The following is a 144,179-nucleotide window of genomic DNA, read 5'->3' on the forward strand; positions in this document are numbered from 1 at the left end:
TGCTTTTGCAATCGTCAAAAAGTTTCTATTGTCCTGGAATACAAATGAGGCTGGATGAATGCCTGGCTGTACTGTTATGGGCAAGAGCATCTCAAAGGCATATAATGATAATGACAATCAATAATACAGTTATTATTTTAAAAAGGCAGACGCATCACATGTAGAATTTCAGTTTATTAATACTAGATTTTTCTGTTCTGATGCATAGTTGGTGCTGCTGATCCTTTATAGGCTACACATATATTACCTGTGGTATGTATGATGTAATATGTACTCTATTTTTAAAGTTGCAAAAGCACTAAAACTCGGTGTTTTTAACCTGGCATTTAACCTTCTTGTTAGTAACACTGTAATGTTAGAACTCCATCAGGTTTGTATTTTACATATAGCAATGTAATAAGTGGCTACATAGTGACTTATGTTTCTTGCTTACAAATAAGCACTCTTGTGGGGACACAAACTATATTCCTCACTTTGGTCTTACCAAATTCAACCCAGCACATTTATCTTATGGGCTAATGGGAAATTATTTTGCTTCTGATCTCTAATGCTTGTCAACATGAAATATTTAAACATCATCGTCTTTGGATTACTAAAGACAACTCCAAAGTCAGCTAAAAAATAAAAAAAATAAAAAAAATAACGAGGGTTCAAAGCTCTAATCAGTGCTATAAAATTTTATCTTGATGCTTTAAGGATTTTAATTAGACGGGAATTCCCACTACCCATGATTATCAAAGCAATAGGGGAATTTGCTGCCTTTGAATCCAATGCTTATTCCCGGAACAAACAAAAGCACATACACACGGCCTAATTCCTTTTTTTAAATATACCAAACGGGGAAAAAGTTAACTAAAACACAAACAAACACGGATATACGGAGCAAAACCGCCTCCAGTAAACTCACCCGCCGTCAACCTATCGCGAGACAGGCGTAAGTTGCTATAGTAACCTAACAGAAACATTTCGACTACAGACGAGAAGCGCCCCTGACGAAAACCTGCAATAAATGTCATGTAAATGTGACCTTTTGGCTTAACAACTAAAAAAAAAAGGTTGATAAATTATCAGAAGCAGATAACTCTAAAAAGAACCGCGGAGCGATTTGGGTAAGTTTCATATTCTCAGCAGCCTGTGAAGTTTAAGTTAGCCTGTTCTACAGTTACCGTCACATGCCACATGAGCTTCACGGTTACTGTCTTAATATTAAATAAACCGGTCTCACAGTAGACATTTTGTCTCGTAGGAAAAGCACAGGGGGGATTAAAAACATTAAGAGTTCCATTAATGACCCAGTAAGTTGTTCCGGTGAGCCAGCATGAAAAATACCAGAAGCTAATCTAATTAATGGGATTTAGTACACCTGCGCTTTTGCTGACACTACAAGAGAAAATGTGTGGTGTGAACAAATGCATTACTGTGTGTGCGTGTGTGTGTCATCTTTACTATACGGCTCGGAGGAGACAGTAAATTTAGCTTCACCCAGTCAAATGTCTCTCTCTAGACCAGCTACTCTCTGTTAAACCCTTTGTAAAAACTGTCGCTGTCTAACATGAGCTTACAGGAGCATACGTCATACGCTGTGACTGGACTGGATTGTCCCCCCCCCCCAAAATCCTTTATGACTTCAACATTTTTTGCGAAGTGTTCAACACCTTATTATTATTACTATTATTATTATTGGTATTGAATTTACAGTCAAATCACATTTAACGTTAATTAATTTTGTCTGTCCTTGAACATATGTCATTGGTTTGTGGTGGATGTGGGATTCATTGAATACACTCCATACTCTGGAGGCAAATTGGATCATTGTGCTGGTGTGTCCTCAGTGGGCATTTGATTTAACTCAGCTTCGTTATAGCTCCTTGCAGTTGCTCCCTTATTTACAAGAGGTCACTGCATGTTTTATCCATTCACATATCCATGCTTTTCCACTTATCCGGCTCAGGATTACAGGAGTAGGGGCTGGACCCTATCCCAGCTGTTAAAGAGTGAGAGGGAGGGTACGGTCGCCGGCCTGTCGCAGAACTAACACATAGAGACAGACAACCATTCACACTCACATTGATGCCTATGGTCAATTTAGAATCACCAGTTAACCTAACCCCACTAACTGCAGCCACAGTGAGGCAACAGTGCTAACCACTGTACATGTTTTATGTGGCAGATCTTTACACCGGATGTCCTTCCTGATGCAACCCTGAAGGGATTTGTGTCTCCTCCTGGCATTGAATCTTTTACAAATTTGCTTCAAGTGAAAAAGCAAAAAAACCCCAAAAAACCCAAATCCCCAAAAACCATCTGTTCTGGGATAGGTGTGTTTGTGGCTTTTCATCAATGTTCTAATTTTACCCTATGGATATACGATTATGTTTTTAAAATTGCCTGTGAAATGTCAGTGTTTTTGCTAAGAGACTACCCACCTTGAACAAAATGGCTCGTCTAATGTCACTTTTTCTACCTACTGAGTTTCTAGCAGGTGTGGCTGTATTGCTTTTATCAAACCTGCCTTATCGGCTAATTTTCTTAGTCGTCTTTTACTGCCCCCAAACCATTTATCATCCATTTAGATCCGTCAGATGCGATTTAAATATACGTGATTGCTTGTTTTAACTTCCTATTCTTCTGGGCAAATGCATCCCTGCTATTTTGCTCGTTCCACCGTGGCAGTATTCATTTATGGCTGTGTGTGATTTAACTTGGGCCCTGCATGAGATCCAGTTTTATGCCATTACTGTGGGTTTTTATTGCAGCAGAGACTCTTTGTAAAAAGCACAGCGAAAGACTGGAGAAGAATACCTGAGCCACCAGAAAGAAGAGCCATGAATTTAAATGACTTTGTGGTGCTTCCTAACAACAAGGCCAAATCTGTCAAGCTCAATGCCAGGTAAGATGAGATAAGATCAATGATGTGATTTAAGGCATTCGGTAGAAGCCCATTATTGTTCCTTGGCTCCCATCCTATTTTCATCTGTAACCATTCAAATTCTATCCAGAGAATCGCTATTTCACAAAATGGACTTTCAAGCAAGGTAACTGTTGTGAGGTGGTGCCTGTGTTTCTTGGTAGACTCTATTCTTTTTTTTCTTTTTTTTTGCTCTGTTTTTTACTAATATTGCTCAATACTCCTACTCTAGTTTCTCATTTGCCAACCGGTAATTGAATAAATTAATGCCTGACTTGGTGATGCCCTGATCCAGTAACTAATTGATTGCATGTATTGATTATTCAGAGATCTGCTAGTGGTGAAAATAAATTGAAGTTATTGATGAAAGCCTTGCTCTCCAATCTGACGGAGTAGGCCCTTTGTATGATTGATTGTTGTTAATTGATTGCTTATATGTGGGTGTGTTTGTGTTAATATAGGAACTTGCAAGAATTGCAAATGGAGACCATGACTCTGGCCAGTGAGAGCAGGGAGATAGAGGAGAAACTGCAACGGCTGAAAGACAGCATCAGTAAAGAGAAGGCGGAAAGAGGGTGAGTATTAGTGTTACAGTCTGTATCCTAGAAGGGCAGTGATTTGGAGAAATCGAAAAGTGAAAATGCAAGTGAGACGCCAGGGAAAACACAGGAGAGGTCGAGAGAGGGGAACGGAAGATAGTGTAGTGAATAAGCATGAGCTGTAACACAAAACACAGAAGAGGGAATTTTGTTTTCCTGAATCAAGTTTCAGCTTACTGAAGAGAGATTTCTCCTTATGTTGTCTGTGGAGTATTTTCTTTACTTTACATTTGTTTTTTTCTGGGTGTTTTCAGCTGTTTAGATAAAGGTGAATAAATAAATAAATAACTATGGGAAACCACATGAACAACCTTCATTCATCATCCCATTTAGCAATTTAACACTTTATTGTAACAAGTACTACGGCAGCCTGGTTCCATTCACATTTAGTCTTGAAAAGTCCTCTAGCCATATTATTAGGTACAAATATGGCCCACACTATCACGAATGTTGCAGAAGTAGTTGAGACTCGTAAAACTAGATAATGGTTTACAGTTTCAGTGCAAATTGGAATGCCACCCAGTGTGGTTTTCTGCAGCTGTATCCCATCTGCTTCAAGGTCTTATGTGTTATGTGTTCAGAGATGCTGTTCCGCATACTTTAGTTGTAACAAGTGGTTATTTGAGTTCATCCCATCAGATCAAAGCAGTCTAGTCATTCTGCTTGGACCTCTGACATCAACAAGGAATTTTTTCCCAGCGAACTGCTGCCAATTGGATATTTTCTCTTTTTTTGGACAATTCTTTGTAAACCCCGAAAATGGATGTGTGGGAAAATCCCAGTTACTTAAAGCATCTCTTTTCCTCATTCTCATGCTCAGTTTGAACTTCAACAGGTTGTCTTGACCATATCTACATGCTTAAATGATTAGATTGCATTATTTGCATTAACAAGTAGTTCAAAAGGTATACATAAAAAAGAGGACTGAGTATTTTTCACATACTATTATTTACTCATATAACTGAAAATATTTTTTCTAACTTTCTAACAAAGTGACCAGTAGTACAACTAAACCTTAAGTAAAACACAGACAAAACATCAATAAAATCTCCTGTCAGCTATGTGGATGTGAAACAGCTGTATATCAAAGATGGTGCTAAATTTATTTGGCGAAATAGCTTTCAGTACATAACTTAGGTGTATGTACTGAAAATGTTAGATGAGTTTGAATCTCAGTGACCTTGACCTAAAGCTTTTGGAATTGACACCATAGGTGTATTCACTAGTAGGCTGAGGGGTAGCACTGGCGGATGCCAGTATTTTATTTTTGGGATGGCAACTTTCTTAACTTATATTGGGTAAGATTTAAAGAGTCAGGATGAGGGCATAAAGGGAATGCAGAGATTAGATAGTGAAATGGTTGGAGCATATGTGAAAAATGCACCAGTTCAACTCGACTGCATGCCATTCCCCTGCACTTTTTCCCACACTTGCTGTCTATCTCCACTGCCACTATCCAATAAAAGCAAAAGTGTAAAAATGTCAAAATGTCACAAGAAAGCATCCTGAAAAAATGGAAGAGGGAAACTAGAAAAAGGGGAATAAATATAGCAACTTCGTAGACACAGCAGGTGACTAATGGAGAGACATGAGGTAGTGCGAGAGGCAGAGAAGTTGCAGCAGCTGTAAAAGAGCAGGCAACACAGAAAGTAGAGACACTGAGTAATAGAGACAGATAGAGGTAGACACCAAATGAGAGAGTGGGAGGTCTGCGACTTCTCTAACTATAAAGGTCAAGAAAAGGTTGCTATGGAAGGAATAAAGAAGCAGTCAGGGAACTGAAAAAGCCAGTCATAGATGAAGTTAGCTCATGCCCATGCAAAAGGTCAGTGGAGCAACCTTTGCTGGTTCACATTCCCGACATCAGAGAGACGATGCACAAGACATAAGAATGAGCAACAGTAAAATGAAGGAGAAAAAAATACAGTGGGAACATTTTTGATGTTAAAATTAGCTTTGAAAGAGATAAATCACTGGCCATTAGCCCCATTTATATTTTCGCCTTACTTTGATTATAATCAAAGTCCTGATGTTGTCTGTCCTTGATGGATTTATCTTGATGGGATGTTGTTGAACCCATTATTTATGTAATATTTTTAGTTAGGTCTATATTTGTTTCCACCATGTCATTAACTGTCACAACTACTTAGATTAACTGAAAGTGGATATAGAGAGTCACTGGCAGTATATACAATGCTATTTGCACCCTTTCATTTCTTTCTATAAATAAGTTTCTTATATTCTTATTTAATTTTAATTGGACAGGGCAGTGATAACAGTGAGAAAGTGGTAACAGTGAAAAAGAACTTCAGTGTCTCTGAAAATCACTCTTTAAAGAGATGGAAGCAGCTGCCTGCTAGTCAGAAATGCTAAGTTATTATCTGTCATGTTAAAAGAAAAAAAGAGCTCCAAAATATCAGGTTTATATAGATGATAATTAAATATATTTTTTTTTGAGGTTTTTTGTTTATAGGGTTTAATTTTCAGTATTGGTTTACCAAAGTCACAGTCTCTCTTAAAAATGAGATGTAGGTGTACAGTTGTATTCCCATCGAAGGCAACTCAGATCTCGCTAGGCACAGGAAATCACAATCTTTGGCTAAAAAGTCCTCCAACAAAGAAAGAGATAAAAGCAGAGTCAACATTGGTCTGGGCTTTTAAGATAGAGAGCCCTGTGAGCTGCTAAAAGGCTTCAGTTTGACTATTTTTGTTTTGCTTCACTTTGTTTTGGTGTGAGATTCTTCTCTAGTGCAACATCCATTGGTTCTGAATGTTGCATAATACCGTTAAGCATTTAAAACCTTAATATTCTAGATTTTTTATTTACCAAAAATCCAGCTGAGTTTGGTTATAATGTTATTCATGTGTTCTTGACAACGTTTGAGCTTTGTTGCTAACCCGAGACCTTTGTAGTCACACAAACACCTTTAAATTATATATACTGTACATACCTGGCTCATTATTGTGAGCCATTCCTACTTGTATGAACAGAAAATTAATTTATAGCCTGAAAACAAACACTGGATATTAATGAGATGTTCATTAATACCTCTCAGTTGTGTTACCTATGTATAGTTATGGAGAACCGTGTAATTTTATTAGTATATTATATAGCTCAGGGAAAGCCCTAGTGAGAGCAAAATATGGATTTTATGCACTGAATCCTTTAAATAATATCTACTCAAAAACTATACACACACACACACATGTGAAAATACACTTTAAAAGCAGCAGAGCTAATTACACTATCAGTGATTAAGAGTATGGCGAGAGGCACTCATTTCTCATGATGGATTGCTATTGGTTTGATTCATACATCACCACCTGGAAGTGCAACGTGTTTATCGCTTCAGGAAAGGTGTTGCATGTTTTTTTTTTTTTTTTATTTATTTATTTTTTTACTGGAAGTCTAGGTCTAATTAAGAAGCTATCAGTATGGGAAGAGGGCCCTCTTGCCCAGGCTTTTCAAATGATAAGCACATAAACACAGTGTTTTCTGTCAGGCTGAAATACTGCAACATTTACCACTCCACCAGCCCTAGGATACAACAAGATGTGCGAGCGTCAGCTTGTGTGTGTTTCTGATACCTGGCCGGCTATAAATAATGTTATTCATGTGTTTCAACACTGTGGATTACAGACTTTTCTCTTTCTTTTATCCCTTTCTTTTTTCTTGTTTTTTTTTTTTGTACTTTCTGGTTTGTGTTCCTTAATCAGACACACAACTGTGCCACAAAAATTCTGTTCAAGCTCTGTGTTTCTGACATATTACAGCATACTCTATAAGTAAGTTCAGAAAGATTTTTGATTTGTGTGTGAGCGAGCTGTAAAAAAGTACATGAAGTAAGAGGTTGTTTATAGTATGGGGAATAGTGTGAAGGTAGGAGAGCAACTGCTTGCCTAACTATAGTGTGAAAATGAATAGTTTATTCTGGGTGTCTTTGTTTAGAGGTATCTCATGATCTCTTTAAAAAACATAATATTCAGACATATTTTCTAATTTTCAGAAAGACCACTGATGATTAGCAATTATTTGCAATGTGTTGTCCTTGTGCAGGGGTTTCATTAAGCAGTTTTCTCTGTGCTGACTCCTGTTGTTAGAGTAAAACACCTTTGTTCTGATCACCTTTGGCTTTTGTATACTGGAAACGATGGGAAGCAAGAACTCTGCCACTTAGGATCGGTTAGAAAGTTAATTTTCTTACCATATATTGGTTACAGAACCCAGGTTCTTGGATGCACTGTATAAGGTTGTCATGATACTAGCATTTCAAACTCAATAACGATACCTAAGAAAATGCTTAATACCATTTTGATACTATGGAGAAAAAAAGTAGTAATAAAATAAAATATGATAAAGATCAATCCTGGCCCATGCAAATGTATTCACCTACAGGTCTGTTTGTTTTCTGTGCTTCTCATGACTTGGCACCATATTTCATTGCTGATCAAACAGAGTTAGTAAGGTAGACTCCCACTGTTTCTGTCCTGTGGCTGGTAGACTTTTCTGAGCTTCAGTCTGGGTTATAAGAGAAACATAACATTTTTTTAATAATAATGGATTGCATTTATATAGCGCTTTTCGGGACCCCTCAAAGCGCTTTACAATACCACTATTCAGTCACTCTCACATTCATACACTGGTGAAGGCAAACTACAGTTGTAGCCACAGCTGCCCTGGGGCAGACTGACAGAAGCGAGGCTGCCATATTGCGCCATCAGCCCCTCTGGCCATCACCAGTAGGTGGTAGGTGAAGTGTCTTGCCCAAGGACACAACGACCAAGACTGTCCAAGCCGGGGCTCGAACCGGCAACCTTCCGATTACAAGACGAACACCCAACTCTTTCATTATTAACCGCTACCTTAATGTTAAATTAAGAGACGGGTAATCTGACTGTCAGGTGCTAATAGTTAAACGGCGAAAGTTAATGCTGTCTGCTAAATATTTCAATAGGAGCTTCACTGACCCCATGAAATTCCTCCGACACTGTTTGTCAGTGTTGTGAACATCACTACTTCAACTACTAGTGAGGGGAGTGGCTGTGTGCCTGCCTGTCTGCAGCACTGCTGTATATATTTGTGTTTCAGATGGAGGAGGCAAAGATGACACTGTTGGTATCAGTAGTAAATAGGTATCTAAGCCGATAGCAAGGTTTTTCATGGTAATTAGTGTCTCTAGTGTGTAGTGTAGAGTTTTTTTGTTTTTTTTTTGATGGGTGAAAAAACTATAAGCCGTCTGTTAGTCTGCAGCCTCGACAAGCAGAGGTTTGTAGAAGTTTTTGAAAAGACATTACTGTAGACTAACAGTCATTTAATAAGTGCCTTTATTGAGTACTACAGTGAAACACAGTCATTTCCCGCTCAGTTTTTATCATTGAACGTCACATTAATTTAACTTTATTTCCCTCCTACTTTTTCTCTGAAAGCTGTGTGCAATGATACAGCAGTGGCTTCGATGTGAGACCCAGCTTAACAATTTGAATCAATTAATTAGTGCACCTCTAATGAAAAAGATGAAATGGTTTCTCATTAGTTTGTCTCTCACTGACATAAAGCAGAACGCAGACAAAGATGGGTTTGGCTAATTTGTTTAATTTGTTGTTTTCAGGTATGATGTGAAGGTTACCCGAATTTTCCCAACTTCCTTCCTTACCTGTCTTTTTCCCCCCTTTTTTTTTCACCAAAACATCCAAGTGTATCTTTGACAACACTTTATTATAGATATCAAGCTGTGATTTATTTGTAACTCTGTTTTTCTCTCTCTGTCTGTTAGATCGCAAAGCTCCCGGAGTAGATGAATTGTTCATCTTTGTCTCAGAGTCTTCCTACTCTCTCTCTCTCTTTCTCTTTCTCGCTTGCTCCCTTTTTCTCTCTTGTATGCACCCAGAGAATAGGCCAACAAATTCAGTTTGCTGAGAGGAGGTGTGGTATAATCAGTTTGTGAAGGGTACACAGGCGATAATAAAGCCAGAGCAGCAGCTTGGGGCAAACGTAGTACATCATTCTCTGTTGTGGCCTGCCCGAGCCACAGATTTAATGTAGCTTTGTCTTTAGGCTGTACGGCTCACAGACACAAGCTCTCATCTTATCTAAAAGTATGGTTGAGGTTTCTTTTTTCCGGTTTCCTCCGCTCTCTCTTTGCTCTGCTTCTCGCCCTATCTGCTGCCTATTCCATTATGTTGTCTGTCCGTCTTTTATCTCTTTTCTTTTTTGTTTCATTTGGCTCCCTAGTTTGTGTGATACGTACATGTGCATTGACCTCCTGACCTGATACTACTCATCCTGGGCTGAAATCCATTATTTCTTTCTTTTTCTCTCTCTCTGTTCTCTCATGTCACACAATTACTTTGGCATTGGACTTCAAAGAGAGTTTGCCCCACGTGTATGTGTGTGCAAGAGGGGCACATATGTTGTCATTTCTCACTTTGGCTGAGATGGGTCAGATAAAGGTGATAGCTGGGTGTGTTTGAGTATATGTCAGTCTATTTTTCCCAGAATCATCTTAATTAAATTGAACTAACCCTAAATTTTACAGCTTAACCCAACCTTTATGACGTTCTTATCTTCAAACAACTCTGAAGGTATTTAGAAGAGTGAGGACTGGCCAAGCAACAAGCAAGCAAACAAACAATTAATCTGTTAGCTACAAGACTTGGGTTGGGTTGCTTCTGAAACTGTGTTATACTATTATTATTTTGAAGTGTGTTCTTCCAGGTGTAGTTCAGTTTGTCTCTGTGTGAATTAGATAGCTTGAGCTTTGCTAATGGCGATCTCTCTCTCTCTCTCTCTCTCACACACACACACACACACACACACACACTTGTTTCTCCAGGTTGATTGTCCTGAAGGGACACCCTGTCATCCTGCACTGACAGGGGTGTGCCTCAACTGTCTCCCTTAGCGACAGTCCAGTTGCCTAGGTGATGTCTTGAGGATGATTACCTGACGCCCACCCTCAGTGTCAGCACAGCACAGCGACGGCATCAGGGTTGCTGGCAACTCTTGCCATCACACGCACATATATTTTCAGACTCTGACTTCCTGTGCCTTGACAGGCTGCCAGCTCAATCCAAAATAAACTTCTTTCAAAGACAGCCTGACATCACAATAGCATAAATAGCATAAATAATTCAACAACATGAGCATGAATAACTCACATCTAAATGAGGATCCCTCTTTTCTTCACTTTCTCAAACTGACAGGCGTGTCCTGTTAGTGTGTGTATGTGAACTGTATCCACATGCTTATGTGCGTCTGTATATACACACGTGCTCATTTTTAATTTTGTATTTGCAACTGTGTCCATGCTTGTGTGCAAAAACTTGTAACCTTTCATGCTATGTGATCCCAGCATGTGAATTTTGCAACTAAAGGAGACAAGACAATAGATTTTGTTCACAGCACTGTGCATGGCGATGACATATATCGTAAGTCAAATTAAATGTTCATTTGTCTTACACTGCAGTTCTGAAATAGACATATCTGCCAGAGAATTGTAGGGAAGTCTGAGAGAGCCCTAGAAACACTACCCAACTGCTTTAAGAATGCTGGAACATGTTTAGTTTTACAGCCACTTTAGTATTGATACTAAGGAATATACAGATACCATGACCCTCTACTAAATTTGTGGAGGCAATGTCACATTTGCTTATAGCAGATGTGGACTTACTTATTGAAAATAAGGGACAGTGCCTTTACACAGGTAATAAATTAAGACTGCTAATTTTTGGTGATAAGCAAGACAAATTCTACCTGTGGATAGAAAAATGGCATTTTTTCCTCAATGATTAAAACTGTGTATTCACTTTGTTTGAACAAAGAAAAACATCCCTGTTTAATTGTATGCACTTCTTCAGCCATTAATAGCTGCTAGCAGTCATAGCAGTGACTTCCTTGCTTTGTTATTTGTATATATGTTTGAACCACAGTTTATTAGACTAAGCATTGTTAAGAATAGCAGTGTTGCTCAGTTTCACTGTATGTAGCTAAGACACGCACCTGAGAAAAGGAAGAAAGTAGATTATTACACATGATAGAAAAATTACATGTATCTATAAACAGAAAAAAAATATATCAATAAGAAACGCAGCCAACCACCAGCCAACCTTGCAAAATTACAACAGCCATAGAATCCTCTCTTATAGACCCAGAAACCTTCATACATACTGTGATTATCTCATCATCGCAGAAAGATGAACAGGCCCCCTGCCTAATCACAGATGAAGTGAAGCATCACAAGGCAATGGGTGGTGAAGACATTCTATTTTGTGGTCTATGGGAATGCACAAACCAGCTGGAGGATGTGCTAACAATCTTAACATCTCCCTGTGCAGGCTCACCCTTATGTCCACAGCTATCATTCAAGAATTCACTGGTGACGTGTCTCAATGATTACTACCCAATAGTACCGACTTCAGCTGTCATGAATTGCCTAAAGCGAGATAAAACCAAGCTCAGCTCCCTCCAGTTTGCATATGAACCTAACTGATCCCTAAAGAATGGAATCTGCACTCTACATCGTTTTGATTTTACCTGGACAGAAGGAAAAAGTATACACTTTGGGGGGAAAAAAAGAAAAGAGAATCTACTTGGCTCCATGGGGTGAGAGAGTAGCTTGAGAATCTAACCTGGGGCTGCCATGTTATAGCCATTCACAAAAAAAGAGATGCAACAATGGCTTTACTTTCCACAACCTCTTCAACCCCCTCCCGTTACACAAGAGGTTTCACATTTTGAGATCCAGAACTTCCAACGCCAGAAACAGCTTTTTCCCGGAAGCTGTGAGACTCCTCAAACCCCCTGCTGCCTGCAGCACCCAACAGACACTTTTATAAAAACTCTGTGCACCACACGCACAACTGCCTCATGCCCTCAACCCTTGGTCATGCACACACACTCTCTCTCTCACACACACACTGAGAGGCACACAAAAATCCAAATGCACAGCTTCCCACAGTGTGACCTGATACACAGTGCCTGCAAGTAGCATCTGGTTAAGCCGCCTTCCCCAGCTTACTAGCGGAAGATGGCTGAAATAAGCTTATACACATATGTAACATTTATTTATTCATGAATTCATTCATTAAACTTCCTTCTGTGCTGTAATATTGTAGGCAAATATCCTTTTGCATTAGACCAAATCATGCAATATAAAGCCAAGCATGAGGCACGAGCCACTACTTTCTCTTTCTCTCTAAAAATAAAAAAATTTCTTAAAACATAAATTTTTAAAAATTGAATAAAACTAATCTGCATCTATATTTCTTTAAAAAATATTGAGAGATTTAAGGTATGAAACTTCAGGTTTTATACCCTTTTCCGTATTTTGCTGACATTTTTTTCTACATTTCTTCTCCTCATCTTAATGCCTGACAATATTATTAAATACTCACGCCCCATGGGGAAACTTCAACAGATTAAGATACATTAGCTTTGAGTGTTGTTACATCCAGCCTGCTGTTCACATCCACCCTGATAAAAATACAGGAATAGCAAGATGTGTCAGTTGTTTCTGTGAAATCGAATCAGGTATAATACAATCTGAGAACGGTGTTCAGACTTCTTTTAAAGTAAATTTGCACATGTAAAGATATCTGTGCATTCATTGTTACTTATTGGTATTTACTCTATGCTGCATGAACAGGTATACCGAATCCCCAAGACACTGCATAAGGGAATTTCTGTTGGATTTTACTTTTCAGCTGCAGACACAGATCTTGTGTAGAACAAATGTCATCAGAGTCTGTCTTTTTGGATATAAAGCATAAACAAGACAAATCAAGGACTCAGGCAGTTTTTTTCTGTCATTTTTGAGAAATCAGTGCTATGTAACTGTTGATGAGATATGCATGGTCAAATTAATAGGATTGTTTGATTTACAAAGAAAAATCTTCCTCTCCCTCTGTTTAGACATTCACAAAGGATTAAATGGGCATCTGGACATTGTGGTTCCATGACAAGCAATTCTCTCTCATATGGCTCCAAGAAAGACAAAGAGAGCAAGCTCCAAAAGGTACCGTCAAGATAAAAAATATATTTATATGTCTTTAATTTTCATTCTAATTTTTCCTATGTGAGTTAGAGTGACAGAATAAAACACATTTAACTCTTAAACATCATGCCACATTTGTTTGCATGCTAATTACAACTGAAAACTAACATACAGTATAAGCATTATTGTCCAAAAGCTGTTTTTCAGTTTGTGACGTTAGGATTATGAATGTGTCTTGAATCCTGTTTTCATGTGTATTTGGGATGTACGCTAGATCTTTGGGGTGCAATGCAGATGTCTTTAAATCTAAAGCAGAAAAACAGTCTTCTCCAAATTTTAAAGCCACTTTTAATTGTTCAGCTGTAAAAGAGTGTGGTTGTGGAACACGTCTGGGGAAAAAAAGAGATGCTAGAGGCAGTAACCATAATCTAGACTGATATTCCTAATACTAATGTGGAAACTTGGTTTCTGGACAAAGTCACTGTGTTCAAGTCAGTTCTCAACAGCAGAGTAATGAGGTAACTTATTCATTTATTTGCTCACACATTATAAAATACAGCAATGTAAACACTAACGCTGCATACTACTGTATGAACATACAGTAGTTTATACCTACAAATACACACAAAACTGAACACTGCGTAGGATTGTTGGTAAACTGAGAGCTGATTTGTTTCTCTATGCTGCCTGAACAGCTGTCAGCAGGTAAACTGAAGATCCGAGTGCTGAAGGATGAAGAACTGACAGGTGAGAGGTTTACAGTCACAACTTGAGTTTCAGAAGTGAAATATCTGCACCAGGTAGGCTTGACATGCAGGCGTACTCTTGGCACTGTATTGAACTTCCTTCTACCATCCACTTGGACGTTAATATGCAAGAGCATTCTTCACAGTTAGTTCAGTACGAGGGATACTTGAAAAGGCAGGTACCAAACTCTGGAGTTTTTCCGTTAAACACTGATCTGTCTAACAAATGTTTAGCTTTGGCATACTTATGTTAAACATGATGGAAAGAAAATCATCAGGCGCAATAGTTAAATGTCTCTGCGTCATGTATTAATTATAAACAGCTAAGAAAACGTTTTAAAGGACTGTCTTTGGTGTGAACAATATGTTGTAACAGGCAATATAACCTTTGGTTTTGTTGTTACATTTCACAGCAGTGTGTGAACTAGTTGTACAAGCAGGCTAACTGCTTTAACAACTTTTTGCACCAATAACAGATGCACTTTTGATACTTGTGTAAAACTTTGCTGTACATACTAAACTGTATCTCTCTGTGTTTTTCTGTTGGTCATGGCCGTCAGTTGCATAATATCCCTTAAATGTCAGGAATATTAAATTAAATACCCTTACCGAGAGTTAATAACAGTGCACTTGCTCTTTTTAGCCCCGCCTCAACCACCACCTCCACTTCCTACCCAGACAGCAAGAAAAAGCAGACTGAGGGGAACAGTATGTGGACAATGTGAAGTCAAGACTGCTGGAATAGTATGGACGCAAAAACTGTCACACCTGAACAAATGCAAACAACACTGTATGGCAAAAGTCACTTTAACTGTCATGGATGCAGGGTTTGTTTGGCTCTGTCACAAAGCAAAAATTGTCTGTTTGAAAAATCAGATTTTAGTAATTGGCAAGTGATTTTGCCATTTCTCATTGGAGAAAGGTTTTGTGTGTTAATAAGGCAGGCACACACACACACACACACACACACACACAAAACACTTACACGTGCAGCACTAGGAGCCAATTCATTTGATCTGTTTTCAAAGTTTAAATGTTGAATGTCATATTTTCAGTCCCCCCCCCTTTCATTTTTCTTTGGAGTCCCCTCTTCTCACCCATATATCTTACTGCAGTTATTATATAGATTTGTTTCTCTTCTTCCTGCATCAGCTGTTAGCTCGTCTGTCATTCAGATGCTCATTTTCACCTGCCCACCTCCCTCTTTTGTCATTATGTGTTTACCCATCCTTCTTTCTTCCTCGTGTTTTCTCGTCACTCCTCCTTTTCAGTTTTTCCATCTGCCATATTCTGACCTGTTTCTGTCTTTCTTTCTGCACTCCCTTATTCATGTCTGTCTTTTTCTTTCTTCTGCCTTCCTCTCTCTCGCTGTGCCTCAACTGTCCAATCTGTTGGTCTATCTGTGTGTTTGTGTTTGCACTGATAACAGTTTAGTTGGATTCATTCATCGATACTTGAGACCTCCGAGGGCACCATTGTTTATTCTTTCTCGCTCTTCATCCACTGCTGCTCAGGAGGAGGGATGACGGCCTGAAACTGTATGTGTGAATAAGAGGGAGAAGGAGAGAAATGAAGCCTTACCGTCTGTGTGTGTGTGTGTGTGTGTGTGTGTAATGGACTGAGCTGAGTAATGCATGTTTGATGACCAGTTGCTCCCACCTCCTAAATCCTCAGCTCCCTGTGTAAATCCTATTCTGTGTTTCACTATGAAGCCAGCAGACTTTAGTATTGAATAAGTGATGCTTCTATGAGAACGAGAACAAGAACAATGATGGTAAGAGCGAGGGAGACTTAAAGAGGAATTGAAGGAGAGGCAGGGGTTGAACTGATTGAGCTGACATCTACAATTTTCCCCCCTTTTTGTTGTGGAATAACTTATTTAAGTGCAGCACACACAGTGTGTTAAAATATAATGTGATGTGATTTGCTTGATAGTGCGTTTGATGATGATGATGGCTCTGAACTGTCCAATGAAGGGCCGGATGCCCCCAGTGTCCCATAGTTATGGGCTTAATGGTTGTGCTTATGGTAGTCTGGGCAAGCACATAGGCTAAATGCATCCACAAATACACACAATACCCTCATGCGCACACACATTTTGGATAGCCCTCGTACCCTATAATGATGGCAATAATGGGAAGCGTTACAACTGTCTGTGCCATTCTGTCTGGAACTGCACTTATGCACACAAATGCTCACACACTCACATATGCACTCATAAACGCACAATCACACATCTGTCCTTTTTTCTTTTTTTTCTTTTCTTTTTTTTTTTTTAAAAAAAAACATGACTCATTGTAATAAAAATGCTGAAATCTCATGTGCAACACACACTGCACACCTAGCCTCATGCTTTATTCCAGAGTCATCCAGGCAAAGAAGAAAAAAAAAAAAACCTACCTCATTTCTCCCTGTGTAGTAGGAAGAGTGCAGTGATATGCTGCTTGCCGTCTGATAGGGATGCCTAGTCCCAGAGGAGTGGTTGTAATTTATCCTCAGGCCTGAGAGGGGAAATGAGGCCCTGCTTTATGGGACCATTAAAGGGCAATGTCGCAGCTGCAGGTTTGCGTGTACACACACTCACACACATACTTCCTTGTATGGATAAAAAAAGAAAAAAAAAAGAATGAAAACACAGCATCACCCATAAAGACATTAATTACAGAAATACATAATATGTATCTAAATTTAAAAAAAAAATTACTGGATTAATGTTTGAATCAGCTGGTAGAAATTTACACTGTAAGGTTATTCATCCAGAAATCAGCATGGAACTGTGAATCATTGTGTTTTGTTGTACTGCTTTATTTATTATAATTATCTATTATTCATCTATGAATAAACAGGTGTAGACATAGCAAATATGCAAGTGAGCAAGAAACAGAAAGCTTCCAAGTCATTAGATCGGGAACTGCATCACACTGTGACAAAATAAATAAATAGAGTTAAGTTCCTCCAAGGATAAAAAGAATTGGTAGTGTTTCTTGAAAGAGCGCACTAAACTGCACTATTTTAAGTGATGGTGTTGGTAATAAAACCTTGATCTATTGAAAAAGAAACTTGCATGCATAGTGAAGGAAACCAAACACAGGCTAGTTGTTGCTTGACTGTTTGCTTTTTCTCCACCCTAGCCTCTGTGTCTCCATTGCACTTGCCCTTGCTTGTGTGCTCTGTCCAAAGCCTGTTTCCCAAACCTGCTGATGCAATGACTTTTTCCCACTAACAAGACCTGATTCTTACAGATAGAAATTATAATGACCTCCCTTAAGAGGCATTCACTCAACCACACTCACAACACACATGTGCCAAGCACAAATGCACCAATGTGCACACAGCTAACACACACACAAACACACACACATGCATCTTGCAGCACCACGCCAGTTTATAAGGAAAGGTTGAGGTTACATCTTTAGCAAAAGAGCGCTTTACCTACCAGTGCAACCACTTGCATGAATTAATATATATGCATACAGTACACAGACATGCACAGGCAGTGACCATTGTTTTTTAAACTGAAAGACATAGAAACACACTAAAGGTGGGTGTTTTTATAAGCAGACAGACTGATGGCACTTGGTCTATGTGTTGCAGATGTGTGCTGAATGCACTGAAAACTACTGCGTTGGCTGTTTTGCCAGATTTCACCATAAGGGGGCACTGAAGTTCCATAAAATGATTCCCATTCAAGTGAGTGTTGTTTGCATATGTATTAAATCTATTTTCTCTGTGTCCAACTCTCTTTTTTTCTTTGTATTCCACTTATGCTTTCAGTAATAAATGTTTTGATCCTATTCTTCTTCAGCTTTACTCATTTTTGTCTTTTTCGTTTCTTAGATAGCTGATCATTATTATATCTTCATAACTATCTCTCATCTTTTTTGTCATTTCTCTTCTTCAGAACATCATACCAGTTTAGTATACACAAGAACACACACAAACAGTACACAGGGCTGGGTAATTACACGAATAAAATCATGAATTGACTTTCTAACTGACCCAATGTCACTTGAGTCAATGTGTTCAATAAATGAATTTTCTCACACTAGCAGCTAACCTAGACTTATTGCTCTGAAGACTAATTTACTTGTGTTTAACATGAACAAGTCAAAACTTAAGTTGCTAACAAACAGCTGACCATTCTTTGTTGCCATGCTTCTGCGACCATTTTAACTGTGGTAGCTAGGAGCCAACCTGTTTCACTGACGCTGATCCCTCACCAATGAATGACAATGAGGAAAGTAAAACTTAGCTCAAATTTGGAGAAACAGAAATAGAGAGAGCAATCCAGCATGACCGGTTTTGGGTGAGGGGAAAAAAGACAAAGGCTAACTATAGGAGAGTGAAACAAAGTTTAACAATTAATGATTAAATCAGTTATGATGTATAAACACACATAGAATGAAAAGTATTGAGTGAACAAGAAAGTTTTTGTTTATCCTTTAAAGTTTTAAGTCTAATCTATTATAAAATAGATTTTTATCACACTCTAGATCTTGTTTTAACATATGGCATAGAAACTGAACATTTAACAGTGTTTCCTGAAAACCCTCTCCTGTCTGATCATTTCCTGATAACATTTACATTTACAATAATTGATTACACAGCGGTGGAGAGTAGATTTTATCAAAGTAGATGTCTTTCTGAAAGCGCTGTAACTAAGTTTAAGAATATAATCCACCCACTGTTATCATCTTCAATGCCCTGTACCAACACAGAGCAGAGCAGCTATCTGAACGCTACCCCAACAGAGGTCGATTATCTTGTTAATAATTTCACCTCCTCACTACGTACGACTCTGGATACTGTAGCTCCAGTGAAAACTAAGGTCTCTAATCAGAAGTACCTGACTCCGTGGTATAATTCTCAAACACGTACCCTAAAGCAGATGACTCGTAATCTGGAGAGGAAATGGCGTGTCACAAATTTAGAGGATCATCATTTAGCCTGGAGAAATAGTTTGCTGCTTTATAAGAAAGCCCTCCGCAAAGCCAGAACATCTTACTATTCATCACTGATTGAAGAAAATAAGAACAACCCCAGGTTTCTCTTCAGCACTGTAGCCAGGCTGACAAAGAGTCAGAGCTCTGTTGAGCCAACCATCCCTTTAACGTTAACTAGTGATGACTTCATGAACTTCTTCACAAATAAAATTTTTATCATTAGAGAAAAAATTACCAGTAATCATCCCACAGATGTAATATTATCTACAGCTACTCTTAGTACCATTGATGTTAAGTTAGACTCTTTTTCTCCAATTGATCTTTCTGAGTTAACTTCAATAATTACTTCCTCCAAACCATCAACGTGTCTTTTAGACCCCATTCCTACAAAACTGCTCAAAGAAGTCCTGCCATTGATTAATTCTTCGATCTTAAATATGATCAACCTATCTCTAATGGTCGGCTATGTACCACAGGCCTTCAAGCTGGCTGTGGTTAAACCTTTACTCAAAAAGCCATCTCTAGACCCAGCAGTCTTAGCTAATTATAGGCCAATCTCCAACCTTCCTTTCATATCAAAAATCCTTGAAAGAGTAGTTGTCAAACAGCTAACAGATCATCTGCAGAGGAATGGTTTATTTGAAGAGTTTCAGTCAGGTTTCAGAGCTCATCACAGCACAGAAACAGCTTTAGTGAAGGTTACAAATGATCTTCTTATGGCCTCTGACAGTGGACTCATCTCTGTGCTTGTCTTGCTAGACCTCAGTGCAGCGTTCGATACTGTCAACCATAATATCCTATTAGAGCGATTAGAACATGCTGTAGGTATTACAGGTACTGCACTGCAGTGGTTTGTATCATATCTATCTAATAGACTCCAATTTGTGCATGTAAATGGAGAGTCCTCTTCACACACTGAGGTTAATTATGGAGTTCCACAGGGTTCAGTGCTAGGACCAATTCTGTTTACATTATACATGCTTCCCTTAGGCAGCATCATTAGAAGACATAGCATACATTTTCACTGCTATGCAGATGACACCCAGCTCTATCTGTCCATGAAGCCAGATAACACACACCAATTAGTTAAACTGCAGGAATGTCTTAAAGACATAAAGACCTGGATGGCCGCTAACTTTCTGCTTCTTAATTCAGATAAAACTGAGGTTATTGTACTCGGCCCTGAAAATCTTAGAAATATGGTATCTAACCAGATTCATACTCTGGATGGCATTACCTTGGCCTCCAGTAACGCTGTGAGGAACCTTGGAGTCATTTTTGACCAGGACATGTCCTTCAACGCACATATTAAACAAATATGTAAGACTGCTTTCTTCCATTTGCGCAACATCTCTAAAATTAGAAATATCCTGTCTCAGAGTGACGCTGAAAAACTAGTTCATGCATTTATTACTTCCAGGCTGGACTACTGTAATTCATTATTATTAGGATGTCCAAAAAACTCACTGAAAAGCCTTCAGCTAATCCAAAATGCTGCAGCAAGAGTACTGACAGGGACTAGAAGGAGAGAGCATATTTCTCCTGTTTTGGCTTCCCTTCATTGGCTTCCTGTTAAATCCAGAATTGAATTCAAAATCCTGCTCCTCACATACAAGGTCTTAAATAATCAGGCCCCATCTTATCTTAATGACCTTGTAGTACCATATCACCCTATTAGAGCACTTCGCTCTCGCTCTGCAGGCCTACTTGTTGTTCCTAGAGTATTTAAAAGTAGAATGGGAGGCAGAGCCTTCAGTTGTCAGGCCCCTCTTCTGTGGAACCAGCTTCCAGTTTGGATTCGGGAGACAGAAACTATCTCTACTTTTAAGATTAGGCTTAAAACTTTCCTTTTTGCTAAAGCATATAGTTAGGGCTGGACCAGGTGACCCTGAATCCTCCCTTAGTTATGCTGCAATAGACGTAGGCTGCCGGGGGATTCCCAAGATGCATTGAGTTTTTCCTTTCCAGTCACCTTTCTCACTCACTATGTATTAATAGACCTCTCTGCATTGAATCATATCTGTTATTAACCTCTGTCTCTCTTCCACAGCATGTCTTTTATCCTGTCTTCCTTCTCTCACCCCAACCGGTCGCAGCAGATGGCCGCCCCTCCCTGAGCCTGGTTCTGCCGGAGGTTTCTTCCTGTTAAAAGGGAGTTTTTCCTTCCCACTGTCGCCAAAGTGCTTGCTCATAGGGGGTCATATGATTGTTGGGTTTTTCTCTGTATCTATGAAGCGCCTTGAGGCGACTTTTGTTGTGATTTGGCGCTATATAAATAAAATTGAATTGAATTGAATTGAAATTACAGAGAGTGCCTAGTACTATGAAATCTTTAACAGAGCCGGATTAATCGAGGTTTTGTATGTGAGGAGAAGGGCTTTAAATTCATCCAGTTTCATTTGTATAGCACCAAATCACAACAAATCACCATTTTTTTTTTAATTATTATTTTTTTGAGTCTTGGCTGTCGTTTGTTTTGTTCTATGTCAAGTACATCCCAGACTGCTTCAATAATGTTGAAATCGTGGCATCAGAAGTCCACGCTCTGGGTAGTTCCTAACTGGTGGTGCTCCATTGTGTGTTTGTCTATCAGATATGCTTTTAGTACATTGTTAGTGTGTTTGGGATCATTGTCAAGCTGAAAAATGTAGCAGTTGAGATGGTTGATCAAAATCGGATCCTTTTCTGTGTTCATAATTCCACCAATTTTGTCAAGAGCCACAACTCCACCGGTCTAAATACAGCACCAACCCATCACAGAGCCTCCGCTGTGTTTTACAGATGGCTGTAGACACTCACTGTTGTACCTCTCTCCTGACCTCCTCTGTACATATTCTGATGAGGACTTGAAGGATTTGAAGCTAAAATTTCAAATTTGCATTCATTACTCCATAAGACCTGGTGCCACTGGTCCAGTCCAGTTCTTGTGTAATTTGACATACTAAAGCCTTTTCTCCTTGTTTCCCCTCCTTAAGAATGGCTTCTTGAGAGCCACCCTTCCATTGAGACTATTTCTGATCAGGCTTTAGTCAACAATTGATGAATCCACTGAGGGATCAGGTCCATCCCTCAGGTCCTGTGTCAGGTCTTTGCTGGATTTTTTCCTATTTTCTCCGGACATGACTTTCAGATACTGTTCATCAGCTAGAGATACCGTTAAGCCACTTGTCCAATTTGCTCAGGCACAGGGACTGGACCTGACCAAAGCAGTCAATCTATAAAGAAAAGCTTTGAAAGGCATTCAGAAAGCCTGCAGAACAATTGCTCAAGACCACATTAAAATTTACAACAAAGTTTGGGTTCTTGCAAGCAAAATATAAAGAAACAGTTGGCTCAAGACTTTTAAAGAGCACTGTATCTTCACTCTTCAGAGATGATTTTCTATATATCAAGAGCTTAATTTTCAGGTTAAATAAGTGTTTAAAAAAACAGATTACTGAAGGCTACTCATAGATGTACAAAACACAGCCCTACCACACTCTTTTAAAGACAGAAAACACTCCTCAACAGCAGTCAATTAAACAGTGCTAACAGCAGTCTTCAGTGAAAGACAGAAAGACAAGACAGCAGGTCAATGTCACAGTTTAATTACAGTAAGCCAATGCTGTTTTCACAGCAGAGGAAAGATTCTATAGATAATGTCTATTAATCTGAGTAGTTGTAAATACCAATTAAAAGTCATGTAGAACAATTGTTTATTAAGTCACAATATAAAGAGAAGCAGACAGTGGATGTGCATAGGTACAACAGAGTAACACTATTATTTAACATATTGTCTAAAAGTTGTCCAAGACCTGAGATTAGATACTCAGACACAAGCCTGCACTTCTCAGACACCTTCAGTGTGTACTTTTGGAAATAGATAACAAGCATACAGATTATATTTTTTGTACTCATATAAACAAATGCTCACTGCAGTATACAATAGTTGAAACCACATGCAAATACACACTCACACGTAGACACACAAAGGCTTGTTTTTGTTAATCAGCGGCCTATTAAGCCAAATTAGTATGGAAAGCACATCTAAAAGGGAAAGCTAATTTATCCAAGGATGTACAGAATAATCAAAAGATACAATATGTCATATGGATATACGCTACTATTCTGTTTCTCGACAAGATATGTTTCTATGGGTTTAAGCGCTAAGCGTTTTGTGTATTAACAATTATTAACAAGCTGTCATGCACTGTTGCTCAGCTTATATGGATACCCTTTTTTGCTTTAATAGGGATGGGTATTGTTAGGATTTTATATCAATGCTCTTATTGATGCTCCATGCCATGTGATAGTGAAAAAGAGTGTTTGACACAGTGGTAAAAGTTTTTTTTTTGTCTCAGCTTTATGTAAAGGAAGTGTTTGGTAGTCCACCTCCACCACCCAGAGCTGTGGTAATCACCCTGGAATTCAAAATATTAACAAACATAAATTATTTAAGGTTGTCACTGAATCCAAATTAAGCCAATTTTATATGATCAAACCTAGTGGGGTTTGACCCCACACCCACCTTGATCTAGATCTGTCTGTCTGAAATGTCTGTTGTCTGAGATTGTAGCCAAGTTTACAAATTTGAAGATAGAACAAATGATGGCACAGCGTCTGCCTGCATTAAGACATTTCAATCAGCCTAAGAAGCCACTGTTACAACATGGACTTTTATTTGCTTTTTAGTTGCACAAGCTTTGATTGTGCTTTCATTTAGAAGGCTCAAAAAACAAAACAAAACATCTTTTACTCCACCTTGGTTTTCTCTACCAATATTTCACCCCTTTTCTATCTGTTGTATCAGCCCAAGAGGATGGGGTGCAGCTCCACATACACTTTCAACACTGAAGCCCCTCGCACCATTGAGCATTGGAATTTTTTTTAAACTTGGCAACAGCCCTCTGACACTCTTTGTTCCTTAGCTCATGTTCCCTTATGTAGTTGTTGAGAGAGGATTTGATTTTAGCATCTGACTACAGTCCACTGACGAAGCTTTGGCTACTGCTTGGAACTATTTGCATTTACAAAATTGCTAAAATCCATGCCAACTGTATTCCAAGGTTCATAACTACAGTTAGCTCCATATATATTTGGACTCTGACACAAGTTTTTTTTTTTTAAACTTGTTTATTGAAACATATTCCAATTTTAGTTATATATTGGATATGGATATGATTTTTAGACTCTCAGCTTTCATTTGGGGTTACCTACATTCAAATTGGATGAAGGGATTAGGAGTTTCAGCTCCTTAACACGTTTTTAAAGGGTCCAAAAGTAATTGGACAATTGACTCAAAGGCTATTTCATGGGCAGTTGTGTGTATGATGATTTGATTTGAGGTGTGGTGCTTTTATCTGGAAGATTTTGCTCTGAACAGAAAACATGCAGTCAAAGGAGCTGAAAGCTATCCTTAAGCTGCAAAAACAAAACAAAACAAAAAACGATCTGAGAAATTGCTACAATATCAGGAGTGGCAAAATCTACAGTTTGGTACATCCTGAGAAAGAAAAAACGCACTGAGCACTCAGCAACGCAAAAAAGACCTGGAAAGAAGACAACAGTAATGGATGATCGCAGAATAATTCTGCAGGAGGTAGGCGTATTGATATCCAAGTCTACCATAAAGAGAAGACTAAATGAAAGTAAATACAGAGGGTTCACTGTAATGTGCAAGCCACTCATAAGCCTCAAGAATAGAAAGACTAGGTTGAACTTTGCTAAAACACATCTTAAAAAAAGCCAGCACTGTTCAGGAAAAACATTCTTTGGACAGATGAAACCAAGATCAACCTCTACCAGTATGATGGTAAGAAAAAAGTATGGAGAAGGCGTGGAACAGCTCACATTCCAAAGCATCATCTGTAAAACACGGCGGAGGCAGTGTGATGGCCTGGTTGTGCATGGCTGCCAGTGGCACTGGGACACTAATGTTTATTGATGACGTGACACAGGACAGAAGCTGCTGAATTCTGAAGTGTTCAGAATCATACTGTCTGCTCAAATCCAGGCAAATGCAGTCAAATTGATTGGGAGGCATTTCATAATAGACATAATTGACAATGACCCAAAATATACAGTCAAAGCAACCCAGGAGTTTATTAAAGCAAAGAAGTAGAATATTCTTCAATGGCCAAGGTAGTCACCTGATCTTAATCTAATTGAGTATGCGTTTCACTTGTTGAAGACTAAACTTTGGACAGAAAAGCCCACAAACAAACAGCAACTGAAAGCCGCTGCAGTGAAGGCCTGGCAGAGCATTAAAAAGTAGGAAACCCAACATGTGGTGATGTCCATGAGTTCAAGACTTCAGGCTGTCATTGCCAACCAAGTATTAGAAATAAACATTTTATTTTCAGTTATTTAATTTGTCCAATTACTTTTGTTCCCCTGAAATGAAGGAACTGTGTTGTCTCTGTCCAAAATTGTATGGATGTAACTGTTCATCCTGTAAATCTTTCTAAATTTTCCAGTTCAACTTTGTTTTTACACCCGGCCTTTGAATATTCTGCCCTTTTGCTGTATTCAGGCAGAGCAAAACCAAACATGATATCATGACACTGTCAGCTTAATCTTTTTTGGGCATTTTCCTGACAGCTACGTTATTCTTCCACAGCATGTCTTTTATCCTGTCTTCCTTCTTTCACCCCAACTGGTCACAGCAGATGGCCGCCCCTCCCTGAGCCTGGTTCTGCCGGAGGTTTCTTCCTGTTAAAAGGGAGTTTTTCCTTCCCACTGTCGCCAAAGTGCTTGCTCATAGGGGGTCATATGATTGTTGGGTTTTTCTCTGTATCTATGAAGCGCCTTGAGGCGACTTTTGTTGTGATTTGGCGCTATATAAATAAAATTGAATTGAATTGAATAAAAGAATTAACACATAAATAAACACTGTTTGTACAGGCACTTTGGTACTGACCGGTCAGGTACCGACCCCACTTTATTTATGTTTCCTTGTACTTATCCTGTGTGCTACCTGACTTCTCATTGGCTGGAGACACTGATGTGTATACAGTAGCCACCACAGTGAAACAAAGCCATGGATACTGACAAAGAGAAAAACTGCACACACTGAAGTAGCTCTATGAAACCACACAAGACAACTGTCCATCTACATCTCCTCAGTGTTCATCTCTGTTTCTATCCTCACTTTAGTCCCTTGTAATGCAAAACTGTGTATTTTGGCAGGACATAAAAACTGAGGATTATACACATGCAGCTGACGCAGGCATATCTCTTTCTCTCTTCTGCTAATCCTGTTTTATTTGCCTTGGAAAGAATGAGGGAGGAAGAGAGACAAAAAGACGAAATGAATATTAATTTCATCACTATGCTGTTTTGGGGCTTTCATCGGTGCCTCATCAGCTCCTGTGTCCAGCCGCACACACACACTCCCAAACGTGGTTCAATTAATGTTTGCAGAGCATTTTCAGTATTTGATTTAGCCTAACCTGTAGGGAGTACCAAATGAATATGGTATGTGATGATATATCAAGAAACTTAATAGCTAAGTTTAAGCTTTACAGCATTAATTATAATTGACAATAGTGTGCCTAATTTAGCAAATGTAAAGGTTATGAAAATGTTATATTCTCATACTACCCTCACCCCCTCACTCTTTCTTTCTGATGCTTAGAAAACTTACAGCACTGTAAAACTTAGCAGAACTCTGGTGGTTTTAGAAACTAAAAACTATGGTTAAGTAATTGATTGATGCGACTGGGCGAGTTTACTTTTCATTGTTGTGCGCAAAGTCTTCCCTGCATCACTTGTCTGTTTCCAAAGGGAAAGTTAAAATTACTCCCTTGACCTTAATAACATACTCTCTTGAAGGCAAGTTCAGTGATCCTGGTTTCACAGCTAAACAACATCCTGGAAAAATTATAGATGGGATTATCTCACTTACAATAAATGATACTTTGTGGCACTGTGTTGGACAGATTTTCCAAGTGAACGAGAATCTGTGTGCACAATTAAGAGCCAATATTAATGACGAAAACATCATGATTGTTTTACCATTTTAAGCCGTTGTGTAAACTTTAAACTGCATTATTTTTGATGTCAGATTTGAAGGATGGCTTTCAGAATCTTAACAGTTAAACCCAGTGTAGAAGAAAGCTTTGATACTCCCAAAAGACTTTGGCAAAAACACTTGAACAAAACTTTTCACCTTTAGATATGAGGCTGAATTAACTTAAAAAAGTGTCTATGAATTCTTGACAGTGCATTATGATATGGTATGATGATATGAGTGCATACTTTCGGACAGTTTCTCCTTGAAGGCATTTATTGTATTACAATTAGCTGTACAAACGAAAAGTGACAGAAGTTGTCTGAAGAAGGAAAAAAGAAGAAAGGAGAAGTTCAAAGCTGTACCCACTCTATGCAGTCTAGGGCTGTCCCAAATACCGTCTTTGAGGATTTGAGGCTTTAGTGATTGTCTGACAAAAATTCAAAGAGAAGACGGCTGCACTTACAGTTACATAACGACTTGCCATGGTTTATATTCTGACCTGTTAAACGTTATTATTATGTAGATTGCAGTTTGAAATTGATTAAAAGGGTACAAGCACATATATGAGTTCATTTGAGGTCATTTGTGAAACAACTTTTAGGAGGCCATCTTTGAAAGTTTTGATGTTATTGCAAACCAAAGACAGAATTTGGATGCTTGACATTTTTTGACAACTTGCTTGTCAGTGCAGCTTATGTAAAATGAGAGCTAGTACAAAGATTAAAGGTAATGAGTACAATTATCTGAAAAAGAGAGTTTGTCACAGAACTCCATGCAGTCCTGTGACAAACTAGACACTCCCCATTGTTCAGTAGTTTGTAGAACCACCTTTAGTTACAAGTTTACTGTATAACTTTCTCAGCCTCTCACATTGTTTTCGAGGAATATGGTCTGATTCTTTATTTTACAATGTTGCTTCGTTTATACACAGCTCTCTTAGTGTCCCACCACAACATTTTGACCAGGTTGAGGTCTGGACTTTGCCTGGGCATTTATAACACTTTATTTCATTTTAAATCATTCTGTTGTAGATCTCCTGTTGTGCTGGGGATACTTTCCTGTTTGATGCATGATTTTGGTGATATGATATTGTGACAATACTTCACTCACAAAGTATTGCAGTTTATCACCTGCAAACTTTATTTTATCCATTAAGATAATAATCTCGCTTCAATGTTTTTTTTTTTGCTTCAGGCATTCCAACACTGTCACAAAAAACTGCCATAAATGTTTCCATAACACCGAGTCAGTCTGTCTTTGATTGAATGGGGTCAAGTTAGTAATTGAATGCAATTTGTTTCTGATAATGCAGCAATTAAGTGTGATAGATTTTTGAAAATCACTAATTTGTTGCTATCAAAAAGTGGTTGTAATAACCCTTAAGCTCTAAGCAACCATTTAGTCATCACAAGTTGTGATCGGTCACAGGATGTGAAATGATTCAGTACAACCAAAAGGCAGCTGCTGTGTTTTTTTGTTGTGGTAAATACAGGGAGGTTACTTTGCTATTTTTCTCGTGTTACATGAACTTTAACATTTAACATGCTAACTAAAGTCCATAAAGTCTGAGCTGCATCTGAGATCTGAGATGCTCCTAGGTTGTTTTTTGGTATTTTTTATAATTTGGTTGTTTTTTTTTGGAGTTTCTCTGAGCATTGCATGGTCTGACCTTGGGATGAATTTACTGGGATGTCCATTTGAAGATTGTGACATTGTGTTACCTGAATGCTCTTGATTAGTAAACTGCCAAAAACCTCTGCCTTTATAGCTGTGCTCACACTTCATGGTGATCAATAGTCAAGTGCATTTATTAACATCACCTGGCTGCCATTTACTCTCTTAATTCTCATGAAAGCATCAGTGAACATTAAGAATATACTCAGTTTTTCACAGGACTCCACACATTTCTATGAAAACCTTTTCTTTCACATGATATTATTTTTTATTTTATGGGTGGTTTGTATATTTGTGCTGAAGCGTATCGGATTAAGAAATTAATATATTGGGAGTTACCTTGTCAGTTACCTTGGCAAAGATCAAAGCTTTTCAAGCATTTGTGTCAGCCAAAGGTTTGTATGGTTTTTAGATCATACGTTTCTAAAGGTTGCTACCAGACTCAGCTCATTGTCTCCATGCCGTCAAAATTTGGTATCAGAAGCACTTAGATAATCTTGATAACAACCACATTTCATACCTGTAAATAATAATCTGATTACCAGAAAGAGAACCAGAACAATTGCTTCAGCAGTTGCACTGTTTAAAATTTATTGCGATGCAAAGATTGCAGTCAAAAAAAAGAAAAAGTGTCCCCAGGTTTGTTGGATTATTTTTCGAGACATTCCCTCTCACAAGATACTAAATTCAGCACTTAGAGTGTATCACCAAATTAGCTGGCCTTTGCTTCTATCGCTGATGAGACCAGCGATATTTCAGACTGAGTGCATGTTTCTGTCTAGTTGGGCGAATGCAAATCCATTCATCTATAAGACATTATTACACTGTGTTACTGTGGAAGACCAGATGTAGAATCCTTTACAGAACAAGAGGCTCTGACTAGGAACTCTATATCGTCGTACTTTTTGCTTTCAGGAGATAGTGTTGCTAACAGAAACAACTCTTCTGCTAAAAAATGCCTGCTTTCATGGTGGCATAGTTGTGCATAGTTTATTGAGAGGCATCCTACCCACATTTAAAAAAATGTATGAGTTAAAAGTCTTATGTCATCTCTATCTCTGTGTCCAGTAAATTGCCTGTGCCTTATCTGAATCTTGTAAGGCAGTGTGAATCTCTGAGGTTGCTACAGGTCTAGTTTCGAGGCTAGCAATAACAAAGTTACCATAATGTACAGTACATGCTGCAAAACTTGGTCACGTGTCACCTGGATGACAGCAGCTCCACAAAAACAGGAAAATTGTAAAGTGAACTCGATGATGAAGTTGCTCATATGAGAGATCATAGCTGCTGTTTTAAGCAGCTGTCTGTCACGTTTATAAGTGCTGCTGATTTTCTGCCACTTAATGCCACCAGATTCTTTTCTTTTCATATTTCCAGCTTGGTTACAATGTGAACTCTGGGAATTAATACACATATGTTCACAGCCCAGCTCTACTGCCAAGATAAAGACAGGAGAAAAAGGTTTAACTAAAATAACATACGGTACATTGGGGCCTGACTTACTAAGTGGTACAAATTAGGATGAGGCTGTGTTCTTAAAAATGTGCCAGTGAGTACAGAGAACAGTACAATGAGAACAGTTCTGTAAGTGATCTATGGACAGTGCACTAATTTATAAATAAAGACACAACCAGTTCATTTCAGTCGTGCCCATCACCAGAATTGAAGTGTTGTCTGCTAACCAAAAAATATGCTGTGCAGGATTTACAGATGTGTTTCAGATTAATTAGAGGCAGCTGAAGGTGTTTTTAATATAAAGGCAATTTTTTTTCTGTCTGAAATTGCTGGGAACTTTGCGTGTGGGATCCCTGTAGACATCTGTTCCCTGGATAAATCTTATGGTTTCGATTACAGCAGGACTCAAAAAGAACATCTGTGTTATTACAATCCCACCATTAAAAACCTGAAATCTGTATGTAACAGATGTAGAAAAAGACACCACATTAATTACATCAGATCCTGATCCATCCCTGTGTTAATAAAGGGGTGAGGGATGAACTGTTACATTGCCGGGTGCTTAAGTACATGTGTTATTCATTTTTTTCCAACAGGCTGTGTGGCAGTGTAGGTAATATGAAGCCAGTTTGTAACATTCAGACATTAATCTGTCACACTTCACGCCTGTCTGTCAATAAACTGCCAGTTTTAAGGGGAAAAAAGCAGTTGCTCTGGGTGTGAAGACTACTGGGAAAAGACAGATTGACACAAGACATTTTCAATGTGTGCTAATCTGTGTGAGAATGTGACTGAAAACCTGAAACACTGCAAATCACTCTGGTTACTGTAAAAGGTAATTTGGTTACTTGTAAAACAAGAAACATCCTTGTATGTGTCTTGTATTGGGATTCTTGCACTCTAAAGCTGTGCTCTATTTCATCAAAATACCAATACTACTGAGGAGGAAGTAATATTTGGAGCTTGACCCTAAACATTTGGGGCAAGGGTGTAGTGAAACCTATATAACAGAGCCAAAGCTTAGGTCCAGTCACACAGGTCTAGAGACCAGTTGGCAAGCTCCTGGAAATTACCTACTGGACATTTTTCACTAGGGAAAATGTGCTGGCAGTTTCTCATAGCCCCAGTTACGCACGCCTTAGAGACCAGTAAGCAACCCCTGGCAAGCAGTGATTGGTCAGTGAAAAATGGGTATTCCCTGACTAGTTGTTGTCAGTGTAGGAAGTTACTTGCTGTTGCTAGCTAAAATTGGTTTCAAAAAGCTATATGGTGCTGCAACAAAAACCTGCCTGTGATCACTTGGACCACTAGTGGATTGCAGCGTTTGCCTGAAGTTTATATGGAAAATTTTGATTTTTCTGCAAACCCTTGCAAAGTACTCTCTAAGCAGCAACTATGAAAAGAGTGATGCAAACCAAAAATGGAGTATGTCTGCTTTCAGTTAAAGTTGTGCTTTTGGAAGTGTGTTGTTTGAGCAATAAGATACATTTTTTTTACCTTGAAGATGATGCCTTGTCTTTTATGATTTAGTTTTACTGCTCAGCTAGTAGTGAGTAAGTGAGTGGTTGCAGATTACAGGGTCCTGTTGCAGTCTGCTAGAAACCAAAGAAATCACTACAAGCTTTTTAGTGTAGCACCCTCTTTGTGACTGATTTCATCCAACGACAGCCAGCAAACTCCGGAAACCAGTCAACATGTGGTTGGGGAATACAGATTTTCCCCTGAGGATATATGCACCACATTTACAGCTTTGAGCGATACACCCACCCAATTACACACTTGTTCTGATATCGTCTCTGTCTCTGACTCCAAATAAATTAACATTCCTAGCAACAACTATCACAACCATGTTAGGTCCAAAATAAAACATGTTTTTTTTGTGTTTGTAAGTCGATACAATTCGCAGTAAATTGTATAATGTGAACATTTTGTAAATTAAGTTTATGTGATTCACTTAATGACTCTCCTCCCAAAATCTTGTGTTCTACAAGCAAAACTCCAATGAATACATCTAAAATATGGCTTCCATAAAAATACTCATATCCATGCCCTTTAGTCACAAAATTGACACTGAGCTTCTTTAGTAAATACAGCAGCTTTGGAACATCAGAAGATGGTCTTGCACAGACCATTTGGCGCAGACCATTAGTAAATCTGGCCCTAGGTGTGCTTTCTGTCAAAATATGACTTTATCTCTTTATCTGGACTCACAATATTAGATACTACAGCAGAGTTAGTGGGAATATAGTTATTGAAAAGAGATTTAATCACCTAATTGTTTGTCCACATATAAACAAAAACAAATAAACAAAAAAACAGATTACAGAACAATTTGGTGCATAAACCATGGTCTTTTTGCTCTTATAAAGTAGCATGTAAGGAAAGTAAATCTTTCATCTTTCCAGTTCACACAGCTTTTGTTAGAGCCTAAATACTGTTAGCCAGTTTCCTTTTTGTGTCACCCACTGACCAAAAAAATGGATATGCATTTTTTTTTACAAAATGCTCTACATCAGGGGTCTCAAATTCCAGTCCTTGAGGGCTGGTGTCCTGCAACTTTTCCATGTGTCCCTGTTGCAACACTGCTGAATACAATTAGTAGGTCATTAGCAAGACTCTATAAAACTTGACTGCATGCTGAGGTGGCAATTCAGCCATTTGATTCATGTTACAGCAGCTCATAAGTGAATGAACATGGTGCAATAGAAGTACTTTAAGAAGTACATTTTTCCAAACACTTAAATTTACTTAAATTTACTCGAGTATGGTTAGGGGTTGCCACTTCATCATGCAGTCAAGTTCTATACTCTTACCAATGACCTACTAATTTTATTCAGGTGTGGTGCAACAGGGACACATGGAAAAGTTTCAGGACACCGGCCCTTGAGGACTGGAGTTTGAGACCCCTGCCTTACATCTTGTCAGTCTACCACCTTTTCTAAATTCCAAAAATGTCGAAATGCAGCAAAACCATAGCTCACAAACTAAATTGCACATAATGAACACAGTTGAAATCTGTGGTTACATCTCCATTAAAAAAGTCAGTGATGAAAAATGTCAACAGAACGAGTGTGAGGAATATCTCCAATATGAGTTGTTGTCCATAATTGCCAGAAAAGATGATCAAAATGACTAAAACTCTTATGTAGCTTTAACAAAACTTTCAGTTCCTCAATGTTTTCTTGACTCCACATTTGTTGGTGTATTACTTGAGGACAAAATGTAAGTCTATAGTCTTTGCACCCTTGGTTAGTCATGGAATACAATATTGAATGAAGAGGTGACATTCCATGTTTCTAAAGCAAGATTCGTCAGGACCTTTGCCACTGATTTGTGCCTGATCCACAGAGCACCTAAACCCTATACCACCTTCTGGCTTTGCCAGCCACTGGGCTCCCTCCTGTGAGCACCATGCACAGATCTGGCTCCAGGGTGAGACCAATTTAACCCTGTCACAGGCAGGGTAGCCATGTTCCTTATTTATTGTTTAATCATATAGGTGTTTCTGATTTGTTTCAAGCTGGATCCCAGGTTATTACATTTACTGCCTCAAACTGAGCATTTTGGCCATCACCATCTTGTTTTTGCTGTGAGTCAGTGGAAATACTATGATGTCCACTAATCTCAGTGGACAAGCATTTCATTTCATTTTAAAGCCTATATATTCTTTTTTCTATAATCCTAAATGTAGTAGTGAAGACACATTTTTGACCAAACATGGTGAATAAACATAGCAAGAGTGAGCCAATGTATTTAAAATAGACTTTTTTAGTCCATCTTTACAACATTGTAGTTTCTCTAAAGCAGTCCAATATCAACAATGTCTACCATCACATAGTTGAGCAGCCTAGCACCAAGTCAGACGATCTTTTTTTATTTCCTTAAGAATTGTCCTTCATATCTTTCTTTGACCTAATAGTATTTCCACTGATGTTACAGCAAAAACAAGATAGCGATGGCCACAATGCTCAGTTTGAGGCTCCATGTCCTTCTCCAGTCTATATATGTCGCCCTTTCTGCCCAGGCTCTTTGTGGATTATATTACATAAAATAAAGATGCACACATTAACTATATAAAATGGAGTTCATTGTTGTGACTTTCAAGGTTATGCCAGTGATGTAAGTATGAGCACTTAAAATGATTAGGTTGTAACCTCTAAATGGGGTTCGTGGCAGTTGTCGAAAGAGCCCTCATCTCATTGACTTTTTGTCATTACTGTGTAACAAATGAGGCTTGTTCAACACCTTTTTCATTTCTTGAAAATTCGTCACTCTGTTGTCTGCAGTTTGACTTTTAGGACATTCATTGTAAAGAAAGTACGACCTTTATTTATTAATTTATTTTTGTTCATTGTTATTGCTGATCAACATTTCTTATCTTTGTGATAATAGCATTGTTGAAGAGTCTACCTCCGCACTCCTGTGGCTTTTTTACAACAAAATGCACAGCTTTGCCTCTGATCTTGTTTTTCCCGCAAGTGGGATCGAGCTATTTATAAACAAACATTTCAGAGAAATGCAGGTTAGCTACTTTCATAGGATTGCCTTGTGCAGAAATTAATAACCTTGACATTTACTTTTAATTTATAAATACCTCTTTTATGATTTTATGCTATAGCTTATGTATCAATTCGTCCCCATTTGTCCTAATGCAGTATTTTTTTTTCATCTGCTATATTATTTGCAGTATTTAGTTTCTGTCATTTTTATGAGTAACAACATAGTGATCTAGTCTCACATGCTATGGCCTTCTGTTACAGACAGACTTACAGACCCGTGTGAGCACTCGAGATGTTGTCAACAGCTTCAAGAAACAGACTGACCCTAGCTCCTACTATAGCACCAGTCCTAATCCCAATCCTGGTACTACCCCCAGTTCCAGACAGCGAAATGAGAGTCCAGAAAAAAGAACAGAAACTGAGGAAAATTCTGACTGCGGCAAGGTAAGTAATAACTACCATTTAATACTTATTGATATATAAATATTCAGTGTTTATGAAGTCTTCTAAACTACCCAGCTAGTTGTATACATGATCAAAGTGGAGATGCATTGACTTGTTTAATACGTTAAATATTGTACAGTATGCATGTGCTTAACTGTGCTAAGCACTGTGCTAAACAAACTAATATACAGCATTAAAGACTTGAACTGCTACGGCAGTCCATTGAGTCATTTTGCTTACTTGAGTTTTTGATGACAAAAAATTAAGCAGAGCTTAAATGGATGTTGAAATGTTGCAGTAAGATGAGCTATGACACTTACAAAAATGTAATATTGGACTAGATAACAAGGCCAGGGCTTTAAAACGAGAAGTATAAGAAAAGCCATGTTTTCTTTAAAACAAAGTTTCTGTCTTTCACACATAATTTTTGAGGTTTGTCATTTTTATTCATTATTTATTTAATTAGGGAAAAATAAAAACTAATTAAATTATACTAAACGTGTTTTCCATCCATTTTATTTAAAGAAAATCTAAATATGAGATTAAATGATATTCTTAATAATGGGGCTTTGCCAGTTGTTATACCAACAATTATTTATTTACTTTTTACGTATGTAAAAAAAATTTCAAATGGTCATTGATTACTGAATATATTTTCTTCTCTACTGCAGTTAACTGGCTGTGAAAATTTAATTCAGACATACCAGACAAGCCTTAACACTGTTAAATTTTACCCCTGCACACTGTGAGTCAATTGAAAAGACTTCAAACAAACTCTAATTGACGCTATATCCACAGGCTGTATCTACAGGCAGGCTGGTGAACTGCATGCACCTTTGGACTAAAAAATGCCCTCCAGCTGTGTAGGTCTGGCAAGAACAGTTAGATTGACATTTCAGACTTTTTATACCACCGAGCTCAGTTGACCTTATTCAAACAGCAGTCATTTTGAACAGCTGGGGTCAGAAGGTACTGAGGAAATGTCTTTGAATGTCAAACTAGTGTTCAACTTATATGTTAAAACTTCATATACAGGCTTTAAATTTTCACCAGTCTGAGCAGCAACAGACATAGAAACCTCCCTGCTTAACACATAACTTAATATGTTTTTAATTCTGGTAATAGGCTGAATATTTAAAATTGATGTGTCATTTTTATTAAAAGGAACTCAACATCAACATATAAGAGAACTCAAAGACTTAGAGCAATATAAATAATCAGGAATCTGCTATGGAATCTATTGGAAAAGTGACGATTGGATAATGAACAATGGGTATGGAAAGTGTTTCTGGCCTTACGGCTCAAAAACAATGGAAAAAACAACAACAACAAAAAAAACCACATAAATGACAAGTTTGGACACAGATTATAGGTTTCCATTCAGAGATATTGAAGAGGAAGAATTTGATTATGAAAAGGACTGTCAAGGTGGTTATTTTGCCACACACACTGAGAAAACGAACTTCAAAACGTTTAACTATGCAGAGCACAACATGCATGACCCTGAAAGTAACATTGACCCAGATACCCACTTCTACAATAACACCAATAATACTTGTGAGTACTATACAGATGACCAATTCAATATGAATATTAAAATGGCAAATGCATTGTCGGTCATACATTTCAATAGTAGAAGCCTGTATAAAAATTTTTCTAAAATTACAGAATGTTTAAGTAAGTTAAAAAAGTTTAATATAATTGCAATATCAGAAACATGGCTCGATAATGAGAAAGTTAGTGAAATGGGACTGGAAGGATACGAATTATTTACAATGAACAGGGTGAATAAAAAAGGAGGTGGTGTTGCTTTATATGTAGATAAAGTTTTGAAATGTAGTCTGATTGAATGTATGTCAAGCACCATAGATAACGTATTGGAATGTGTCACTATTGAAATCCATGTTGAAAAAGCTAACAATATAATTATAAGTTGCATCTATAGGACACCAGGTTCATGCCTTGAGACATTCAATGAAAAACTTGCTGCTATGTTTAGCAACCTAAATGATAAAAAAGTGCAAATAATTTGTGGTGATTTTAATATAGATTTGCTAAACCCAAATGGACATCAGAAAACAACAGATTTCATAAATACAATGTATAGTAACTCCCTTTTCCCTGTAATTATAAAACCAAGTAGAATAACAATTGATACAGCTACATTGATAGATAATATATTCACAAATAAAATTGACCATGAAATAGTAGGTGGACTTCTTATAACTGATATAAGCGATCATCTTCCTGTTTTTGCAATTTTTCAAAATTATTTTGGGATTAAAACTAAACAAAAGAATCAAATATTTGATATGATACGACATAGAACAACAAGAGCCATTGGTGCCCTCCAGGTGGACTTAAAGGAACACAATTGGAATGAGGTTTTTGCAAATGAAGATTCAAATAGTGCATATGATGCATTCTTATCAACTGTAATTTCACTATATGAAAAACATTGTCCTTTAATGAAAATCACTAGAAAGCATCACAGATCAAATAAGCCATGGATCACAAAGGGGATAGAAGATGCATGTAAAAAAAATAATCTATATAAGAGATTCATAAAACAGAGGACAAAAGATGCTGAAATAAAGTACAAGTTATATAAAAATAGATTAGTAAATATTATAAGAACAAGTAAGAAAGAATATTACCACAAATTATTGGAGCCAAGTAGAAGTAACACACAAGAAACATGGAGGATATTAAATAGTATAATCAAAAAGGGCTCAAAAAATAAGAATTATCCAGATTATTGTAAAAAAGATAAAGATATTGTGCTTGATAAAACTAAAGACATTGCAAATGAATTTAATGATTTCTTTGTAAATGTTGGCTTTAATTTAGCAAAAGAAATTCCAGAGTCAAGAAATAATAACGACCTAAATAAACACATTACTCAGAATGTGTCCTCCATGTTTACTGGTGCTGTAACTCATAGAGAAATAATTAACATTGTGAAGACATTTAAAAATAAAAAGTCCACTGACTGTTTTGGTATTGACATGATATTAGTTAAAAGTATTATAGAATATATAGTACAACCTTTCGCATACATTTGTAATCTGTCCTTTCAAACTGGTGTATTTCCCTCACAAATGAAAATAGCAAAAGTTATTCCAATCCATAAAAACGGAGAGAGATGTCAGTTTACCAATTATAGGCCAATATCACTACTCCCACAGTTCTCAAAAATTTTAGAAAAGTTATTTGTTAATAGACTTGATAAATATATTGAGAAGCATAATCTCCTAAGTGATAACCAATATGGCTTTAGAGTGAAAAGGTCCACTTCGATGGCAGTGATGGAACTTGTAGAAGGGATATCTAATGCTATAGATAATAAGGAATATACTGTTGGTGTTTTTATAGACTTAAAAAAGGCGTTTGATACAATTGATCATTCTATATTAATGAATAGACTAGAGAGATATGGCATAAGAGGGTTAGCATACAAGTGGATGAAAAGTTACCTGGATGACAGATATCAATATGTCGAATTCAATAATGTAAAATCTAAGCAGTTGAAGGTAACTTGTGGTGTTCCTCAGGGCTCTGTGCTGGGCCCTAAATTATTTATATTATATATAAATGACATATGTAGCATTTCCAAACTGTTAAAATGTGTATTGTTTGCTGATGATACCACTCTGTACTGCTCAGGTAAAAACCTAGAACAGCTTCTGACTACAGCGGAAAAGGAGTTAAATATATTAAAAAACTGGTTTGATGTAAATAAGTTATCATTAAATATAAAGAAAACAAATTTGATTATTTTTGGCACTAGACAAATGAAAAATGTATCTAAAATCAGGGTTAATGGAATTGAAATTGAAAGAGTGTACGAAAATAAATTTCTTGGAGTGATGATTGATGATAAGCTGAGCTGGAAGTCTCATATAAACCATGTGAAAACAAAAATGTCAAAAACCATTGCTATTCTCTATAAAACAAAGCATGTCCTGAACAAAAAATCATTATACACACTTTATTGTACTCTGTTTCTTCCATATATGACTTAGTGTCTGGAGATATGGGGTAATGCATATAAAACGAACACTCTTCCTATTTTCAAGTTACAAAAAAGAGCTATAAGAATTATAAACCAATCAAACTATATAGAACCAACTAACATTTTGTTTATTAATCTGAATACCCTGAAATTTTATGATTTAGTTGAATATAAAATGGCACAGATAATGTATAAAGCACAAAATAACTTGCTTTGCCCCAGTACTCAGAAGCTGTTCAAAGTCAGAGAGAGTCAATATGACTCTGTTTCTGTTAGAGGAGTTAACCTGTGGAATAGTTATGACAGTGATTTAAAAAGGTGTAGTTCATTTTCCTTGTTTAAAAATATGTTTAAAAATAGAGTATTAGAAAAATATATATATCAAGAATGAAAAGAGCAAAAAAAAACAACCTCTTGATTCTTTTGCTTTGATGTAGTTACTTATCTAAGGTGGAAAGTTTTTTTTTTTTTCTTGTTTGTTTGTTTGTTTTGTTTTTTCTTTGTTTTATTATTTGCTTCGAGCCCTGTGTACAGGAGCTGCATGCAAAAAGATCTTTTGTTAAAAGGGTTGGCGTAATAAGCAAATGCTTCAGCCAATACCTTTTGATTAGCCTTGTCTCGTGCTTTCTTGCTTTGTGGTAGATCTTTGTTCTGTCTTCACTGAGATATTTGAATGCTAATCAATAAAATCAAATCAAAACATTTGGGCCTCAAGGTGTAAATTTACTCTCCTGAAACTCATCTAGGCTGTTATAAACACATATTTTCATTGTTTGAAAAATCCTGAATTTATAATCCATATTTTGACCTATGAAAGACACCATTACTTTGTGTGTGCAGTGCACTTAGGGTAAATTAATGGCACTCCAGAGCGATCATTACAAGGTCGCCATTATAAATTATGAAAAAGAAATGTCACATTGTGCTGCTTTTGATTGTGATTACCAGTCCAAAGGAAAGAAGAGGGTTGATTTTAGTCTTCACAGCTTTCTTGTCAATAGGAAGAGGAGAAAGAAGCAGGAAAGTCCTGGTGGAGTAAGGCTTGTTGTATTTGATGCATTAGTTTAGTTAAAGCCATAAAGATGTGATAACCAAAACCAAGTGTGCCTAAAATGCACTTTGATAAGGAGTCTAAATGCTGTCAGAGAGCAAGTAAAGGTCAGTTAATTTGTGTAGTTCTATGAAAGCTAATTTCCATTACTGAAAAGAAAAGAAAAAACAAAACTCACAATTGAAAAAAAATAACAACATGAAAATGTTGACTTATGGATTTTTTTTTCAGTGGTGGAAACAAGTTTTGATACATCTAACACACAGGGTGCTTTACACAGGCATAGAAAGGAGTACAGCGACACGTTTAACTATGCTTGCTGAAGTACCACGACCACAATTTATGGACACCTGCAGTCGTTCCGGTGTTGTGTTAAATAACAGAAGAAGAAGGAAACAAAAACAAAACACCAGCCCACTGTAATCTCCAACTATGCTACACAGTTTTGCCTCATTAATCTCTTTTATGTGACATCCCCCTGGTGATAAATACATGAACACGATAGCCTTTCATGTTGTACTGTTTAGGCCCAAATCGGCTTGATGTTTGATGGCCTGCAGTGACGTGAAAAATTAAACCTAACGTAATGAGCCTGCTTTGAAAAGGAGTAGAAAGTACAAATATTTGTTTAAAAATGGGTATAGTACAGATACCTTAAAATTCTACTTAACTACAGTAATGAAGTATTTGTACTTGTTACTTCCCACCTCTGTTTTCCACTAAGCAGCAAACTGTTCATTATGGTGGTCGCTTTGTCTGAAAGTGAACCAACAGTCAGCAGGAACCTGACAACCAACAGTGTCACCAGCTCAGCAAAAAAAGTGCATGTTGTTCTTCAACTAAGAGTGATGCAGCTACTTAGCTGGATACAGACATAGTGGATGAAGGTAGACAGTGGCCAGGCGAAGTGTGTGAGTCAATATTATGGATTGTGTTTGTGTGTGAAAACAACACTGACTTGGATTAAAAAGTCAGACAGCTGCCTCGTCCCTTCTATCATAGTTGTCATTTTAATGCACATCTCTGATAATGGCAGTTTAGCTTTCCTGCTCAGTTAGGTTGTGCTTGGGCTTAAATAGAGGTTCTTGGAGACATTACATGTTTGTCTTGCTAGAGGATCCAGAGATTGTGACCAAGACTGTTACAATTATTTGACATCATTACCCAGAATGCAGTATGATTTAAAAACAGCAACAACTGCAACAAAATAAAAACGATGGCTGCCTTTGTGTGCAAAATTTATTAAACATTTTATCCCCCCCAAAAGACAGCTATTGTTTATTTTTTTAATATCACATCTAAGGGGCTGGTTGTAGGCTGCAATTGTATTAACTACTCATTAAATGATCCACTAAATTGTAAGCTAATGTCTTAACCAAATTCCCCCCCCCCCCCATTTCAGATGTAAATATAAGTATCTCTTAATAGAAAAAATAAGAGCACTCATTAAAAAAATTTTATGCTTATAGTTCAGTGCAGCCATTTCGCATAAGAGCATAAGAATAGAAAGAATGGCAATAAAAAATAATAACACACATCAAGGAAAGAGTTAATACCCACTTAAACAAGGACACAAACACGGTGTCAGGCTTGCTTTCAGCACCACAAAGCTATTCAGAAAAGATGGAAGTGAATGAAAATCTCCAACAGATTAAACAGAAGTAACCACACATTTTTTCCACGCAAAACCATGGCAACACCTTCAGTAATGATTTTTTTCTTTGTTTTAACTATGTTTATTACATTTTTTCCCGAAACATTAGGCCATTTACAAAAATAAAGTAGAAATAAAATATTCCAACATCAGTGACGATTAAAAAAAGATAAGTTAAGCAAGACTCAATAAAACATAATAAAACAAAAACAGTCCCTTAAGCCCAGTCCCACTCCCACTCACTACCAGACAAGAACTATACTGGAATCAATAATTTCTAAGGCAGGAGAAAAACTAAAAACAGTAAAATATACGTACTGTATGCAAATGAATAAATAAATGTTATATCACCAACACAGAAAAGAGTACAGTTATTCAGCTATAAAAAAGTTAGATGGATTTAAGTGTCTGTGAAGGTTCTCAGTCATCCAGGTCATCGTAGTCAAAGGAGCTTGCAAAGAAAAGCGTCTGGACTTCTTTAAGTTACTTGAAGACGTTTCACCTCTCATCCGAGAAGCTTCTTCAGTTCTAAGGCCAAATGGTGGAGAGTCCCAGATATAAACCTAGTGGGAGTATCCCCCCACAGAGGGACAAAAGGACCCCCTGATGATCCTCTAATCACCTGAGCCAAGGTGTGAAACTGGGTGTGGGTCCCAATCAGCCAGAGTTTCGGGTGTGTTCATTGTGAAACCTGGCCCCACCTTATCATGCGAATTCCTGAGGTCAGATGGCCCAGGATGTGAGTGGGCGTTAAGGCGTCCGGGAAGGGATCTCAAAACTGGATTATAGATGGCAGACAGTTGGTGTTGTAAACCCCCGCCTCTGTTCAAAGATGGTCGCTCACAGTGGACATAGATGGCTTCTTTCACTCCTCTTTCAAACCATCTGTCCTCTCTGTCCAAAATGTGAACATTGGCATCCTCGAAAGAGTGTCCTTTATCCTTAAGATGCAGATGGACTGCTGAGTCTTGTCCTGTGGAGGTGGCTCTTCTGTGTTGTGCCATGCGCTTGTGAAGTGGCTGTTTGGTCTCTCCAATGTAGAGGTCTGGGCATTCCTCGCTGCACTGTACAGCATACAGCATTGTTAAGTCTGTGTTTTGGCGCCAAAACACAGACTTAACAATGTGGTGTACGCTGTACAGTGCAGCGAGGAATGCCCAGACCTCTACATTGGAGAGACCAAACAGCCACTTCACAAGCGCATGGCACAACACAGAAGAGCCACCTCCACAGGACAAGACTCAGCAGTCCATCTGCATCTTAAGGATAAAGGACACTCTTTCGAGGATGCCAATGTTCACATTTTGGACAGAGAGGACAGATGGTTTGAAAGAGGAGTGAAAGAAGCCATCTATGTCCACTGTGAGCGACCATCTTTGAACAGAGGCGGGGGTTTACGACACCAACTGTCTGCCATCTATAATCCAGTTTTGAGATCCCTTCCCGGACGCCTTAACGCCCACTCACATCCTGGGCCATCTGACCTCAGGAATTCGCATGATAAGGTGGGGCCAGGTTTCACAATGAACACACCCGAAACTCTGGCTGATTGGGACCCACACCCAGTTTCACACCTTGGCTCAGGCGATTAGAGGATCATCAGGGGGTCCTTTTGTCCCTCTGTGGGGGGATACTCCCACTAGGTTTATATCTGGGACTCTCCACCATTTGACCTTAGAACTGAAGAAGCTTCTCGGATGAGAGGTGAAACGTCTTCAAGTAACTTAAAGAAGTCCAGACGCTTTTCTTTGCAAGCTCCTTTGACTAGATGGATTTAACTCATGAATTTGACAATACTTACACAGAAATTTACATTTGTAGAAAACAAACATATAAACCCAACAAAGACAGCAATCTATTATGAATGTAGTGCCTGAAATCAGACCAGCATTTGTCAAAAAGATGTCTTTTTCTTTGGAGATTAAATGAAGCGACATGGAGATGAAGGTGGGGTCTGAACTTTTTCATAGGAGAGAAATACGAATATTGCCAGCAGTCATGGCTGGTTTGATATACTGTGCCTGGTTTCTTTTGACAGGGGGGGACATCAGATATGTCCTCTAAAAGGGCTAATCTAGGTGAAGAGGGTATCTCACATCTGACAGTCCTGCATATCCTCTCTTATTGAGCACCAGTAATCTTTTAGTTTATTGCGTGTCTAAAACATGTGGATAAAGCCATCTGTTTCTTTTTTACACCTAGAGCAAAGATCAGAAGTTGATTCAGGAATGATAAGTTGAACATATTGCATCTTACCAGCACAAAAGCTGCTGTGCCAGGGAAATCAGAGCTACACAGGAAATAAGATTTCATGGCAGAGAACAAAAACAAAACCAAAAAAATATCTACCAACTCATCTATGGGAGTTTAAGCAGATTTGTTTTGTTTGGTTTCCAACTGCCGAACGCTTACTGACTTTTGTTAGTCACTGTGATATGTGTGTACAACAATCATTGTTCTTTTACCTCAAACGAACTTTACTATGAGGAACAGTTTCTATTTTCAGCCTTATTTCAGTTGACTTTATATTTAGAGGTCTAATATAAAGATAGATAAAGAGTTCCTGTTGCCACTAAAATGATGCATCAACAAGGGTATTGCCAAGGTTACAGCCACACTCGTACATATGCATATTTTAGGTTTTGCTTGTCTTTGCCTTTAGAATATGAATACAGTTCAGTTTCTGCAGCACACAAAAACTCATTAACTGACCCCCTTCATTAAATTGCAGTCATCAAAAAAAAATTGAAAGGTTTAGCACCATCATTCTGATTATATTTGCCATGTTAGGATATCAGAAAAACAGTTTTTTGTGAGTAGTATTTGATTTGTGCTAACACTAACACTAACCTTTATCAGTAGGAGTCTTATCATGCACGAGGGTGCTTCTTACCCTTACATCACACTGTTTGCCATCAATCCCTGTAAGTACATTGATGAAACAACTCTTCTATTGCAGATGTTAGTTAGGAGTCATGGAGAGGAGAAAAAGGTGGGAATCACTGAAGATGATAACAAAGGATTTCTACCCTCACTCCTTAAAGGAGAGTACAATGAGGAGGAGTCTGCAAGATCTTTCCAGGAGGCGCTCAAATTATGGAGGGGGAAGAATGATGGAGTCTGGATACCTGCCAGACCAGGTACACTAAATTGAACTGATTAAATTTACCCAGTGTTTTGACACTAATGATAATGAGAACATAATATTTATCTTTTATTGTTTTTTGTTTTTTTCAATTTCAAAGCAGTTTTTCTTTGTAATTCATAGTCTTGGAATGGCTGCCACTGACTAGCACTCTCACCTTTCAGCAAGGTCGTCTCTGGTTCCTTTCTGTGTGGAGTTAGTATATGCTCCCTGTACCTGTGGATTTACTTTGGGTGTATCAGCTTCCACCCATGGTCCGAATGCATGCTTGTTAGACTAATGTTAGGTCAACTGGTGACTGTAAATTCTTCCAGGTGTAAATTTTGTTGGGAATGAGTGGTTGTGCATCTCTGTTTGTTTTAATGGATCTGACCAGGGTGTATCCTGCCTCTTGCCCAGTGACAAACAACTTATGGTTCAGTCACACTAAAGTGAAAATAGGATGGCAACCTCATTGTGATTAGGAAAATGCAGTGGCTGGTGATTGCACTGAATTTTTTTCACATTCGGTTAACAGCAGGGCTCGGGATGACCACTTTTGATTGTGATTGTATAAGTTGTTGGGTGGGAAGCAACATGTATGCAAACAGTGGTATTTTGACTTGGACAGACTGCAGTGACTCTCAAACAGACTGTTAAGGGTTTGCAAATAATTGCCATCTATTCACATTGCAGTCAACTGGATTCAGTCTTGGAAACAAAGTGAATGGACTTCTTTAACTTTGGACTTCCAGGCACCTTGTTTCCAAGGTCTTTGTACCACCATGCCCTGAATGACTGAGAACCTACACAGACAAATTGGGAAAGATGTTGGTTGTAATATATTGTACACATCACCTGCATATCAAAAATTATGCTTACCTTTTATGTGAATGTGACATCTTGGGTATAACTGGGAAACACTAGGAGCACTAGGAGCACTGCTCTTATGTTTTGATTGCTTCCTATTTGCTTTTGTACTAGTTTTGTTTTCTAAAACTGCATCTCATTAGCGTTAGATTCACAACAGGTTGATCATCCAGCATGAGCGTCAACTGTAAAATATCACTTTTGATAGAGGGGGACTTGAATTTCTAGAAATAAATGACATTTGTTTTTTGAGTTAACTTTACAGCTCCTTAAAGATATTTGAAGTGGATTTGAATGAGTATTTTTATTCTCAGTTATTATTTTTGGGACCCAAGATTTTTCTTTAGCCCTGGCTTGAACCTCTCTCCACGGCTGAAAAAACAATCCTTTACGTTATTAAAACTCTGTTGTACCAGAGGATAGGTGATCTGCTGGAGGGCATTTGAGTTGGTTTGCACTGGACCATACCCTGTATCTATTCTATTTCTTCTTCTCTAGTACCACCTCCTCACTTTCCACTCTTGTCAATCTATTGCTGGGCTCGAATACTGTGCTGAAAGTTAGTTGAGGATTGAAAAGTAGCAAACTTCATTTCTGCATTAATTTAAAAGCCAGAGTGCTCTTTAAAAGTGCTTAAATGCTAAAGAAAATTATGTTTGTTTTTTTTTATCATGAAAAGTGGTTGTTTGAAGATTAATGCCATGTTCATCCTATCTGCCTTCACTGCTGAGCTTGTGTGTGTGTGTGTGTGTATGTATGAACATGGAAGCATATGATGTTTGGTGCTTGATGGAAAAAAGTTGAGACCAGCTCAGTTTTGATTTGTCATCTGTCACACCCATGGCACACCATCTGTCGGTATCAAGCTTCCAGCCTCCATTCCGTCGCAGTGACTTGTAGCTAGTTGCTCCTGCAACACACACCTCCTGCAGTGGAGTGGAATAGAATGTATGTGGAGCACTGCATAGCTTCACTACCAAGCTGCAGTGTCTAACTACGGCTATCAGATTAATGTATACACTTACATTTGTATTCAGCTTTTACCAACAAATATATTTTTTTCTCAGCTCTTTCTTTTTCCTTCCTTTGCATTTTCACCTACTTCTCAGTTTTCCTGCTTTCCCTCTCCCTGTATCTGCTCTGATCTGGTCTTACAGAAAGTGCTTACCACTGCAGTAGGAGGGTAATCCATGGCTGTTGCATATTGAGATAATGAGAGGAGTGTTAGGGGTGCCCTACTCCACACCACAGCACTAGTCGCCTCAGCTTTGTGTATGCGTATGTGTACACGCGCAAGTGTTCCAGGCAATTTTGTGTCTTTTCACAGATATTGTGTATCTGCATCTGCAATAATGTTTGTGCGCTCAGGTTTATGCGGGTGTGTATTATTAGCACTATTATTCCAGGTTCTGTATATGTGTCTAGGTGTTTGTGCTTTTTATTAGACCTCCTATTTTCTCTGCTTTACTGCGTGAACAGACTCTGCTCCTCTCTCCTTTCGCTCTGCTCTGCAAATTGCTACTAGCCCCTCCAGCCCTAATTATTTCTGTCAGGCCAATGGCACCCAGGCCCAATTTAAAGCTTCCACTGAGGACTGCCAAAGTGTCTGGAGTACAATCATAACATGTCTCCTTCTTATTTCTATCTTTTATTTTCTCTCATGCGCTCACTATGTTCCTTTAGTATTTCATACATCTTTTTTCTTATTCCCACAGGGCTCTCTCCTGTCTGTTTGTGTTTTGGCACTTTTGGCATGGTGACAAGGTGTTTTCTCACTTTTTGAGGGGAGTGTGTTGAGAAGCTGCCGGATTATGTTTTCCTGCTACCTATTCTACCTTTCTGAATCTTTTTTCCTTTGGGGCATTTTTTTCCACCTCTTACATCTTAACTTTATTTTTGTTTGATGTCCCTCTCCCCATTTCCCTCCAGTATCAGTGTCAGCTATGGCGACCCAGACTGCCCTCCCTCCAGACAGAGAAGCTGAAGGACAAAGAAGAGGAGGGGGGGGAGAGAGGGTTCCTGTCAAGGTGAAATTCACAAAAAACAGCCTTACCTACATGGACAGATTGCTGCTCAAGAAGCACCGGAGGTACAGATAGAAATGTGCATGCATCACACATATAGTTAATATTCAAAACCATGTTGAGGCTTCTGTCATGAGCTTCAGGCAGTAGGTTCAGTGAAAAGTTATGCTTCTCCCCTGTTCGTTATTCCTTGCAAATGTTTTATTGTTTAGAATGATTTCGAGCTTTAAAAGCAGTATCAGCTCAAAGTTTTGGTTTTGATTTATTTATGTTATCGTGTATTTGGCAACAACTTTTAATGCTATAACCAACTGCTGTGACTTTTCCTTAAATTATGGCTAAATGGTATTTTGGCGTTTTGTGTAGGCCAAACGTTGTTATTGATGTGTCAGATGTTTGTTTAGTTGATCATATTTAGATCAGTAAAATGAAGCTTAAGATGCTCACCCTACCTTAGCATTCTTTGTCTATTTTAGGAAAAAAATTAGGCTTTTGTGCTGCATTTGTTCAAAACTGCACGCCTTCTTTCTCTCTCTCCCCTTTTCTTTCTTTTTTAAAATTAACGGTGTCTAATAACATTACAGGCAGGCAGGATCGATAATGTCTGCTGCCTAGCTCCAACATGAAGGTTATCATTTTATTAGCCATAGCTGCTTACTGCTACCTTAGTGATAACAGATGGCTAGTGTGATTATTGGGTAATTGCTAATAGTTAGGTTAGATTAATGTGTGCAGCAGCCAGGTTAACAGTTATAACCGCTTATAACTACTTCAGTGTTCCTCACAAAATTCTTCATAATGGCTGGGGTGCTGGTTTTTAAGATGCTTTGCCAAGTGTGTTGTGCTGCTGTTCATGTGTTTATGGCTTTGTTCCTGCCTGTCTGCAGCTGTGCTGTGTGAAAATGTTTTGTCGACTAGAGGACCTGAAGACAGCACTGTTGGTTTCAAGGCTGTTGCAAATGAATCAATGCAGTAGTAAATCTAAGTATTAATTAATAGCAGAGTATACATTTTTTAACTAAGCTACATGTGCTGCCTATGATACCTATGGTACAGACGTATCATTGTCACCAGATAGTTGTCTCACATGTATCTGATGACATCTCTGTTACGCAGATACAACCACACGATCGAGTTTTTACATCAACTTGTCCTTGTAGCATCATATACACCCTTAGTTTCTTGCTGCCTCCAGTAAGGGGGTCAGAGGTATACCACGCTGTGCACAAACACACACATACATAGATTTGTTATGATACTTTTTGTTACCACGGAACTTGTTTCTCTTGCTTCTCTGTGGTCTTCATAACCAGCCGATATAAGTCACCAGTGTATAAAGCAGTTTCTTACTACTTATTGTGCAGTACACCGCCTGCAGGCTTGGCTTCAGCAGGTCCCATTATTACAGCCTTTATTTAACCAGCTTCTTTTTGGGCTGAGTAGTCCACTGGAGAGCAGGTCAGGGATGAGGCAAGAAGAGTGCAGTTTCGGGCCCTCCGACTGCCTGAGCAGGAACGCTCTAAGTCCCCAGCTGTAGCAGTCTTTAACTGTGGAATAGACCAGAGAGCCAATCTAGAGTGCAATAAGCCTGCAGCGGTGATGGTGGGAGAGCTTAATGGAGAGACAAAGAGACTGGCTGGTAGAAAGAAAGTCGAGGTTGAATTTTAACAAGCTTCAATAATAATGGGAAAAAGACTGAACGAAGGAAGGAGTTTAGTGGTGGAAAGAGCTTTAAAGAATTCACTAGAAGTGCTCAGCTATATTAGAGTCATAACTCTACCATCTTGGTAGATTTGTGCATGGCCTGCAGGTTACAGAAAGCAAGCTTGTGACCGGGGGGGTGCGTCAGTTTGATTTCCTGAGCTGGCTAGGCGGTGTGGTCAGGGTAAGCGAATGCTCGTTCTTCCATCAGCTGCCAGAGTCAAAGTATCTGTGATCAAAGCACTGAACCCTGAAATAAAAGTCTGCACAGGCTTATATAGAACTGACATCTGAAGTGACCCTCACCTGCATTTACTGGCTGGTTTAACTGTGCTAGATGATTGCAAAATTTAAGACCTGAGCCTGGCTTGATGTAAGGTTTATTGCAATCCCAAAAAGTAGCTTTAAAGCACTTTTACATTGTCAAAGTACAAAAGAAAAAGAAATATTTCATACACCATATTATCTTTATGCACCATCAGGCAGTTTGGTCCAGGCTTTCTTATTTTGTATAATTTAAAATAGGGTGATAATGACAAAACCATTAGATTATTAGTTCATACATAAAAAAAGAGAAAATTATTTTTAGAGATCATCTGCAGGAACACTTTATCAGGGCTGGTCACTGCTGATCACTTGGTTGAAGGTTTTCTCCTCTATCTTTATTTCTTTTTTTTACTGCTCTCTAGCGAAAGCTTAAATGTGCAAACAGCCTAAGGCTAGTAAGTGAGGCTACATCATGTGAAGTACTGTACTGTTTGCAAGAAGAAGAGAGCTAGCTTGGTCCATGGAGAACTAAGGAGAGGCATACAGTGTTCAGGATTAAATAAAGTAATCTACAAAGTCTGCCGCACATTTCCTGCAGTGGGAAGTTGGGGTATTAGTGTGTGTTTTTTCCTTTCTTTCTTTTTTCCTTTTTTAAAAAAAAAAAAATCTGAATGCAGCAGGCTGATTTCACAAAACATAAGGGAATAGTGTGTTGGACATATGTAGGTATGCATCTGTCAATCATTCAGCAACAGAATGAGGTGATAAAGGGAAAGAGGAAAACATGACACTTAATAAGTTACTTAAATTGTTACTTAAATTACTTTTTCTGGCTGGGGTCTATCCTTATTCACTGTTCTAAATATGATTTCTGTGTTTTCAGAACACCAGTTGAAATATACCCATCATCTCAGGCCGTCTCTGCAGATCAAAAATTTCTGCCTGCTACAACCGCTGAGGAGACTCCAAGCAGTATTAATGGTAATACACATGCTAATATGTAACTGCATAAAGAAGTACATCTGTAAGCCTATGAACATCTGTTGACAAACAAATGAGGGACACAATCATACTATGTTCAGAATTGTGTATTTTTTGCTGTACACATCACTTTTCTGAAATACATCCCAGAACCAGGCTCTCTACCAAACAAATAAACAGCTCAGGACTGAGTAGTTTGACAGATAACACAAGTGCAAATCTACACACACTCCAAACACACACTTATACAGAAACACACAATGGCAAAATCTTTCCCTCTCAATGGGTCAGACGTATCAGTACCTGCCCATCCAACCGTGGCACTGTGACGGGTAATCACTGGCTGTGATTGTGTGGGCAGAGGGCTGTTAGAGGTGGCTCAAGCCTGACAGGGTAAGGAATGGGGTGAGGGGGAAGTCAGCCTGTAGTGTGGAGCACACGATCTGGAGCTCATCAGTCAGTACTAGTGTCCTGACTTTTTGCCCCCAGCTGAGGCTGAAAGGAGACATATACCAAGATTAACTCTCCCCTTCCAAACCTCTGGACTCGGAGGCTGTCAACTGCCTCTCATCATATCAATCAAGATTCACTCTAAACCGGACCTTGTTAGGATCTGCAAGTCCTTGCTTTCCCCCCTTTCCGAATAGCTGTCTATCTCAAATCTTTCTTTAGTCAAAATTTCCTGTGTTTACAGCAGTAATGATTGATAAGAAAAAGTCACTCAAATTCTCTTTAAATGTGTTTAATAACAAGAGTTATTTCAGAAATAAATATGTCAGCATCTCTCTGCTGTGCCCACATAGTGATTCTTACAACAACGTACATTCTTACTATCAAAATGACCCAGAACAATTTATTTTGAAGGAGAACCTGATTGCACACCTTATTTGTTGCTAGACAGGAACTGCCCTTACTTTATAATGCTTAGAAAGCTATTAGAGGACCAGACAGTTTAGGTCAGGTCTTGGTGTTTATGACCCTGAGAGTTTAGTTGTTTAGTTTAAAGTGGATTACACCACTGTATCCAAGTGGTTTTAACTGTGGCTACAAATTGTCTATTTGACAATGCCCTGCCCTTGAATAAACTTCCCAAACAGAAGGTTTCTTAACCTCCTTTATCCCAGAGCTCACTTTTTTGTGCTTTTTAATCAAAAATGAAGCCAAATAGTTGATCATTTTCATATAAAAGAATAGCATTGACTGCATATCCCTTTTTTGAATGTATGAAATCATAATAAACCAATACAAACTCAGTTATGCCTCAACAAAACTGCACATTAAAGCCAAAGACCTTCTAGAAACATGTCTGGCAGCCTTTTAGCCATCTTGATATGATTCTAGGACTTTTGAAACAGCGTATATACATTTTACTTTAGATAAGCTTTAACCCTTTCACGCATAGTGGTCACTACAGTGGACAGCTATTCAAAGGCTGTTCTTGTATTTGTGTCAGTGTTGATGGTAAACATGCACAAAAACCACTACATCTGACACTGATGTATCACTCCATACCCTGCCACCCACTCAAAATGTATGTTGTCCACCTAAGTGGACATGTAAAAAACTCTTTGAAAAGTCCATGTTTAAAAAATGAAGTTCAAAAATCTTTTTTGTTCATGCCTAAAGATGAATAAAAAGTCCTAATTGAGGTTGCCATAATTCACGCATGAAAGGGTTAATTTCAGTGGTCGTTTCGACAACAAATATTTTGTAGACTTTGCCCAAAATGACGTTTTAAAAAGCTTTTTCTTCCTGAATGTCTTTGCCCTCAGATTTCAATTGAATGCCATGTAAATGTTGGTCAACTGGAGTTATTGATGTGAAAATGCATGCACTTTAATTTACAGGACTGTTCTTATGTAAACTTTATTTTGTTTTGATTCGCTGTTGTAGGAAATGATACAGAGCTTTCAAGATCTACACTTACATATTGATAGACTTAGATTTGCACATTTATTTACAGCTCTTACCTGCTTGTAATAGAGAGTCAAGCAACTCATTATTCCTTCATCATTTCCATACTCTCAAATCAGTGAAGTGCTAATTATATTCTAACTCCTTTTATAATAATAAAACAGTTATTCATACTACAGCTTTCATTTCTCTACTCACAATTTAATAATTGATACTTTGTTTTGGTTATATGCAGATGTGAGGAAGACAGCAGTGTTTTTTCTCCTTTTCTTTTTGGGAAATGTCGAGCTGTTTAGCAGCTGATAAACTATTCCTTCCACCTGCTTCAAACTTTTCTAATGCATGCAAATTACAACAGGTTGCAGAATCTCTCCTCCTCTCCTGTCTTTGAATATAAAAGGGAGGGCATTGTGTGTGTCCATGAATAATAAAAGCTGTTTTCTGGCGGCATGTTGGGAGCGCCCCCTTCTTTTAAATTCTCATTTTCGTGAGCTGTCAAACCCATGTGGTGATGTGATAGAAGGATTGTTAGTGAGGGAGAGAAGAAGAAGGCAGAACAGCATCATTAGCAAGAGTGAAAGAATGGCAAATTAACTGATAGAAAAGGAAATTTCATGTATATTCATGTGCCAATTGTGTTGGTCATGATAGGATAACAGTATAACATGGTATACTGTTTTGTATGTTGCATAAATAGCCATATAAACGGTAATGGCTTGTAAATATTTGCTTGACATTAAAACCTGTCCCAGAGATAGTAGACTATTACAAATGTCTGGTGTAATTTTTTGAATGGGAAAGTAGTTTCCTTAGCAGTGAGCGCATTACTCAGCTCCTGCTGTGTCAGCAACATAGGAAGACCTAAGTGTTCACCTGTATCACTGTGGCCTCCTTTACATGTAGGAAGAGATTAGAAAAGAAATGCTGGTATCAGGTTATCATGGCACGTTCATCAACATGTTGCTGATGATACTTCTTTATGCCTATGGCTATATGTTTATGGTTGTAGCCATTCTGCCAAAATCAGACAGTCAGATACTTTCTGCTCTTTGCAGTTGACAGCAAGAACACTTTGTATCCATCATTAGTCATTCTCTGGCTCACTTGCATGACTGCCAAAGCCAAACTTTAGGAGACAAGCTAACTGCCAAAAACTGAGAGTTAACCTGGGAGTTGAGTTTTGGCCTGGTCTGTAACTGATGCTTAAGACAATCTGTACATTTAATAGTAAATTCTCTGTCAGTGCAAATGATGAATAATAAATGGCTTGCACTTTAAGTGACTAGAAATCTACTAGTACAGAAAAAAATCACCTTTTATATTTATGTTCATCTAGAAGTAGCTTTATAAGTAAAAAGTACAAGCTGTAACAAAGCAGAAAGAAAAGCAACTGATTTTTCAGGTCACACCATCAACAACATATCAGAAAGCACAGCTCTGTCTCTTTTTGTTTTCTTTTGATTGTGTGTGTGTGCGTAGCTGAGGAGGAGGATTTTCGCCACTACTGTGCATCACTGTTTGCTGTCCCTGTCAGCATGGGTGGACCTGAGCCACAGGTTACTACACCTGAGTCATGCCTCCGCATTGAAGTCCTGGATGAGGTGAGAATAACTGGAGTATTTTATTTTAAAGGATTACACCTCAGTGACCACATGTCTACACATGACAAACAAGGAAAAATAAAGACAAAAACTTAACACCTGTGCACATGACTTTACAACACTAACATATTTGTTCTTTCTCTTTTTTTCCCGTCTAAATCATGTGTCACAACACTGATCTCATTTGTTGTCCACAGACAAGCAGAGGCAGGAGGGGAATCAGTGCTGCTGAAAAGAAGGCAGACAACAGCACAGAGTAAGGCTCAAAGAAAAAAAAGAAAATGTAACATTCTACAGGAACCATCATTACTAAATAATAGTTGTTTAAGCTTACTAATTATTTTGTAAATGTTATTGGTCGGTTAGTTATCAACTTGTTGTAAATGTTTATTAAATACATTGTAGTACAGAAGCATTGTTTGGATGGCTAAAAATGAAAATGTTGTGGAAGCTGATAGAAGTCATCAAAGATTGTGACAGTAAAGGTCGTTACACATCTACTGTAGCGCGTTTTGCGAAAAAACAACACGAAATTCTGAATTTTCTGGAGCTGAGCTTACCTTGTAACGTGTATCAGAGTTTTTACAGCAAATTCGTCCTCAGAAAACACACGGAAAGAAAATGAAACCAACATCAAGCGATGATGAGCTGGTCCTGATGTTTCTAAACTAGAAAAGGAAGAAAAAGAGATACTGGGTTCATACAGTTCTCAGGAGAAGGCAGCAGCGGGCAGAATTTCATGGTTTGATCCAGGAGTTGAAGCTGTATCACTGCCGCATTCAAGATTTTCAGGATGTCAGTGGTGCAGTTTGAACTCTTGTTAGTTAGAGTTGTGTGCAGGTCTGAGGGAGGGAAAGCATTTAAGAGAGCCGATTGACCTGGAGCATGTCCAGCTGTGTGTCTGAGGTAAAATAGTATATTTTTTACTTCTATATTATTCTATATGCAGTACTGTTGTGTGTTTTAAAGTCAAAAGTGCGCTTGTTGCCAAATGCAGTAGTCTGATTGTTCAGATCTGATTGTTTTGATCAGAAAAATACAAAAAACAGAAATGGTACAGATTCGTCAAGTGAATTTATGTGCTTGCTGTGAACAGCTGCATTTAACGCATGAAATATTTATTTCATGAAATATTTTTACAGATTTTACACGTCTGGTGTGTAAAGGCCTTAACTGTTAATTTACTAGCATGAATATCATTACACAACATGTAACAGGAAACACTGGAGCAAAGTCAATTAAGGTTTTTGCAAAAATGTTAATTATTTAATTATTAAAACATATGAGTGCTGTTTGTGTCTCTCTGATTGACTTTTAAAAATGGACATAGATTCACAAATTTTCTCTATTCATCACTCAGGGTCCATACTTTTCAGTGGATTTCACAGAAAGGAAACTCGGTGGTGCCCAAAACAGCCCTACCAAATGATGGATCCTTAAGAGTCGGCCCTTCTTCGCCTGTTGCACCACTACAGTCCAGACTAGCTCAGAAGCTCAAACCATCTAAGCCTCAGACATCACAAGCTGGGCCCTCGATTAAATGTGAGCTCTCTATTTTGCAGCGAAAGAGTAAATGACATGCTTTTTTAATCTGTATCAGACTGTAGAAGCCAGCCAGTTTTCTTTTATATGTAGGTCACTTTTACATTAATATTTCTCACTTTATTCAGTTCTGACACACATACATAGACATACATAGAAAGGAAAGCATAGTACATCTGCAATTCCCCAGGTATTAGGCAGTAGGGGATTGCAGTAACACTCTGTTGTGTTGCAATGTGGCTGTGATGGCAGAGAAAAAAAGGACATCTGTTTCAAAACTGCGCTGGTTTTTCACAGCCTCCTGTATATTCCCTCATATTGTCATATGTGTGGCCCGCTGCTGTCTGTGATACTCTTTCTCTCTCTGCAAACCCTCTCCACATATTCCCTGCGCTCCTGGATGTGGACAGGGTCTCTCTTGTTAAAATCTTTGTCCATGTCAGCCAAAAGCCTGTGCAGATTATTGGAATTCTGTTTTCTCAGGTGTTTCTTTGTTTGTACATGTCCATTAATGCTGCAGTTCAGACTTGTGCAATTTGGAAGTGGTGCATAAATATTAATACACTGATCTAGTAAAGTAAGGAGAACAAGAAAAGTGACTGGAGCTCTGCATTCAAGCATAGTGATTCTGGTCTGTCTGAAAATCCTTAACAACCTTTTTTTCTTTAAGCCATGCTTATGAAACATTATCTGAACTCATGCTTACAAAAGCAACAAATGCACTGAATGTTATTTGTATCTTTTACACAGCACATCTATTTAAAAGCAAGCTGTCAACATGCCCCACTGCTGAGAATCCAACAGTTTCAGAGTCGTCAATCAAGACATCACCTGCAAAGTCACCTCGCCAATCTCCCCAATCAACAGCTGACTGTGGAGCACCACAACATATCTCCTTGTTACCACATTCCCAGCTTAAAACTCCCAAATCTTCAGCTGATGTTTCAGTTACGACTAGTAGCAGGTCGCCAATCTCAGATGAGCATCTCTCCCCTCCTCCATCCATATCATTTCCCCTTAGGTCTACTTTCACAGTTTCGTCATCCAGCTCTACTGACTCAACCTTATTGCCCAAAGTGAACCATCCAGCCCCATTAGAGAAATGCTCGGACTCAGCTCTCTTGCCAGATCAACCCCAATCTTCCCGGTTATTTGTAGAGCCTATTTCCTCCCCAAAGATTTGTGAATCACCAAGAAGCAATCTGATGTCCCCAAAGGAATCCCAGTATTTCTTATGTGACCCAGAATCTCTTCTATCAGATAATCAACTCCAGTTGCCTTTGTCCCCTAAGACTACAAGTACACACTCACCAGCAAAATACTTGGAACCAGCTCAATCACAAATAAGTGCTGTGGCTTCAGAAACCCTGTCAAAGTTATCTCTATTTGATGCGACCCCTCCAGATGAACACTATACATATAGGTCAACTCAAACATTTGAGGACGCTCCAGTTATTAGGTCTGTTGAAAGAGAGTCATCTCAGTCACAGGATACAAATTATATCCCATCATCATCTCGCTTAAAAGTCACCCAAAATAATGTTCTTGCTGTTAAAGTGGATGAAGAAGAGAGGTTATCAGTAGGTAAGTGAAGTGCAGTAATGTGCCCACTCTGGTATTTATCTTTGTGTGTGCCTGTGGGCGTACTGATGGTGATGAGCAACAATTAGACCCAATATTTACTTTGTTTTTGTAATGAAAGTCTTGTTAATGGGTGCTAAATTAACTATTTATTAAGAGTGGTTTGTCTTAAACTGCTTTTGTGTGATTACATTACATTACATTGTTAGAAATCTTTGTTACAAATAGATGGACTCACAATGTGACTGAGAAAAGCTTCTTTTTTACTGTCAAAGACAAAACAGTTGGTGAAAACAGTCTTTGTGTGGTTTCAGCTCATCTTCAGTTCTCTCACATGCTTATCATGTCATGTCACTTTTGTTTTTATTCTTGCAGCTATAAATTAACTTGGCAAACTACTCCGTGATGATCTGTTTGGCTTTAACTACAGAACTACTCTAGATTCACTCTAACAAAATGCGGATGAGATGAGAGATTTAATTGTTACCTTATCTTGTGAAGAAGCATTGCCAATTTACACCTCATACAATTAACAGCTCTTAGATCATGTGATATGACATTTCCACCTCAGCTTTAATGGCCAAGGAGGGTTTGGTACAAGGTCACTCGCTAACAAGGTTGAAAAGCAGAGGTAAAGGGCATGCGTAACAAATACTTTCCAAATAACCGGGTAATAGAGGTTAGAAACTGTTTCGAGCAAGTAATAATTACATAGTCTGATATTTCTGTTAGTAGTTTAAAGTCTGCCTGGATGCAAAGGCAAATACATCTCTATATGCCCTACTTCCTAAATATTATTTCCACTGCATAGCTACAATTTGTACATAGAGAATACTTCTATTATGAAGTCTATTTCTCATAAATTGATTTGATACATTTTGCATTTCAAGGCATTTGCTGAGATTTCTCGAGACCAGACAATAATGTCTGGGGAGTCAAATTTGGATCACAAATAGGAGAAAGAAAATAGGAGAAAGAAATGTCCATGTTTATGGATGGGGAAGCACAGGTCTTTGCAGTAAAGTGATTCCTAATAGAACACTTTGTCATGCCACAGTTTGAACACAATTCTCACTGGTCAGGCAGTTTATATGTATAAACTGCTTGTGGATCTTAGCAGTAATGGCTTTCTTTTATTCCACTGGGCTATCAAAGCCAATTTAGATCCAGCCATAAAAAGTGTTCTTTTTCTTTTTATTAGTATTGATTAAAGTTTAGTTTTTAAGTAAATACTTGACATAAAGCTAGAACAGACAGGAAGGTAATTACGCAGCAGAGAATTGCCCTTCCCTCTTAGAGTACTTTCAGTGAACTTCATAGTTAATGTCATGCATCTCGATGTGTACAGATGTATGCCCAAAACAAATGGTTGGAAAGATAGGAACAGACTTTATTTGCTGTGTACATTTATATGAATATCACTAAACATTTACTACTACTACTAACCAATTAACTCTTATAACTAAACAATCAAAGATTTGTGCTCAAAAGAGTATTTTGAGCTGTGTGGGAGTATTTACACAGCTCAAAAGTAAAGTATTTATTTGAGTTTTTTCCTTACTCTTTTTGTTTGGGTCTATTTGCGCACACATTACAGTCCCAGTCCTGAATGTGTATGTAATGGTTATGGTTTGCTAAGTGCAGTTTTATTCAGAAAAAAACATTACTAAAAGACTTTGAATTTGACTAAAGTCTGGGCTGTAAGTTCATAATGGCTTGTTCTGTCAGATCTGTTCCTGGTACTACTTTTAGTTTTCACACCTGCCTGTTCATCCATCTCCTCTGTGCTTTCCTTTTAGATCCTTCTGCCACTTACTGTAGCTTCTCAGCTGGTGTAACTCTAAAAGCTTGCTTCTTCAGCTTATTAAAGCTTTAAGGCCCTTTCATATGAAACACGATAAAGGCAACCTTGTGTTCTGAGACCCATTCTTTTCTATGGTTTGCACCATACATAGCCAAGTTTCCTGCTGCATGGAACAAAGTACAGTTCAAGTGCACCAGCTGGGCACATGTGCATGCCGTTGTCACCGCAATGTAGCGTGACATACGTTCATGTGGCCCATAGAAATGCAAAATTAATGTATATGTAAAGACTATGAGTGCCCTTAAAAATGACATATTACAACCAGAATGCAGCAGCCAGAGCAGCGCCATGTGAAAGAGCTGTTGTAGTTTTCATTGCATCATAGAGATGAAAGTCCTGCTGCTGTGGTTTGAGTCATAATAAACAGTTTTTAGTCCAACATTGTTTGGATGACAATAATTCTGTAATAATAATAATAATGCCATAGCATTTTAGATCAAAGTCAACAATCATAGTCTATGAAACAACAAACAACTTATTGTAATCATAACTTAAAATAAACCTTTCATTCTCTAAACATGTATTCCTGGATTTTCGCCTGAAGACAGTGGCGATGATATGTCCAGTGATAGCCTGGGTCTGGATCCACTTGAAGAAGATACTTCAGATGAAGATTCACAGATGCAAGGGCGTTTAATGAGAGGGAGCTCCAGAGAAGAGAATCCTGCCATATCTCATCTAGAAGATTCCTTTGTTCCTGCAGAGACAGAAACAACAAAAGATTTGCAGACTGATAAGTCAGAAGAGCTGCCAGAACTATCCATGGTAACATATTACTGTATTCCCAGTTGCTTTTGGTTCTTGAAAGAGGGAGCCTTGGATTACAGAGCTGTCATTGCATTATTTTCTCTGAATCAGTCTTCTCCTAATGAAGGAATATTATGCAAATTGCAAATGGCTGAACTTTGTAAGTGGCTGCCAAATTGACAATCAGGAACGAATACAAAAGAGATTTGTCTTTATTGCTGGTGTAACTTGAACCATAACCTATTAACTTTTTAACCATTCTATTTGCGACCATTGTTTCTGTGTGACTCATTTAAATTGTCCAATAATGACCTTAACTGAGACATTTTCAGCCACAATATTAAGTGAGAAGTTTTTGATGCAGAGGTGCATATCTCTAATTTTAGCCGCACAGAGATTTTTACTGCACGAAATGAGTAATCTTGTATGACCTCCTTTGCTTCGCATAAGTGGTTCATTGCTGACAAATAACTGATTGAATTAACAAATGAGTCATTCTAGTCATCCACACTGAACTTTATCTGGGAAATATCTTGAAGCTGAGTAATAAAACTTTTTGAAGTTCATTACACTAGACATAATCACTGCACTGAATGAGAAGGCTTCAGCGACATACAGTTAGAGTTTCTTATTGTAGCTGACCTGATCTATTAGATAACATTTGTATCACACTAATTACTTTACATTATTCATCTATAGCTCAGAGACATCTAAAGCTGTGGTGTTAAAGGTGCAAACCATTGAGGGAAGAAAAGAGTAACAGAGTGGATTAAAAAGGCAGTGCTTGAATGGTCCCAAATGACTTATCAGCCATTTAATGGTATGAATCCTTTATACTGTGACAGAGGAATGAAAAAAAAATAAAATAAGGAGGGTAGTGCTTTATTAAAAAGCTGGAATAAAATGAGGCTCATGATTGTAAAGGTGGTGGTTATCTGTGGCCTCTGGACCTGAATCAAACTGCTCATAAAATGATTAGATGGTATTTCTGTCTTTTTCTCACTCCCTCTCTCTGGACCCACCTCTTTGGTCCTCTGTGTATGTTTTTCACTTTCCTTTGTTCAATCTTTTTCTTTCCTTCTGCCCTTTTCTTTTATTTTAACTTTACTAACAGTTGGCTAGTTTTATAGTTCAGGCAGCTAGTCGTCATCCTTCTTATTATGAGGAGCTATTGGTCTGCACAAAGAGATCTCAAGGTTTTTTTTCTTCCTTTTTTTGCAGCACACTATCATTGTATTTGGTCTCTTGCTGTTTCTTTGTATTGTGTTGCCTCTCCTTTCTTTTACCCCGTCTTCCTCTTGTCATTCTCCATCCTTGCTCATTTCTTGCTCTGTGTGGCACTATTCCCACATGCCTTTCTTTCTATACTCTCCCAGCCCATCTGCAATGTCTTGCAAGGCTAGCATGCTAATGCATCAGATCTAATCTTATCTAAACAGAGCTTCCACATTTTCTTCTGTCTCACAGGACGACACTTGCAAAGGGACGACAGCGAACCCACCACACTATTGTGAGATGCTCTCGCCAGCTCCAGGGGTTAATTAAAAATCAATTCATCAAGTTTGGATGAGAGAGGGAACAGTAGCTAGCTCATTTATATGTATTTGCACATTCTAAACAGAAAAATACAAATTTAACATGCTTACCTAGCTTGAAGTTAAATTAATATTGTTTGCCCTCTTGTTTTATCTTTTTGGACTGATTCAGGAAGGACTGTATTCACAGATAGTTTTAAGAGCAAGCTTTTATTCTGTATTCCACTGTACGTTACTCTCTTTCCATGTCTCTGCGTGTATCAACTTACTATCTCATCCTAACATGACCTGTTTTTTCTCACTGTTTTCATTTTGTCATTCCCCTTTTTACTGCTTCCCCCCTTCCTCCTTCCATCCCCCCTTCTCCTGTGTTCCTCCATCTGTTTGTGTATACCCTCAGGTAATGCACAACCAGAGTGCTGGGTCTGGATCAGAGCAGTTCTGTGATCTGCATGGGTTTTCGCCTCTAGGTTTGGATATGATTGCCGGTCAACCAGAGACACCAGAACATGCACACTGTGACCCACTTCACACATGCCAGTCTCCACTGCGTGATTCAGACCCAACAGGTAGGTTAAAAAGGGAAAGTCTTTTAATGTGTATGAATAGTGTGCTTGAGATTTTATGCTTCAATTTCTTCAATTGCCATCCTGTTTTTCCTTTAAACGACATCAGAAAGTGTGGTTGCTGCTATTGTGCTTCATGAGATTAGATTGTGAAGATTACCTCTGTGTCCAGCTTTTGCCTGGAGATACTTTCCAATTTGCGAGCGTTATTCATGTCACTAAGGCCTCATAATAGGATTTAGAACAAATATGTAAAAATGTAGTGCTTACAAGACACACGAAAATGAGTTTTAAACCCAGAGGAGTGCTGGCTGCTTGGTGAAAAACGAGAGATTGGGGACAACACTGATAATTTACTGCTGGTGGGTCCAAAGGGAGCTTTCCTGTGATGCCGTTTTGTTTTGTGTTGTATGTGAGTGTGTGCAGGCCTTTGCTTTCAAATGCTTTGTAACCTTTGTGCTTCTTTCTACCTATATTTAGCTCCTCACTTTTCTTAACTTTAGGAAAACACAGGCTCATGCCTAATTCTACCTGACTAAAATGTCGATATTTCATCACAAAGACTCACAAGTCACAAAGTAGTAATAAAGCCTGCATCCTTGACACATCACAGAAATTTTACTTTAGTTTAAGAGGAACTTTAAAACACAGAAAGCTATAAAAGTTACGTATTGTGATAATGTTACAGCCAAATGAAATTAAAGTGTATGATCCTGTTCAAATACACACATCAGCCACAATATTAAAACTACTGACAAGTGAAGTGATCATCTCTTGTATTTTTTGACAATGTATTTTCCTGCTGGGGTACTATGGAACTGGGTATTTATGTAGTTGTTACTGTAACATGTATCCCACCCCCCTTAGAACTGTTGGGCCCCTCACAATGACATCAATACACACCGGCATTGGCCTCCAGCAGGACAATGTGGCTCATCACACTAGAAAAACTCTCCCATAATCACTCAGGGAACACAGTAAAATGGCCATTGATTCATCAGATCCTACACCAACAGAGGTAACAAACCACAACCTAGAGGAACCAAATTATCGTCTGCCAGTGTAATGATGCAAGACTCTGCAGGATACCCCAAGACCTCCCCTTAACAGGACAGAGGTGTTTTGGTGGAACCAAGACAATCTACTGAGTATTAATCAGGTGGTTTTAATATTGTGGCTAACTAGTTATGGTTGCATAGTCATGGTATGCAGTAAGGTTTGTATGTAATAGTATATTACTTATTACCTATCGCTGTCATTTGCCTTTGGGAGAAGATGTGGACTTTTATCTCCTGCTTTTGGTGTTTATTTCTTGTTTGTTACACCTTCCCTTCTGTAACAAAATGGCTTTAAGAATGATGCACATTAACTGCAGGTGGTAGACCATGCTGTAGCCACTGAGAAAACTGCCTTCTGAGCGTAGCATTAATGTTCTATTTGTGATCGCAAAATGGACATTTGAAATGCTTTAAAACTAATAATTTGTAAATTGGATATGTGTTTATGCCCCCCGCACTGAACATCATAACATGTGGAAGTCTAGCAGCCACATACAGTACTTGAATGCCATTTATCAAATCACATAGTTCTTAGTATACCTTGTACTCATGCATTTCAAACAGGAGTCAGTGTTTTTCAGCAAGCATTGTTTGCTTATCCCAGAATGACCCCATCAACATTTTCCTTCATGAAGCGTAAACGGCCAACTCTCCGCAGTTTCATTGTCGAGCCTGCGTTAAATGAATAGGGTTGACGGTGAGAGACTCCCACAAGGGCACCGCTAGCCTCCTCGCACCATGCAGCCAACCTCTCGTCAAATCCCGCTCTGTCTCTGCCACCATCGTTAAACCTCCAAAGTTAATGAGAGAGAAAGGTTAGAAAGGAGGAATATCACCTTGACAACACTTCACACTCATTTATGTCCTTCCATCCCTCCATCTGTCTATTCTGTTTTTTATCTTCTTTCCTTTTTTTCGTTGGCAAGACTGCAATCCAACAGGTTTTATACGTCTGCTGCTCTACAGTTTCACCCTGCTGTCCCTTTTTCCGTACTCCCTGTCACCTCATCAGTCAGAAAATTAGGTTGTTAGTGTGCAGTTTCTGTCAAAATGTGCATCGAGTCCAACAAAAGGAAAGACAGAGAGAGTCAGGCAGGCAAATAGGAAGGATAATGACCCACACACATATGCGCGCACACACACACGCACGCACACCACACACACACAGAATGGTCTCTTTAAATCTATGTGTGTTTTCCAAACTAGCTTCAGCCTTTTCCATTTTTCTTTCGAGATGACAAACTGTTATGCGACTGCTCGCCCTTTCCCTCTTATTTATTTGCAGCTGATTTTGAGTAGTAAGTATGTTCTCCAGTCAGTAGTATTAATCAATTAATTAATTAGCTGACCACAGGAGAGAGAGCTGAAAACAGCAGTAATTGCATTGCAGCTGTCAGGACTGGTTGAGCAGCTTGTTAAGCAATATTTGTTTAGTACAGTTTCTGCTGATAAATAGACAAATGGATTATTTTATCAAATTAATTTACTTGAATTAATCTATATAAGTCACTTAGGCTAATAGATTATGTTATCTCCTTGTAGCCTATGTGTGTGTGTTTCTTTTTACCTTGTTTTGCCAGCTCTGTTAGCTTGAATGAGTATTTAAATCTGCAGAAGCCTTTGAAAGGGCTCATTCGTGTGTATGTGACAATATTTGTGGAATAACATCTCATAAAAATCCTAAAATTGATTCAGCATCCTTTTGTTATTATGAACTACTATTAAGTACCTTTGAAATACCACATTTTATGAACTATTGATGATTACAGTGATTTGTATACTTAACAAATACAGTGTAAAATAGTTTTACTTTAATTATCAAACAAAAATGAAATAAATATTTGTATTTTGTTTTGTCATCTTGCAAGTTTTATAGTCTGCTGCATTCATATTCAGTCATAGCCAAAATGTTTTTCCATGTAGTAGGAACGGCCACTCCGGTAAGATCAAAGGAGGGGGTTTATGCATCTACACCAATGACAGCTGGTGCAAAAACACAAAGACTGTAGACAGCCACTGTTCCCCGGATTTGGAATATTTGACTGTGAAGTGCAGACCCGTCTACATACCTCGCGAGTTTACTGTTGTCATGGTAACGGCCGTGTATGTACCACCCGATGCTAATGCTAACTCGGCCATGGAGGAGCTGCACAAGACAATAAGCAACCAGCAGAACTCCCATCCAAACGCAGTGCACATTATAGCTGGGGACTTCAACCATGCTGATTTAAGGTCAGTATTCCCCAGATTTGAACAGCATATTAAATGTGCAACGAGGGGGAAAAACACATTGGATAAAGCCTACAGCAACATCCAAAAAGGCTACAGAGCAACCCCTCTACCACATCTAGGTTTGTCAGACCACATGTCCATGCTGTTGATCCCTGCATACACTCCCATTAGGAGAAGAGCCCCCCCAGTCACAAAAACTGTGAAAACCTGGCCAGAAGGTGCATCACATCAGCTGCAGGACTGTTTTGAAAACACGGACTGGAGCGTGTTCGAACATCAGGACCATGAAGAGCACACAACATCAGTGCTCTCATATATTAACTTCTGTGTCAACAGTGTCACTGTGGACAAACGTCTCCGGGTGTATTCCAACCAGAAACCCTGGATGACTAAAGAGGTCCAGGTCCTGCTGAAGCAACGTGACGCCGCTTTTAGATCCGGTGATGGTATGCAGTACAGTGCAGCCAGATCTGAGTTGAAAAGAGGCATCAGAGAGGCCAAGGCAGCGTACAAGAGAAGGATCGAAGACCACTTCAGCACCAAAAACTCACGACAGGTATGGCAGGGAGTTCAGCACTTAACCAACTACAAACCTGGCAATACCACGTTGACTGAGGGTAACGCGGAGCTTGCGGAGGAGCTGAACCACTTCTTCGCACGCTTTGAGGTGAAGGGACCAGAGGCAGCAGCAGCAAAAACATCGGACAGCAGCAGCAGCCCAAGCCTCATAGTGCAGGAATATGAGGTGAGGCGCACACTGAGGGCAGTGAACCCCAGGAAGGCCGCCGGACCAGATGGGGTAACCGCAAAGGTCCTAAAAGAGTGTGCAGACCAGCTGGCTGGGGTCTTCACTAAGATCTTCAACACTTCACTGTCCCAGTCCTGCATCCCGCCATGCCTAAAGTCAGCCACAATTGTCCCACTACCAAAGCATACTAACATTAGCAGCCTCAACGACTATCGACCAGTTGCTCTAACACCTGTTATAATGAAGTGCTTCGAGAAACTGGTCCGACGTCACATCATGTCCTGCTTGCCACCCACACTCGACCCGCTCCAGTTTGCATACAGAGCTAACAGATCAACTGAAGATGCCATCGCTACAACGCTCCACACCACCATCTCTCACCTGGAAGTGCAGGGCCGTTACGCCAGGCTGCTCTTTGTTGACTTTAGCTCTGCTTTCAATACGATACTCCCGGACAGACTAATAGTTAAACTGCTGGAAATTGGACTTCCTTCTACCACCTGCCGCTGGATCAGAGACTTCCTCTCAGACCGTGTACAGAGAGTTAGAGTGGGGCCTCATCTTTCCTCAGCCCTCAGCCTCAACACCGGCTCTCCACAAGGCTGTGTACTGAGTCCCCTACTGTACACTCTGTACACACATGACTGTGTTAGTTCCCACCCAGACAACACAGTCATCAAGTTTGCAGATGATACCACCGTGGTGGGGCTCATCTCAGGGGGAGATGAGACTGCGTACAGAGCTGAAGTTCAGAGGCTGTCAGATTGGTGTGCAGATAACAACCTGGACCTCAATACCACCAAGACAAAAGAACTGGTCGTTGACTTCAGAAGGAGGAAGTCCGAGCTGCAGCCTGTCAGCATCAACGGGGAGTGCGTGGAAAGGGTCTCCAGTTTCAAGTTTCTGGGTGTGCACATAGACACAGACCTCCAATGGAGCTCTAACACCTCTGCGGTCTTAAAGAAGACCCAACAGCGTCTCCACTTTCTGAGAATCCTCAGAAAAATGGACCTGAAGAAGGAGCTGCTGACCGTCTTCTACCGCTGCTCCATTGAAAGTGTGCTGACATATTGCATCGGCGCTCCAGAGGGTCATCAACATGGCCCAAAAAAATCATTGGACATCCTCTTCCCTCCCTGAAGGACCTGTACAGCACTCGCTGTCTCAAGAGGGCACGCAGCATCCTACGGGACTGCACACACCCAGGACACCGGGTGTTTAAGCTGCTGCCGTCTGGCAGGAGGTTCAGGCTGCTGAGGTCCCGAACAAATAGACTCAAGGACAGCTTTTACAACAGGGCAATAGCCCTGATCAATGTAAATAGCTGACCTGACTGGATACCTCCCTGGACTTTTTTAGGGGGGAGGTAACAATGTTTAAAACAATAACAATAATATTTATATTTATAACAAGGTGCAATAATAATTAATGTGCAGTAATAACAGTGTGCAATACAAATACACTTATTCTTCTTTTTTATACTAAGTTAAAAACTATACTGTGTTGTGTTGTTTGTTGCGTTGTGATGTGTCATATTGTGTCGTGTTGTGTTATATGTAGTGCCGACGTAGGACAGTTTTTCCAATTTCATTGTACTATTGTACTATGTATGACTGTGCAATGACAATAAAGAGTTATCTTATCTTATCTTATCTTATCTTATCTGTAGAAAGGTCACAAACTAGACTTAGATAGCAAAGAAAATCCATTGCAGTTTCCAATTGCCTGCTATATGTCCAACTGATAGCAGCGTGACAGTGAATGATCTGTCTCTTTGTATTTCGTACATTTTTGATCCAGATATTCTGAGTCCTTTTTAAAAGCATGTAAAGGACAATATCAGAATGTGAAAGTGTTGAGATGATATATTTTGCAAGAGAACAAGAAGTATGCATTTTTATGAATCCAATATATGCATGGCTGTTCTGGGTGAGGTGTGCTATGACCCGTCTTTAACTTTTCCTTTTACTCATTTAGGGTTACAAAGTTATGGGTTAAGCAGCAGCTTCAGAGCTTTAAATGAGGAACACCTGGTTTTCGGTGTGATGAAGGACAACCACAGGCAGCCAACTGGAATTCAGATTCACTCATCCAGGACAGGAGAAGTATCAGCAGATGAACTGGGAACATCTGGTGAGTGGAAGTGTATTTGCGCTGTCATGAGTGCTTGTGTGTATTTTGTTTGTGTCTACAGGGAGTGCAGAATTATTAGGCAAATGAGTATTTTGTCTACATCATCCTCTTCATGCATGTTGTCTTACTCCAAGCTGTATAGGCTCGAAAGCCTACTACCAATTAAGCATATTAGCATATCTTTCACAAATATACATTTCTGACATTCAAAAACAAAACAAAAACAAATCAGCGACCAATATAGCCACCTTTCTTTGCAAGGACACTCAAAAGCCTGCCATCCATGGATTCTGTCAGTGTTTTGATCTGTTCACCATCAACATTGCGTGCAGCAGCAACCACAGCCTCCCAGACACTGTTCAGAGAGGTGTACTGTTTTCCCTCCTTGTAAATCTCACATTTGATGATGGACCACAGGTTCTCAATGGGGTTCAGATCAGGTGAACAAGGAGGCCATGTCATTAGTTTTTCTTCTTTTATACCCTTTCTTGCCAGCCACGCTGTGGAGTACTTGGACGCGTGTGATGGAGCATTGTCCTGCATGAAAATCATGTTTTTCTTGAAGGATGCAGACTTCTTCCTGTACCACTGCTTGAAGAAGGTGTCTTCCAGAAACTGGCAGTAGGACTGGGAGTTGAGCTTGACTCCATCCTCAACCCGAAAAAGCCCCACAAGCTCATCTTTGATGATACCAGCCCAAACCAGTACTCCACCTCCACCTTGCTGGCGTCTGAGTCGGACTGGAGCTCTCTGCCCTTTACCAATCCAGCCACGGGCCCATCCATCTGGCCCATCAAGACTCACTCTCATTTCATCAGTCCATAAAACCTTAGAAAAACCAGTCTTGAGATATTTCTTGGCCCAGTCTTGACGTTTCAGCTTGTGTGTCTTGTTCAGTGGTGGTCGTCTTTCAGCCTTTCTTACCTTGGCCATGTCTCTGAGTATTGCACACCTTGTGCTTTTGGGCACTCCAGTTATGTTGAAGCTCTGAAATATGGCCAAACTGGTGGCAAGTGGCATCTTGGCAGCTGCACGCTTGACTTTTCTCAGTTCATGGGCAGTTATTTTGTGCCTTGGTTTTTCCACACGCTTCTTGTGACCCTGTTGACTATTTTGAATGAAACGCTTGATTGTTCGATGATCACGCTTCAGAAGCTTTGCAATTTTGAGACTGCTGCATCCCTCTGCAAGATATCTCACTATTTTTGACTTTTCTGAGCCTGTCAAGTCCTTCTTTTGACCCATTTTGCCAAAGGAAAGGACGTTGCCTAATAATTATGCACACCTGATATAGGGTGTTGATGTCATTAGACCACACCCCTTCTCATTACAGAGATGCACATCACCTAATATGCTTAATTGGTAGTAGGCTTTCGAGCCTATACAGCTTGGAGTAAGACAACATGCATGCAGAGGATGGTGTGGACAAAATACTCATTTGCCTAATAATTCTGCACTCCCTGTATTTGTTTTTTGTTAAGTTGCCTAATAATTATGCACAGTAATAGTCACCTGCACACACAGATGTCCCCCTAAAATAGCTAAAACCAAAAACAAACTAAAAACGACTTCCAAAAACATTCAGCTTTGATATTAATGAGTGTTTTGGGTTCATTGGGAACATGGTTGTTGTTCAATAATAAAATTATTCCTCAAAAATACAACTTGCCTAATAATTCTGCACTCCCTGTATGTGAAGATTTTCAGGTACATAGAGTTCTTTTTGCTTTTTATTTATTTACACAGACAGAATTCTATTGTGGACACAATTAATACACTATATCTCTGCATATAGAAACACTATTTCAATGTTTGTGCTGGTTGTGAACAGACACTTATATTATCCACTTATACTGAGCACGTACACATGCAGGACTGTGGGTTGATCCAGGAATATATCCTTTCATACAGATACACGAAACAGTGCATTAATCTCTTTATGCTGATGCATATTTGCACACACAGAAACCTGAAAGAGCAGAGAGTAAATTGTTTTATTCAGTGAGACTTCTAATTCCCTCTCGGTGTTGATCAGTTCTCTGTATTAATTTGCCTCACTCACTTCTTTCCATGTTGTCAAGGTATTTAAACCTGCTTTCATAAGTCTTTTTTTTAATTAATCTTATCCAAGAGTTCCAACTCTTGAGGCCCACATAAGCTACACTCAGTCTTGTCAGATTGAATGCTTAAACTTAAGTTCGAGGAGTACGTTAGTTAAAAACAATAAATAAAAAAAACCTTTGAAACATATTTAACTATTGTATCAAAATGAGTGTGCAACATTTTTTCTGTATTTTTAATTCACAAGGGAACCTAAGCACTGATGTTTCGGCAAGTTCCCTCTCAGAGTGCTTCCTTGTGCTGTTTTGTCAGTGTGCCGCTCCAATGTGCTGTCTGACAGCACACAGAAGAAGGCTTCTCGCCAAAACATCTGTGCTTTGGCTCCCTTGTGCCATTAATTAATGTTTTAAAATAGCATTGTGCCCCTGAGCATGTTTGTAAGTGGGGAACTCTTTTTAAAGTTCACAGCATTTGGTTTCCTTTTTTCCCCTCCATACTTTACTGTAGTGTGTTCCATACAGCAGTTATACCTACAGTACAATTATAATAATATATCACATGAAAAAGATGCATATGTTAGGTATTACATCTCAATTTGTCTTAAGGCTATTAACATATCCCACATACAGTCCATGCAGAAAGGAATTATTCAAATCTGACCTTCCAAAGGAACGCTTGAGTGATATCAAAGTTCAGTCTTCTTCATTTTACACTTCATACATTTTAAATCTGGCACAGAGATTTATCAGTAGCAGAAATCTAAATATGTGTGTGCCATCTGCTTTAAAATTGAAATAAATCGAGTCTAGAGGTATGTGTGTGTCCACATGTGTTAGAAGCACTCCCCTGCATGCATCATTCTTCCCATGCTGCTTAGTTTGACTGTGCAGGTGGTGGTGAAGCACTAAGTGGAGGTTCTGTGCCAGTTGAAAGACAGAGGCAGGCACTGAGAGTGGGTGGAGGGAGGGCGAGGTGAGGAGACAATGGAAGATTGAAAGACTGAAAGATTTAACACTGAAGCTGAAACTGGTTAGACAGCACGCAGCATGAAGAATCAGTGTGCTGCAGCCACACGTACACACCCACACTATCATAGCTTCACAGTGGGGGCCTCAATGTAATTTACTGTGAGCAGGTGGAGATGGATGTTCAATCTGATTCAATTTGATGTGGCTCACACAGGAGTGGGATGAGACACCACTCATTCCACTGACAGTTGTGATCGACCCTTTTTTCTTGAATCCTGAGCAACATACCATCTTCTTCTTACCTTCTCCATTCTTCCTCTACACCTGTTCTTATCTACTTCTTACACTCACTCTCTCTGTAGCTGTTTTCAGAAAATACCTTTTACTGTATAGCCTCATGATCATCATTCCATCCTTCCTTATTCACAGCTTATGCGTTTCTCTACCCATTTCCCTGTTTGGCTTTTATTCCATATCTGGTTTCAGGCTGTCTAGCAAGTACGCATTAACTATTTCGCACTGTCCGTCGCCAAACCTCTCATTCCTTGTCCCCTCCTTTTTCTCGCTGTTTCTTTATTCCCACAGTGGACTCAGAATTCTCGCCAGTATTTTGTCCATTGTCCCAAGCAGCCAGAGAGATCATGGAGATCTGTAATGTGGACCAGATGGGCTGTGAGGACCCTGACCTGGAGATAGACACAACTGCACATGCTCTGAGCAGCCTGGAGCAGGAACTAAGACTCATGGTCAAGAGCGCAGACCAGAAACCTTCATGTATGCAATCACATATACATGGTATAGCTATCTGTGATCAGTATATTATTTTACAGATCATAATCATAGAAAATAATACAGTAAGTGTTTGAATGAATTATGAATTACAAGAGTGATTTCAACCATTAATTCTTAACCTTTCTTAAATATTTCCATCCCAAGCAGGCACTCCAGGTACTGGTACAGAACACAGTGGAAGTCAGGATGAATGCAGGAATCCCTCTTCCAAACGGTTTGTAACACACATCCTTAAATTTGATTACCCTCATGCATTTCAATTGTATTTGTGCGAGGATCACATCAAGGATGAGCTTATCATAAAGAGGGTATATGTTTTTGTTGTTAGTTGACCTAGAAATGCTTAGGCAGTTGTTCAAATGTCCATTTGATGTTGATATCCTGAAAGGCAAATGTGAGTTTCTCCAGTGTGCGAATCAGACAGTGAAGTGTCGTACCTTCCCGTTTTCATACTGTGTGTGTGTGTCTCTTCACCATGGCCACCTTAGAATCTCACCCCTTACACTTTCTCACACTCCACTACCAATCCAGTGGCCACGACAGGGGGTAATCCCTCTTTTTTTTGGTACTGCATCAATGCCTCTCGCTGTCGGATATGTGGAGTGTGTAATGGATCGTTAGCGCAGAACGACTTTAGCTTTGGCAGCATGTTGGGTATCCAGCCTTAATGTGCTGCTTAATGTGAGTATGCGTGTGAAAAGAAAGAGGAAGTGTGTCAGTGTGGTTTTGTATATCAGAAACTGACTCTGAGTGTGTGTGCCTGTGCATTATTGATGTTTTTTTGTGTTTGTGGAGCGGGCATAATCTGCGCTAGAGGCCTTGTGCTGAGCAGAGCACTGTGAATATCACTTTGAGACGTGTAATAAACGGATTAACGCATACTACAGTGAGAGCTCCCAAAACAGCTCCTTACATCCTAAAACATACACAAACACACACTTAGGATGGACTTAATCTGGCTACTTTGGTTCAGCTTCACAGGTATCATGTTGTTTTTGTTTTTTATAGGCAGCTCTTGTGCTTCCACCCTCACCTGGTTTTCCTCCTAATATGCAGATTGGACTCTTGTGACATTGTCCAATTTATTGAGTATGCAGAAACACTGGATTTTCATGATGACAGGATCTTGTCATGCAGTTAGTTAACACGGCTGTAACATTGTTGTTTTATTAGGTACAGTGTGTTTTGCCAGTTCAACTCAGCAAGTTTTTTTTTGTATAGGGTCAATGAACCGTCTTCATGAGATGCTGTTCTTTCAGACCCCGTTGACTTCTGAGTAAATGTATGTAAATGGATTTCAGCTGTAATGTAGCTTCTGCTGCAAAACATATTGAATAATGGTACAATCAGGAAAACTTGAGTGCATTTTTGCATATAAAATATGCATTTGTTTTAGTGAATATTCCAGTAATAGTATACAGTATGTACACTCCAAGGTACACCCACACAACACAATAGCGAATGCTGTCACAGCATATTATGGGCGGTCTGTGTGCATAGACAACTATTTATCATCTGCGCTGCTTTTACTCAGCTTTCTCCGGTTGCTTGGCAGGCGTGCACCACAGTTGGTGGATTGTGAGAACTGAATATCTGCTTTTGCTTTATTAGTAGTTACACTATATGAGTCCAAACCTAAAACCTACTTCACGTTTTGCAGCTGTATGAGGATGCAGCAGCATGTATGAGTCATGCTCGTCTTTGAGAGCAGCTTTAGGTTGTGAAACAGTCTGTGTTAGTGCTGTGCCATATCATAGCCATGAGAATAGCAGTATGCATTTTGGCACGATATAAAAGTGTCATATGGTAATATCTTTGATATAGCGACACCTTACATTTATGTTCCCTCGTGTGCACTACAATGAAACAAACCCATACGTGTCTAAGAGCAAGAGCACAGTGTGTGCCTCTGATGACAATATACTGCATAAAAAGGGAGCTACATAAAAAGAACCACTGACAAAACAGTGCTTTGCAAAACATGCATGAAATATAATAATTTTTGATAACTGTTGAGTACAATCAGGCTATGAAAGCACTCTAATGGAGATACTAGCAGTTGGTGAAGTGCGACCCAAAAGTAAACAACTGAGAGTCACTGTAGCCCTCGATAGCTGTGCTTCATATGACAGGAAGAGCTAAAGGTGAAAGGAAATTACTGGTGGGTTACATGGTGATAAAGGAGGGCTTAAGTGGTTAAAAGCTCGACCCAAGATACAACACCCCAGGCAATGTTCCCTCTAAGCTGCGCGCGTGCGCAATTGCGCACTGCTGGCACGGTCTCTGCGCACAGAAAATCTGCGTTGCACGCAAAAAAAATCTAACCTGAATTGCAATTAAAATTAAAACTTTAACAATTCTGTTTTGCAGTGTTAGTCAGTAAGTGACTGGCTGCTGGGATTAGAACGATGCCACCTTATCCCATAGTGCAGCCAATGATGCGATTCACAATCGTATATACGCAGCTAATCAACATCGTTGACAGGCTATGACAGCGTCCTTATGCACGTCAATGACAACGTGTACAACCATTGGAGATGTGAGCAAGACAGACGGAACAATTGACGGAAAAAGTGTGGACTTTATACCAGTTTTTAAATTGTGTTGATAGGCCACGTAAAACCAGAGTTATCATAAAAAATATATGCAATGTTTGTTTTTGCTGAATACTATCGTTGTTTATATTTACTTCGGGAAGAAACGGTTAAGCGGCGTTTTATAAGCAAAACGCTCGAAAGCGCTCTCCGCCTGGGCGGGGGGAGGGGGGGAGTGACGGCGGTGTTTTGAGATGTGAGAGATTTGCGACGTTTAGTATGGGCAGAAATCTGTGCCATCAGGAACTGAATTTGAATAAGTTAAATTCGAATTTGAATTGCTCGGATTGAATCTGAATTGTAACTTGAATAAATGCTTTTAAAAACTGAATATGAATTAGCCTAATTTGAAATTCAATTTATTGGTTTGAAAATGATCATCACTAAACTGAAATTGAATTTTATAGTTTGAAAATGAATTCATTTGCTTTGAAACTGTATTTTATCCTTTAAAAATTTAGCTCTCGAATAATTTCAGATTCACTTCTCACCATTCAGTTTCAGTTCTACAATTCAGTTGACCCTGTGCACGAGAAAATGCTAACTTCCTGGTTTGAGACCGGATGTGGGGTTGTACATTTCCGGTAGCTTTACTTTGCGGTCAATCACTACTGCGAAGATATACTCCAAAATCATGTCCAAAACTCAAAAACGGAAAGATCGCGTTAAGTTACAAAGAGCAGAAGGTGGGAACACTCACCACTGTTGTGTCATAAAAAATCTAATGATCAGTTTTGACGTTTAAAGAGTTTAGATCGATCAGTTGTTTACATCAGCGGTCCCCAACCCCCGGGCCTCGGACCGGTACCGGTCCGTGAGTCGTTTGGTACCGGGCCGCGAGAGTTGAGGCTCAGGTGTGAAATGTATGGTTTTCAGGGTTTTTATCGGTTTTCAGCATTATTTTGTTATCGTTTTTATTGTTAACTCGGTTTTCCTGGGTCTTTTCACGTGTGTTATGAATAAATCTTCTTTTTTTTGGTACCGGTACTAGTTTTATTTTGTTGTATTTATCCGCGACACCTTAAAGGCCGGTCCGTGAAAATAATGTCGGGCATAAACCGGTCCGTGGGGCATAAACCGGTCCGTGGCGCAAAAAAGGTTGGGGACCGCTGGTTTACATCACTCAACACAAGCAGAACTGCATTACTGCAGCAGAAGACACATCGTCCACATTCAGAAGCACATCTCTGTGTAGTGACTGGTCTTATGATTTAAACAGGCAAATGTTCAGCATTCAAACTACAGGTGAACAATAGTCAAACCAGATGTTTCCCCGTTATGTCAATATCAGCTAGTCAAGTACACACCTGCACAGCATGTTAACAAACCGTGAAAAAAGCCACACAAAAAATTAATGATTGCTGGTAAGGGTTTCTATAAATTAGTATGTACGAAGGGTATGTTGTGACTTACCTTCAAAATTACAGTGGTACCTCGCTATAACGCGGTTCACCTTTCACCTCGCTGTTTCACAGATTTTTTTAGTGCAAGTTTGCACGGTTTTTTTTACGTCACATTGTGTCCTGCGTCCTGATCACTGCAGACGATGTCCTCCGTGACGTCTCTCCTGTATAGTACAGAATCGCTGCATCGATCGCTAGCAGTGTGACTCTGAAGTGCAGTACTGTATGTCCACGAAACGTTTTGCACCGTCAAAAAATAAAATTGGCTACTTGATTTCACCTATCGCTGGTTATTTTTAGAACATAACACCCGCGATAAACGAGGGACAGCTGAGAAATATAACATTTGAATCCCTTTTCTCTTTTGCTCTGAGGCGCAGGGGAAAAAATATCGACAAGTCGATGAACATCATTTACAGATATATTGGGTAAATGCCCAAGACATCTATAGAAATGTAACTCGCCGCTTGATTCATTCATTTGCTTAACTTGTTTTGGACTGTAAACAGGGCGCGAATAGGACACCGGAGGCAGGGTACACCCTGGACAGGTCGCCAGTCTGTCGCAGGGCCAACACACAGGGACAGACAACCATTCGCACTCACATTCATTCGCACATTCACACCTAGTGACAATTTAAAGACTGCATGAAGACTCTGAAGTTTCTCTTCTCTTCTGGCAGGACAGGAATGTGGCCTTGTCCTGTGAGCCACCGTAAGGATGTACTTGGAGTAGAACTGGATTGTCACCGGCCTCAGGCTCTTCACCTTTTCAAAGACAAAGCAGTCATTTAGATAAAATATTAGATATTGTTTACCTGTAAATGCACAAAGTAAATTTAGAAATGTAATTCTTGTCAAGAGTGAACAAGCACTGATAGTGTAATCTACAGCTGTGGCCAAATGTTTAGAGAATGAGAAGTGTTGTTTGTTTATTTACAAAGTTTGCTGTTTCAGTGATAGTTGTATATCATATTATATCACTTCAAACAGATGTGATCCAGTAATGCTGCACTAACAAATTAGACTAACTATTCACTTTAGCTAAAGTTATTAAGTTAGCTAAAGAGTTGGGATGCTGTGTAAGACATAAATAAAGCTGAAATACAAAGGTTTGGACATCGTTTTGCATGTTTCCCTACTGTAGGGGTCTCTGCAAGCATACAGGGCTCTGACAGGGTACAAGATGACAACTTTGGAATTCTACTAGAAACAGTCGATCATATTTGTTTGTCAAAGCTGAATTCAGGGCAAACTACGCTAAATTAGCGTTTTGAGCTAACAGCTACAATAAGCATAAAAGTTACTGTACGGCTATCATTTGTTAACATGACGCTTGTTCTTATACATGTAATACATTTATTACCAACCTGAGAGTTTATCCGCTGGTCATTCGACATGATGAATGACTTCTGAAGTCTTAATTCAGCTCAAGACGCTGTAGATTCCCGTCAGTAACACTTTCGGTCCGCTAGTAAAACGTAGTTCTATTAATCTGCACTTGATTACTCTTGAACCGGAACCGGATGTAAATCCCAAAAAACTGAATTTTGGAACTGAAACTGAATGGTGAGAAGTGAATCTGAAATTATTCGAGAGCTAAATTTTTAAAGGATAAAATACAGTTTCAAAGCAAATGAATTCATTTTCAAACTATCAAATTCAATTTCAGTTTAGTGATGATCATTTTCAAACCAATAAATTGAATTTCAAATTAGGCTAATTCATATTCAGTTTTTAAAAGCATGTATTCAAGTTACAATTCAGATTCAATCCGAGCAATTCAAATTCGAATTTAACTTATTCAAATTCAGTTCCTGATGGCACAGATTTCTGCCCATAGTTTAGCACAAATCTTATGTAGTTAGTGTGTAGTGTAGTCAATAGTTTTGTTGTGTGTGTCAGAACAATGAGGCGACTGCTGAATGTTACAGGTGTTACAGGAGTGATACATCTCCTGTTGTCAGGTCTGCAGGTATCAGGCTGTTGTCCTTTATCTCATAGTGGACAGAAATTATTTTTTGGAGTGGCACAAATAATTTGTGTGGCATCAAATTTGATGCAGGACACCTGATTGTTCTGTAAATAGTTTGAAATGTTTATTTAAAAAAACGCCTTGGCTGCATTTTTAGGTAAACAGCTGCAAAAAACTTTGTTGTTTGCAAAACTCAGTTACTTTTTTGAAGAAGTAACTATATAATTAATTGCGCAGCATTGGTCATTATATACTGTATTTTGCAGACAGAGTTACAGGACTCTCTCCTAGACCACAGACTCATACTCATAATAGTCAGAGCTTTATAAAAAAAAGAAAGAAAGAAAGTTGTTTTTTCAAAATTGGAGTTCAAGTTATTTTTACTTCCAATAGTGTTAACATACTACACAGGTCATGAACAAGATTTTCTTTAAATGCCATTGTAAGTGGGCTAAAGCAGCTAATTAAAAGTAGTCTAACATAAATGTAAATGCTGTAATTTTATTATTTTAATAAACCATGTAACTTGGATGGATTCGATGCTGGCGTGACCACAGTGCACACGTCTACTGTTGCTCACAGTGGTTCAAGGGATCGCTCAGGGAGTTTGTGTGTTTGCTCAGACACATGAAAAATTAGAGGGAACATTGATCCCAGGTAGAAAATATTTTTCAGTTTTGTTATGTGACAATACTGCACAGCCTCTACTAGAGTTACAAAGTTGTTGTTAAACTAAAGTGTGAAGCAGTTATGTTATACTTACCACATTTTTGTATAATTCATACATCTTAATGGCTGTTTTTCTCTAATTCTACGCAGGGTCAAAAGTATACAAACAGGCTCAAATATATACATATATCCAAAGTTTCAATGATCTTACTGTTGGTGTGAAGTAGAAAAATTTAGGTGTCGTCCTCCTTCCTCATTATTCCATTCGCTTTGTGGAATGTACCCGTGCCACTGATGAAAAACAGCACCCAAACATGCTTGACAACTGGTACAGTGTTCTTTGGTTTGAAAACTTCATCTTTACTCCTCCAAACAGACCTCTTGCTATTATGGTGAAATAGCTCAAATGTTATCTTGTCTGACCATAAAACTTTTCTCCAGAAGAAATTTTGTGATGCTGGTGTTCCAGCAGTTTCCAGTTCATGGCAGGCTTGAGCCTTGTGGTGATTTCTGGACTTTTCTGGGACATACAAATCAATTTCCTGTCATTCAAGTGTCTTCTTCCAAGCGTTGGCAAAATTATGACACATCTGAATGACTTGTATTTACGCACGTGAGGTAACTGTGTGCTTTAAAAAGTGCTCTACAGTCAAAGATATCATAATTATTACTCAAACCTTTTAGAGAAGACAGTACTACTTTTGTGCTTACATTTAACTGATGCTGTAACTGGATATAATGCTATGTCACTAGTATTTTGCTATATTATTTGAAGTTTGAATTAGCTAGTATGTGTCATTGATTACAGTAGATCATTGGATAAGATGCCCTCTGTTTTGTTTGTATTAATAAATTCTTCTGCAAGCTGCACATTTGAACAAGTAACATTGTTATGGTTTAAGTCTGTGAGTCACATCAAACATTTGAAAAAAATAAGTGGATAATGCACTAAAAAAAGTAGAACTGAAAAAAAAATGACAATAAAATCAAGAACACTGCACATGCTGGCTGAGATGGCATCAATAGAGTGACTCGTTCTTATTTGGAGGTGGGCGGTGTTTTTTATGACTCCCAAGGTAATTTGGTGTCGTCGTAGCTGAATACAGGCGGGAAACGCTTCTCCTAAATGCCTGAAGAAAAAAAAAGGAAGAGTCTAGGGACAGTTGGAGGGGTTAATTGTATCACTTCAGTATGAGTGTTTAAAAAAATAGCCAGCAACTTCTTAATCAAAATATTTACTCCTTCATCCTGGTTTTCTTTTATTTGTTTTATTTCTATTACCACGGTAGCCATTTATTCACTTGCTAATTAATAAGTTTCACACAAATCAAACAACTTAGATTTTTAAATGACTAGACTGGATTCAGATTTAATCGAATTTGATCAAACTCCACCTTGGCAATGACAGATGTCTGTTAACACACAAGCTACACTTTCAGCTGTCCATCTGTTACATTTTCCAAATCTTATCTGGTGGAGGAGAATTTTTGATATCCACATCTGAAAGTAGTTAGAAAAAGAATAGCGCATCTATTCTTTGATCATAGGCAGGTATTTGAGTTTTATGAGTATAACACGTTCTCCCTTTGATTGGTGGATTTTGTCTTGCAGAGGCGGGGTCACCGCTGAACAAGAAGAGGAGGAAGAAGATAAGGAGGAGGTGAAGAGAGATCGACAGAGTGTCCTCTTGCTACCCTAACGGACACATGTGCGTGACAGTAATGCAGGCGAAATCCCACAGTGGATGCATTTTTAAATTGTGTTCATTACACTTAAAGGTTGGTGTAGACACCCTTAAATGCATAAGTCTAAACTTTTCTGCAATAATATGAAAAAATATAAATGTAATGCTTGTTGAGCAATGAATAAATGCTGTTTGATTTATTGTTTGTCTCTTTTTGTATGCCCTTGTTTGCCATACACCATGTTTATGTTAGTTCTTATACTGAACAGCAGCTGTGAGATGCATTCCTGTGGATGGATTAGCTAAAGGTACAAAAACAATGCGACTGGCAACAGAAGGGGAGCTGACATGAAGATAAATGGTGACTTTGGCTTTATTCTCAGCAGGAGTCTTCTTGGATCCCTTTGACGGCGTGTTTGTCAGAGTGTGTGCGTGTGCTGTCTGAGACGTGCATTAAAGGACAGACATTGAGGGACAGTTTGCTGCGGTGCCAATTTTACCTGCAGGGGTTAGGAAGAACATTTTTCTCTGTTGTCATCACTTTGTTTCTTAATAAGGTTAGGGTGGCACTAGATCAGGTCAGACTGTCTGCACATGGACACACACAGAGGAGACTCCTGCAGGTGATAAATAATGTCTGTAAGGCAGGGAATAAGGAACTGTGTCAATGCCCGCTGCTGCCATGTTTCTGCATGTGTGTGCAGGAGTGGGAGAAGATAAACACGAGTTGCTGGAACTGGTTTGTTGTCTCCATGGTGAATGTGTACATGCGCCATTGGTGTTTGTTAGTATGTATGTTTGTGTTTTTCTGCAGCTCTGCTGTTTTCTATTATTCCCCACAGCCAGTCCCAATCTATCACGACTGCCACTGTCCTCAGTTGAGTTCACAACCCACCATTGACTACTTCATCTCCAGCCGATATTTGTGTGAGGTTCAAACAAGGACAAACAGGTAGATACGGCAGAATATCACGCCTGTATAATACTACCAAATACATTCTGTAACTGAGAAGCAGAATGTCAGTCGATGTTAAAGCTTTTTTTAGCCTGCTGTATGAGCTTGTGGAAATGTTATGGAGGACATGCATGGCCAAAACCCTGATGATTGGTGGCTTGACGCCAGATGCTGGATTACAATTTTCTGTATCCCCGACTAAAAATAGGCGTAATACAGCAAAACGTTAACCAAAGTTGTTTATTCTAATATTTAGAACACTCAACACTTCTGTTTCATACGCGAGTGGAGCAGGTTATGCATTTGAGCGTGGGATTTTTGACAAGCAGTCTGACTGTGTGGATAATCACAACCATCAGAGTTCATTATGTGCAGCGGAGTGGTTTGCCTGCCTAGCTCTGTGTTTCCAAAAGAGAGGGTGGGCAGTCAGCATCTCTGGAAGCAGGCTATAGGTAGTTTAGCCCAGCGGAGGAGTTATTTTATTTTCCTTTTAATTGTGTTTGCAAGATGTACGTTTGAATGAATGCACACACCTAGTTAGATCTATAGCCGCTGTGGCTAGATGCTAACTTTGATGGCATTTAGGATGAAGAGTAATTTTTGCACTGCATGTTATTTTGTGTGTGTGTGTGTGTGTGTGTGTGTGTGTGTGTGTGTGTGTGTGTGTGTGTGTGTGTGTGTGTGTGTGTGTGTGCAAATGCGTTTCTCTGTGCACACGGCTGTAGTCTTAACTCCAGTCGCTATGGAGGGATATAGGGCTATTTTATTTGTCCTGACGTTAATCGCTGGGAGCAGACAGCAAAAGCCCTGTAATCCAACAGCAATCACCACAAGGCTGATTGATAGCACAGGGACAGAGAGAAAGGCAGAGAGACCAAGAGATAGACAAGGAGAGAGAGGTGAAAAGGTAGATCTTTGTTATTGTGTCCTTCACTGAGTTTATCACTTACTGTTTAGGAGAGGAAAATAACAGAGACATAAATCTGATGGATATCGAACTGCTAGGCTGGGTTTAAACAACTCTGAGATCTCTGCACTCCTTTCCTCTCGATCCTCTTTCTCTTCCTCCTCTCCCTCGCACACAGACACACACATGCATGCAAACAGGAAGACGAAAAAGAGAGCTGACCTTTGTAAGATTTGGAGTTGTGTGTGATGTTGATGCTGTCAGAAAGACAGTGAAACTGGAGGAGTTGACATTTAACTCCACTATATTAACTGACCCTTCTCAGGAACTGGAGTTCAGACTGGGTGCATTACAAAAAACAGGCATACCAATATGCCAGACTATGAAAGTAACTCATGTTTTAAATATACTTCTTAGGGGTAAATTCACAAGTTTTGTTTTTTCTTTTGTTTTCACGTTGACTTCTGATACATTATTTTAATACTAATTTCAATCTTTAGCTCTAACCCAAAAAACAGTTGAAACTGGTCACTGGTTCGGCTACAGCTCTCCCTCTCCATCTTTAACTGTCTCTTCTTCTTCTTTAAGTGCACATGTTTTTTTTGTTTTAGTGGTTATTTTCATTGGGTTGTACCGTGGAAGAATTTTGATCCGCTTCCAGATATCTTCCTCGCTTGTCTTCTGATGAAAACCCACTCCAATTTCCTCACCCAGAATACCCTGAAAAGATTTTCTTGTTTACAGAGTCTCACAAGTCGCCTTTATTGTGCCACGAAGGATGGCAGCTGCATACCCAAGCAACATTTCGAGTCCACAAAGAAACTGAGAAATGGGCAAAATTGCAGAAAAGGCACTAATATTTAAGAGTTTTATTTACTCTACTCATTCGCCACTTTTTATGAAGTGTTAGTGGACGCATTTGTAATATTAAATGCTGACGTATGTAGTCTTTAATTTCTTTTTAATTGTTCTGCAGTCATCTAGATTGGGGTTGGGAAGAGTCAGCAATGAAGGATGAAAAAGAAGTATACAATCAGGGAAATGACAGTTAGGAAGAAAAAAAATTTTTTGAATGTGTTCAGCGTTTAAAGTTTTTAAAAAGCTATTGACAATAAATTAGTTATATTGATAAAATAAACTTGCCCTATTGCCAAAATGTCATGGGCAGACAAAATGCTGTTAGCAGTGGTAGTGAAGAATTGCCTCGAAGTAGAGCATTGGCATGTAAACAAATTAAGGTGATACTTGTCTGTGTTTACCACTTAGGATGTTGCAGCTAAATAGCCAATTAAAGGACTAGTGACATTACCAGTGTTCCCTGAATGTTATTTTGAACAGTCATTGAACAAACTAATAAGGAGGCGTGAGCCCAGATTTAAAAGTGAGATAAGAGTAAACTGGTGTGAGCCACACGTGCAGCCCTTTGGTGTCACGGATGCTACTTTTGTACAAAATGAGACGTTTGGCAGATTAAAGCAAAAAACAGCAGAAACTGATATATTAAGGTGTTGGCTCGCCACCAGAACTGCTACCAAAACTGCTTCGTTGCACATTGACATTGATTGTCTGGAACTCTACTGCAGGGAAGAAAGCACCCTCTAAATGATAGTCCATCATCTGGTGTTTTGATGATTGTAGTGGAGAGTGCTGTCAAACACATCAGTCGAAAATCTCCTGTAGGTGTAGAGGATTATGCATTTAGAGGAGGCCTCTCCATTTTGCTGAAAGCCTTAAAGGTGTCAAACTGACAGAATATCCTCTGAGATTAGTTTCTTAATCTGTACCTGAAATGATGTCTCTCCTATCTGATCTTGAGAATATGTGTTGGAGAGTTACATCAGACTTACCAAAGATAGATGGCTAGGCACGGTGAATTTTTATAAAGATGCCCTGCCTCGTGAGAATAAACTTAGGGACTGGGCGACAGGATGGCAGCAACACATCCTTACCATCTATGAGGTTTTGTTCCATAAAATGCTTACATGCTTCTGCATGTTACATTTCACTGTATATAATATTCTTATATCTGTAATGTGTGCTGTGAAGGTAAAGCACACGATTCATATTCAAACCGTACAGTGACTCCTCATATTGCACTGCAACCTCAATGTGGTCTTTATGATCCCAGAAGAAACTTAGAAGGGTCTTCAGCAATCGTGTCTGAAAGCATCCAAATTGGTGCCAGGACCCATGTTTCCCAACAATGCAGCGTATTTGTATGAGTCCTCTTCACTTCACCCCTCAGTGGATTTAATGTGGATGATTAGTGACTAGATTAAAGGAAGACAAAAAAAAGAAAAGCACGTTACTGTGGTTATAAAACACTCCAACATTACGCAATATTAAAATAACAGTATGACTATATCCTGTTAACCCCCAGGTCTGGCACTGTGTCTGTGTATGTATGTATTGATGCAGAGAGTGCTTAACTACCACGGTCACCTTTGACCCCCCCCCCCCCGAAAAAAGAAATGAAGCGCACTCATTTATATTTTCCTTCCTCGCCTCTTCAAGTATGCTGTGTAGCTTGCAGCTGTATGAACAAGCAGCTTGTTTTACTTTTGTGCTTGTCAGGCTGTAGGCATATTTGCCATCTAATCCTGTCCTATGTTGTCGGTTGCAGTCTTGCCACCTCATTACAGGTGAAGGACAATATGTGTTGTCATTGTGAAACATAAAAAATGCCTCATAGCTTGTAAGTTGTATCGATGGCTGTATGTGCCTACGCTATTAGTCCCGGGCTGTGAATGGATGTCGCATAGCACAGGCATGCAATAACTTTGCAGGCAAATAGCAGAATATAATAAATCTTGTTTATGCTCATATTTTCTTTAAACCAAACCCTGCTTCTTCTTTGGACAGTGTTATTATTTCTCCGTGGCCATGTCCTCACATGTCGCCCAGCTTTAACTTAGTTGTGCCTTGATATAACTTTCAAGGTTATGGGCCTCATCTATACTTAAATGACCCCATATGCTAGAGATGGAAGTACAGTGTGCCCTGGACAAAAGGTTCAGCCAGAGGAAGTTATAATGGAGGGGAGGAGAGAGGGAGATGAAGTGAGAAAATATAAAGAACAGAGGGGTTGAGAAGGTAGAGGATAGAAATTAAGGAAAGGTCAACAGAGGACATGAAAGAAATGGGGGTTGCAGTAGGAGGGAGAGGGCCATCCAGTTTGATAAGGAAATGTATTTTCAACTCTTCTCTTCCTCCCTCTGTCTGTCTCTAGCTCCACCTCGCCCTTGTCCTCTTACACTTATTCCATCACTCCATGAACAGCCATTTCTCCCTAACTACTGCCAGTCAGTCCTCCCCACCCATCGCCATGGTTTCTTCTTCCATCTCTCCCTCCTTTATTTCTCTTTTCCTTAGGCTGGTTTCTATTGCTTCCACTTGTTTTCCCACATCATCTTTCTTTTTTACTTTTAATCCTTCCATTTGTCTCTCCCCCCCCCAGTTCGGTGGCAGTCTCCCGGTGCAGTGGTTGAGCAACAGGGACCCGCTGACAAATCGATACATCACTGTAATTAATTCTACCGACCCTCAAAGTGTTTAACGAGCAGTTCCAACCCCCTCCTCCCTTCTCTCCTCCCCCTTGCACGTGGGTTTTGGCGCAGTCCAGTTCAGTGGGCATCCATGTGCAGCGAAGTGCTGCCACTGTTAGGTGAGGGACAGGAGATGATACAGTTGAAATGTGTGGGTTTGGAAGATGAAGGCAGATTGAAGGTGTTTGGGGTTAATCTGAGAAGCTCTCTGGGTGAAGGATTGGTCCAGCTGGTTAATTAGAATGGGTAAAGGGTAGATGTAAAATGTGTGGCCTTGAGAGAAAAGAACCATGTGCCAGACAGAAGTTAGAAATGTATGTGTGTGTGAGTGCTTGTGTGCAAACTGTCTGTATGTGCTGTTAGTTACAGCTTTTCTTTGACTCAACATGACTCAGTTCTGTCTTCAGCCTGGTCCTGCGCTAGAAAAAAGGGGTGCTCGCCCATCACAGATGGTGGGAATCACATTAAGCAAAAGTGAAACAAAGGAATTGATGTTCAGAAAGATTCCATTCCAAAAATATCAGATGTAAGTAAGGTGAAATGATAATGAAGTAAAGACCAAGTTCAAGGTCAAGTTCAAGTTCAAATTTTATTCGCCACATGCAGGTTGCCCTGCAGTGAAATGAACCCGCCCCCCGACCTTACACACACAACACAGACATCACATGGGGATACAAGTCAGAGAACGGTTGCATTACAGAAAAACCACTGAAATGTACACTACAATGGGAAAAGTACAAGAGGAAAAAAAGAGACCTCTACTCATGCTGGGCTACAGGAGGACAGCATGAGAACAGGAAACAAAAAAACCTCCTCTGCACAGAAAGCACATAAATGTCCACAGTACAACATTATAGAGCACGTGACCAGCAACAGGGTTGGGTAGGGGATAAGGAGTAATCCCAGGCAACACAGCAGCCATCCTGCCACTGCGCCGACTCTCCAGCGCGGGCCCAGACCCGCCTCGTGTTCCCAGGAGGCAACAAGCAACAAGACCAGAGGGCAGAAAGACAACTACACTCTCTCACTACTTCATTAGGTACACCGGGTTGGACCCAGTTTTGCCTTCAGAAACGCTTTAATTCTTTGTGCAACACATTCAACAAGGTGCTGAAAACATTCCTTGGAGACCCTCAGAGATGTTGGTATATTAACATATTATTAACAGATTGTTGCGAAATCAGTTTTACCCCGGTTCTTTTTATTCCTCGAGCATCCAGAGACGGCACCGGAACTCAGTAGTTATTTCACAAAACTTTATTCATCTTTACTCATCTTTTACTCATCTTTACTCATCTTCATTTATCCTCATTTAAGCATGCATCTTCTAGAAGGGAAGACTTGCCAGGCCGGTGCCCCTCTGCAAAATCTTCACTCCTTTGTCTGTGAAACACAGTTTTGTAGGGGCGACCCTATCATAAAACCCCCCACGGTGTGCTGCAAACTCTGTGTCTGTGTCTATGTGCACGAGCGCATGAATGCCTATGTGAGCGCACATGAGTGAGTGTGCGTGTGGATGTGTGTGCGTGACAGTTAAAACACTGTGGGTGTAGGTGACTCCCTAGAGGTCATAAAACCCATCTCCCTTCCAGACCACAGTTATCCAGTTACAAATGTTGAGACCCCCACCCAAACATTCTCTGGGGAATTTCCACTCAGCATTAAATCCTCTCCGTTTTACTTTCACAGTTCAACTGGGGAGGGTCTCCTATACTCTACTCCTAAGTTCATGACACAATCAGGCCTTTATTATATTGAGGGCAGTGTCAGTGTCTCTACAATAATTCTACATTCTATGTTAACACATTTCTAAACTCTAAAATAAGCTAAACATTCCTACAAGTCCCCCTTTTTATCTGCCCTATGGCAGATAAAACTACACTAAATCTTTCACCATAATGTTTTCATACTGTGACTCCCGAATGTCAATCCCGAATCCCAATCCCGAATGCTCATACAATTGTGGTGGACAACGTCTTTAGGCCTTCCAGAACTCGGGTCACAGAGCCGTCGGGAACTGTGTTATTTGAAATAAAAGTACAATACATATCCCCAAACATCGCACAAACGCCCCCTTTTTCTCCCAACAACATATCTAACGCCATCCGATTTTGTACTGCCATTAAAGATGTTGGACTCAACTGTTCAGCAAGCCCTTACATTTAATGACAGCACAAAGATCAAATGTATACGAGATTGTGGACCCTTTAACGTAGTCCAACTCTATACCGCCATAATAATCAAAACACTCATCTGATTTACCTGTTTCACTACGTTTGGTCGCTGGAATGGATTCAGGTCTGTCTCTGGGCAATTCACTTATAAGAAAAATCACAGTTACAATAACAACAGTCACACCTAACACTACCGTTTCTCTCCAATTCCCCCTCAACCAGCCTAAAGAAGTTGACATGATTTAAATGTAGATAAAAGGCTCGTCTGTTTACATCTCTCCCTCGCAGAAGGCTTCTCTGCAGAGCATCAAATCTGCATGGCAAAGTGACACACTTTAGGTGATCTTCATCCTTGGGAAAAGTGGTATCAACTATTTCCCAGTCTCCTAGCATTCGTGCTTCACACAGAATCACAATTCCATCGCTGGACTTCCTCTGCGCTGTCACTTTTGGAGCTTGGCACGCTCTCTCTATCCCTCGAGTTCTCACATCCAACGCTGCTGAAGATTTAAGGCAGAGCACGTCGTACACCTTAGTTGTCTTCCTCAGCATCAACATTGAATCTCTCATTTTATTTAAAATCTTGCTGTGGGAAGTCTCCTCTTGATCTCCTGGAAGCTCAGTAGCACAGCTCTCTGTGTGATGTCCGCTGTGCTGAAGATGATCTCTGATCCTCCTGAAGCCTCTCTCCTGGCCTCAGCTCCCATCTTGTGGACGATCCTCTCAGCCACTCCATCTCATCATGGCACCTCACGACATCTACAGATTAAAAAATAACACTCCTCTTGCCACATGGCTTCCACCATGTGTCAACTCCCCAATGAGACATGCACAAGAATGTTGCACATTCTCTCTAAAACAATCTCCAGGGTTTCCCACTTGGAGCAGCCATACTCCAACCTGTAACCCTGTGTAAAAACATTAATCAGCAGTCACATGTTAAGCTTGTTTAACTCCCAGCTCCACCTGGAGCCTGTATCCTGGAAGACAAATCTGTTAAATCAAACTTCACATTTGCACCCAACTGTAGATCATAAGAGTGATAAAGTATTCAGCATAAAAGACAAGTATCATGTGCAGGTTTTCTCCAATCATTAAATCACTATTATTACCATAATTTGTCCCAAATCATGAATCATCCCAATTTATTCCACAATTTAATCTGTGACTTTCCTTAAACAATGTCACTCCACCCATTTTATCACTATGAGCTCAATAGTGGCCAGCTAATGAGCCCATATTCAACTATTCCATAAACACTGCATCTCTTATTTGTTTTCTCGTGTCACTTGTCTGTTTTCTGCTGAATCCTCTACATGCACTCTTAGAAAAAACAAACATTAGGAGCACACATGGATTATCCTGGTGGGCAGGGGTCGGCCATCCACATTCCAGAGGTGCCGTAAAAGGCCATAAAATTAAGCCTGCTGTAAAAGGAATGACACTGGTCTCAACACAGGAAATTTCTCACTTTATTCACATCGTCAAAGTAACCTTCAACATTTTCCCAACAACACAGTGTAACAGCATCACCAACTCATAACCTGTATTAGAGAAACAAACATCAACCAATTGTTCTGTTATAAATCACATCATCAAATCACATAAAGAACTGTAATGCTGTAGAAAAGAGAATGCAAATGTTAGCGCTGCGCAGGTGTATATACACTTTCTCACAGTAACTTCTGTGAGCAACACAAACCCATGAATAACACACCCCTGGTAGATTCACAAACACAGCAAGTGGCATTTAAAAGTTAAATCGGTACGGGCAAAGCTCACGCAACCTCAGATGTTGCTGTCATCTTTCTGCTCCTGTAAAAGAAACACATAAATTCATCCACCCTTTTGTCCTGTCTAGGTGGAGGTTAACCTTGAGTCGTGGTCAAGTCTTGTCAGCTTTTGTCAGCTTTTACCAGTCAGTCAGTTTGTTTTTATTTCCATTCATTCATTCATTCATCCATTCTTTCTTTCTTTGCTGATAGTGGAAACTGTCGCCGCATTTGATCTCCACCCTCAGCAAAATGACGTCATTTCAAAAAGAAAAAGAAGAACTTTAGATCGGATTACCTCGCTGAATCCTTTTTAGGCAGGGACTCTCATTTTCTAATTGTCCCAAATAAGTGGCTTTCTCCAGAGCCCATTTTAATGTGGAGAAACTCACTTGCAACAATTTTCTCGACGACGTGTAGCGCTTTTAATTCCCGACGTGCAGATCTGCTTAAAGAAAAGAAATTCACAAAGAGAAATCAGTGCACTGTTTAAAAAATAAAAATAAAATGAAAAATAACAAATAAAACTGAAAAACAAAAGTAAATAAAAAATACAGAAGCCCGGTCTTAGGACTTGTCACAGAATATTCTTTCTCTTATATGTGAGAAAACACCAAATCTAAAACTTGGTGCCATGGTAAAACCTCCCCCATACTTCAGAAACAAAAACAAAACAAAACAAAAACAAAAAATCTGCTAGTTTCACTCATTTAAACTCTGGCTGCAGGATTCTGTTCACCCCTGCTACCATGTTCCCCAAAATAATGCTAATTCAGTCGTCTATGTATCACTTCTCAACCCACTCAATAAACCAGACAGGATGATGGTAACAGTATTACCTACTTAAAATTGTGTTTGATCTTCATTACGTGTGTGTGTGTCTGTGTGTTAGTCGGGTTAATACATTTTCTGTTTTTATGTATCCTTTTATGTACCTTCCCCCTTTTTTCTGAAACAAAACTCCGTTCACTCCAAATTTTGTTTCAGAAACATCTAAATGAAAAACTCTGTCATAGGCAGGCACAGCTAAACCCCAAATTCTTGCAGGTTACCATAGGCAACCACACTGTGTGTTGTTAACCCCTTCTACAAATACCCTCTTTTGATGTGTGCCACTTTATGTATGATTTTGTGCTACCTCTAGTGCATATTATCTGCATGTGTGGTGTCACCTTTCCATTTTCTCTAACAGTACTCTTGCATACCTCAGTGCTTGTCTTCCTCCCCCTTTTGTGGTGGTCTGGACACTGTCAATCCTCCACTTCCAGGCAGTCGTTTGTCTCCCTGGATTCCTTAACCCAATTTGATTTCCCACACTAAAACAGCCGCCTCAGTCCTCTTCTGCTCCTTTCTCTCCCACTTTTCAGTCCAATGGCAGTCAGTTTTCTTCAGCTTTGTCCCGTGTATCTCTTTGTCCCACTGTCTCTTTCATCGCCATCTCACTCCAAACATGGCAAATGTCAAGCTCAAACAGTCTTCTCAAAAGTCCTTCACACACAGTCAGGTTGCAGCTTGCTGGAAACGCATCTCCATCCATCCAATCTAGATGGTGGATCTTCTCTTTCTGATGCCGTTTGCCCATAGTGCTGCTGGACCTCTCTGCTCAGGACTCTGGTATTGTCTCTTGGACTTCTGTCCACTGTTGATGTTCATCCTCGTGCTTCTGGAACTGCACTCAGTGTCTTCAGAGAGAGATTAGCTTCCTTGGAGCTTGCTTGTTCAGGATGAGGACGGGATTCAGCCAAAAATTCTGGCTGGGTGTTTCTATTTTTTTTCTAATGATTTTAACCTATAATTTTCTTCCGACCGCTGCCTGTGGAGAATTGATCCAGGTCCGTTCCCCACCTGTAATCGACAGACTGAGAGACTTTCATTATTCACTGTGACTGCATATGTTTTCATCACTCCTAAAGGCACACATCTCTACTCATTTTGTTTTAAACTCTGACTTTAAACCCCAAAAATGAAATTTTTATTTGTTCTTAACCGCAAACACAAAATCTTCTTGATGTTGTTGTTAATTATTTTCATCCACAACACTCCAAATTATGTTTTCCTTTGTGTCCAGCAGGGGAAGAAGGTGACCTGTAGTGTCACTGCTTCCCCCAGTTGGAGACAATTTCCCACTCACACTTCCACACTTTTTATTTTCTTTGTTTTCATCATTTTCTTTCTCTCTCTCTTTTTTTTACCCCATTGTTTTACACCCACACATTAACCTGTTAACTCACTCCTCCAACCTCATTTTCCTTTCACCCCAACAGCTCTCATACAGTCAGCAATCAAATTCTCCATTCATCCTTGAGTACTTGGTCACCTTTAAATGTCACTATTAATTTTATCAATTTATTTGTCATTACCTTAACACTAATCCACTGTTTAGTTTTTTTTCTTTTGTTTTTTTTTTAGTTACTTTAGTTCATTTTCTCCTATTTAATCACTTTGATTTCTTAACTATTATTATTTCACAGAAAATCAACTAATGTACTTTGTCTCCCTATTTGTCATCAAGGAATTCACACACACACTCACAGGCTGGTCACTCACCCCCACCTTTTCTTTCTCTCTCACACACACGCACATTTTACTCTTCGTTCGTTCCACCTGTGAACCCCGCCCCTCGAGGCTGGCTCACACACACTTCATGCTTCTCGCAGTCCCATTCAAACTTTCTGCGAGACACTTCTTCCTCTGCTTATTCCGGACAACGCCCTAAACGGCACACAGAGCGGGTGCCGTCCGCTCTTGTGCACCTCACAAATTATTCAAACTGCGCCACGGACTCGATACCGCGGTTTCTCTTCCCCTAAAAAATATAAAACCAAATTCAACCCCCCAATTGACTTCACAGTTTGCAACAACTCGTAACACGGCCTCCTGCCGCGATTTCTGCACACCACAAACACACACTTTTAGACACAAATTCTTTTTGTTACTTTAATTGACTCCCGTACTTCAGACGAGACACAGACTCTAACTGCGCTTTCACACACACACGCAATCTACACACACTGAAATCAGTGGGCTGAGCCAAGCAGTCGTACTCTCACTACGAAGCAACTTGCCCCCACTCTCATGCAGGTTATCAACCACGACTAGGATCCAACACCTAGCTTTAGTTATTTAAGGCGTCCCCGGTGCCCAGGTTACCAACCTGGCTCCTGTCCCACAGGGCCCAATGACGCGTCCGAAGATGGGTTGAGTTGCCAAACTCAGAACACACACACGGCCCTCAGCCGGCGACAAGGCCTTAAACCCCGCTTTCTAACTAATAGTAACACACGTTTCCTGCTTTAACGCACGGGGACGGATCACACACCGCCACTTTTTTCCTAATAACTAAGACGGATCATACACCGCCGCGGATGAAACACCGATTCTATTAATCCGTAACAAACGTCTCCTGCTTTAACGCACTGAGATGTTCTTACGGGGCGCTAAACATCAACTTGGAGTTCTTACAAAAGTCTCTTGCTTTAGTCGCTCACAGTACGCTAAACATCAACCTGGAGTTCTTACAAAAGTCTCTTGCTTTAACGCACTGAGACGGACGCTAGCCGCCTTTTTTTCTACTGAGTGAATTTACACTGCGATACGTTAAACTTAGCGAACAGATAATTTAGGCTTTAAACAATATGCACGGTTCGAAAATAAACAGGTCGTGCTTACCTTTTAATCATGTGAGCTAGCTCTCTGTTCGCCTCGTTTCACGATCTCAGCTCTGCCAATTCCTCTCTGGGCCTCGAGCGAATCCCGGGTTTCACGGCACCAAAACTGTTGCGAAATCAGTTTTACCCCGGTTCTTTTTATTCCTCGAGCAGCCAGAGACGGCACCGGAACTCAGTAGTTATTTCACAAAACTTTATTCATCTTTACTCATCTTCATTTATCCTCATTTAAGCATGCATCTTCTAGAAGGGAAGACTTGCCAGGCCGGTGCCCCTCTGCAAAATCTTCACTCCTTTGTCTGTGAAACACAGTTTTGTAGGGGCGACCCTATCATAAAACCCCCCACGGTGTGCTGCAAACTCTGTGTCTGTGTCTATGTGCACGAGCACATGAATGCCTATGTGAGCGCACATGAGTGAGTGTGCGTGTGGATGTGTGTGCGTGACAGTTAAAACACTGTGGGTGTAGGTGACTCCCTAGAGGTCATAAAACCCATCTCCCTTCCAGACCACAGTTATCCAGTTACAAATGTTGAGACCCCCACCCAAACATTCTCTGGGGAATTTCCACTCAGCATTAAATCCTCTCTGTTTTACTTTCACAGTTCAACTGGGGAGGGTCTCCTATACTCTACTCCTAAGTTCATGACACAATCAGGCCTTTATTACATTGAGGGCAGTGTCAGTGTCTCTACAATAATTCTACATTCTATGTTAACACATTTCTAAACTCTAAAATAAGCTAAACATTCCTACAAGATTAACATAATAGCCTCGTGTTGATGAAGATTTTTTATTTCATCATTGTCGAGGCCATTTGAGTACAGTGAACTCTCTGTCATGTTCAAGAAACCAGTCTGAGATGATCTGAGCTTTGTGAATTTTGCACGCTATCCTGTTGGAGGCAGCCATCACTTCAGCAGGTCATCTTGACCGTGTCTAAAGTAGAGTTTAGAGTTTTCTGCCATGTGATTGGCTGATTAGCTATTAACGTTAATGAGCAGGTATACCTAATGAAGTGGACGGTGAGTGTATGTTAAGAGAGTACAGAAGGCCAGAGAGCAAAGGAGAGATGAGGTGATACTGGGTGATATAATGTGTTTATGAGCCCGGGCTTGGTTTTTGTGTGTGTGTATGTGGTGAGTATGGGAGATATTATGGATAGTGAATCATTAATATCAGCAGCATAAGACACTAATGAATAACACGGGGATATATTGCTTCTCTCTCCTCCTCTCTCTTACTCTCTCTCTCCTGCAGTGGATTTGTTTCTTCTGGCTTTAATGAGAAACACCTGTTAGAGCTCCTCGTTAGGCATCCCTTGCTCAGACCCCATTAGACTAGTTTCTCTCTGCAAAGTCTGTCTGCGTACGTGTATGTGTGTTACTGTATGCTGATAAATTATAATGCATTCATTTATAAAATGATCCAATTTTGAGGATGACATTGTCAAGTGTAGAATACAAAAGGTAAAAAAGTTTTAGTTTATAATGTTAAATTAAAAATGTCGAGAGGGAAAAGGGGGGATGTCCATATGCATGAGATTTTGCAGTAGAGGAAGCTTTAAGTGTATTTGCTGTTGTTTTTATTTATGTGACAGGGGAAATGGGAAATGTATCGGTGTTTTAATGCATGTAATTGCTTTCCCTACATGTACAGCTGTGTATTTAAACAGTGATTATATTTTCCAGCAGTGTTGGGGATTACAGTTTGAAATTCAGCAATTATACCACAGTTATGAATCCAAAGAACATTATGTTGCTTTGCTATTTTGAGTGAAGCTTCAAGTTTGATGGAGGGTTTAGTTTAGCCTCTGCATTAAGTGGACAGGCTGATTTTACCTTAGCAACAGGACTAGATGTGTGGGGAGACAGGTTCCACAAAAACAAGAGAGAATGTGGACTCCTGGTGTCAAGTCCAATGCAGACATTACCTGTATTGAAAAGACATTTCACTCCTATCCAGACTGTGTAGGACATGACTTTCAGGCTTTTTCACGTCTCCAAGACAATGTAGGACACCTTCTATGTGCCAGTCATTCGTCCAATATTTGGTTAAATGAATAACTACTATGTTCAGCAAATAAATAAATATTTCACCCAATCAAAACACAATAAGAATATTCTGCAGAATGGGAAATGCTTACATTTCAGCCATTGTACCTCTGTAGAACAATGATGATGATGTTCCTTTCAGCTCTGCAGCCTGGTCAAGTATCATTGTCTCCACACTCACACAGAAATATCAACATGCATCCTTTTTATTAGATTTATAAAGCTGCAGATATGCCTCATTGTGTTCAATCAGACTCTCATTCTTTGTGGAAATGGGTACATGTGCAGAAGCTTAAGTTCCACTGCCACAATTATCCACGAATGGATGTGAGATTGACTAACAAGGGTCTGTTATGCACAGCTGCGGCTATTTTTAGCATATGTTCAACTAATTCATCATGTGTACCTGTAAGCCATCACAGTGGTGTCTCATCATCATTATTAAATGTCAAAAAGATGATTAGTCTGTAGCGCTCATATTGGAAAAAGAGAAGTAATGGCTTAAATGTTAATAAAAAGCATGAGAACATCCATCCATCCATGTTCCTAACTGCTTATCCAATTCAGGGTTGTGGGGTGGGGGCAGTAGAGCCCTTCAAAATAATAACAGAATCATTGAAATTGGCAACAACAACCACCTAAGGTATTACTTTTTCAATGAGAAATTTGTAATGGGTAATTGCTTCATTCTTTCCAAGTCACTGTTTGCGATATTATGAGTGTGTCAAGACTGAAACAGTGGGGTGTGTGACTGACTGATATATTGGGTATGATGTTCCATATCCCTCCCAAAGCCAGTTGGGTTCATTAACTTCAGCGTGATGATGATGCTGAATGCTGGTCTGTATGACACAAACACGAGCTGTAGCATATTACCAAAGAAAATGGTCCTTTCTGGGGAAACTGATATTACCACTGTTGTATGCTGTATATGAAAGATGGGACTTATTGCCTGAAAAGTTAAGCAAAAGCATTCATTTCTTTAAAAATGCATTATTTCTAATAGCAAGTGGGGCAAGAAGCTGAAGAAATCAGATTGTGTAAAAGTCGATAGGAATATGACCCTTGGTTTAGTTGTTTTGTGACATCAGTTAACAATTTCCTGATGAGCTTATGGTCTCAGTTGCTAGTTTGAATTCTTAGGGAGGGTTCACAGGGGCACGTCTGAGGCTTCAGTAGCCTTGCTTCTCATTAATTTTAAACGCAGCCTGTTGCTGAACTAAATTATGGATCGACTGCTTTGCTTGCGCTGAAAATCAAGAGGAATTAAACTTCTGAGTACCTAGTCAAATCATGTTTATTCAGATGGTCTAGCACGGCTGTTGGCCAGTGAAATCCTGTTATGTGAATATTCTTGGAGGAGGGGGATCAAACTCATTTAATGTCATGTGCCACATGCAGCCCATTTTGATTTTAAACGTGCTGGACTAGTGAAACTCCTCTCTCTGTCAGTGTAAAGAAGTTTAGTGACATATTTAATATCCCTGAGATATGTTAATACTGACTAGCTTGCATTGTGGTGATTGGTTATTATTGCTATGACAATCGTGCCAGCAAAGATCGTGCCAAAGAAGCAACACATGTTCCGCCTCAATCCTACCTTACTGAATATAATGTTCTTTTAAAAAAAACATTATCCTTTTCATTTATTAATGTACATAGTATAAGGTAGGCTTACCCTCAATATTGTATGAGCCTATTGTGTGATGTCCAATACATTACATCTGATTTCAAAATACCAAGATGGTGATGACCAGATCCACATTGGAAGTCTTCATTGACCTGAGTGTGATGCCATGTTGGCCATGTCCATCTCTGATAAAAATGACAACACTGAGGGTTGTGTAATATAATCAGACACAATACTGATATGATGGATTCAGTTGTATTTTTTCCATTTTATTTTATTTTCCGATTTGCTTTTTTAAAAAAAGACAAAAAAACAACAACATTTCTCAGTTTTCCTGTTGTTCTTCACACCATTTCACTTGTTTTTTGTTTTTTGTTTTTTACCAGTTATCCCAAAATCATGTATTTTAATCTTCATCATAGCATTTGGTCTTTAGTCCCTTAGATTCCTTCATTTGTGGCCTTTAAAAAAATGTGTTCTCTTGCATTGCTTCACTGTTATGGTCCAGATTTGTCTCCGATTGCTCGTTTTGCCTTTCTGACTCTTTCCTAGTCCATACCCACAAACACATACACACATTCCTCTAGTCTGCCACTTAGAATTATGTGTGTGTGAGACTGCCAATGAGGTGATTAATGACTTGTTTGTTTGTCGTTCTTACTATATCCATTCCCTTCATCTTAATTAAAGATATAGCTGCTGATTTGGCAGGACCCACCCGTGTAGTGCTGTTTATACAGCTGATACTTACAATACAGTCTATGCTGTTCACTGTTCAGCTGAAATTCTACAGTAATTTGATGATTTGATGTTTTGCAACTCACTTTTTAATGATTACTTTTGTGTAGTTCAGACCTTCCCAGAGTTTTAACAAAGCTCCCTGTGAATACACATTGTCTCTCTGTGTGCAGAGTAGCGTTTGTGATAGTTCACATGAGTATTTGTGTACCTGTATGTGTTTGTTGCCCTTATTATATTTCCTTGATATTCTTGCAGATGTTTTAGCATAGTTGGATCCACCTGGATTTGGCAAACTTTCAGGAAACTTTTGGGAGATTTTGAAGAAGAAGAAACTAAAAATGTCGTTGAAATCTAAACCATAAAGAAATCTCTGCTGTATCCAAAATATAAAAGTGACACTGAATATTTAAGGCCATTTTGATTTTGATTTTTTCATTTATGATGCTTCTCAGAAAAACGTGCATATTACAGTTGGTCAAATTCATTGTAGCATAATCATTACAAAAGCCTTAGAAATGGGTCAGTGAGCTGACTGTTGTGTGCATGTTATAATGGTGCTAATGCATCTTAAAAAAAGAAAAGAAAAGAAAAGTTTACGATACAGAAATGTCCAACTTCTGAGAAATATGTATGTTTATTTATACACCTGATACTTAGTAGAGACTTCTTTACCTCAGCTTACCTGTAACATTGTGGTGTAGCATGGCAGTGATCAAGTGATCAGCTTGTGGCATTGCTGATGTGTTACTGAAGCACAGCAAGCTTTAAGAGCAGCTTACCTCTCGGTAATACCCCATAGATTCTATTTGAGGTTCAGGTTAGGTTAGGTTAGGTGAGTTGGCTGGCCGATCAGTCAGCAAACTGCTTGAATGCAGTTTTGGGACTGTGGGTAGGCGTGAAGTTCCTTTTGGAAAAGGAAACCAGCAACTCCATAAAGCTTGTCAGCAGATAGAAACATGAAGTGCTTTGAAATCTTGTGTTTGAAGGCTGCGTTGACTCGGACAGTGCACCAACCATCACCAACACCAGCAAAAAAACTTCATGCTGAATTTCGCTTTGGCTTCTCCACAGACCGGACTTTAATTTCCAAATACACTTTGGACCACTGAGAAACAGTTATTCTTCTCTTTAGCCCAAGTAAGATGCATCTGACAGTGGTTCAAGAGTGCTTTGATATTAGGAATGTATTCCCTTTCCTGAAGATGTCTCTGTGTAGTAGCTCCTGATACACTGACACCAGCTTCAGTTCACTCTTTATGAAGTTCTCTCAAGTTCTTCAGTTTACTTTTCTTGATGATCCTCCAAAGGCAGTCATGCCTGTTGCTTCTACACCTTTTTCTACTGAACATCTTCCTTCCAGTCAGCTCTCTAGTAATACACTTAAATACAACATGTCAGCTAACTGCCAACCTTTTCAGTAGAAGTGGGTGAATTAATCTAAATATTCGTACCAACGCTGCCATAGGTATGTGACTGGATTGATACTTTGTTTTTATCCTCCAAGTTCAGTATGTGGCCCACTGAATTAAGGTTACATTTGTTTTGTTTAGTTTTAGTATACCTCAAACATCCACTATGAAAAATGTCCTTATTGTTTTGGTTGTCATTTTTTAAAACTTTTTTAATAGACGATAGCCGTAGCCCTAAACAACATAAGTTGACCCAAAGTCTTAACTAATTGTTGTAGAAACACACTAATTTAGAAGTGATTAAAATGTGTTCAGAATTTGGCATTTGTATGAGATTAATCTTGTAAATTATGACACACTGCTCTCCCATGCATAAGCTCCCTTTATAAGTATGCAGATATTGGATACTGGCGCTATAATTACTTGGTATCGAATCTCTATTCAAAATTAGCAGTATTGCACACAACTGCTTTTCACCTTCCGTGTCGAGGGCGTCGACACCAAGAGACACCGTTTGAATAGAAATTTTGTAATACCTAAAATACTAGATTTCTGATTTTCACAAACTATAAACTATAATCAAAACAGTTCAACATCTAAACCTAAACATGGGTTGAAATATTTCACTTTCTGTCCAATTAATACAAAACATATGAAAGTTAATCTTTGTGAATGAAATTAGGAACAAAGTAAGATTTTTTTTTTTTTTTACTTTTTTTACATGTACTAGTATTTTGGTGAAATCTGGGGCAAAGTTTACAGTCCTGGTATTCATGTGCAGCATTCACCAAAAAGTTCTGAAGGATGCATTTTGTATCTACCGCTGCTGAAGAGAAACTTTGAGACGGGCTTTTATTTGAGAATGACCTTTATTTTCCATCATGTTTTAGTACAAGTCTCAGCTGTTTTGAAATACTCCTGTTTGCTTTGTACATTTGCACGCACCGCTTCCTTTTAATGTAATTTCAACTTTCCCTTCATGTTGTTATGAAAAATTCAGCTCCTTTCAGTGGGTGTGATAGTTCAGAGAGAATACAGGAAGTAGTGTGCCCTTAATGTAGCAAGGCAGACAGAGAGAGGTGGTGGAGGCAGTGAATGGGTATGCAGTGTATCTGATGTTCTCGCAGAAGTTTTGTTTGCTGGATTCCCAGATATTGGAGAGGGTGAGAATTTGAAATCCTGCCGCTGAATTGCTTTGTTTGGCCCTTTTGGCATGCTAACAGGCACAAAAACATCCACACCTTTGGTTCTTTTACTTAAAATGCATTGTTTGGGCCTTTAGAAACACACAGAGAACATGTAGTCCATGTAGGACAAGCAAGCCCCTCGCTAGCTGATTTTAACTAACCGATGAACCACCATACCCAAAAACTTCAAAACACAGGAGTAAAAATGGACCCCATGGCAGTAATGCAACTGTGTTTTAAACAGAACACAGTGTTTCTGTCTCCCTGACTGAACTGTACTTAAACATAAAAAGACTTTTTGTGTTTTTCTACGAGCTTGTATGCAAGCTGCTGGGTCCCCATGTGGGAAGACCATGTGGAACTCAGTGTGTGTGTGTATACAAGCGTGTTTGGTGCAGCGCTGTGTTAAGGCTAAACACACTTAAGGCTAAGCAATCAGTGAGTAAAGTTTCCCCGCCGCTGTCATTAAAGCTCCACATAAAAGCTTAAGCTGCTTTTATCCTTCCAAGGAAGAAAGGGAGAATGTCAGCACATAATTAAATTAGATGAAAGGAGGGGAATTAGAGGCTTCCGCCTCTTTAAGCACAAACGACTTAATCAGAACCTTGGGCTAAATGAGAGACAGACGGCTACATGATCACGGGGAGGATAAACATCCATCTCCTTGTCTACATCGTTTTTGCTGTTTCACTTTTCTTCCCCCGCCCTGTCTTTATTATCTCTCTTACCTGCCGTATATGTAACAGAGGCAAACGTACAGAACATTTGCCGGTCGACATCTCTGGATTTTGCTTCCTCTCACTGCATTCTGTAACCACCATCCCTGTGTTTGTACAATCGGTTCAGCTGTTTGTTCTAAAGCATACATATGGATTCTTTGCATCTTCCATTTTCCCTTTCTCATCCCACAAATTCTACTCTGCTGCAGTGTTTTCAAATTCATTTTGAAGAAAAAAAAATTGACCTTGAATTCTCCATCCACAGCATGCAGAATTTCAAGAGTAAGAAGCTGTTGGACCCTGATGTATAAGCCCTTATTGATTTTGGGATATGAATTTCATCATACTAGACATTGATTTGTTTCATGTACCCCCACAGAGAATGGCAGTTTATTTTGTGTGATGCTTATAACCACTGATTGAAGGACAGGATGATGCAATGGAGTGCATCAGAGTTTAAAAAAAGAAGCTTCAGTGAATTTGTTTGTTAGACTGAGCTCTGCCTTTAATGTCTGGCAAGACTTTCACTCTGAAATGAGATCCACTGACACTAATTGATGCTAATGAAGTTATCAGGAGGAAAGTCTTATATTTTGCATGGTGGTACCATCTGTAAAGTATTTAACAGACAGAGGAGTTGGAATGCAAATTAGTATTTGCAGGACTACCAGCTTTTAACATATAGTATTTCTGTGTTTTAGTAAGCTACAGTTGTGGTCAGAAGTTTACATCCACTCATCATGGGCATGATCATCGCAATAATAAATGTTTTAGTGAGTTCTTTGAACTGTTCTTTTTCCAGGGTGGAATGATTGTACAGCATTCATCTTTAATGAAAAAAACAAACAAACATGAATTGGTTGCACAAGTTTGAATTTGTTTTGCACAGGAGCTGAAGCAGGATGCAGCCTGTTGCTTTTACAGTATAATACTTGTAATAAAAGTACAGTAACAGTAATTAGTGACTGAGTAGCCCAGAGCGTTTCTCTTGATTTCTTTACTCAGGGTAAATTCATTCACCTGCACAGATTAGCTAAACGAACCCTGACAGCCGAGTGATAATAGTTGGTTAAATGTTCCTTAGTAAGTTTCACCTTGACCAGGTGTTTTTAGTAGCCGTCAAGAAGCTTTTCACAAATACATTCTGGCTGGATATTAGACCGATCATGTTGGGAGAATTTGTAGAATTCAATTAAATTAGTTGGTTTCCTGGCATGGATCTGACAGAGTAAAGGTCGGGGCTTTTGGATGGCCACTCCAGAAGCTCAATATTAGTCTTATCTATTCCAAAACCAGTTTTGATATGTTTTTCAAGTCATTGTTCTGTTGGAACAACTGTTTCAAGTATCAACTGCCTACCCCCTTTTTTTTTTGAATTAGATAAGATGCCAAAAGATACCAGACCAAAGCTTCTTTTTTTTCCCATTAAATCCCTATGCACACGGCCAGCCTATTTTCATTCCCATTATTTTGTCAGATCCGCTAGTGTGCCTTATTTACTCACAAGGTGTCCTTTGTTTTCAGTGCACCCTGACGCTCTGGTTTATAGCTTTCCTTAGATGGGTCTGTCACTCCTGGCTCATGCTTTGTCAACATGCAGGGTTACTGTTGGAAAGGGGTATTTTTCAGTCGACCTAAACCTCACCAGTGGAAGCAACAAAATATGAAAACAAAGTGAAAAGTGCAAACACACAAAGGACTCCCCAACCTGCTAACACTGATATTTTTTTCTCGGCTGTGAGAGTGCATCAAGGAGCAGTGGCAAAGGACGGCTTTTGCGTAATGGGGAGATTCAGGTACCATCTAACAAAAATCAGGAACAGTACAAAAAAGCTGTCCAGCCAGACAGAGCAGGCAAAATGGAGGAAAAGCTGATATGGCTCCCATTTAAAGAAAAAAAGGATGTGTAAAGAGTGTGGGAAGAGGGGGGGTTTGAGTTTCCCGTGACTCTTATTTCTCCTTAACTACACACCTGCAAAGTTCCGTGCCTGTTTTTCAGTGGGTGTCCTAAAGAACATTTATTTATTGAGGCAGCCTCACTCAATGAAAACGACAGCCACACTGTAGCAGCTGGTAAACAGAGTCAGCTTTGGTGGGGAGAGTGACTCTTTTATTTTCCAGGATTGTCTTGCTTTACAGTATTCCTCTTCATTTTGCCTTAATTGGTGATCTGTTATTATTTATTTTATTTTTAAACATGTTTTTTACTATTTCCCTGATTACGTCCCTAAACCGGAGTGAGAACTTATTTGTCTGGGTTTACCTCGTGTGTGTGTGAGGGTGCATGTATATGTGTTTCAGGGTAAAGAGCTCATGTCCCACCAACTTTATTACAGACCTCAGGAAAGCCATGAAAGTGCTAATTAGAAGTGGTCCCAGCGGCCAATCGAATCTGCTTTTGAAACCGTTTCCCCCTGAGATACCATGGAAACAGGGTGACTCAGTAACTAAGGTGATGAGATATGATATCATCTATAAGGCTTCCACATCAGTGCAATTTTCTTTTATATGTCAAATAAGATGAAAGACAGGTGTTTTTTTTTTCAATGTTGTGATGTGAACATATTCTCTCCTGTGCGTCTTTTTTTGTGACGATTTTTGGCGGTTCTTGTTTTTTTTCATGCGCCCATTAATATTTTCAAAGGGGAGATGTTCAGGAAGGAGTTCATAGATTGAGGCAGGTTCATTCGGAGTGCATGTTGTAAATGAGCTTTTGTTTTCCACAGACACAGATACCAGCAAACAGTTTCTCACAGTTGTCTGTACACTAACGCTGTCCATACACACGGTACCTTCCTTGCTTGCAGACTTGCTGATACACCTAGAGGGGAAAAAAAGAAAAAAAGAGAGGAGTGCGCTGGTTGAAATTCGTGATACAGATTTACACGGAGATGAGTTTTGCAACTTATTTGGACATTGCAGCAGGAAACCACACTGTGGCATATCTTCTTCATGGGGGGTGATAATACTATATACACAAAACAAAATCAAAGTAAATGAAATGGCTGATATATGGAGAATGAGCGGACAGCCGAGAAGGACATGCAAAGAAAGCAGGACAACATTTCAATGCATGCATCTCTCTGAAGACGACGGCATCCTCTCTATCTGAACTTTGAATGTGCGTATGTGCACCCATTTGTGCATGTGTGTGCCTGTGTGGGTGAGGCTTTGCTGTAACATTTGTGGAATCAGGGAAGAGATCATTTCTGAACATAGGTTTGGGAGTACATCTTCAATTTATCTATTATTCATCTGCTGATCTATCTATCCCCCATCACTATTACAAAGGTCAAGCTGTCCTCACATGTGCTGTGTGCACTCCCCAAACAGAAGCTCATCAATAAGTGTTAAAGGATAGCTCAATATTGTGCTGAAAACATTCTGCTCTACAGGCTGTCGAGCCACTGACCGAGGTGGCAAGACAAAATTAACTGTTCTTTTAGGAGACAGAACAGGAACTAATATCAGAGGGGTTGTAATGTAATGACTAATGACAACATTTCACCCTTTTTTCCAACACGTTTTAAGTATCTCAGTGTCCTAGAACAGCCCTGAAGTACCCATTTATAACACAGCCATGAATGTTTAACCACGCAGATATTGACACTTGTAAATGACAGTAAATCACAACCCCTCTTTCTAATTGGACTGGCATTTTGAAGGTCAAAGTTCAGGTATCTGAAGATTCAACCTGGGGTCATTGTTTTTTACATCTGACAGAGAGTGGATTTATTATTCTCAGAAGATACAAATAAAGATCTCAGCAGATCTATGCAGCGCACTGCTGTGAGAATTAATAGATCTCAGAGGAACGAAAATGCAGGCCTCGCAAATCTCAACAAAAACAAAAGAATGGAACTATTTGTTGCTTTGAGGTTGTACTTGATCTCCATTTTTAACCTAGTCTAGCTAATGTTTTAGTAAACAACAAAGAATTTGTACACAGAAATATTACAGAGCAGCAATTCAAAACAGACCGGATTGCAACATATCATGATTTTGTGACACTGGTCTTTTATTGTTTTATGTATACGGGCTGCCTCATCTTGCTGCAGATGCATGAATGCCTGAAAAACTGTAAAATCGTATTACTTCGACAGTACTCATCAGAATATTTAGCATTAGCTGACAATGACAAGTGGTGGAGGAACTTTGCACAACTGTTCCTTTAGTAAAAGTAGTAATACCACAGTAATAAAACGCCTCACTACACGTACACTTTAGAAACTTTATTAAGGAGAACGATGTTCCCATCAGTGTTATATGGGTTATTATTGCTGCTGTCTAAGCTTGAGATAATTTTGTGAGTGTTGATGTTTGTCTGTCTCTCTGTGTTAGCCCTGTGATAGACTGGCAACCTGTCCAGGTTGCACCCCACCTCTCCCCCTGTGATAGCTGAGATATGATCCCACCCTCTCCCGCAACCCTGAATTAAATAAGCGGAAGAAAATGGATGGATGGATATTCAATTGAATCAGTTATAATAATACATCATGTTATATAAAATCATGTTTTTGTAATGTGCATATGCTCAAGGCTGTTCTTGCTAAAGTGCTAATGAAGTCTCATCACACAACACTCTAACTCTTCTACGTCAAGGTAGCCAAGGTGGTCAATAAGAAGAAAAAACTTAACTGTTAAGATCATAAATCAGATGAATCGTAACAGTGATAAGTCAAAATTGATGTCAGAGCAGTAAAAATAGAGTCAGGAGCAGCCAATCTCTTGCCAAAGAACACAGGTTTGTTTAAAGTGTGCATGTGTAAACAGACAGGAAAAAAAACATGGGGCAGAAGGACCCAAATTTCGCTTGATAGGAAGCCAAGTAATAATGTATTAATAGTATGCACGGCAGCATGCCATATGAAACATGCTGTTTTAATAGAATACTACTACTAGAATAATACTACCAATACTACTTCTAGTTTACGCAATCAGTCATGGACAGAAAGGTCTTTTATTTCTTCTTTTATCTGATGTGAGTGAATAAAATAAATCACAGTTGTATGTTTCTGCACACAAACGTTTATGAAATAATAAAAGTCATGGGGAAACTGAGCGTAAATTTTCCTGCACTAGCTCCTATGGGCAGTCTTGTTGAGAAGCTCCAGCCTCACAAACACACTATGGGCATGTCAATTTCTCGATAAGACACGCTCAATAGTAAAATTGTTTGAAGAAGGATACAATTAGCAACATAAGAGAAATTGATCAAATGAGGCGGGAAGAAAACAGTGTTATCTGAGAAACTGTCAATGGTAATGCATGCACAAAGGATGTAAGCATGAGGCAAGAGAAATGTGCTTACACTGAGCTGAAAAATAGATGACTATGATGCGGTGAAGAAGTGGAAAAAACTGAGAATTAAGCAAGAACGATACAGCATGGAAACAACATCAACAGACTGATTTTCACTAGCAGAAACTGTGTTGCCTTAACTATTCAGGCGTTCCAAAAGCATCAGAGACTTTGTACATAAATACATTTGGACAAATTTGTTTTTGTTAGAGGTGCACATTGTGGTCCAAGTGTATCAACTCAACACAATGAGAGCACCCATTGCTTAAACATCAATCTTTTTTTTTTAACCCCATGTTTTATCAGATGTTTTGTGAAAACAATACCAGAACCAGAACATTTTAACATGTTTAAACAATGTGTTAAAAAGTTAAGAAGTAATTTCAAATATAAAAGGAAGAAATGATCAAGAAAAAATTATCGTGATTGGCTGCTAGATAATGCTACTGCTAATAGTTTCTGTTGTTGATTATTAATAAGCCTACAGTAGATCAAATATACTACTATTCCCTATACTATATATTTGGTTACTGCCATCTCAAGGGCTTAAGTTTAATGAATGAAATGAATCTTTAACCAGTAGCTTACCGGTCGTGTCCTGTCATTGTATGCATTGAAATTTGCCTACAGTCTTGATGCCAGCAGCTGGGAACAATGAGACAGTCAGTAGATCATCATGAAGTGGCTGCAAAATAATGTTACACCTAGCAAAAATGGCAATGACGCTGAAACAAACCAGTGGATGTAACCTGTTTGTAATGCTGCAGGCCCAACTCAGAGTATATGTACAGGCAGCTGGACAGGTTTTAAATTAGTATATTAGAAACAAAATGGGAATAGCCACAGTTACAGTAACATATGCTACAAAAATTACTCACACTCATGTCAATATGAACGCTTGTAGCTACAGTCCCCAAGGATATTCAGCCTTGTTTTCCCATAGATTTTGTAATGTGCTTCATACACTCATTATGGCCGAGGAATGACTGTGCAGCATCTATCGTTAATGACTTTAAAAACACAAGAACTGGGTGCAAAAGTTTGTATTTATTTTGGATTTTATGCCCAAACTTCTGACCACTACTGTTGTTGTTTGTTTGTGATTAACACCTCTAAATTAGCGCCATCCCACTGAGTGGCAAATACGTCTCCATTATAGTGTGATATTAGACAGAAATGTCAACCTGCTACACTCACTACGTCTCCCCTTTCAGTATGACATTGCACTGTAAATCTTTTTTTTTCTCAAGTTTAAGTCAAACATACAAACATACCAATGAAACTTATTTATGCTATTTCCAGAGTTTTAAGAGTGTTAAGGTCTTTCTCTATAAGCTCCATCCTGGTCCTTAATCCGTTCAAGTGAAATCAGCTGTCCGAAACCTGGGTGTACTATTTCACCCTAATCTCACCTTCGAGAAACACTTAAACAAGATCACCCAATCAGGCTATCATTCATGCTTTCATTTCCTCCTGGTTAGATTATTGTAATGATCTTTTAACAGGTATTAATCAGAAAGCATTAAACTGAGTCAGGTGGTGGAAAATGTAGCAACCAGATTTCTTACAAGAACCAAAAAAACTGAATATGTGTAACTGTGTAAAAGAAACTGAACATATCACACCAGTCTTAATGACTCTGCACTCGCTGCCCATTACTGTTAGTGTTAATTTTAAGATTTTACATGTTTTAAAACCCTACATGGCCTGGCTCTAGAATATATACTAAAACTGCTGTTTCCGTACCAACCAGGGCACAGGTACAAGCCGGTTAACTATTCCCACCTCAACCTAGACAAAAAGGCGATCGACTGTTTGCCGATTAGGCCTCCTCAGTTGTGGAATGACCTGCCTGAGGGAATCTGGCTCGCCTCACCAGTGTCTTCATTTAAGTCACTGGTTTTGAGTCGTTTAGATCATAAAGCTGTTTTTTTGTTTAGTGTTGTGTTTTTTTGTAAAAAGTTAGAATAGATTTCATTATTCTATTCTATTGGAATCACATTGGATCTTGCAGTCTTGTGTCGCCTTTTATGTAATTTCGTCATGATGCTGTTTCTAGGAAGCACTTTGAAATGCTGGTTTTGATACATGCTATACAAATGAACTTTATTATTATATTATCATTATTTGACTGTCAGTAGCTGAACGTGGGAAGCAGAACTCAAAAGAGCACATTGTGTTCCTAACTTTTACTGATCTCTTTGTCAACCTGGTGGATCGGACAGACAACTGTCTGTCTGAATCCATGTTTTCAAGCTGCAGTTCCAAGGCAAAAGTGATTAGCCATGGCTTTGGCAGATACAGTATGATAATATGCTGATATTTCTTCTAGCTTATTAAAAACACCATATGGACGTGCTAGCAAGGTTAAAAACGTGATATTTCCCGTAGAGGGCTTTTTTAAAAGATCACCTTATTTATGTGGCGGTGAACATGTTTGATGTGTTTACCAAATATTTGCCCACATTCAGCTGACATGCAGCAACATTAGCTTTCATCTCGAGCTGTTTTTTTCTAATTACCAGACAAATCTAATCTAATGTTCACCCTTCATAATAAGCTCTCCACCAAGTGCCGAAGTAAATCTTCAGCTCTTAAGCCCCCAAATGCTCCACAATGTGCTCCACTGTGTTTATCAGCTTTGTCTGTGTGCTGCTCAGTGATGGGCAGGTGGTGCACATGGGGTTTTTCCGCTCTGTGCAGTGACTTGAAATGTATCTGAAAAGAACAGCAAGGCTACATCAAAAGATTAAAATTGAGGGCTGTAAATCAAAACAACTATCAAAAGGTGATGAAAAACTGTGCAAAGCTGAGAGGAATTGCAGAGTAGATTTACGATGCTCTGTGACTTTGCCTATATGGGCTACATACTTCAATTTACATGTAGTCAGTTGGGCAGTTATTCATGAAAAAATACGTTAATGCAGTTTTACATTTTAAAATTCTCGAGTTACAAGTGCAAATATGTCTGCAGAAGAGCAACCAGACGGCTTTCTTTCTAAGACAGAGGTTTCAAAAGTTAAAAATCTAATGACTGCTGCAGATAGAATTCTGGTTAAATGCCCAGATGAGCGACTTAATCTTTATGTTTCAGAAGTCTTTCACTGATACTGACTCATGCAGCATCCATGTCTTTGTAGCTTTAATCCTAATTTATTCTGTCTCTTCTCTTTTACTCACATTTTTCCTTGATTATCAGAGTGGATTTAAAGTAAAAGGAAAGAGAGATCCACTTGGATTCACCTGGTCAGTCTGTTTCTAAACTAAGAACTTGTGTTCTTAATAGTTTGCACTGCAAAGTATGAGAGGGTGACCAAACAGCTGGGGTCTTAGCCAAGTTTCAGGATCAGCTGTGAACGAGTGGTTTGTTAAATTGTTGTACAACAAAGTTCCAGTGAGCTGGACAGTAAGAAAAGAGAGCTTGCTTTCATTTTTCTTATTCTTTTTGCATTATAGAGCTGTGCTATGCTTTGTGTGAAGCACTCTTTTGTAGTTTCAAGTTCAAGCTTTTATGTTCAAGGTGTTATTACTTTTTTATAACTTTCAAGGTTTGTTGAGTTTTACCTTATTCCCCAGTGCTTGTGTGTGGGGTAGAGGAGCCATGCATTCATAATGCATTTGTCTGCGTGTGCGTATGCAAACATGTGTGTGACTTCTGTTTGTTTGCAATTCATTATTTGCATGTTTGTGTAGCTGAGCCTCAAACTGCTGTGTTAATTAGCCTTAAATTAATTGTGCAATATGTTAAAAACAAGTATGCTTAAGACTTGACTGCATCTGGTTATGTGTTAAAAAGGTTGTAAGATTGTGACTGGTGAAGGACGAAAACAATCGGGAAACGTGTTTGTTTCTCTCTATCTTTAGCTCTGCGGTTGTGCTCGAGCAGCGGTCCCCAACCTTTTTTGCGCCACGGAACGGTTTATGCCCGACAATATTTTCACGGACCGGCCTTTAAGGTGTCGCGGATAAATACAACAAAATAAAACTAGTACCGGTACCGAAAAAAAGAAGATTTATTCATAACACACGTGAAAAGACCCAGGAAAACCAAGTTAACGATAAAAACGATAACAAAATAACGCTGAAAACCGATAAAAACCCTGAAAACCATACATTTCACACCTGAGCCTCTACTCTCGCGGCCCGGTATCAAACGACTCATGGACCGGTACCGGTCCGAGGCCCGGGGGTTGGGGACCGCTGTGCTAGAGGACTCCCAGTCTTTGCATGTTTGCAGATATTATAGCTCGATATTAATCTTGCCAACTCTTAGTTAGTTAATTAATGACCGATCACCTACTTTTATAACAAAAAAGGGCATCTACAGAGCAGTAACTTTCAATCTGACATTGCCTCTCCTCAACTGGTCGCAGCAGATGGCTGCCCCTTCCTAAGCTGGTTCTGCCGGAGGTTTCTTCCTGTTAAAAGGGAGTTTTTCCTTCCCACTGTCGCCAAAGTGCTTCCTCATATGAGGTTGTCTGACTGTTGGGGTTTATCTGTATTATTGTAGGGTCTTTACCTTATAATATTAGGCATCTTGAGGCCACTGTTGTTGTGATTTGGTGCAATAAAAATAAAAATAAACTGAATTGAATTAAATTGTCCAGCAGCAGTTTCAATATTAAAATTATATATTAGCATACAAATGATGATGATGAAATTTAGTTATATTTTGCTACTAATAGTTTTACTTACGTAGGATTTTGTTTAGACATGTTTGTGCATCTCATTTTTTACACAATACTGCTATTTTTAATCTAGTAAAAATAAAAACTCAAATTAAAAGTATGTAAAAGATTAATATATCTCTTTACCCACAATGCAAATGCGTTAAATATAGAAGGATCCTGTGCAATGCCATTTTTCTTGTATTTTCCCGCTGGTCCCTGGTGCCCCACTCTGCCATCACATTTGAAAAATCCCCTGCCAGATTATAGTCAGGAGGAATTGTCTGTGCAGTTCCTTTCAATATGACAACAGTACAGAGGTGGCTGCTTCAATGGAATTATTGCTCCTCGAGCCAATACTAATTTAATGCTGGTATTATATTGTTACATATATCAAATCAGTTAAGATGAAAGCACATCCCTCTCTTTCTTTCATTCTTTCTCCCTGTCCTATCCCCCAGTCACGTCTGTCCCGTTTGTATCAACCGAAAATAAAATAAATACATAATTATAATAAAGGTCAATCAAATGGACCAATATGGCAAGGCCATGATGATCCACTTGGTAAAAAATATCCGCTTGGCATCTTTCTTGGCCTTAAGACAACAATTCTGATGGCTAAAGATCCAAACGGGACACAAAAAAAAAAAAAAAAAAAAAAAAGATGAAAGCACATCTTGACTGACTCAGGTAAAGCATAAGCAGGGCACAGGTGTCTGTATAACAGAATTTCCATCACTATACTTATATGCATCTGTCACATGTAATGTAATCAGATTGTCAACCGCATTGCGGCTTCTGGACAGCTCACGCTGTAACATCTGCTACCGTCCTGATTCACTTATTGTTTACCACCCATGATTTGTCTGGCACTGAGAATTGTGTTGTCTTGACTGATCTCAAACTTTAATATCATTACATAGCATGGTTTTGATAGGCTGTACAAGGTGGACCAACAATCATGATGATAATTTTCATGCACCTGTAGTAGTTCATGTGTTTAGCTTTAACACTTTCTCTTTCTCCGGCATACTTTTTGCACAACTTACACCGTTTAAACATGCAGCTTTTTCTCCATATATTTGTACTTCTTCCAAAATGTAAAAGCACACTAAAAAAAGAACTTTATGTTTATATGGAATAATATGCTCTGGTGTAGTCAGTTACTCTGCATAATGCCATATAATCTTGTCACATGGGACGAATAGCACAACTAGGAAAGACCTCAGTTCATTAGGACAGCACAACACTGTTGTAGATTGCATGAATTGGTACTGTTAATGCTAAATTGCCATGCATTTGCATCATACATAAATAAAACTGTATTTACTTACTTCTAAGGGAAATGGAATATTTTGTGCAAACAAAATACTGCCTCTGTGCAACATTAAAAGCATTCGACTGGACAAACACTGTTTTGAAGCCTCTACAAAATAACAGTAATTTTCTGTTTTTAGTGGGGGATCAAAAAATAGTCAGATTTCTTTCGAAACCATGCAATGTTATAAATTGCCAAGTTAGATATGTGTGTACATTTTTTCTTGGGTGTTCATGTGAAATGACATCCATCCATTTTCTTAACCACTTATCATCGGGGATGTGGTGGAGCCCAGACCCAGCTGTTGCGGGGTGAGACGGACACCCTGGACAGGTTAACAGTCTAACAGAGAGATAGACAACCACATGTGCTCACATTCACACTTACAGTCATTATAGAGATCCAACGTGTCAACGTTAGCCCTGCAATAGGCTGAACTGTGCAGGGTGTATCCTGCTATTCACCCTGCAGAATAGGTTACAGCCCCTCTGCAACCTTGAATTGGATAAGCAAATGAAAATGGCTTCTGGCAGAGGAACTGAGCTCTAGGGTTAAAAGACTCCCCGGACGGAGAGTGGGAAAGTTTTATATATTTGGAGGGCCTTTCTGTGTGGAGTTTGCATGCTGTCCCAGTGTTTGGGTGGTTTCTCTCCAGGTACTCTGGCTTCCTCCTCTGCTGCGGAGACTCAGGTCTTTTGGAGTGAAGGGCCCACTCCTGAAGACCTTCTATCACTCTGTGGTGGCCTCAGCCGTCTTTTATGGTGTGGTCTGCTGGGGTGGCAACATCACTGCCGGGGATAGGAAGAGACTGAACAGGCTGATCCGCAGGGCCAGCTCTGTTCTGGGATGCCCTCTGGACCCAGTGGAGGTGGTGAGTGACAGGAGAATGGTGGCTAAGCTGTCATCCCTGTTGGACAACATCTCCCACCCCATGCAGGAGACTCTGACAGCACTGAGCAGCTCCTTCAGTGGCAGGCTGCGGCGCCCACGGTGTGGGACGGAGAGATTTCGCAGGTCTTTCCTCCCCACTGCTGTCAGACTCCACAACAAAGACTTTTGCAGCTGATCAAACCCACACAAACCCACACATGTGCAATAAGACTAAGTGCAATACTCTTTTCTGCCAAAGTTGTATTTTTACTCAGTTGTATATAGCATCTGTATTCTATTTTTATCCTATTGTATATTTTATTTTATTGTATATAGTATTTTATTTTATTTTATTCTATTCTATTCTGTACAGTTGTGTACAGTATATTATATTAGTCCGGTGTTGACAGCGATACAGACACTGTCGTGGTGAAGATAGAGCTAAACAGTTAAAGCAAAGCTGTGGAGTCACTGGTCAATCTACTTTAATACCCTCATCTATGGCCACGAGCTTTGGGTAATGATCCATCAAATGAGAGTGTGGATACAAGCAGTGGAAATGAACTTCCACAGCACGTCTGGGCTCTTCCTTACAGATAAGGTGAAGAGATGCAGTAAGTCATTCAGGTGGGGTTACAAGAGTGAGGCTACGAGCAGAGCTGGAACGAAAAGGAACCAGGTGAGGCGGATTAGGCATCTAATTAGCTGCTGCTGCCCCTGCGACCTGGACCCAGATAAGCAGTGTAAGAATCACTCTTTGATATAGAAAATTACTTATCATTACATTTATTTCAGGCTGCTGAACATAATTTCTGTCATTCCTCCTCCTCGTAAAATTTCTAGCCAGTGAAATGCATCAGTTTTCTGGCTGAAATAATTTCTGATCCTGTTTGTTGACGACTGGAGCTGATTGTTTCTTGATAACAATCCTTTCTGGAATGTTCTACAATGTTCCACTTGCATTCCTCCATTCCGTTTGTCTGAATCTCCCCCAATCTGTTTTTACTTTCAGCTTCCAGCCATGGTCGTGTACGCTTTACTGAATTTCCAAGTGCCGGGAAATGGTCCCCCTCTTGCTAATGAATACGCCTTTTTGGCTACGTGTTGTGCTGGAAACTGACTGAATGGTTAGATGCAAAAGCCTCAGACAACAAACCTCTGATACACACATGCACGCCTTTGCACATAAATGTGCACAGTTGGTATCCTTTATGGAGGGAGATGCTAACTAATGAAGGCTCTTTCTTTTAATGGCAAGTCAATGAGGCGTCCGAGTCTCAGTCTGCAAGAGATTCATGAGTGTGAGTTTGTGTGTGTGTGTGTGTGTGTATGTGTCTTCTTTCTGTCAATGGGAGTAACAGATATTTGTAACAGATAGCGCTGAGTTAAAGTGCTATGAATGAATGCTTATGGTGATTAACATAGACCATAGTATCTTAACGTCACAGTCTAGCTGTTGCGCTAACCAAGCATCTCATGTAATATTAGATGCAAACAATGGCAGTTTATCATAAAGCTATTAACCACTACATTAAAAATCCTGCTTGATACCGTGTTTAGCCTTTCCTGTTGCATCCAAAAAGCTCTGACCAGCAGAGCTTGGAGATGGGACCTTTGGAGGGGATTGCTGGCAGTTCATCTTTTTTGGGTCCTGGTGGGCGGGGCCTGCATTTTTAACAAGATTGGGATCTGGTAGGTTTGATCTGAAAGGGGAAGCTGCTGCCAGACCCACATTACCTAAGCAAAACTTTGCATTCTAACCAGATAGGTTTACTTCTGGCCTGTTAATACCTTGAATAATGTTGTTTACATCTTACCTGTAGATTTCTATGTTAAAGGAAACTTCATCTGAACTAAAACATGTCCATAAAAACTACAGATGTTAGGATTTAACAATCAATTAACCAATGAGTATTTTTGGAAGTATCCTGAATAGTTCCAAGGAAACAGACTGTTTGTGCAAGGAACGGTCTGGGGAACTCCTGAATCTGACTGTCAGATCCTCAGTAGAGGAGCTAAATCTGGAGGCTCAGGGGAGAGCCTCACCCCTGGCCATTAGAGTTAGTTAAAAAGTTTTTGCAGTGCCAATACACCTGGGGGCATAATAGATCCTCCCTAAGATCCTGAAGGCGCTGGGTATTGTGGCTCTTATCTTCAGTATTGGATGGTGGTACTGGCATGCTGGTTGTACTCTCCTTTTTTCTTTCTTTTTTTGTTTAACACAAGGAATTGAATGCTCTGCTATGACCATTTGGGTATTCCATCGTATGGTCCACCTTTAGATTAATTAAGGTGTCAAACATAGGATCAAGAAGAAGTGCCGAGTGCATTTTGAAGTTGGGGAGGGATTGTTGGTTTAGTGATACCTGAGCAATACAAGAAAAGTATTTGGTTTGCAGCCTCTTTAGTGCCTGTTTTGTAGAGCTACATGATTAAATGTTCTGCAATGATTGGAGTGTAAAGGTTACAAGAAAATTTATGGTGGAAAATGAATGAAAAGATTCACTCATATCATCTCTGCTGATTTTTATCAGACATTCTGAACTTCTATCGCAAGCTGTAATTTCCCCCAACAAAAGAAACAACAAAAGAAACAAAAAATTAAAAAAAAATGGAAGAAAGAAAAGAAGTGGTGACTGTTACATAATACTGCCTCTCATAAGCAGCTCAAACAACACAGTGTCAGCATGAAAATGGCTGGACCAGAAATGCCATAATCATTCTGGATCGCAGCTTACAACCTCATCAACTGCCATCACACACAATTACAGCCCACTCAATTTACCCAGCAACTATGGAAAAAGACTAGAGCACTAAAGACATCCCTGAGCACCCTAATTAACACTTTCAACTTTAACACAAAAATTAAAACCAGTGAATTGGCAAAGTGAATAACAGACACCACAGCCCAGAATAGTGTCTCCCTCTCTCTGCTGTTGGCGTAAATAAACAAGACTGTTTTTTTCTTTTGGTCTTTGTTGGCCAACAAGCTACAGTTTTGGTGGAAGTTAGCTGGGAGGGAAGAGAAGGTCACATGGCAGATACTACGCTCCCCTCTTTTAAGTTTTCTTACTCAAATTACAAACAAATCACAGTGTGTCTTATTTTTTGCTGTTTGCAGTTTTATTCTGTGAAATTTAACTCATTTTGGGTTCTTGCACATGATATTCTTTATATATCGGTGCCAGGTTTGGCCTGATGTGATTATAGTCCTGGCAGCAAAGCACTCCATAATGTCACTACTTTAGATTCATTTATGTTCAGTTCAGCTCAGCTGTACCATCTGGTCAGGGTGATACTGACTGCCAAACTAAACCTACTGACAAAACAATTTGTAGCCATACAGAAAGAGACAAAATACCCCATGTATCACTTCACTATATATTTACATAGATCTCTCTCGTGCTCTCTCTTGCCAAAAGGGCCTTTATGCACTTTGGAACTCATGCAGACTCAAACTAGGCAACTCTAGGTGATGCAAAAACTTTATTGAAACAACTGACTTTGAGAAACCAGCTAATATGGGAGAGGTCAGAACAAGAGTCCAGGGTCACAGGGAGGGAAAGCACTAGGGAAGAGGAGAGCAGAGTTCATTCCAAAGGTCTGGAGATGCTTGTTCCATTAATACCGTTTATAGTATGAGAGGCAGGAAAGGATGATTACTCACTTGTGAGCTGACATTCTCAGGAGGAGGTATCCAGTGGGGTTTGAGGGTTTTTGAGCCAAGGAAAACCAACAGATTATGCTCCCCAGTCCAGGAGGGCAGGCAGGTATGTGATTAGTGAGTAGGCAAGTCCAAACAGAAGTCGTGGGAAGGAACGGAGCAGTGTCGAGGAGCCAGGTGAGTTCTGGTAATTAGTGAATACTAAAGCAACTGGTGACAAGGAGAAAACAGGATTAGCACAGAGGAGGATAGAAAAAAAAACATTTGGAGTTTACCACTGGTGAGTAGCAGACAGCATGGCCGAGAATGGAGGCTCAAGCTGGTCCTTAAGGTGTGTCTGGACCAGGGCAGGAGGAGAAAAAAAAAAACTTGTCCTTGGAGAAAGGAAAAAATAAACATATTCCAAAAATGCCCAAACACTTAACCGTGTGTTCTTATGTCAGTGTCAGTTTCATGTTGTTCTTTTGTAATCACTTTCATTCTTCCTTCAGTAATTGCTTTCTTTGTGTAGCTTTGGTCCTTTGTTTTCCCATCTCTGTGATTATCTGCTCTGCCTTAATCGTTTCCACCTGTGTCTCATTTGCTGTTCAGCTCCTCATAGTAGTCCCGTGTCTCCCATGTCAGTCCCTCAGTCTGCTTTCCCAGCCTATCTTTTTTCCATGTCTGCTTGTGTGTATCCTCTGACTTTGGTTTTAAACAAAAAAACAAAACAAAATTAAATTAAATTAAATTTTAATTTAGCCATTAAAAATGTAACAATTCATGTCTATGAAACTGAAAAAAATAGATCAATTTTTTTGTTAAATGCCTGTTGCGCTGGCTACTCTCTCCTTGTGTCTCTTCATTAAACGCATCTGCACTAAAACGCGAGGTGAAGAGATGTGGCAAGGAGTCAAAGGTGCGCAGACTGACAAATGAGGGGCTGGATTCTGCAGACGCTTTTGTTTAGTTTTCCCTCCCAGCCAGGTTTTGTTTTACTCTTGTAATTCTAATCAAAGTTAAACGTTTGTGCTGCCTTTAGGCTTTCTTCCTCACGGTAACACAAAGGAAGCCAAAAGGTATCAGGCAGTTTTACCAAATAGCCTTGTGTATGCTGAACCTTGTAAAAATAAACTACGTTGTCATTTTTGCTTTTAATCACAGAAGTGTGATTTATCTGTATAACCCAAGACTTCTGAAATTAACATGCAGTATGAACGTGTGTTTGTCTGTGTGCGCGTGTATGTGCATGTAATGATGAATATTTGATGTCGAGAGTCTCGCTACATACTCCTCTCAGATCATGACATCATGTTGGCACCAGGGATAATTTCTGCATTATACATGAGGTCAATCGCTCTTCAAATCAAATACCACTGATTCAGCCCCTTGCGCATCCTAGTTTTGATTCTGCCTCCAGATTTTTCTCCGCTTCACTTTCTTTCTTGGGGGCATATTGTATCAAATATTGAGTGGTTTGAATACGTTGGAAGCTTGTGGGCAATAGACAAAGAAAAGCCCATATAAAACAAGATTTGATTAAAAAATATCCAGTATTACTCAGTTTATGGTGTAATTCAATATCTTTCCTTGGGGCGAAATTAGAGATATACTGTCTGTCATTTTTATTAGATATGCTGGATATATCTAATATGGGTATATTTAATCTTTGAACAAGGCATCAGCAATACAAAGCTACAGTACATCTACCTTTTATTAACTTGCTATGTGTGGTTTTTTTTTTTTTTTTTGCAAACTTTGAAACGTAAAGAGGATAGAAGGAAAGCAGCTAAAGAATCTGCATTTCACTGATTTCCATTAGCCAGTTTTTGGAATTCCTTGGTTAACTTAACTTCAACTCTTTCTTCTTCTTCTTCTTCTTTTTTTTTTTTTACAAAACTATTGCTAATACTGTCCTTTGTGTGTTTGACTAAGTCATATCACCCTGGGTCTATGACACTTTTTGGAAGAAGGCTCTATAATTTGAAAACCTTTATAAATTTTGGTGAGAAAAGGACAAGTTTTTCCCCTAAAATGTGAAGTTTTGGAGATGAAAGAAGCATCGGTTATGTTGTCAGTTCAAGTTCAGTTCATGCCCTCCTTCTACCCTCCATCTATCAAACTGTTCTTAACTTTGAACTGGGAAAAAAGAAGAGAAAAAGCAGTGAAACGAAGGGCAAAACTACAAATTTCATGGAGCCACGTTGAGCCAAGACACCGAAGCGCAAAGCAGATAGAAGCAGAAGGGAATAGTAATTATGTGTTTGTCTGTGAGGGGATATATAAGTGTGGAAAGCAGACTGGATGCAGAGACCTCCAACACAGAAGCGGAGAGGAGTTCCTCTCCACATTTCACTCTAAACAACATGCTGGAATCAAGCTGTGCAACAGTGTGAGAAGGAGGGCAAGAGGAAAAAAGGGAGCGAAATAAGCAAGAGATAGAGAGAGAAAGAGAGAGAGAGCATCAAACACTCTGTAATAACTGGCTCTAATTAAGACCAGAGGGAATAGGGGAGTTATTAGCTGTCATAAGCAAGTTTATCACACCCAGAGAGAGCATATATTAGTGTGCGTAAGTGTGTGTGAGAGAGCGAGACTGGGTGAGTAAGAGAAAATACTTGCCTGTGTTTATGCATTTCCACTGTACGTGGCTTAACGTGTGCAGCAGACATAGAGAGGGAAAAGAAATGAAGTCTGTGCACGGTCTTGTGCAAGTTTGTGTGTGTGTCTGCCCGTTTGCACGTGCATTCACACAGGCAACAGTGGTATTATCTCCAAACACCCCAAATGTTATTAATATGTATGCAGCTGAAAGAGATACCCTCACATCTCCTAGCTCATCAAAAACCACTCACAAATGCGTTATTATCAATCCCCATTAAGCCTACACACACACACACACACACACACACACACACACACACATACAGAACATCAGCAAACAGGTAATAAGTGCAGTATTAGACGCTTTAGTTCTTTTTCCATAAAGGCAAAGCCCTTTCACTTTGCTGACTTGTTACTGCTGTGTTCTATTTCTGAATGTTTGGCGCTTACCGACTATCTGGGTTTTATATGGCCCAGGACACACACACACACACACACACACACACGCACACACACACACACAAGGTAGAACATACTTTAATTTAAGTCTCGTATTTTGGCTCAACTTGCTTTAGTTTTTTCCATTTTATGACACTTATTATTTTTCACTGCTATATTTACTAATCCCTAAAGAAACTTTTTGTCCCTCACAAAGCACAAAATTAAATGTCAGCTTTGAAACTAAGAGACATGCATGTGAGAATTACCAGCTTCATTTGGAACACAATCAGCACTTTGATTTTATTGTTAACAATAACTACTTTTAAACCTTTTTTTTTCTCTTTTTTCGCCTGTGCTTTTAGCATACTGGAAAAATTCTTTAAACACAACAACATATCACCATAACACATACCTATTTCTTTCTACTTACACAGTATGAACAAAGGCTACGGCTAATGAAACTTGAAATCATGGCTAGGCTAATACTTCAGGTGCTCTTTTATGTTTCTGTGTACCATACCAATTTAGTTCAAGAAAATTAGCTTCTTTCGATGCAGTTCGATTTAGTTTGATCCCTCAGCTCTTTCTGTCCACATGTCAAAGTGTCCTTGAACAAATAACAGCACTCCAAAGCTACTGGGTGTGTGCCTGATAGATAAAGTTAATAGAATAAAGTACTATATGAATGTGTGTGAATCTTGTAGAGTAGAAGTGTTTTGAGTGTTTAATAAAAGTAGTAAAGCAATTATTACAAATACAAGCCCTACTATCCATTGCCTCACAGTCACACCTGACAGCCCTTTGCTCCACCTGCAGTCTTCCTGCGTTTGTCCCATCTGTTGCTGTAAAATCAATCCATCACTTTCCATCTTGAACAATAAGAAGAACTTTATTCAGTCCACAAAAAGCATTTTAGAACTCTTGATTTAAATGCAATAAATCAATAAAGTTTCAGTTTTTTTCAACATAATTTAATTTCCTCAAGATTTTGAAGGCCTCACTACCTACCCTGCTGAGATATACTTTATAGTTTTTACCTCTTTGGGATCCTCCTTGTTGGTGTAAAAATACATTATGCCTGTCAAGTAGTGAGTCATCAGTGTACAGATAATCACTGTCACGGTTTTAAAATGTTTCCCGATATTTTCTGAACTGGTTGCCGCAGAGGATGCTGCTGATTGATAGAGTGACTACTGTTACTAACATTATATCCATCCATCCAAACATCCATCTATACAACCATCCATTCATTCTGTTCTGCTTATCAGGGTCACGGGGGAGCTGGAGCACATATATTTGTGTATATATACATATATATGTATATGTGTGTGTGTGTGTGTGTGTGTATAGGTACACAATTGATTAGGTACACAATCAATTATTAATTGCTCCAATAAGTTCCTCTGTTGTATCTGCTGTGTTACGCCTGCTGCTGGAAATGGAACCCAGTGATAAGTTGTGGTTTTGTCAAAAACAAAAAACAAAAGATGAACCTGTGGAGATATTATGAGCAACCATTATCACATAGCAGTGACATCAGATATTAGATTACAACATTAAATAAAGCAACATTTTGAATGGCTCACACTGGCAGCTTACATAATAGTTATACTTGGGTAAAAGACTTTTACCCAATTTAATATTGCCCCACAGTTCACATATTTTGCTAGTCAGCTTTGTGTTTTTTTCCTTCCCCCTCCAGTTTGATGTTATTCTGAGCCTGATCATTTTGATATTAAAGTGGAAGAGTGATACACCAAATACACCGAAAGGCAAGATGCCTGAAGAGTTCCAGGACTGAAGCGTCACAATCATGTATTAACCCGATCTTTTCGTATCGATCTATGCAGAAATTTGCATGCAGAAAGGGCTTTTCAAAAAATGATGACACCTGTCAACTTGTGGCCATCCCAGCCCTTAATATCTCTCCATATGAAGCCCTGCAGTTAAATAACATGCTGCTGTACCACATTACATGTTGTTGTAATAGCGAAGCTGCCCTTACAGTCCCCGTGGAAATAAAAGCAGGCTCTACTGAAGTTCACCAGACCCCAAATAAACTCCAATAATTGAGAGAGCAGGAGTCATGTCTGCACCATATTGCTGTGAGCTGCATTCACAGGTCAGGTGAGGAAAGAAGGAAGATAAGAACTGCCTGAAACGGAGATTGTATTTACACACACACACACACACACACACACACACACACACACACACACACACACACACAATCTAATACATAAAATCTTGAGATCTTTAATTTTTTTTTAAACATCCCCTAAAATCTTTTAGCAAAGAAACCCACCTCCACACCAGAATATAGTTGCTTCAAAGGGTGTTTCCTCTCTTTTTCTTTTGTCTGTATTTGCCTCTCTTTATTGTTAATTTTCCTCTCATTGGAGCCAATTTCCCTGTGTTGCTTTTCTTGAGCCTCACAGGGGGTTTAAATAAGCTCACTAAGGAAGCACAATTATGCAGAAATTTGCCTACGCTGATAAATGGCTTTGTATTTTTCCCTACATTGCACCTAAATTTACACTCCGCTGTTTACCTACCGCCATGAACTCGTATTACTTTATTTCCGGCTCCAGATTTTCCTCTTTAATTCAGGTAATGTATCTTTAATCCAATAATTCTGGCTTTCGCATATTCCCACCCCTCTTTCCTCTCTCTTGGCCTATATTCACATCTTTTTGTATTTCTTCTCTGTCTCTCCACTCAACCGTCCCCTCGCCGTCTCCCTTGACCGTGCATTCCATTACAGTGCAGCTTCCATTGATTTGCTCTCTGGCTGAAGTGCTATTGATTCCAATACATGCTCCACTGCTACTGAGCTCAGGCAGTACTGCTGTGCAATAGTCATAGATACACACACATGCACATGAGCACACACATACTTGTTTTTCTTGTATTTCTTACATTCCATATCGACACAAGCACATTTGGAAATACAATAGATTCCCTTCTTTTTTATGTTTTTCTTCTTTCCATCAAAACTCGTATTTCTAGGTCTGGTTATTTATTGGCATATTGATTGGCTTTGCATTACCAAAAAGCACATCTTCATGTGTAATTTTTCAGCCATTATTTTGGAAATGATTGTTAGAGACTGTGCCGATAGTCAGGTTTTACAGTGAGAAAACAGGAGCCCATACAGAGAGGTTGGACTTGGACGAAAAAGCCTGAGAATAAACCTTTAAGATGTCTAAGCACATATAGGCTTGCATGTTTAGAATTCTTTCATCTGGTAAGCCATGAGTTTATTTATTTATGCTAACATGCTGAGTGAAAGTGCTTTTTAATGAAAGAGATAGAGAGGGAGAGGCCAATGAGGCTGTGAATGTCTGTGTCCATGTGTAGCTAAAAGTGACGTATATACATTTGCCCATGTGGAAAACTGCTGACATGTCACGAACTCTATAATTTTTTGCTTGAGTGCAACCTTTTTTTCTTTCTTTCCCAGTTTATACCTGTTTATTTATCCCAACTGTCATAGGAAGAGAGGCGGGGTACACCGTGGACAGGTTTCCAGTCTGTCCTCTGCGATCCTGAATTGAATAAGAGAATGGATGGATATTTAAATATTCATCTTTTTTAGTTCTTAGTCATTTCTTTCAAACAGAACTGAGCCTAAAATTAGAGCATGAGTCGTCTGTACTGACGCCAACTTAAACCTGCATTCTATTTCAAGGATAGTTTGACGATGACAAAAGTTTTGGGTCTATGAGAAACTGGCATTCTGACTCAAACTCGGCAAACACTTGCCTGATTGTATTTATTGGCTCAGGTATTCACCATAACTCATATGGAAAAAACGTTAAGTCTGTTTTGTAAATCTTGAGTCATTAGTCAGTGAGCAAGCAGTTTCACAGTCAGATCCGCCCCTCCTTGTCACATCCATTTTTTTTAAACCAATGCTTATCTTGAGGCTTCAAAATGGGACTTAAGAAAGCAGTGAATGATGTCACAGTAGTTACAGTGCTGTGAAAAAGTATTTGTGCCCTTCCTTATTTATTCGTTTTTTGCATGTTTGTCACACCAAAGTACTCCTAATCCTACTTATTCAACTAAAATAGTAACTTCACTTGATTACATATTCACTCAGTTAATGAAAAGCTGTATTTTGACAATGTGTAGAATTGCTAAGAGTATATGAAAATATGTACATTATTAAGACTCAACTGAATGTTCTGAGGCAAGGTTTGTTAAATTATTGTTGTATAAAGAAGATATGCCAGGGAGTTTAGGAGTTTCTTCATTAGTGCCAGGAAATTTGGATCTCCAACCTTCATAACAATAGGTGATCAATAACCAGTAAATGAGCTGCCGCCTGTAATTTGGCTGACAATATGAAATCTATCACATATAATAATATGCAGGGCGCTGTGATTAATAGATTGCAGTGGTGTTATTTTTAGTGATTATTGGTCCCTCTAACGGCAGACTGATGAGTGAGAGGGGATTAGTAGGCATGCAGAAAGGGCAGTCTATCACTATGCTTAGCTTTTGGCTGATTTTCATATCTCACGGAGGATCCTGGTGAATAATTGAGAGTCGTGAATTTTAAAGCTTCATATTCTATAAGCCATGTAATGTCTTTTTTGTACGTAACAAAGGGTACCGGTGCAATTCAATCGTAACATAAAATCAACGTGACATCTGCAGACTCGAGTGAATTGGATCATAGTAGTAAAAACACAGGGAGACATTTATGTCATATTTAATTTTATGATTTTACGTTTTCATTTTTTTTTTACCCCATTTTACTTAAGTTTGGACAGAACAAATTTGTGCCTTTCAAGTTGAATTATGTTTCTCCCCATAGAAGCACAGCCCCTTATTGCCTCCAACAGCATGCACGCCTCATCAGACACATTTATACACAAGACAGATCTATGCACACGCCTGCAACATACACACTTATCGCAGGGCGATCAATAGCAGTGGTGATGGATGCTGCATTCTGATGCACGCGCTGCCCTCTGACCTGTAATTGAATTTGCAGGGTTCAGACACTTTATCATGACAGGACCATTTGTGCTACAGGTCATCGGCTGCTAAATGGTTGATAAGCTGGCACACTCGGCGTCTGCAGCTCATATGTCTGCTGTCAAAGCATTGGGCTTTGCTGACTGATTTCCGGAAAGTGTGAGAAAGCCACAGATTGTGCAGGAGGTTCAAAGTCTGGATATGTTCATGTGAAACGGAGTGTGTGTGTCAGAGCCTGTATTGACCTTTTGCAAATATATTTGTATCTGAGTATAGACTTCGTATACCATAGGCTTGATATGGTCCAATGTGAGAACTTTTATTTATTTTTTGGCACTTTGGTCTCAACTCTGTTGTTTACAATCTGCCTACAGTTGCCTAGAGCACATGCAGAGGAGTAGCATCACTGCTGAGCGGGTGGTGGTGGTGGTGCACAGTAAATTGCTGACTATCGTGTGAAACATGCTGATGGAAAGTCAATTAGTTTGTATGTTAACACACGCACTTACACAGAATATCATTTTTTTAACCTCCTGAATCTGATACTACCTTCAAAAATCTACTATCTGTTGGGCTCCACTGTGTATGATGAAGAGTAGAAGTGTAGAGATCCTCCAATCGATTCCTAATACTTGTTTTCTCAGGTTGCTTCTCATCCGAGGAGACTCTGATGGTTGCGCAGACAAACGAGTGGGAATATCACATTGCTATCGGCACCCTGCCCGATCTGTGAACCATTCAATGACTTCTCACTTTTAACACCTGGTGCTTTCCCAGGCAGTTAACTATTTGCTGAGGCCTAGTCTATATCAGCTTTCAACTTCAGGTATGTTAGTTCAACATAAATGCAAATGAGCAGAGATTAAAGTATGACGTTCTTTCAAAACTTCCCATAAAACTGCACAATAAATGTATTCCGTGTGGGATACAATTCATAAACAGAAAGCACAGCAAAATTGAACTCATTAAAGTCCAATTTAATGTTTTCACTCACATTTCCTGCTTTGCTTGAGGAATCCCATTCAGGAAACTCACAACGCTGCAATAACTTGGGTAATTGGTAATGAGTCTGTGTATTAGAAGCATTTCAAATAATCATTTCAAAAATCACACAGCAGGGCAATCAGATAATGCAAACGGTAGGTGCAATAAAAACAGGTAAATTGAAAAGGAAATTAATAAGAAAAAGAAGAGAAATTTATGTCCACTAACTGTGTTTCTCTTACACTTGAGTGCTGTGCTTTTCATTACGAGAGCATGCTTTAATGTCAGCTTTTTCCCCAGAGGCGTCCAGTATTTCTCAGCTAATAGCCTTCACAGTACTGTAACCCATTAGTTCTAAGCTTTTCAGGTTGGAAGTCATCTGCGGTTTTTGGTTGATAATTGCTACTTTTTATATTCAAGCATTGCACAACGATCAAGTACCTGGAAAACTAATGATGTTACCATGCTAACATGCTAAACAGGATAGGGCAAAAAGTAAGCGTTACACTATAGATACCAGCATGTTAACCTTGACATTTTGAGCACTATAGCTTGCTGACGTTAGTGTTTTGCCCAAAGCACTGGTATGCATCACCCTCCCACCTGAAGTCAGAGGACTTTGTTTGCCAACTGACAGATCCTTTCAGCAAGTACTTACGTGATATCATTCAAGACAGGGCTCTCCTTTAGGACTGCTGAATCCTGAGACTGTGTTAAAAAGGCTGGATGTAAATCAGTGTCTCTCTTGAGTTTGGTTCCATTGTGCCAGACATGATTAATTGCTCCCAGAAAACTTATCTCTCTGTGATTTTTTTTTCACAGTGGTGTTCTTTACATAACAGCTACTGTAGCTTTCTTTTGTGTTTCACAGGTGAATTTCAGTTGGCATAATGTATTAAAAGCACCGTGTTTCTTAGTTTTTCAGACTTTTTGGCAGGGTTGACACCTTTGAGGCTGTCCAAAGAGAATTATGTATGTGCATATATATTTAAAAAATAAGTTTCTGATTTGGATTGGGCTAGGTCTTGGCAATAAAGCCAAACTTATAGGAAACTGTGTCCTTGATGCATTATTTTGAACTAACATGAAATATGGGTTTAGCCTGGCTTCCAATGAGGCTATGTGCCCTTGGTTTTATATTTACAGGAAATAGCCAATAGCCTGGATGATCGTATTAATCATGTCATAGTTTCCCCTCTGCGTGCATGTTTGTCTGTGTTTGTGTGTGCTTTCGCTGTGTTGTGTTATTTCAGGACATTCATTACACACACACACACACACACACACACGTGGTTTAGCAGGACATTTCGAGGAGAGTAAACAGCGAATATTTCATCAGCTGTGTGAGCTGGCAATATTTGGGCCTGCAGTAACAGCATTACAGTCTATTTGTTTGAGGTAGCAAAGCTGTGTATATGTGTGTATCAGCACTGCCAGAGCCTATGGTGTTGTGGGATCCAACCTCACCTGAGCTGTATTTTCCTTTGGAATAATAAGCCCGCATGCAAGATATCAGATGCCGAAAAAGTGTATGTGGCAAAAATAGACATTGTAGGAACATCTACTGTCCACAGTTTTCCGATAAATTCAGTTGAGAGCTTTGCAATTATGGAACATGCTTTCCAAAAAGTGTGGTGTAGATGAAGTGGAGGAGATGAGTGAAGACATTTAAGCTTTGAGGTAATTAACTGCAGTTCAAAGGGGTGAGCTATCACTGTACCTAGACTTGTGCTGACAGGGTATTCTCTGTCCTGCTAGCATGTAAATGCATCAACACTGACTGCTGAGGTAGCACTTTAATATGGGATAGTCTTATTTAAGTGTGTCAAGGTGTGCTATGAGTTAAGTATAAAATACATGAATACACACACACACACACACACACACATATGTATATATATATATTAAAAAAAAAAATCCCCCGCTCGCCCCTGTGGGCGGTCAATCCTTCAAGCTCGGGTCCTCTACCAGAGGCCTGGGAGCTTGAGGGTCCTGCACAGTATCTTAGCTGTTTCTAAGACTGCGCTCTTCTCGACAGAGATCTCCGATGTTGTTCCTGGGATCTGCTGGAGCCACTCGCCTAGCTTGGGAGTCACCGCACCTAGTGCTCCGATTACCACTGGGACCACCGTCACCTTCACCCTCCACATCTTCTCGAGCTCTTCTCTGAGCCCTTGGTATTTCTCGAGCTTCTCGTGTTCCTTCTTCCTGATGTTGCTGTCATTCGGAACCGCTACATCGATCACTACGGCCGTCTTCTTCCGTTTGTCTACGAGAAGCTGGAGAAATACCAAGGGCTCAGAGAAGAGCTCAAGAGGATGTGGAGGGTGAAGGTAACGGTGGTCCCAGTGGTAATCAGAGCACTAGGTGCGGTGACTCCCAAGCTAGGCGAGTGGCTCCAGCAGATCCCAGGAACAACATCGGAGAGCTCTGTCCAGAAGAGCGCAGTCCTAGGAACAGCTAAGATACTGCGCAGGACCCTCAAGCTCCCAGGCCTCTGGTAGAGGACCCGAGCTTGAAGGATAAACCGCCCGCAGGGGCGAGCTGGGTGTGGGTGTGTGTGGTATATATCTATATATATATATATATATATATATATAGCACAGAGTTAATTTTCATCATCTATCCATCTTGTAGTAAACATCACAGAGATTTTTGGATACCGGTAGTTAAAGGGAGAAAACTACAAAAGAAGAAAAGATCATTGTGTGAGTTTGAACTGGACTCCCACAGTCGCAAGACTTTCCAGTGGTCATGTTTTAAATGATGACTTTGATCTTTTTTACCCATAGTCACTGCTCTATCCGTATCTATCTGCTACCTTCTGGACATGCTGTTTTTTAGGTATCAGTGTTATCCTCATACTTTTGCTGAGTCTAAAGAGGAAGAGCAAAACTTAGCTCTAACATTCTGTTACTTAAATGCTAAATGTTCTTACCAGGGTTGCTGAGGTCAACCTTGGTTAATTCTACATTACCTTGGAAATGTTTTGAAGCACCACTCATAACTTTCTGTTTTTCTAGGAAATTGGGAATTTGCAATGAGTTACTAAAAGATTTACTGAAACATGGAAATGGGATAGGTTAATTGGATAATCCAAATTGTCACTAGGTGTGAATGTGCGAATGAATGTGAGTGCGAATGGTTGTCTGTCCCTGTGTGTTGGCCCTGCGACAGACTGGCGACCTGTCCAGGGTGTACCCTGCCTCTCGCCCTATGACAGCTGGGATAGGCTCCAGCGCCCCCCGCGACCCTGAAAAGCATAAGCGGAAGCGAATGGATGGATGGATGGATGGAAATGGAAATACACTGTATAGGGCAAAAACAGAAGTAAGTAGACTTCATCAGTCTTCAGGAATTGACTATGTGCACGTTAGCATATGCTACTTCCGGTGCGGAAACTCCTGTGGGGAGCTTTGTTTCCGGTGTCCTATTCGCGCCCTGTTTACAGTCCAAAACAAGTTAAGCAAATGAATGAATCAAGCGGCGAGTTACATTTCTATAGATGTCTTGGGCATTTAGCCAATATATCTGTAAATGATGTTCATCGACTTGTCGATATTTTTTCCCCTGCGCCTCAGGTCAAAAGAGAAAAGGGATTCAAATGTTATATTTCCCAGCTGTCCCTCGTTTATCGCGGGTGTTATGTTCTAAAAATAACCAGCGATAGGTGAAATCAAGTAGCCAATTTTATTTTTTGACGGTGCAAAATGTTTCGTGGACATACAGTACTGCACTTCAGAGTGACACTGCTAGCGATCGATGCAGCGATTCTGTACTGTACAGGAGAGACGTCACAGAGGACATCGTCTGCAGCGATCAGGGCGCAGGACACAATGTGACGTAAAAAAAAATAAGCATGCAAACTTGCACTAAAAAATCGCGAGGTGAAAGGTGAACCGCGTTATTAGCGAGGGACCACTGTAATTTTTAAGGAAAGTCACAACATACCCTTCGTACATACTAATGTATAGAAACCCTTACCAGCAATCATTCATTTTATGTGTGGCTTTTTTCACGGTTTGTTAACATGCTGTGCAGGTGTGTACCTGACTAGCTGATATCGACATAATGGGGGAAACATCTGGTTTGACTATTGTTCACCTGTAGTTTGAATGCTGAACATTTGCCTGTTTAAATCATAATAACTGTCACTATACAGAGATGTGCTTCTGAATGTGGACGATGTGTCTTCTGATTCTGTAATGCAGTTCTGCTTGTGTTGAGTGATGTAAACAACTGATCGATCTAAGCTCTTTAGACGTCAAAATTGATCATTAGATTTTTTATGACACAACAGCGGTGAGTGTTCCCACCTTCTGCTCTTTGTAACTTAACGCGATCTTTCCGTTTTCGAGTTTTGGACATGATTTTGGAGTATATCTTCGCAGTAGCGATTGACCGCAAAGTAAAGCTACCGCAAATGTACAACCCCACATCCGGTCTCAAATCAGGAAGTTAGCATTTTCTCGTGCACAGGGTCAATAGTTCCTCAGGTTTCTCTTCTTCAGACATTTGCTGCCTTTTTTTCTTTTCTCTATGAAATGTTCTGGGCTCTGGTGAGGCCAATCCATGACTAATAGTCTTCTATTATACTGCATTCACAGTGTGTTTGGGATCATTGTCATGGTGAAAAATGAAGCTGTTGCTAATCACATGCTTTCCAGATAGTACTGCATGGTTGATCAAAATGGCACTTTCTGACAAGAAGAACACCACTGGTTAAAATACAACCCCAAACCATGACAGAGCATCCACCGTGTTTTACAGATGGCGTGGCAACTCTCTCCTGACCTCCTCAACTTGACAATGATATGAAACAAAAAATGTGAAACCGTATTTATCACTCCATAAGACCTGTTACTGCTGATTTTCAGTCCGATTCTTGAGTAATTTAGCATACCTCAGCCTTTTCTCCCAGTTTAAAATGTCATAAGAATTCCTCTTTGAAAACCACACTTTCGCTGACATCATTTCTGTTTAGGCTTCAGTGAACAGTAGATGCAGCTTGAGAGATGCATCTAGCTACACACTGCACACAATGTCAATATATGGTAAGTTTTCAGCAAATAGCTCTTTGTAAATCACCTTGTTTGTATAAAAGTACTGTTTTCTGTCTGTCAAACTGTGTCATCTTTGGCAATTTTTATAAAATCAACAAAAGAAATGGCAGCCAAGTATGTGTTTTTGACAGATGTCTATTAAGAAACTGCTTAAAGATTCAATCTTTAAAAATTGCTTCTTTGTTAATTTGACTCACTCTGAAAATGTTCCGGTACAAGGATTGGACTGAAAATGAGTGAAAAGACAGCTAAAGAAAAACTTTGGAAGACCTTTAGAAAGCCTGGAGAACTACCGCTTAAGACCACTTTCAAAAAATGACCAGAAAATCTGGTTCATTGGAAGCAAAATATATAGAAATAAGGGGTAGCTCAAGACTTTTGCACAGTTCTGTACATTGAGGAGTCAGGAGCTTTTTTTCGGGAGTACATATATCTTAATATCAGTTGATACACTCACAGATTAACCTGCCTGATAGGTGGTGATGTGTGCAAGCCCACCAAAAATGGAAAACTGGAGAGATAAGCAGAAATTTCACATTACATCTCCCCTACTAAGCATCTCCCCGTTATTCATCCTTTCACTTCATGGACTTCTCAGCTCTTGTCTCTTCCCTCATCCTAATGTTACAACTCATACTCCTGTTCATAATTAGGTCCCCTGACACTTTCCTCACCGTCCAGCTGTAAGGGTGTGCTTGTATCCTTGTGCTTGTGACGCTGATAAGGAACATACTCCATTTATCATATCACAGGTATGAGTCCCCGATGAATTGAGAGTTAAAATGTCCCTTCTTCCAAGTGTGTGTTTCAGTGTGTGTGTTCGGACGTGAATGTGCGAGCAGCATTTTTCAAGCAGGGCTGTGTGTACAGCAGTTTGGTGTCAGTGCATGTGATGCACGCAGTGAGAGATGAAGCAGTAGGAGAGTTGAAGGACAGTATGTGTTCTTGAAAAAATACGTCAGTAACTAAAAGGTTCAAAAAGTAGTTTCTTTTTCTCCTGCGTGTGCCACATGTGGCTTCATCCCTAGCCTGTGGAGGGCAGTGTGACCCCAATAATTCTGATGACACCCGAGAATTATAGAATAAAATCAAACTATATGGTAGAGAATTACCCTTTTACTGCTAGCTTTCTAATGCTTCTCACAAGTAGTAGCAGGTTTTGCTGTTGCCATTTTCTTAAATGCTCCTTAGCTCAAGGTTGGCAACTTGCACTTTAAAGTGTAATTATGGTACAAGGGACATACTACACAAAACTATTATCTGATTCAAAACATAGTATAGCAAAGCATTTGGCCACCTAGTACAGCTCAAAAGACGCACTGGTAAAGTAACAGATATTTTCCTGGGTATTTTATTTTTCCAGCTGAAGATACTCTTTCAAGCCCCATGTTGATCTTATCCTCTTGTGTTCCTCTGAAAAAAAAAAAAACTACCATGAGAAGTTGTTTAATAGATGTGTGAAATGTTGCCACTGCATTTCATCAGTGCCACATGTCAGAAGCCATACGAGCAGACTCTGCAGAGTTGTTGCACTTAAGAATCAAGTGCTTCTTATTCACAGAAGTGTTATGTCCTCTAGCTTAGGCTGTGCTTTTGCAGTTGACAAAGTATATATATGTATCTGTGATGCACAGGTTACTGTAGTATGTGAACTCCCCCCCTCCAAAAAAAAACAAACAAACAAACAAAAAAAACACAACCTACTGTTCTTTTCTATCTTTTTTTTACAATTTATAGAAGTGGTCCTCTTCATCTACTTTATATATATACTTTATATCACAAGTGAAAATGTTTTTATGCTTTTACTTTCAACCATGAACCTGCTCCAGGTTGGGTCATAATCCCGTTGTGCTCTTGTACAGCTCCTCATAGCTTGAGAATGCACATGAATGCATCAACTCTAAATAGTGAATCTTACTGGGTGATGGAGAGAGCAACAGTAGCTGTTCTGCCTTGAGGCAAACAGACCATGTTTTCTGAACAGTGTACAGATTGGACTCACCCTGGCTGGATACCTTATGCTCACTGGAAGCTTCCCTCTGGATATGATGTTGGCCGCTGTGTTTCCAAGACTTGGAATCTGTATCATATATTTTGCACGCACAGACATTTGTCATGAGTGAATGCCATATTATGTCAAGGAATCCCATACCTACTTCTGTAGGTCTAGTACAGCATTTCAAAGACAGCAGATGGTGGTAAATAAATTACAGCCTAGATGCTGCCCAGCAGCATGTCTTTCTCCTGCTTCTCCTCCTCATGATTGTCAGCATTAGAGGAAGTGAGAGGCAGCAGACTGTGACTGTCCACAGTCTTGAAATCATTAGGTAAAGTTTTGTGTTGCTTGTCTGCTGAAGAAATGTGAATGACATATAGGATTAGAACAGCGCATGCAGGATATACACCTAAAGGCCTTATGATTTAGTGACTATGAAAACCATTTTATTATTTTTTGGAGATTCAAAAATTGAGTCCTAATGATTTGACAGCTTTGGAAGGGAGTAAAACAGTTAACTTACTCAGCAGCAGCAAAAATGCTGTATATTTTCAATTGGCCAGAGGGGAATAAAATACAGCGACTAAGGGAAGGAAAAAACAAGAAGAGGAAGAAATCACCTAACGCTATTTTGATATGCCCCTGTAATATACTTTGTGCCCCTTGGGGGAAAACCTTTGTGATTGCTTCATTGCTCTTTTAAATCCCCTCCATTACTGTGTGTGCATTTCAAATGCTGCTCTACAACGTACACTACTTCTGCAAGCCCTAAAGCCTTAGGGCTAGAACTATTGCCATACTAACTGGGGATTATAGGCTTGCATTTGCCATTTACTCCTTGTTATTGGTCTTCGGTGAATAGCTCCATTTCCTATGTATGAGAATGCTCTGACTGTCCAGGACTGAGCTGAAATCTCTATGCATAGTGATGCATTGGGCAGCATGCTGAATTATTGATCGGTTCCCATGGATGATGATGATGATGATGATGATGAGACTTTGTAGCTTGCTGGGTTAGCTCAGGGGCAGATGCTTTGATTAAGAAGAGTACCCCTCTTCTCCTGCTGAGAGAGAGAAATGGAAACAGAGAGTGGGAGAGATGGGGATAGTAAAAATCTAATACATTCATCAGCGAACAACAACTCTCCAAAACATTTGGACAAAGAGAGAGAAAGGATGGAAAGAAAAAGAGAGTCAGGGGAGTATGCACACATAAAGGGGAGGATAAAAACCGTGAAAAGCCTGATGAAAGAATAAAGAGGCAGGAACTAAAGGGGGAAATATGAAGCATACAAATGTGAAAACCCTGCTGTCAAGACAGTAACTGTTTTACAGTCTGTGGGAAACTACTCTGTTCATTCAGTCCAGCACTGCCTGAGCTCACTGTAAGCAGGTTGAGTCATTTTATCTCTACATTAACGTTGCAGCACTACTACAGAATGCTGTTCAATTTTTACATTGTGCTTTCTTTCTGCTGTGCAGAAACACTTTGTATGCGCTCTGAAATCCCAACCTAAAAAATTAGTAGTAGCTGCTGGTTCCTCAATCGCCTCATTCCTTTTAAAGCAATGTGTGTCAGCATATTTTGTACTTCTGTTTCAAATGTGACATTGTGCGCACATTGCTTGACATTGTATTGGGTGCGACACAATCGGCAGTTGCTAGGGGAAAGTGTGTCTTCCCTGACTGGTTGGCATTGGTTCGTGGAGGTTTCTGGCTGTTGAATGATGAAATCCTTCATGTGATTGTTTTGGTTGCTAGGAGATTGCCTGTAGTTTTTCATGGTTATTGGCAAATACTCGCTAACTACTATAACCAAGTGGTTGTGAGACCTGAAAAGGTGTGACACAAAGCAGAAATGGAAAAGGTTTGCCTTCAAAATAAAAGTTGCATCTAACACATTTCTAATGGCATAACTTTTACTTTGAAGGCAAATGGTTTCCATTTTTCAGTTTTCACCACACCTTTTGACGTTTTCACTAGACCTCAGAGAATAGTGGGCCAGTCATCCATCACTACTACTTCAATGATCACCACAGCAATATGCTACCATCAAAAGCAAACACTTGCTAGCTAGCCAGTAATACATATTTTTCTCTAGCCACAGGTTGTTTCCAGGGGGTCACTGCCCTGTCAAAGGCCTGCCGAGCAGAGCTTCTCAAGGGAACAAACACAGCATCTGGTGATGTCCAAAGTTTGTATACTTACTGCAAAGCAGTTTTATTCAAGTATTAAAAACAATCATAAATTTAAAGTTATATTAGTTTGTCCAGTTACCTTTTACTCACATATTGATTGGTTTTCTGATTTGCAACTACAAAAAAAGTTTTTGACCTAATTGTATTATCTTAAACAGGCACAGGCTACATGCATTTGATGAAGCATTCACACTGTAGCATTAAATATTATTGAAAATGTCAGGCAAATGGCTTAAATTGGTTACTGAAACTTGTAGACATGAAGAGGAAGTTGTACACATAAATAGAAGTATAATACATTAAACAGTGCAACTGCAAACTGAAGCGCATTAGTGTTGATGGACTGAGTTAATTAATGTTTCTGTATCAGGTACATGTGTTAGCACAGCTAACAGGTGTCTAAACAAATTCATTTAAAGGTGCTTTTTATACAGCCCTGATTTAGTCTGCTATGTAATTTTCTAATATCGTTTAACATTGAAAAGAGAAAAATGCATGCACCTTAATTTGACCACTTTATGGGGTTCTAATGCATAATTTAACGTCTTAAAACTACTGACACACTCACCAAATACAAAATATAGCCCATTAACCACCATTTCACACCCATTTCACTTAAACTCATTCAGCCTGGAAATTATAGTGAAGTGTAGCACACCATTCTCAGACTAAAGATGTGGGGATGTATGTCTGTTTATTCGCTTTTAATGCAAACACATTATTTTTCAGACTGCAGTTCAAGTGATAATGGGACGTGTGTTGATCGGTCTGCAGTATTGACGACTCTGTTTGATAAGTTTATGAAGATACAACTGACAAACAGGAATATGTTTATATTTAAAAATACCAAAGCTACTCTACTGGTGAAAACTGACCATATTAACAAATAAAACAAACAAAAAAAAACCTTAAGTAGACAACTCCCTTTTGTGCACTTCCTGAAGCCCAAGCAATTAGCTGAAAAATGTAATGAGCAAAAAAACCTTTCTAAATGCTATTAATAGACTCAGAATGATTAACTGTTTCATTTGGTGTATTTCTTCGGTTTATTTTATATAAATAAATACCATCTCTTGAAGTAAAATTCAGCAGCTGCAAAACTTCATTCTTTGACGACATTTAGTATTCAGTCTATCACCAAATAAAATCTGAACAAAATGAAAACATCATTAACTCAATTTTCTCTCTTCCTGGTGTGTCTCTTTCTTTCCTCTCTCCCTCCTGTTTTCTCCACAGCTTTACACTCTCTCTTTCTCTCTCTGCTTCACACTCCCTTTTACCTCAAGTTGTTTTAAAGACACTGGGGGTTTCTGTCTAAATTAGACCCAGTCAATAGAGGAAGTGTGCCCTTAGGCGAGAAAAACTGGTACTTTCCTAATATACAGTATTTGAGACAGTGAGTAAATGTGTGTGTTTCTGCAGTTATGTCTTCGTGCCGCATATAAATCTGTATGCAAGCTAAGTAGGTGTGTGTAATCATTTTTGTGTTGATCAATTTTGTACAAATGCAAAATCTGAATTATAGAAAACTGCACAAATGGCAAATTAAGATATTTTGAGAAAATCTATTATTCATCATGACCAGCTCAGATGATTGACAGAAGACGGACACCACTCAGGCTTAAAAAAAAAATCAAGTGATTTTGAATACCCAGCATGTTCTGACTGTTATTATTCACACCTTCAATTCCATCTGTATCAAGATGTCCTTCATGAACATGCAATAATATGTGTGTTAATGAAAAGTACCAGCAAGGGTATACGGAAAATATTGGGATCAGATTTTGTCACCTATGATTGAATGTCCGATGGATATTCCTGCAGTCCTTACAGTGTGACATATTCAAAATACAGTCTTTATTGTTTTTTGTTTAGAGACCTTGAAAATATTATAAAAGATTATTCTCTTGTTTTAAGGGAATGATCCCTTGAAACAAGCTAAGGCCAGCATGTTAGCTAAAGGAAATGAAATACCAAACAAGACTATTCATGTAAATTTGGCATCTGAGAAACTAAAGCTGCAACTAAAGCGTCATATCCTGATATCCTGACAAAAGTCATTAGCGTCATTCCACGTCAGTCAAATAAATACATGACCATCTCAGATTTGAATCTGAAAATAAACATTCCTTAATAGGAATTATGCTACAGGTCTATATTGCTATATGTTTACTATATGTTATATATATATATATATATATATATATATATATATATATATATAGCTCCAAGTTTTTTAGGGTGTAATATCGGATATTATGTCTATATAAATATAGACTCTCAGAGGTGTAGCTCAAATTAAGATGGAACGATAGATGTGGGATTTCCCTAAGATATCTGGATGTCCAATCTCTTTTAAAAGAATTTGGTTTCAAAGGGTGTGTGGTATAATTGCACCCAGCAGACATTGTCTGTTTTTGTCTAAAAAAAACGTCCTCCTGGCTCATGAGGGTGCATAAACTAAATTAAAACATCTTGCTCTCCAAAACAATCTTTGGCTAAGTATTTCAAAAGTCATATTTGGAAAATAAGATGGAACACTAAAACAACATTTGGATATATTAACAGCGGCCTGTTCTTCCTAAAAGTAAGTCAGATTGGGTACATGGTGTTATATCTGGCAAATAGTTAGATGACATTTTTTTCCTCTATCTTTACCTTCAAATTTTGGTTCAAGCTATTAGGGGCCTGAAATTTTGCATGATTTCTGTTAAGTATATTTATGTTCTTTTTTGTCCTCACTCAAATTTCATTAATTGTGATGTAATCACCCCTTATTGCTGACACTGTAGAATGGTTAATATTCTGACGTTACTTTTAGATGTGTTCTTTGATAAAGATGTATTGAAATTGCAGTGGCAGTTGACATTGTTAGTTATGTTGTTATTTTATTTAATGAATTAATTGTAATACCTGTATTGAATACAAGGGCCACATTTTATATATAGGTACATTATGTATCTTTTTACATAGGTTTAATAGGTCAATAATTTTCTTGATCATCACAGATATCCACTGTCATGATTGTTAGATATATCCCTCCAATATTTCTGAAAGAAGGCATGTTGCACTGTAAGAGTAAAGTTATGTTAGTAACCCTCCTTGGAGACATAACATTTTCCTGTGTACTTTGTTGCTGCTCAGCATCATTTCTTAGAACTGTGTGGTACACAGGAAATTGCATTGGAACCCATGATCATCTCTCTGCTTCAGTGATTGCCACTATGAGCTCCCAGCATGTTCCAATACAATTTCACTTTAATGATAAACTTTTTCTTTATTGGTGTCTTTATTTTAAAATCTTTATTTTCAACTCATGCAAGGTGCATGAGTTGAATCATTAAGTGACTTCCCACACTGCAAAATGCAAATTAACTCTACAAGGGTTTAGTCATTTTTTACACTCTCTCTACATTTTAAATTGCAGCAACATTTAAAAAATACAATAATATTGCCCCCCCTCCTATCTCCTTGAAAATTAGTGTTTTTCTAGGTTCTTAAGTTCCCAACTATCATCATCATCATCATCATCATCATCTTTATTTATAAAGCACTTTAAAACAACCACAGCTGACACAAAGTGCTGTGCATTGGAATTAAATAATAAAAATACATAAAATATAAATAAAAACCAAATAAAACAAAAAAGTATGTTTTTATAAAAACTAAGAGAAATACTAAAAGAAAAACTGAGTCTCATTTAGGCCAAAAGCCAAAGAATAAACATGGGTTTTAAGATGTATTTTAAATGTGGACAGCAAAGGAGCCTCTCTACTATGTTATAACAAATTTAGGACCTCCAATTTTGACAAATTTTTGCAATCATATTGTCATATTTTGCTCTGAGAGTGAAGGCTAACCTGTGGTTCTGCTTTCCTCCACATTTTGTCTTTTATTTTTATCTTTCTACGCCTTTTATTCCTTTTAATTCTTCTCTTTCCCCTCCCCCAGATTATCACAATAGATCCATGGCCTTCCCTTAGCTTGATTCTACCAGAGGTCTCTTCCTGCTAAAAGGGAGCTCTTCCTTCCCACTGTTACCAAATGCTTGGGCTTCGGTTATCACTTGATAACAATAATAAAACAATCTAATAACAATAATAAAATACAACAGCAAATGAATGAAAATGAAATCCAAAATTAATGAATGGAAGAAATAAATTTGACTGAATAAAAATAAATAATGTTCATGATGCTTTTCGATGCTGCAGGTGAGATTTTGCCTTCAAGTGACAAAGGGGATAAAGCTGTCCAAAGACATTTCAGTGCGCACTCAACACATGAGCAGTTGTAGAGAGCACGACTGCCTTTAATCTTTTCACTTTGATGTCAGTTGCTTCTCTTTGAAGTTTGTTACTTCGTGGTTGTGATTCTATCATTTGGACTAAATCTGTCCACAGACAAGTAAACTAACAAACACCTGTCCTAAATTCAAATAACAGCACTGTGATTCTCACGCTGTCACAATTGGAGTATCCAAAGACCAGTTTAGAATATTCGCTGTTGTCCCAAAACTATTAGTAAAATATCAGCGAACCACACCATGATGAAGAAAGGATTAACATGTATACAAACACCTCTGTCATGATTCCTGCTTGTTATCATCCCAGTGCCAGTGACTTTTGGTGACTTTCATGCTTGCTGTTAATCTTAATTGCCAAAGATTCATTTGTGGTGATACACTTTGTATTTTTAACCACACCTTTTCCAGTTAGGCCAACATGGTGCAGAATTACTATAAGAAAATCTATTTTACTTGTTTTTACAGTAAGATATAATGCCAGGTTGATAAATAGACTGTAAGACTGTTTTCAGTATAAAATAGTGTCTCCCATAGTGCTGCATAGTCTGCAAGGTTCTGCATTGTGCCCTGTAATATTATTCAAATATGACTTATAACTATCAATAATTTTGATCTCTTTTAATAATCTAAATATATTAAGTAGTGTTCCACTATTATCTATGACAGCATAATATGCATCTAAAAACGTGACCATTTTCAAAGGTTATTCTCCCCGAGGAGGTCTGAATCTGTTACATCAGGGAATTAAACAAAGTGTGTACAAAAATGTCACGGATATCATATTTTTAAACCACAATCTGAGATAAAAATAATTTGAGATAAAATAATGTGTAACAGTTACAGATACAGATCTACAATGTTATGGTGCTGCTAAGGAGTATTAACTTTTTTTTAAAGACATATGATCTGGCATTTGCACAGACTCCATGCTGTGATTGGCTGGCTCTACAGAGTTAAGGTGGTTGTAAGAAATTCTAGTCCTCTTTCTATATCTTTCTTGCAATAGTTCTTCAACTACACTTTTCATGTGTATAATCCAAAGTGAAACTATCAGTGACTCCCTAAAGAAATTACTGAAAATGTGTGCAGTTATCCCTTTTTTTTTTTTTTAAAAGAACTTATCGTCCCCTTTTCCTCTTTGGCTCCCTTCCTGTGTGGCTCTTTGAAACAACTATAAACACGTTTGATTTTTGATGTCTGCACCACATCTTAGGAACTACTTCTGAGGGACCATAAACCTGGCCCTTGCAGGAAAGTCTCTCCAGAGACTGTTACAAGTGATATCCTCTATTAGTCTGTATAGCTGTATAACCTGTGCAACAGTGTGGTTCATTGATGTATATATGTTTTTTCACCAGTGAAGCCTTATGGCACAAAGGAGTACGTGAAAGCGGGGTATGGATTTACCTGTTAGTAAAATATGTTTCAAATTGATTTACTGTTCATTTCAAAAATACAGCAAAATTCTTGCACAGAACACATATGACCATGCTCTAGTGCATCCTGCTTCTATTGTTTCACCTCTCAAACTTTAAAGTTTTAAACTCCAAGCTATATATGCATACTAAATAAACTGTCTACCGGAACTACTAGCTGGAGACCACAGGAAAAAAAAATACTATGACCATATGCAATGAGCTTGTGATCTGGCTGCCTTTGTAATCATTGCTTCAAAGATGGGGTCCAGGTCTGTGACTGTCACTTTCAAAGCAACTTTGATGCATCAAAACGGCATCAAGCAATAAGATGGAGTCAGTTTGCAACTGAATGGTATGGAAGCCCGTTTCTGCCACAAAAATAAATAAATTAAAAATTTTTTTTTTTTAAAAAATCCATAACTTGAAATTTCAACTTATTATTTCGGGTTAGCTCTGCCAATCAGTAATCTACATGGAATGCGCACTCAAAACCGGATCACAACAAATTGGCGCTTTCGAGAGTACGTTTGCTGATAGTAGGGCCATGTGATTCAGCTAATAACACAAGGATTTCATCATTTGTGAAGCCATGCTGAAAATAATCAGCAATTTGTGCATTCATAACCAGAGATGGGCAGTAACGCGTTACAAGTAACGCGTTACTGTAATCCGATTACTTTTTTCAAGTAACGAGTAAAGTAAGGGATTACTATTACAAAAACGGTAATTAGATTACCGTTACTTTCCCGTAGGAACGCTGCGTTACTGCATTACTAAAACCGTGATTTTTTTGCAAGAATGTCTCATGACAGTGACATAAGCAAGTGCGATGTTTGTGACAACAGCTGTCTGCAGATCAACAGTGGATAATATATCCAGTGCGGAGAGAGTATGAGCGTGCAGCGTTTAAAGCGTGGAAGTACTGACCTTACTTTAAGTTTGATTCCATAAAAAGTGACAAAAACATTAGCATCCGTTGTGCGTGGGAAGAAAACTTCTTTTTACAGCGAACCCCCCCCCCCCCCCCCCCCCCCCCTAAACTTCCAAGCAAGCACCGAGTGCGCAACGACGTAATGGGAAATTCACAGAGAAACTCGCAGATTCTTCCACTGACCGCTGCGGCACACCTGCACCAGGGTAAACCTCCGCCTACCCTACTCCTGCTTTACAGGTGAAAATAGAGCAAAAGGACCGCTAGTCTTTGATTTTATTTATTTTCTGCTGTGTTTTACTTGCATCTATTTGAAAGAGTAAGTGTAAACACAAAAAAAAAAAAAAAAATTATGTGCTGGAATGTGCAGAAAATAGGTTTAAATATTAAACAAATTTCTTCCAGTCAGAGAATGTTGCATATAATTAAATTTTTGCTTGATGCATAAAGTTAAAAGATTAAAACTAATAAAACACGTTTTAAAAAGGGACTTTTCCATTTGATTACATTTTGTATGATGGATTATGTAGAAAAAGTAGAATTGGCCTGAAAGATCTATCGCTTTATCACCTATTCAGGTTGTAAATCGTGTTTTTAAAAAGTAACTAAGTAACTAAGTAATTAATTACTTTTGAAAATAAGTAATCAGTAAAGTAACGGGATTACTTTATGGGGGAAGTAATCAGTAATTAGTTACTGATTACTTTTTTCAAGTAACTTGACCAACACTGTTCATAACTGAGTTGGACATAACATGCAATCTGTTTGTGACAATACAGTGATTAACTGTGATAAATCTGTGAAAACTGCAAATTTGTTGGCATCTACATACATAAGAATTCAAATAAACAAAAACACACATTAATTACTATCATTATTAAATGATACATAATAATTACATTCAGAATCCAGCCAGAACCTCATATATTTTAAACAGAAATTCTACAAATTACAAACTGTACAAATTGTATGACTATTCTACAAATAGTCATACAATTTCCTGATTAATTGCAATGTGTTGGCAGTCTGTGTTTATACATTAAATAGCTATTATTTCCAAACCTTGTTTGTGTGAGAGCGATTTCAGTCAGTCCTATTTGAACCATGAGTGTTTGGAGGCATGTTGCGAGTGCCCCACAAATGAAGTTGGATGCCCAGAGGTTGAGGATGTTATATACTCAGCCTGTGGCTGAACAGTTGAGTATCACAACTACTACAACTACTTGCAGTTGCTCTGACAACAACAACAACAAAACATTGAAACACTGATCCTTCCTACTCGCAAGCAGGTTGCCATCCTATTTTCACTCTTGTGTGACTGAGCCATTAAAAAAATAACACACACACACACACACACACACAGATATGCTGACTCATGTATATCTGTAACCCCCACATACTGTAGTTTTGGAGCCTCTAATAAATCTCCTAGTACACTGGGGCTGGGCTTTGCTGTTAGGCACACCCAAAGGCACAGTCGATCTGGGTTTTTTTTCTTTTTTGATGTGTGTAGGCTGTTGCAAACATGTCACTGCAGATGTAATCCAGATAATTTGTGTGTGTTAGTATGATGAATGATAGCATGCATGCGGCTTTGATTAACTGCCACTGAGGTTAGATTGCAGTGATCAGCCAAAAGGCCAAAAGCTGTTCGAGCTGTCAAAAAGGCATCCACTAGTGCCTTTTTTGAAAAAGGCATCCACTAGTGCCTTTTTTGAAAAAGGCATCCACTAGTGCCTTTTTTGAAAAAGGCATCCACTAGTGCTGGCCGGGCCTTGGGGGCTTGGGTCCTGGCTGTTGTGTCGCCGGAGCAGTGGGCGGGTGGGTGCGGGGGGGCTCAGCCCCAGTGCAGGGGACCTCTGGTGCATCGGCCCAACTAGGGGGCTCTCTAACTGGTGGGGAGGTTGTTACATCTTTGCAGGTGGTCTCCTCACTACAGGAGCTCACTCTGCAGGTGGGGGGAGAGATATAGGAGAGGGGGAGAATGAACTCAACCTGGGTGTCTATTGTCTTGTGTAGTTTGGGAGATGATTGGATGATGGGGTGGGTGCAGTTTTCTCTGGGGTGGAGTCGGGTGGGCTGCCCC

The 144,179-nt window shown here is 39.2% G+C and overlaps 1 protein-coding gene across 1 annotated transcript; it reads left to right on the forward strand.

Moving 5' to 3' along the window:
- The first annotated feature begins 971 nt into the window (after positions 1–971).
- On the forward strand, positions 972–80,787 carry zbbx (zinc finger, B-box domain containing). Its single transcript, XM_084950979.1, has 21 exons — positions 972–1,109; positions 2,757–2,890; positions 3,370–3,483; positions 13,418–13,520; positions 14,195–14,246; positions 14,889–14,989; positions 17,840–17,935; positions 35,071–35,253; positions 44,933–45,113; positions 47,897–48,056; positions 50,843–50,940; positions 54,334–54,455; positions 54,653–54,711; positions 55,816–55,997; positions 56,748–57,581; positions 59,987–60,207; positions 62,125–62,293; positions 68,306–68,461; positions 72,076–72,264; positions 72,430–72,496; positions 80,534–80,787. The coding sequence occupies exons 2-21, from the start codon at positions 2,826–2,828 to the stop codon at positions 80,619–80,621; spliced, it is 3,240 nt and encodes a 1,079-aa protein (XP_084807105.1). The 5' UTR covers positions 972–1,109; positions 2,757–2,825; the 3' UTR covers positions 80,622–80,787.
- Positions 80,788–144,179: the final 63,392 nt, after the last annotated feature.

Source organism: Perissodus microlepis, chromosome 14 (genome assembly GCF_051167445.1).
Source record: "Perissodus microlepis isolate ML-2025 ecotype Zambia chromosome 14, ASM5116744v1, whole genome shotgun sequence".
NCBI lineage: Eukaryota > Metazoa > Chordata > Actinopteri > Cichliformes > Cichlidae > Perissodus > Perissodus microlepis.

Bases quoted from the DNA above. Each gene is read 5' to 3' on its own strand.
- zbbx (XM_084950979.1), top strand. From the start codon at position 2,826: ATGAATTTAAATGACTTTGTGGTGCTTCCTAACAACAAGGCCAAATCT. The intron at 50,941-54,333 runs GTAATACACATG...GTGTGTGCGTAG, and splicing joins GACTCCAAGCAGTATTAATG to CTGAGGAGGAGGATTTTCGC. The intron at 62,294-68,305 runs GTAGGTTAAAAA...TTACTCATTTAG, and splicing joins GCGTGATTCAGACCCAACAG to GGTTACAAAGTTATGGGTTA.